Source organism: Ruditapes philippinarum, unplaced genomic scaffold (assembly GCF_026571515.1).
Source record: "Ruditapes philippinarum isolate M1 unplaced genomic scaffold, ASM2657151v2 ctg2187_1_1_1_1, whole genome shotgun sequence".
NCBI classification, from domain to species: Eukaryota; Metazoa; Mollusca; class Bivalvia; order Venerida; family Veneridae; genus Ruditapes; species Ruditapes philippinarum.
In genome coordinates this window covers 30-112,840 of record NW_026866177.1, presented here as the reverse complement: position 1 = coordinate 112,840, position 112,811 = coordinate 30, and the positions used below count along the sequence as shown (strand labels likewise).

Below are 112,811 nucleotides of genomic sequence, written 5' to 3'. Positions count from 1 at the left end.
ATTGTAAAAAAACTTACAGTAAAAACTTTTAAAAACATTTCTTCTAGCAATTGACAAATGCTAGAGGTTAGATATTTGCGTGAAACATTATGTAGTGAACCTCTAGCAAGATTGTTCAAATTATAGCCCTGGGGTCAAAATTACCCCTGCCAGGAGGGTCAATGATTTCCAATATATACATATAGTAAAAAAGAATAAAAATCTTCTTGTCTGAAGGTACAAGGCTTAGAGCTTTATATTTATTAAATGATATCATATATAGGTACTCTACCAAAGTTGTTCAAATTTTGCCTCTAGTGTCAAAATTAGCCCCGCCCCGGGGGCCATAGGATTTCCTTATATGTGTATAGTAAAAACTTAAAAATCATCTTCTCTAAATTTACAAAGGCGAGAGTTCAGATATTTTGCATGAAACATTGTATAGTGAACCTCTAGCAAGATTGTACAAATTTAGTCCTGGTGTCAAAATTGGCCCCACCCCCAGGGGTCATTGATTTTCACTATGTACATATAGTGAAAAATCAAAAAAATCTTCTTGTCTGAAGGTACAAGGCTTAGAGCTTTGATATTTGGTATATAATATCATCTATGGTCCTCTACTAATGTTGTTTTAATTATGCCCCTAGTGAAAAAATTGCCCTGCCCTAGAGGCGATAGTTTTCCTTATATGTATAAAGTAAAAACTTGAAAAAAATCTTCTTCTCTGAATTGACAAAGGCTAGAGGTTAAATTTATGGCATGAGACTTTGGGAAGTGAACCTCTACTAAACATTCTTCAAATTATATCCTGGGTCAAAAAATTGGGGTCCACCCCGGGTTCATTTGATTTTCATTATGTACATATAGTAAAAAAAAATAAATAAATAAAAACTATTTTTGTCTAAAGGTACAAGGCATAAGAGCTTTGATGTTTGCTATATAATATCAACTGTAGGTCCTCTACCAAAGTTTTTCAAAATATTTCCCCTGGTGTCAAAATTGGCCCTGCCCTGGGCGCAGTGATTTTCATTAAGTACACATTATTAAAACAGAAAATAAAAAAAATGTTTTTTTCTGAATGGGAAGAAAGCTACAGCTTAGATATTTGACTTTAAATGTTGTTTGGTTGGAACTGTATCAAGATTGTTTTGAATTAAACCCTTAGCTCAAAATTTTGCCTTGCCCAAGGGGACAGTGACCTACTTTCTTGTCCTTTGATGAACAGCAATGAAATTTTGACCATGTGCAAAGTTTTAGTTTGTAAAATTGAACTTTTATATCAAGTGACCTAGATTTTGATTATGTGACCTACTTTCTTGTCCTTTGATGTACAGCTATGAAAATTTGAACCATGTGCACAGATTAAGATGTAAAGAGAACTTTGATATCAGCTGACCTAGATTTTGACAAAAGTGTCTTCTGTGTTGTCCTTTGATGTAGTCATGAAATTAGGCTGTCGTCTGCTTATCTTTCTGCAAAAGGAAAGCTGGTTTATAGTATTAAAAATCCAGCAAAATTACGAGGTTAAAAAACCCTTCTTCACAGTTTTGTTCCTACATTTTTATTTAGTTTGTTTAATGCGGTGGGTGCATTTTCTAAAAGCAAACTTGTTTTCCCCTGTTTTGCTTTTAATTTTTAAATCTAAGGGTTTGCCAAAAAATCTTGCATTTATGTAATTGTGTTGGTGCACCCCTAAAACCAAACCAAAAAACGCGTCTCTGATGAATGCCGGCTTATATTCCTGCTGATTTGGGGTTTAAAATCCCTTGAAAAAAATAAGGAAATTTAGTTCAAAAATTTAAAGTCAAAAGGGTTGAGTGGATTTAGGCGCTATAGCCCTTTGTACAGAAAAAAAAAAACCGAATTTTTAGAAAATTTTTTTATGTAAATCATTTCTTCACAATGTACTTTTGATTAAATATTAAAAATATTTTTTACAACAATTGCTCCAAAGTGTCATCAATACAGGTTTATTTCACATGTTAATTAGTGTGTATAACTTTTACACAATATATTTCCCTGTACCCTGGGACAGACCTATTTAAAATTGTTTGCTTGCAGATGACATGAAGAAAAATGATCAATGTAAATTTGTTTGTTCTGACAGTTGCTTATCTCGTATACATGTATATAACGTCAACTTAGTGCAGTAATGGAATAAGTCCTTCTAAATTTTATAGTAGTTAATCAGTTATTGCACTAAGGTGACAATATACATGTATAAAAATTTGGTAAAGTGAATACCCCTGGAGAAACATGAAAGCAAAGCATATAGTTGACAGTAGCAGGCTCGGTTTTATGAGAGGGTAATGTAATTTACAACATATCTCGGGGCCCCCTTAAGAACCGACTTAAGCATTATTCAAGTTTCAACACTAAAGATATTGGAATCATATTGACCCTGAATTCAAGGACCATAAAAATGTAACAGCACCTAAATCTTACAGTCATAGCCGGTGGTAGGGGGCTTGGATGATAACTTGCAATTACCACTGCCATCTATTTACAGTTTCAATCACAAATCAAGTCTGCAACATTTTCTATTTTGCCACTTTGGGGTTTCTTTAGAGATTCTGTTATACAGTGGAGTGTGTTTACAAGATTCTAAAATACAAGATTTTATTTAAAAAGGCATTGATCATTTTACAAAGTTAAATGATGGTTACAAATAGTAAATGAGAAAAGTATGTACAGTGATACTTCTAAAAACCGAACACCTGTGGGACTTGCCAAAAAGTTCAGAATTTGGAAATTTCCGGAATTCAGAACTTCGGAAGTATCTGAACAAGTAAAAACATAAGGTTAACATTGAACATCAATTGTTGCCTTGTCAGTTTTGATTGTAATAGATGTCAAGATAAATGGTTTGCTGCTAATTGGAAGATACTGACATTTTGTAGGTTTTACAACCTCAATCATAATTTTCCTTAACACCTTTTTCAATGTCCGGATTTTGGAAGTAAATTTGAATGGATATAATCTAAATTTTACCGGAAAATTGTTCGGAATTCAGAATTTAGAAGTTCCAGAATTCAGAGGTATTTATTACATTGAAAACAGGGACCCTGAAAAATGTTTGGATTTCAGAAGTTTCCGGATTTTAGAAGTTCCGGAATTCAGAAGTTACACTGTAGTTAACTGAATACAAAAGTCCTTGCTGAGTTCATTGAAAGAAACAAAGTTAGAATCATAAACAATAACACTTGTTAAAAACCCATGATCTTTATATAATATATACATTCTGTATGAGAAATAGCCTTGGATATAGAGGATGACATAAAAAAATAGGTGACATGACATAATTACTCATAGAGGTTTATTACATGTAACAAAAAGAAACCATAAAAACACCCCCAAAAAACAAAGACACACAAAATCAACAAAAAATACAGACTATTAACAAAGCGGTTAATAATGAAGCTAAGTTTTTATAATTCTTGTGGTTATTGAACGTATAATAATATAATAATAGTACTAGGTGAATTATTGTTGATGAACTAGGCCTCACTTATCTCAGTGATACTAATGTCAGTAGAAGTAATTGAATTAAAAGAGACGGTTGAACTGCCAATACTTGTTGTAAATGTGTTTGACGACACTTCTGTACTTCTTGTGTCAGAGACTGACGACATGTCCAAGCTCCTTGTAGAATATCCGTGGTAGTCACCCATGGTTACAAAACTCCTCTCACTAGTTGTCATGGAAATGTTCAGCTGAGATATGACATCTTTATCGTTCGAGTTACTAATTACATCATTTTTAGTGTCTTTGTAAGATGCTTCTGTGAAATCTGTCACATTTTCTCCCCGATGATCGCATGGTCCTGATTCATGCTTGGCTTCATTTGATGATGGCCCAGTAGATTTCGGACTTGTTTCTTCATATTTGGTACTTGTTTCTTCATATTTGGTATTTTTTTGTTTACATTCAGAACTTTTCACAATAGATGATTGTCTTTCATAGACATCTGAAAGTTTTTTCATCTTGACTGGATTAAATGCTTTGGATGGACTCCAGCTGTTTTTAGATTTATCTTTGTTAAACAGAGGAATATGTGGTGTTTTCTTTAAACTCAAGTCTTCATGGTAACACTGAAAGCGCCCTTTTGTTTGTGGTGAGAACCGTTGAACCTTTTGACTTCCTTTCTTATGGTTATCTATGTCAGTGTCTAGTATATTTTGAAAATATTTAATCCCTTGAGGATCATCAAGAATGTTATCAGGAGTTGCTTTGATTGGATCCAAATGATGAGTTGGTTTGCCATCAGATATTGAAGGAAAAATTGTATTCCTCGGAAGTTTAAGATTCATGTTTTCAAGACCTCTTGTATCTTTCATTGGAGTATAAAATGGCTTTCCAAGTTTCTCACAGATATCTTTCATGATTTTTCTGTCCTGATTTCTGAAATCAATTGTGCAGCCAACTCGTAAGAATGCCTTTATTTGTGGCTGATTGACATCGAATGACGAAATGTGATCAAAGTTTATAATGATAAGATTCTTGTATTTGTCCCTCATAAAGTTGTGCCATCCATATTTCCATTCGTTTTCTGTCCAAGGTCTCATTCCTTCATTGTCCTGATTTAAATAACTGTCAGATAGGATAAGAAGAAAGTTGCATGTTTTACTGATTGACTCGAGCACTTCAGAATTTCGTTCGGCACCAAATGTTACATCTTGACCCGCCTGAAAAACTCTATATCCTGCAGCAAGTAAATTGTCTTCTAGCATACTATTGACCCATTTTCTGACATTGTCATCTGCATCATTGAAGGACAAGAATACATCATAATGATACTGTGGTAAGACTTTACGCCTATCTGCCTGTTTCAGGCGTATAGAAATAATTAGCAACTCGTAACGAAAGGTAAAGATTAAGGTGCTGATTATTATGATAAAAGCGATGAAAATGGTCATGCCAGCTAACATGTCAGTAGGAACTTTATTAGATGTGGAGCATTGAATGTCTTCAGATTTGAACATCAAGGCCGATTTTATTTCATCATTTGGAAGTCGACAGTTGAACATTTGTTCCTTTTTGATGCACTTTTGTGGTTTAAGCCATGTTTCGATCCATTGTGAACTACAGTCACAGTTTATAGTGAGATTGCTCATGTACATTTTGCAAATGTTACAATATTGGAATGTCTGAGGCAGATGTGTTAAATGGATATTGTTTGAAATATCAACAGTAGCATTTTCTAGTGCTTTTGCAACATCTTTACTTATTTCCAGAATATCATTGCCTGATGCATTCAGCATAGATATATTCGCCCATTGAGTGATGTTGGTAATATTTGTAATTTTATGGCCAGAAATATCCACAGAAATGAAGTCAGACAGGTTTGATGTTGGAATTGTTGGAAGAGTTTTTAATGCATTTTTTGGGTCATGATTTGAACAGTTTACATGTAATGTATTGTTCTTTGGTGCGTCTACACAGTTACATTCTGGAGTTTGGCAGTCAGAACTTTTAAGTTTGCAAATTAATCTTTGCGGGTCGACCTGACTTACATTCATTCCTTTTAAATCAGGCGGTCCATCACATGTCACAGTCATGTAATCTCTCCACAGTGTGTCAAGTATTGGTTTAGCAAGAGACATAAACGGTTCTAAATGACAATCACAGATTAAAGGAATGTTCTGGTAATCAAAGCCGGAACTTATAAGTTTTCCCAATTGGGCAATATCATCCAGATGAAGTAAAGTTTTGAAATCGGGAAAGGTGTCCATTTTATTGCCCATGAAACTTACAAAACCCGGTCCATAGCTTTTAGTCATTTCTAATGTAAAGTTAGCTTCATTCACTAGTTTAGTTATTTCGTTTGTTTTGAAATTAACTTGACAAGAGGGATAAACGCTTAGCATATTTGATACATCTAATTGACTCATTCTGTTGTGTGAGAAATCAGCTTCAAATATGTTCAGAGGCTTGGCTGATAGAATACCAGGATCGATATTTTTTATCAGATTTCTAGAGAAATATATTTTCCTCAGATGTGTAAGGCTTGTGAAGGAAGTATTAGAGATGTATGTAAGTCTATTGTTGTTCAGATTTAATTCATCAAGTTTCTCAAGGCAAGAAAGGTCTGTAAGATTTCTGATTTTGTTGTTTTCAAAGTTTATTTTTACAATATTTCCCCATATCTTCTTTACACTTTCAAATTCCTGAGAATATAATGCTGTTAAACTTATGTCTGTGTCCCAGTTGCAAAGATTGCTCGGAATTACTGTCATATCACCATTAACATGTTTTATTTCATATACTTCAGATTTATTAGAAGCTTGATCAGTCAATACCAAGCTTCTTCCTAACACTGATGCATATTCTATAAATAGCTCAATTTCACTGCCTTCCCAGATTGCACATGAACTGCAGGCACAGCAATTATCAAATTGCTCTGATTTTACTGGTGTTGACTCATTCCTACAATGACTATTAAGATTGCATCGTAGATCATCCCTGGGGTTTGCAATCCAAGATGGCTTCCATGGTTTCCCAAATGTGTCATCACAAGGGGTTGAAATGAAGAATGTTTGAGATAAACTGATTGTTTGAAGAGCTAATGCAAATAAGAGGGGACATATATACCTGAAAAGGAAAGAGAAAATGAAAAAGAAATAAATGATACAAAATATACCTTTTTCACATTTAGCATAAAAGCCTTGCCTTTTCTGTCCGTCTGCTTAGCTCAAATGGGAGAGCATTAGATTTGTAATTCAAGGGTCACTGGTTCATACATGTGAACTTTTTTAGATGATCAAGTGGGAGATTTTTCTTCAAAAAGGGGGAGATTTTAGAATTTGTAATAAACAAAGAAGAAAGTTCTGACATCAAAAAGAGGGAGATTTCTTTAATTTGTGAAAATACCCTTTATTTTAAGAAAAATCTTTGAAATTATGGCTGCAGAAAGTGGGAGTCTCTCACTAAAAGTGGGAGAGTTTACATGTATGCTGGTTTGATTCTTGGGTGAGGAGAATTTTCTCCATGACAATTGATGTGAGACATAGTGATTAATCATTGAAATGGTTATTTTAACTCAGTTGTCACACATCAGCATTTAGAGACAAATGACTATTAGACACTTTAACAGCTGTAAATTTTTAAGAACTTGCAGGGGTTACAAGGAGTAGGTCTGTTGTTAAGAAATTGGTATTTACTGGTTAGTTATACAGGAAAGCTGGTCAAGTCAAACAACAGCAAAGATATTACTAAACTTTTGTTAAAATTGGTGTAAAAAAAAACTAACAATTGTTGAAATTGGTGATTTTTTTTTTAAAACAATGGAATAATGTATAATGATACAGCCTTAGTTTGAAAAAAAAGTTTTTGCAGAAAAATCTGAATCTGAGGTAGCAGTTTTCGTTTTCACATTTTGATTTTTATGTTTCAGACATTTTCAAAAAGTGACCTACCAATTACATAATACTTTTATACAGAATTATAATACTTTTATAATAGAATTCAACCATGTGAAAAATAATGCAATTTTCTATGTTTCAATCCACATCATAGAATTTTTATGCAGTATTAAAATACAACAAATTTAGTGACAATTGAAAGTAGAAATGATTATGTTGCGTAAATCAATAAATGATTATATTGCTTTTACCTTAAATGATAAAAATAAATTATAACTTTATATCTTTTTTTAATGAAATTTTTAGATTTGTATTTAATATAATATGATAAAAATAAATTATAACTTTTATATCTTTTTTTATGAAATTTTTAGATTTGCATTTAACCCTATATGATAAAAATAAATTATAAATTTATATCTTTTTTTTATGAAATTTTAAGGTTTGTATTTAACACAATATGATAAAAATAAATTATAACTTAATATCTTTTTTATGAAATTTTAAGGTTTGTATTTAACACAATATGATAAAAATAAATTATAACTTAATATCATATTTAACACAATATGATAAAAATAAATTTTAACTTAATATCATATTTAACACAATATGATAAAAATAAATTATAACTTAATATCTTTTTTTATGAAATTTTAAGGTTTGTATTTAACACAATATGATAAAAATAAATTATAACTTAATATCTTTTTTTTATGAAATTTTAAGGTTTGTATTTAAACAATATGATAAAAATAAATTATAAATTTATATCTTTTTTTATGAAATTTTAAGGTTTGTATTTAACATTATATGATAAAAATAAATTATAACTTAATATCTTTTTTATGAAATTTTAAGGTTTGTATTTAACACAATATGATAAAAATAAATTATAACTTAATATCATATTTAACACAATATGATAAAAATAAATTTTTAACTTAATATCATATTTAACATAATATGATAAAATAAATTATAACTTAATATCTTTTTTATGAAATTTTAAGGTTTGTATTTTACACAATATGATAAAAATAAATTATAACTTAATATCATATTTAACACAATATGATAAAAATAAATTTTAACTTAATATCATATTTAACATAATATGATAAAATAAATTATAACTTAATATCTTTTTTATGAAATTTTAAGGTTTGTATTTTACACAATATGATAAAAATAAATTATAACTTAATATCATATTTAACACAATATGATAAAAATAAATTTTAACTTAATATCATATTTAACACAATATGATAAAAATAAATTATAACTTAATATCTTTTTTTATGAAATTTTAAGGTTTGTATTTAACACAATATGATAAAAATAAATTTTTAATTTATATCTTTTTTTCTGAAATTTTAAGGTTTGTATTTAACACAATATGATAAAAATAAATTATAACTTAATATCTTTTTGTGTGAAATTTTAAGGTTTGTATTTAACACAATATGATAAAAATAAATTATAAATTTATATCTTTTTTTTATGAAATTTTAAGGTTTGTATTTAAACAATATGATTAAAATAAATTATAACTTAAAAATTTTAGTTGAAACTTTTAAGGTTTGCATTTTGGAGATGAATTTTATCTGTTATTAAATATTTTTGCAAACACTGAACTGATGTCTTTATTACAAATCACTAGTTTTACAATGGTTACTAAGAATTAAGACAACTTACCCCATATTATGTTCTTGTTGTTTGCTTTTTTGTAAAAAAAAAAAAGTATTTTGTATGCCTTCACTAAATAATTAGAACTCTAAAGCAAAAAAAAAAAAAAAAAACAGCAACAAAAAAAGCCAACTTTTTGCTTAATGTTTTGCCAAACTGTGTTTTGCATGTGTGTGTGATCAAAGTTTGAATATCGACCTATCATAGAATTTTGATAAATGTTTGAAACAGATAACGGGGATTTTTTTTATCGGTCATTACTTTATAGCATGGTTTAAATTTTTCATGGAGGAACAAAGTTTATCAGTATGGCTGCCCTACTATTGATAAACTTTGTTTTTTTTTAGTGAGATAACTAGGGCACATTTTCAATATACAAAATACATATTGCCATGCTATTTGATTGATTAGTTTTTACCACCGATTTTAACCAATTCTTTTAGAGCTCACCTAACTTGATTTCCTGTATAGCTTACTAGTAATTATCAAATTCTCCACAAAGAACTGACTACCAAGAACCCTGGCACACACGGTTTCTATATCAGCAGAGAGACAAATAACCATTAAAACTGAAAGTCAGAGATCAGTTGTCCTGAGGATTGAACCAGCGACCGACCACTTGATTACAAATCTGATGCAAAACAGACCAAGGGTACTTGTTACTTATTGCAGTTACAGTTAAACATTATTATAGTTTAATATTTGGTTGTAACACATTAACTGTGGCGCAGGAGTGTAATAAAGTGAAGCGTTATGAATAAACATAGCGTACATTTTTAGTGCGCTCAAATGTTAGCGTTACATTATAGGTGTGTCAATGAAAAATTATTCTTTTAACAGTTAATAGTTCTTGTTTTATGTATGTTATAAAAATAAAATTATATTCGTGTAAATTCAATACAAGATTTATTGAACTCATTGAATAAAACAATATTATGTTCGCCCAAGGCTTGATTCAACTTGTTTAATAAATTTAGTATTATTATACCTACACTCATACAATATCCTCTATTTAATAGTTAAACATTTAGTTTTATCTGAAAAATAACCTTATAAAATCTAGTTGTTGTTCTCCTGTTCCTGAACATTGACTTTTTACATTACAATACAGTAAAAACCCTCAGTAAGACCACAATCAGGATGGGACCAAAGTGGTCTTAATTGCGGGGTGGTCTTAATTGTGGGTATTCTTATCATTGCTTACATACATTATGACCAAGGCCTATTTTAGTAATTTTGTATGAACAAACAATAAGTATCTTTAGCTGCAAATACAATATGAAAGTATGTTATAATGTTACATCTGATGGAAAGAAAACATATTTCATCAAATTTTCTTTGTTCTTATTTCAATAATAATTATTGTATGATGTACAGACATTATTTCTTCACAAAATAAATGTGCATAAAGCAACATTAAACCACTCTGAAATTAACTTTCTCACCTTTTTTCATTAAATATCCCATAAATAACAGTTTTTGTGCCCCCACGTTAGTGGCGGGCATTTAGATTTACCCTTGTCCGTCCGTCCGTCCTTCTGTCCGTCCTTCCGTCCGTCCGTTCACTTTTGTGTCGCACGTAACTCAAAAAGTATTTGACCTAGAGTCATGAAACTTTACAGGAATGTTGATCAGCATGTGTAGTTGTGCACCTGGGTATATTCGTCTGGATATTTTTAGTATTTTCAGAGTTATTGCCCTTGACTTAGTAAAATTTTGCAATTTTCAACTTGTGTCGCATGTAACTCAAAAAGTATTTGACCTAGAGTCATGAAACTTTACAGGAATGTTGATCAGCATGTGTTGTTGTGCACCTGGGTATTTTCGTCTGGATATTTTTAGTATTTTCAGAGTTATTGCCTTGACTTAGTAAAATTTTGCAATTTTCAACTTGTGTGTCGCATGTAACTCAAAAAGTATTTGACCTGGAGTCATGAACTTTACAGAATTGTTGATCAGCATGTGTAGTTGTGCACCTGGGTATTTTTGTCTGGAATGATTTTTCAGTATTTGTAGAGTTATAAGCCCTTGACTTTAGTAAAATTTTGCTATTTTCAAACTTGTGTCGCATGTAACTCAAAAAGTATTTGACCTAGAGTGATGAAACTTTACAGGAATGTTGATCAGCATGTGTTGTTGTGCACCTGGGTATTTTTGTCTGGATATTTTTAGTATTTTCAAGAGTTATTGCCCTTGACTTAGTAAAATTTTTTGCAATTTTCACTTGTGTCGCATGTAACTCAAAAAGTATTTGACCTAGAGTCATGAAACTTTACAGGAATGTTGATCAGCATGTGCAGTTGTGCATCAGATATTTTCGTCTGGATTTATTTAGTATTTTTAGAGTTATTGCCCTTCCTTTTGAAAATTTTTGCAATTTTTAACTTGTGTCGCAAGTTACTCAAAAAGTATTTGACATAGTCATTAAACCTTATGGGCAGGTTGCTCAGCATATTTAGATTTGCACCTTGGGTTTCGCTTGTGGATTTATCCAGTATTTGTAGAGTTATTTCCCTTGACTTAGTAAAAAGATTGACAGAACAGTGGCGCGGTGGGGGCACCCGTGTCCTATGGACACATTTCTAGTTTACACCTTGTGTAATCAAGCAGAATATAACAACATAACAACACATTTAAGATCTAGGAAGGTGTTGATTTTAATATCAGTGGTCTCAATAGTGAGGTCAAAAAAAGAACAAAATAATGAACACTGAATTTGGTGGTCTTAAAAGTGGATAAGTTAGGTGGTCTTAATTCTGGATCATGTAACCATTGACATAAAGAACAGAAAATTCTGTTCTTTTAAAAACTGCAGGTCTTAAAAGCAGGGTGGTCTTAATTCCAAGGTGGGTCGTCATTAAGTAGGCAGTTCTGACAATAGTTAACAACTTTTTTGATCACAAGTACAAAATCAAAAACATCTTTCATATCCAGGGTCAGTTTCTTGCAAGCATTTTCCAAGTCTCAGAATTAACTGACTACATGTACTACTCTCTCTCTCTCCTGTGCACATGGTTTTACTACTAAAAACTTTTTGCATCTTAGGTCTGCACTGCGACTGCAGTAGTCGTTTTTCCCAGTACGTACTTTTAACACTTAAATAAAGGGCAACAGGGTACCTCGAATGTTGTTTTTTCAACAGGACTCACGCTTGTGCAGAGATAGATTGGTTAATTCCTTTATTAAATTTTATAGAGTTTAACCAGTTATTGCGACTAAGGTGCAACGACCTGGTGAGATTAATCATCATGTCTACTCATGTGATTCAGCAATTAATTTGACATATTTATTTACATTTAAAAAGAATACCAGCTCTTGCCAACACTTACAGATGAGAGATTGCAGTATCTTTAGTTTCACATTACTTATGAGTTTGGTCAGAATTATTCTCCTCTTTAAGTATTTGGATACGCCTATAAAGAGTTACCGTTAATTGTGTATAAACATAGCAAACTTAAACATGCAATGACCGTTAATACCCATTTTACCCGGTGATTTGATCTTGGACACCTGATTAAATAAGGCAATAAAGATAATTTTTTACCCCAAATTTTCCGTTATTCAATTTAAAGAAAATCATTCTATTCATATAATGCAGAATTTACTTACTATTATTTATAGACAATCATAACAAGTCTAAGCTTACAAAAAATAGCATTATCTGAAAATTTCAGTAATAATTGGCCTACAATAACGGAATGTGAAAAGTTGAAGCAATAGTTAAATAATTTTACATTGTAAAAGTAGACCATGTTTTCGTCACCTTGTGAAATGCTGCAATGTCAAATTTCTGCAATATTAGGCCAGTAGAACATTTCTGTGGCAAGCTGTAATCAATTGCATTGATATGTGACTGTAACGACCGGTTTTCTCAATATGCTAAGTATAGTCTTACATTTGTGCTTTAAAAAATAAAAGAGCATTGAATTTTTGCATTCGTCAATTTAGGTCCTGATATTCTCAGATGAAGAAAATCATTAAACTTCTCTCTTAACTCTCTATGCTGAAGAGGAATACTGCCAATTCAATTTCAAAAGGTCAAGCGTCCATTGGCACAAGGTTAATTCGGTTGTTGATCCACTTCAAACCAACTTCGCCCGTCTCACCGCTGTTGAGAGTTTCCCTAATCCCGTTCTCAGGGACTTTGGACTTCTTGCATCCTAGATGGGAGAAGTCTTATACTAGGTAGCTATATAGAAAGGTCATTGAATTGCCTGTTTGTGGCACATGTATGAATTGATTAATCACTTATATCAAGGTGGCTATTTACATGAAGTGGTTCTTCATTCTATCTAGCTAATTTTGACTTGTAGAAAGTGACCATATGACCATCATTCTTTATGCGCTGTTGCCGGCATGTGGAGATCTGTATAAGAGCCCACACAACCTCTAATATAACAAAAATGTTATAGCATGTGGGCTATCCAATATTAAGGAATTGGCCAGTAGCAAACACTTTAAAATGTATTTATGTATGCATATACATCACTCATGTTACAATCTCTGTGTGCTTAAAAGTAGTCACTATTGATTTTCCTTAATTATATAGATTATGGATGCATCAATAAATCTATCTTCTCTAGGGAAGACATATTATATGTCTGTCATTTATTTATCAGTAGATCTACTTTTATTTTCAACTCCCATGCTACAGAAAAATAGTGAAAACAAAAGAGCCTTCTCTAACCTTATAATATTTAAAAAAAAATGAATACAATGTCTGTACACGTGTCTTATTTAATTTCAGCACGTGAAACTTGTTTCATTTACTGAACATGCGACTATTATCAAATGACAACATTTATAATCTGATATTGACATCTTGCAGATGTTTTTTTTCCAAAACTTCCTTGAATTTATCATGGGTGTGCTCAGTATATCGCGTGGCTCGTGGCTCATATGGAAGGCACACTATCATTTGTATAAACTTAAATATAACTTGTGTTAAGCTACGTTCTCAAATTCGCTTGGTGTAGGGTCTACCTATATTGAGTATGTGTCTTATTTGATTATTTTTTATTTTTGTATTTAATTTTCTTGCTAGGGTCATCACTCGTATAAAGATTTTAGTTGGTATCAATTGTTATCATTGGGTGATATACTTTTCAATATTTGTCATCTGAGATAATAGAAGACATAGAGATAGATTAAAATAAGTGTTTTATTTGTCCCAGGTATATTTAAGGTTATGAGACGAATCTCCAATCGCCCTAATATTTTCATCCCTTTCATTGCTGTCATTTTTAATATAATTTGCATTCACATAATAATTTATTTGTTCAGTGTGTGAGACATCTCAAACCCTAGTCAGATTTTTTATTATTATTTTCAAGCGATACAGCAAAAAAAAAAAAAAAAAAAAAGTCATGCTCTTCTTTTGCTATTCAATTTTTAGCTCGACTATTCGAAGAATATGAGAGCTATTGTAGTCGCCCTGGCGTCGGCGTCAGCGTCCGCCTGTGGGTTCGTCTGCGTTGGTTAAAGTTTTTGTAAATTCAAATATCTCAATTATTGCTTGAGATATTCAATTGAAACTTACAATACTTATTTATAGTAACAATGTACATCAGATTGATAAGTTGGATAACTCTACCTACAATATTGACAGAATTATGCCCCTTTTTTAACTTAGAAATTTTGGTTAAAGTTTTTGTAAATTCAAATATCTCAATTATTGCTTGAGATATTCAATTGAAACTTACAATACTTATTTATAGTAACAATGTACATCAGATTGACAAAGTTGGACAACTCTGTCTACAATATTTACAGAATTATGCCCTTTTTAACTTAGAAATTTTGGTTAAAGTTTTTTGTAAATTCAAATATCTCAATTATTGCTTGAGATATTCAATTGAAACTTACAATACTTATTTATAGTAACAATGTACATCAGATTGACAAGTTGGACAACTCTGTCTACAATATTTACAGAATTATGCCCTTTTTTAACTTAGAAATTTTGGTTAAAGATTTTTTGTAAATTCAAATATCTCAATTATTGCTTGAGATATTCAATTGAAACTTACAATACTTATTTATAGTAACAATGTACATCAGATTGACAAGTTGGACAACTCTGTCTACAATATTTATAGAATTATGCCCCTTTTTAACTTAGAAATTTTGGTTAAAGTTTTTTTGTAAATTCAAATATCTCAATTATTGCTTTGAGATATTCAGTTGAAACTTACAATACTTATTTATAGTAACAATGTACATCAGATTGACAAGTTGGACAACTCTGTCTATAATATTAACAGAATAATGCCCCTTTATAACTTAGAAATTTGGGTTAAAGTTTTTTTGTAAAGTCAAATATCTCAATTATTGCTTGAGATATTCAATTGAAATTTACAATACTTTTTTATAGTAACAATGTACATCAGTTTACAAAATTGCATAACTCTGTCTGCAATATTTGCAGAGTTATTTGCCCCTTTGAAACTTAGAAATTTTGGTTAAAGGTTAAAGGTCTTCAAAGATATTTACTTGAAACTTTACACATGTACTTAGAGTCATAATTGGAGAGTCATAATTTGTATGTCACTGACCAAAGTTCCATAACTCTACTCGCATTTAGGCTGATTCATCTCCCCTTTTCTACTTAGTCTCTAGGTTAATGTTTACATGCAAGATTTACTATCTCAATAAGTATTAAAGATATTTATTTAAAACTTCACATATGCATTAAGAATTTAATTGTAGGTCACTGACCAAGATCCATAATTCTATCTTGCATTTAGGCTGATTTTTCTCCCCTTTTTCAACTTAGAAATTCATGGAAAAGTTTTGCTTGTAAGCTGTTATCTCCATAACTACTGAAGAGTTTGTGTGTTTTTGGGACATTTTTATGCATTATTAATAATAAAGCAGTGATTTACTTGATAACAAGCCTTTGTACCTTTTCGGTCAATTTTATGTATTCATAAAATACAGCAATTTATCTACTCAATAAACACTCTTGTGACAAATTTTTGAATAGTCGAGCCAATACTGTCCTCCGACAGTTCTTGTTGTTTATCAAATTAAAAACTGGCAAAAAACCCTTTACTTTAAGATTTTCACAAACTGTATAAATAAAATTTATGATAAATTAAAAGGCAAATCATGAATTTTGATCAAAATGTAATAAATTAATGTGAAACAATAAAGCTGATTAAAATCTGATTATATCAACATTTTTAATCTCTTTTTATATCAACATGGACAGTGTTTAAATATATCAACATGAAATATTTTTTATATCAACATTGACATTCTTTATATCAACAGGATAATTATTTATATCAACATGAAACATTCTTGATATCATCATGAAATATTATTTATGACAACACAAAACTTTGTTTATATCAACATGGAACATTGTTATATCAACATGAACATTCTTTATATCAACATGATCATTCTTATATCAACATGGAAGATTGTTTATATCAACATGGAACATTCTTATATCAATATGAATATTCTTATATCAACATGGAGCATTGTTTATATCAACATGAACATTCTTATATCAACATGGAACATTGTTTTTATCAGCATGAGACATTCTTGATATCAAAATGGAACATTGTTTATATCAACATTAGATATTTTTCATCATACAACATGAAACATTGTTTATATCAACATGATACATTGTTTATGGAACATTGTTTATATCAACATGGAACATTATTTATCTCAACATTGACATTCTTTATATCAACATAATGTATAAGTTGATATAGATCATGTTTCTTGTTGATATAAAAAGTAGGAAATTAGAATTTGAAACAACACCTTACCTAAAATTGAACATTTTTAGTGGCTATTGAAATATATCATTAATAGAATTAATTCTTATTGCTTTTACAAAATGAAAATTAAGCAAATTAACAATTTTTGTATTCAATATCTTACTGTAAAATCAATCTTTTTATTCTTTTAATTAGTAGAGAAAGAAATAGCTATCTCTTTTAATTTAACAAAATTACTTAATTTCTCTTCCACATTTGATAAAACCCAACAAATTAAAAAAAATAATCATACTAGACAGCAAAGAAACAACAATGGTCAAAAAGCTATAATTCAAACACATAAACTGAATTTTTTTTCACACCTGCATAGATAAATAAGTTATTGAACATGTTGGTATTATGTTCTAGCCCACATTTGATAAAATTAGAAGATTGATTCTTATTACCATCCTATTTTCAGGGGATTTTTTCATGCATGTTTAGCAGTAGTGCTGGTTTCCAGCATTCAGAGGTCCCGGTATTAAACATTTGTTGTTTTGTTTTTTTTCAATGAACTTTCAAAGAAATAAAAATACAGGACTTTTTTTTTTACACCGTCAATTTCAATTTTCAGATATTTTTCAGAATTTTTGTTCTAGAATTTATTTGTTTTTGAATGTCTACTTGTACTTGATGAATATGTTTGACTTGAGAATGGTCTCAGTGTGAACATTTCCAATGGCCTGTCAACACTGCCATTTCCGGGCATGTTTACCCTCTCGTCTTTAATCTTACAAGCATAGCATTTTCTAAACTTGCATGATTGGATAACAGTATGTCTTTGATGGGTGTGTTCATTGGTTTGACTGTCTCTGGACTCTGCATTAAGTTCTTGATCAGTTAGACTGTCTGTCATCCCATCTACTTTGTTTGGTTTCTTTTCCATCTCTGTTTCTGTGATCAACATATCATTAACATTCATGATTTCTTTGTATTGCTCTGCAGGGAAAAATTTACTGATATTATCTATTTCAACAGATCCATCTGTAAGTTCAACTGCTTCTCCTGGTACTTTGTAGCGTCCATAGGCTGAGAATTTACTCTTTGGTATTTTCCATGGTTCTCCAAGTTTTGTGTAAATTTCTTCCATAATCTTCCTATCGGTATTCTTAAAGTTTACTGTGCAGCCAACTCTAAGAAAAGCTTTTATTTGCGAATGAATGACATCGAAAGATGACAGATGGTCAAAGTTAACAAGAACAATGTTCTTCAATCTGTCAGTTTTGAAATTGTTCCATCCATATTTCCATTCATTTTCAGTCCAAGATCTCATATCATTGGCCTCTTGGAGGTAATTGTCTGTCATTATGACAAGAAAGTTTTTTGCTGTAGCCAATACTGAAATAATTAGTGAATCTCTTTCACTTCCAAAATCGATATCCTTGTTTGGCCTGAATACTTTATAGCCTGTCTTTATCAGATTTTTTTCAAGTATTTTTTCGACCCATTTAGAAACATCCTCATCTCCATCGTTGTAGGATAGAAAAACATCGTACTTGAAAGAAGGCACTATAACATTGCGTCTTTTATGCCGAGCACGAAGGTAGAGGATCAGAATTTCGTATCGGAAAATAAAGACCACTGTTCCTGCAATGATTAACAACGCAAGCAATATGCCTAATATTATGGTTTCTAGAATATAATTGGTCCAAGTACCATAGCATACTAAGTCATTTTCAGCAAAGTTCAATGCAGGTTTTATAGTGTTATCAGGCATTACGCATTTGAATAATTGTTTAGAGTTGATGCATTTTTTGGAGAGATTCAACCATTGTTCAATCCACAAAGCTTCACAATTGCAAGTGATCTGTAAGTGTTCCATATTTCTAAGGCAAACATTATGATATTGGAAGGCCTGAGGAAGATTCTGTAATCTTGGATTGTCTGATATATCAACATACGAAGCATTTTCAAGCATTCTAGCTTCATAAATGTTAATTTTACCTAGGTCATTTCCAGAGATATCCAGTACAGACAATTTTTGCAAGACTGAGTTATTTTTGAGGTCCTTAATGTTATTACCAGAAACATTAAGTGATATATATTGTGAATTCTTTGAAAACGGTATGTCAGGGATCTCCGTGAGATCAGAATTTGAGCAATCGACCACTAAAGTGTTCTCATCTGGCTTGTCCACACATGTGCATTCCGGTGTTTGACAGCCTGAATCGGCTGAAACAGGGCAAGTGAGTGAATCAAGTGTCACATTGATGGCATTCATTCCTGCAAGTTCCGGAGGTGCCGTGCATTTTACATCAAAATATTCTAGCCACAAGATTTTAATGACGTCTTCTGCAAGTGTCATAAAGGAATGCAAATTACAGTCACAAACTAAGGGTATGCCACGTAAATCAAACCCAAAGCTAAGTAATGTACCTAGTTGGGCAATTGAGTCCAAGGAAAGAATCGATTTAAAGTCTGGAAATGTTGAAATTTTATTGTATTTCAAGTTTACAAAACCAGGTCCATAAGTTTGATCAAGACTGAGTTTGAAGTCAGCTTCATTAGTTATCTCAGTTATTTCATTTGATTCATAATCAATTTTACAAAAGGGGTGTAAGCTCATAGCATTTGAGAAATCAAGGCTGGTCATGTCATTGTGACTGAAATTTGCAAAGAATAAACTAAGGTAAGGAGATGTTAATGTATTTGGATCCATGTTTTGTATGAAGTTACCTGAGAAGTCTATAACTCTGAGATTTGACAGATTGGATATTGAAGTATTGGATAGGAATTGAATTTCATTATTTCTCAGGATAAGAGTATCTAGTCTAGGTAAGCAGTTAATATCTGGGACATTTCTGATTTTATTGCCTTCAAAGTTTATTGTTACTATGTTACTGAAATATTTCTTGATGCTTTCAAACTCTTCTTCATAGTATTCCATCAGATTTGATTTATTGTCCCAGCCACAGATATTGCTTGGAATTTCTGTCATTTCCGAATAAGTGTGCTGAATTCTGTACACTCCAGTTTCAGTAAGAGCTTGATCAGACAGTACCAAGCTTTTACCAAACACTGATACATATTCTATATAAAGATCAATTTCTGAACCCTCCCAATTCATACAATTATTGCATGTGCAACATTTTTCATCATCACACCTTTTGTTACAGCGCATATCATTTCTTACTGACGTTGAAGCATCTGGCATGGTTTCATTAGTCCATGAGGGAATCCACAAATCCCCAAAATTCTCATTGCACTCGGACACACTGCCAGATGGTTGATTGAAAAATAGCAACAGATTTATAACTGCAAGGTATCTGAAAAAAAAAGAAAAAAACAATATATATTTTTATCACAAAAATTGCGGCGCAGGAGTGTAATAAAGCCATTCAATAAAAATGCTATTACACTAGTGTAATGACACTTTGATGTTACGTCATTTGTGCTATATATAAACATAGCGTTAAAGTGCGCTTATGTTAGCGCTACACTAAATACGCCTCAATGAAAAATAACACTTTTTAACAGTGTACAGTTCTATTTCTAAATATGTAATAAATAGATTATTATATTTGTGTAGATTCAATTCTAAATTTATTGAACTAGTTGAATTAAACAAGATTATGTTCGCCAGACCCTAGAATTATATGATTTTATTCATCTTGTTCAATAAATTTTGTATTAAACTTACACTAATTTAATATCCTCTATTTATACATGTAGTTTCTGTATAATAACAAACAATATCGTTATGGTAATATTACAATCTAACCTAGCTCACAGCGATGGTACATTTAATGAAAGACACACTAGATAGAGGTTTAAAGGGACTCCACTGAGGTTTTTTTTTTTTGACATGACGTGGCTGGAAATAATTGTTAAAGATGAATGTTTCATTTGATGTTAGGTTAGACCGATAACTTGTGTGCAAAATTCCAGATCAATCGCTCACTCCGTTTTCACTTAGTAATTATTTCAATTCTGAAAAATGACCAGAAATTAAAACGCTTTTTACCCCAAATCAAGCTAGAAATAGCACAAAATACAATTTTCAACTTATTTCTAATATAATTTTTAATTATCTTTTGCATATTTTTCTGTTTGTAAGTGCCCAGCTAATTTATGTAGCACATTCAAATTTTTTGTTTTTAGGGGAGTCCCTTTAAAGAAGTTTTGATTTTTAACCTGCTGAATTGTATGATTGATTGACTCAGTTTTGAATTAAGAACAATCCATTTAAAATAAGGGGTTTTCAGTATCAAAATATAAAGATTGAGCGGATATGCAGGCTAGTATTTTTAGAACACAATAGCATGTGCCCCTCACCGCTGTGGGTTCGAATTCTGACAGGGGATTCTTTCATGTTAGGAAACTATCCAGCTAGCTTACCGAACGTCGGTGGTTCTACTCAGGTGCCTGTTTGTGCCTGAATAATGCACAGAAGGGCACCTGAGGTCTTCCTCCACCAGTTAAGCTGGAATGTCGCCAAATGACCTATACTGTGTCGGCGTGACGTAAAACCCCCAAAAAATATAAAAAACCAAAAAAACCAATAACATGTGGATTTGGGAATTTGAATTAATGAATGTTTGCTATTAACAGTCTTAAAATATTGTTTTGGCTATTGGTTAGTGCCCTTTGTGACGTCACATTAGACAGGCAATTGTTGTAGTTGGATCCTGGGTGTATTAAAAAGTATCTCAAATAAAAGATAATGTTACTAAGGTTGTGTTAGACAGTATGTCATTTTAACCAGAGAGTCTAAAAGAAAGGTTTGACTGTACTTGAAAATACAAGCATATTGGCTTTAAAAATGACAATAAACGTACTACAAATTTTTAAAATTTAAGATACGAAGTAACAGTGAAAGTCTATCTATCTAGCTAATGGAAGGTCATTGGTTCTACTCAGGTGTAAGCTTAATGTGCCTGAAATAATGTATGAAGGGGCAACTGAGGTCTTCGTTCACCAGAAAACTGGAAAGTTGCCATATGATCTCTATCACCTCCTACCCCAACAGCACCACCCCCAACCCTCTCCCCCCCCCAAAAAAAAAAAAAAACGCCCCCCCCCCCCCCCCAAAAAAAAAAAAAAACAAAAAAAAAACTGTTGCTGTCAAAGCAGGCTATATTAAAATTGTGCAGCCAACATTTTAGTTCTGAGTCAGACTGCGGGAATGTGCACCTGGCTTTAACTTCAAATCTATTGCAAAGTTTAACAATGACTTTATTTAAATTCTTAATGAATATGCCATTGAAAGTATTTATATAACATTCTTTTCAAATATTCAAGTAAAGAAAAAAAGACGTATTTGATATTAAAATTTCAGTTTTACTTTTAAATTTTAAAATACATTTGTATATAAAATTTCTTCGTATTATCTTTGGGCAATATATTTCTATTAATGTTTAGTTTTCCATGTAGAATTTATATATAAACAATTATTTGTTCTTCATTAAAATACATTTACATTTAAAGCAGCATGCCTCCAGATCCATGATAATTTTCATGAAAATTTTGAAAATGTATTAAAAAGTAAACTATTGCGATATGAACAAAGTGAATAATTTTTAAATTGCAAACAGCACTTACAGACCATAAAAATTTCCAAAAACAGGTCAAAATATGCAAAATTTGCTCTTACTGTGTTAGTAACAGCAGTAGAAAAATGGTGAAAAATACTGCAAAATTGGTCATAAATGGCACATAGCATGAAAATCATAACATTTACCAGTATCTTGAATTTCACTTTTCTTAAAATCTCAATAATGATTTTCGTTCAATATTTTGGCTCATCTCGAGTCATGAAGCTTTAATATACTTTGATATTTAAAATTACAAGCAATTTTTTTATGTAAATCATAATTTTTACATACTAACAATGATTTGTTTATTATTAAGCATAATTACTTTTAATATTGTTTGATATTCAAAATAATGTGTAATTTTATGTAAATTATAATTTTTACCTTCTGAGAAACATCCTTGTAATTGCAAAAAATCAAAACTTACAGTGAAACTTTAATCGTTCTCTCTTTTATAAGAGTGTTTCATTTGAATATGCAGATTAAGTATTAATTCAATGAATAGTTAAATTGTTATGACTCGCTGACTGTAATGCATTATTTACTCGCATAAAAAATTTCTTATAAAGTAAACAAAATCTTTTTAAAAAGTTGGATTAAAAATTACCCTGTTATAACCCTTTTCTTATTAATGTTATGTAAATAATTATGACTTACATACCCTATTGACTACCTATTGATTATTTCAGTGGATGTACTGATTTCAGCATGAATTTTAGTTTCTAGCTCACCTGAGCACAAATAATAATAATATAATTTCTTCATATCTGAATATGTTTTGCACTTATTTCATACTCATTTTAAATAACAAGGTTTAAGAGTAAATATTTAATTACATTTTATTTCATTCAGATTAAAATCAATATATGTCATTTCAATGCCGAAAAACACTAATATAAATCGAGACAAAACAGTGTTTTTAAGTTGCTTTATATTTGAACTAAATTATGTAAGCATTTGGTCATTTCCAGTTAAATATACAAAAGAGCATAATATTTAAAAATGGCAACAGTAGGGATCGAACCACGGACCTCTCAAGCCTAAAATAAAATATTTTGTGTTTCCGGTGGCCCGACCGACCCTATTTTTTAGCGCCGACCCAAAGTTTTTTATCGCTGTACAAAAAAAAAATGGCGCCCTTACCAAAGACGGGTTTTAGTATTGCGAGTCGACAACGCTGTGAGGCACAGACGATTCGGGTTCCAATTACGTATTAAGACGCACCGGCTAATATGGCGGCACAACAAGCAGCCGAAGTGTCACTGCTGGCGATTTTCTTTAAAAATACAATCATAGTTTGGCAAAACAGGAAATCAAATTAATAGACCACAGCAAAACAGCTCAAAACATTTTTCGGACGTGCATGGTCATGTTAAGAGTGATAATATTAAAATTGAAGCCAGTTGTTCGGTAAGAATAAAAAAAAATGAAAACGAAAGTCGAGTCATGCCATTGGTAAAATTTATTTCAAAATAAAATATTGAAGACTAGGTTTGGTAGTCTAACATTTTAAGTACTTTTATATGCTATAGCTTTAAGTACTTTTATATGCTATAGAATATAATTTAAATTATCACATAAACCGCGGCACAGGAGTGTAATAAAGCCGTTTAATAAAAACGATATTACACTAGACAATATTACACTATAGTATAGTGTAATAACACTTTGACGTCACGTCATTTGCGCTATAAACATAGCGTTAAAGCGCGCTAATTATAGCGTTACACTATAGGCGCGTCAAAGAAAAATGACTCTTTTTAACAATTTACCGTTCCTATTTTATATATGTGATAAATAGAATATTATATTCGTGTAGATTCAATACTAAATTTATTGAACTCGTTGAATAAAACAATATTATGCTCGCCAGAGGCTCGCATATTATGATTTTATTCAACTCGTTCAATAAATTTAGTATTAAACCTACACTCATTCAATATCCTCTATGTACATATAATCCGGATCTGACATATCTACAATTGTTGATTGACTAAAAAAAGAAAGAAAAAAAAAGTCTGACCTACCGACCCTTCTTTTTTTCGCCTTGCCACCAGAAACACATCAATTTTTTTTTAGGCCTCATATATGAAGCCAGCATTTCACCAACTGCTACTGCTGATATAACCACAACCTTTTCATTAAACTGGTGTGGCCTTGAAAACAGTTATAATTACTCCATCTTGATTCTCGTAAACTACACGGACAGAACCGAATTGGAATGGAATATCTAAACGAGTTCTATAATATATTCATAATAAACCGGTCAATAGAATCAGACTATAACTGTGACATGCAAACATTGTTTTTTGCGAGCACATATGCCTGTTATTTACCGGAAGTAGGTACATTTATCCAGTGGGTATATTATTATTTATACAAGTTTACTGCCAGATATATGGGATAATATTATATGAGATAAATAATTGACCCAATCACCAGTCAAGGCTAAATTCTTCTATGTATCCAGTCAGCAACATGTATAACAAATTTATAATTATGCAAATTGTTTTTGATGACAAGTTTATAAGAAAATCCAGAAATTCAAGAATATAAAGTCATCATAATAAGGTGTATCTTTTGTTTGAAGTAATGACATTTGAAACGAGAAATATATGATAAAGAATAATATGCAATAACAAATTTTTAGCACAAGAAGTTAATTGTCTACAATTTTGAAATACGTTGTTTTTTGTGTGCACTTCGGTTCTTCATGGTATATATGGCATCATATTACAAAGTGTTTTGGTCATTCATAATTCAAGAAATTTATTTGCATTATTACAATCTCCCATACATTCATACAAGTCATCAACTTGTTTTACTTAGCTTTAGAAAGATGATGATCTAAGAGACAAACTTTAAGGAAACTATCATGTAGACTTTGGTTCAGTACAAAAGAACCAGTACTTCCATGAAATACAGTAGAACTTCGGTAAGTCGAAGTTGAAAGGACAGCGTAAAAACTTAAACACATCGCGACTTTGACTCATAAATCAATCTAAATTTAATAAAAAAATTTCAAGCCGTTGACGTTTACAAGCAAGTTACAAAAGGCTTAACAAAAAGAAAGCCCGATTATAGTAAATATTACTTGTGTGATTATCACCAACATGACGGGTCACAGAATTTCTCAAATGAAAGTAGTTATTACTGTTTACGTTCAAATACCACTACAACAATTTGAATGGTAACAATTAAATGCATACTAAGGTTGTTCGAGCAAACGGTTGTGTAATTTACACATGTCACACAATTTTGATTGGAAATCATCTTCGCGGCTAAAAATGGTGTGAAAAATGTCTCAAGATCCAAGGTGTCAAAATAAACAAAGGACTTCAACTTATTTGTGGTAAATAGTACTCGATTGATTCTTTACAGACAATGAAAAATCTTCGACACATTGAAAAATTCGACTCATAAACTCCTAAATAGAAGTTCGACTCCTAGAAGTTCTACAGTAGCTCTTTAATAACTGATTGCTTCTAGCAGATATGCATACAAACGATAACAAAAATAAATATATCGTTGATGTCTAAATAAAGTCGCCTTAATGTTTTCCCTTAAAAGGGTTATACATTTTTATGTGGTACAATTTCCATAACATGGTTTGTTAAATAATATAAACATGTTTCTGTTGAAAAAAATAGATGAACTAAGAGAATTTCAAGTTTGTATTAAAAATTTAACTTTTGTTAGTGATGCAGTATCAGAGGTACATAGGCAAAATGACTACAGTCAGTATTTCTTGTTTCAGAAAAAAATTGGATTTTTGTTAATTATGTCCTACATAGCTTCAATACATAAAATAAGAAAGTACCATGAATGTCTATAATCATACTTGTGACTGCTGCACAGAATAATGTTCTATTGACATCACAATTAATATTAATAATGAAGAACCATCTCCCTGAACCCTCGCCCCTTTGTTACAATGATGTTAAAGATTAAAGGTAACTTTAAACACTATCATTTATCTTATTAGCTCGACTATTCGATAAGAATAAGTAGAGCTATTGCAGTCACCCGAGCGTCGGCGTAACCACTTATGTTAAAGTTTTTGTAATAGTTCAAATATTTTCAAAGTCCATTGACATATGACTTTGAAACTTTGCACACTTGTTCACCATCATGACCCCAACCTGTAGACAGGAGGAGGTAACTCTATCAAGCATTTTGACAGAATTATGCCCCTTTTTCGACTTAAAATTTACGTTAAAGTTTTTGTAATAGTTCAAATATTTTCAAAGTCCATTGACATATGGCTTTGAAACTTTGCACACTTGTTCACCATCATGACCCCAACCTGTAGACAGGAGGAGGTAACTCTATCAAGCATTTTGACAGAATTATGCCCCTTTTTCGAATTAGAATTTACGTTAAAGTTTTTGTAATAGTTCAAATATTTTCAAAGTCCATTGACATATGGCTTTGAAACTTTGCACACTTGTTCACCATCATGACCCCAACCTGTAGACAGGAGGAGGTAACTCTATCAAGCATTTTGACAGAATTATGCCCCTTTTTCGACTTAGAATTTACATTAAAGTTTTTGTAATAGTTCAAATATTTTCAAAGTCCATTGACATATGGCTTTGAAACTTTGCACACTTGTTCAACATCATGACCCCAATCTGTAAACAGTAGGAGGTAACTCTATCAAGCATTTTGACAGAATTAAGCCCCTTTTTTGACTTAGAATTTACGTTAAAGTTTTGTAATAGTTCAAATATTTTCAAAGTCCATTGACATATGGCTTTGAAACTTTGCACACTTGTTCACCATCATGACCCCAACCTGTAAACAGGAGGAGGTAACTGTATCAAGCATTTTTTTTACTATCAAGCACTAAGAATAGTTGAGCGTTGCTGTCCTACCGACAGTTCTTGTTTCAATTATTATTAATTGAGTTACTACAGTGTTGCAATTAATATTGTAAATAGATGCCATCATTTTGTGCATGTTATACTGTAGTAAGTCTAGTTACTACTGTCTTGCACTCAAAATAATTTTCAAAATATTACCATTTGAGCGCCAGAGTGTAGTAACTCAGCACAGTCCAAATATCTAAGAAAGGAAAAAAGATTAACATTGTTTTGTTAATTCATTTGCTTTCTTCTACACTTTCTTTTCATATTCTAAGAAATCTTAAGAAATGATAGAATATCATTTAAAACAGAATGTTTTTTGCCTCTCTTGTAAAATTTACAAATATACAGTTACTACAGTCTTGCGCTAAACCCTCGATATATTTAAAAAAAAAAAAAAACAACAACAAAAAACAACAGTGTATTTGTATGGAACAGTGGCTTGCAAATTGTGATTAGCATCTAATAAAAATAAAAAAAAAAAAATTGAAGAGTTATAATTTTTACCTTCTGAAAAGCATCCTTTTGATGGTTAGAATCATATTTTACTATATTGTTTCTTCCTTTTATAATTTATTAATTGTTAATCTGCATAATACAGATCTAGTAAATTCCATGAATAGTTACATCATTATGACAGAGACTGTTCATTTTAGAATCCAGATCATATGTGCTTAAACTGATGAAAAGTTTGGAATTATTAAATCTTATTTGAACAAGGTTTTTATAAAGTTTATTTGTTTGAACCCTGTAATTACCCTGATTTAACACTTTTCTAATTTTAAAATTATGATCAATAACTATTATTAGCAAATCATTAATTTTCCATTGTATTGATTGTTTAATATTGATTTCGGTTTATTCCAATTGTTCGCATGACTCATTTACCAATTAGTTTTTGGTGTCAAGAGTTTTGACCCTGTTTTTGATTCTAAACACTATTCTTTTGTGTGTGTAGCAATTTCTTCAGAGATATCTGTTACACAAGAACAGAACAATGCAGTTGGCATCAAATTCTACTCATGCCATCAGTGCACCATGCCGTCTGATCATGGTCTGCACTGTTTGCTATTCAGTCAAAACATATTTTAAAATTTTCCCTGATGATGATGAATGTGTTTTTTTATATTGAAAAAAAATTCATTTGAATCAACATTATGTTTTCTTTCATTTCATTCAGCCAAACATAAATAATTTATCATTTAACTCCATAATTAATATCCTACAAGGATAAAATATAAATAAGAAAGACAATGTAGGAGTGGCTACTACAGGTTCACTTTAATTTTATCGAATAAATAAACATACATTCATACACATCGACGACACTTGAAAAAAAAAATCACTTTAAACTAGTGAGGAGTGTCTCTGCACTTAACAATATATAACATATGCTCATATAAAAGTCCCATGTCGTCGATCCGAACATTCCAAAAATTGTGGTTCCGTGTAATTCCAGTCCACTGTAAGGAATAATATGTCTTAATACACATAAATGTGTTACCTCAAAGTCAGAACCACAAAACTCACTCAAACTTAGCATCCATCCTTGCAACGTTATCAAAAGACAACAAAAAATTGTCTACTCTGAAAAAGACAAAACAAAGATAATTTCCATATTAAATAAACATTAATCAATACCGTTGATTAACCTTAAAGTATACATTATTTTTTTTTTTTAACATTATTGTGACATTACAAAGTCCAGCATGACATAATACAATTTTAAGTGTAATCTCAAAATGAGGGCGGGGTGGGTGGGCGTCTGTGTGTAGAGAACCTATAGTACCTCGAATGGTCAAATACCCGTTTGCATACACCTTATATATTGACCAGTCTTACGCATCGATACGCTTGGTGGACAGCTGAAATACAGCTGTGCTGTCCACAGTGACCGAAAATCATATTATATTAAAGACCAATGATAAATAAATTTATGCCAATCCAAGGGTATATAGTGAGTTAACAGGAAAAAATCAAAATAAAGAAAAAACTATGAATAAATTGTGATCCCCCAGAAGCATAGTTGTATTAAAGGGATACTCGGGCAAATTAATGACAAAAATATTAAAATGATCTTATGTATTCAAATAATGCTGAAATGACATTTTTTAAAGTCCCAGCTGGAATTTCTGTATAGATTCTATATATTTTGGGTTTTAAGTGTAAATATATCTATCTAATAATGTTGAACGAAATTTAGACGCCGACTGTAAAACAAGTCATGTGACTTGAACATATCCTGGAAGTTACAATAATAGATATTTTGTATATTGTATGATTGAAACAAGTCTAAGTCGTTCATTTGACATATTCTTTAATGTTCCAAAGTTCACTTTCAACAAGTCTAAGTCGTTCATTTGACATGTTCTTTAACGTTCCAAAGTTCACTTTCACAACTGTTGTGAACTCTTAACGCTCTAACCTGACCCATGTGGGTCAAGTAAGAAAACCTACATTTTATTTTTTATAAAGAGAAAAGTGTTCCCGTGACTGCCTTGTGTTATTGTTTTGAGGACATTTACAGAATAATGAATGAAAAATACAAAAACAAAGAATTGAAAATTTTGCCTATGTATCCCTTTAAATTAATCATCTGAATGGTTTGAATAAAATACAAATTTTCTTTTTGTTATTATGAACTTATGTGATATAACTCTTTAAGGTAGTCTGTTAATCAACTTTGAAAACCAGACCCTGTCTGGGCTTGAGCATTTTAGAGTCTGGTTTTCAGAGGATTGCATTTTCCAGAGGCTTTATACAGTCAAAAATAAATCATTCTGTGTTTGTACAAATCCTTTTGTTTTTACTGTTCTGTCTCTAGTCAAATATTATAATTTCTTGTTTCAATTAAATTTTGATTTGCAAAGTAGAAAATTAAAAAATTAAAACAACGCCTTACCTGAAATTGAACATTTTTAGAGGCTTATTACTCTAACAAAAATGAATTAAGCAAATTAACAATTTTTGTAATAAATATTGTGCTGTAAAATCAATTTATTAATTAGCAGAGAAAGAAATAGCTCTTTTAATTAAACAAAGTTTCTTAATTTTCTTCCACATTTTATAAAACCAAACAAATTAAAACTTTTTGAAAAAAAAATCATACTTAACACCAAAATAAACAACAATGGTCAAAGAGCTATAGTTCAAACTCACAAACTGACATTTTTTCACACCTGCAAAGATAAATACATGTAAGTAATTGAACATGTCACTTGTTGGTATTATGTTTTAACCCACATCTGATAACATATTAGAAAGTTGACTCTCATTACCATTCATTTCTCAGCATGAGTGTTGGTTTTCAGAATTCAGATGTCCCAGTGTTAAACATTTGTTGTTGTTTTTTATTTTCAATGAACTTCAAAAGAAAAAAAAAAATACAGGACTTTTTTTTTAAACCGTCAATTTCAATTTTCAGAGGGTCTGGTTTTCAGATATTTACAGAATTTTTGTTTTAGAATTTATTTGTTTTTGAATGTCTACTTGTGCTTGATGAATATGTTTGGCTTGAGAATGGTGTCAATGTGAACATTTCCAATGGCTTGTCTACACTGCCATTTCTGGGCATGTTTACCCTCTCGTCTTCACTAATTTTACAAGCATAGCATTTTCTAAACTTGCATGATTGGATAACATTATGTCTTTGATGGGTGTGTTCATTGGTTTGACTGTCTCTGGACTCTGTGTTAAATTCTTGATCAGTTAGACTGTCTGTCATCCCATCTGCTTTATTTGATTTCTTTTCCATCTCTGTTTCTGTGATCAACATATCATTAACATTCATGATTTCTTTGTATTGCTCCGCAGGGAAGAATTTACTGATATTATCTATTTCAACTGATACTTCTGTAAGTTCAACTGCTTCTCCTGGTACTTTGTAGCGTCCATAGGCTGAGAATTTACTCTTTGGTATTTTGCATGGTTCTCCAAGTTTTGTGTAAATCTCTTCCATAATCTTCCCATCGGTATTCTTAAAATTGACTGTGCAGCCAACTCTAAGAAAAGCTTTTATTTGCGAATGAATGACATCGAAAGATGACAGATGGTCAAAGTTAACAAGAACAATGTTCTTCAATCTGTCAGTTTTGAAATTGTTCCATCCATATTTCCATTCATTTTCAGTCCAAGATCTCATATCATTGGCCTCTAGGAGGTAATTGTCCGTCATTATGACTAGAAAGTTTTTTGCTGTAGCCAATACTGAAAGGATTTGTGAATCTCTTTCACTTCCATAATTGATATCTTTGTTCGGCCTGAATACTTTATAGCCAGTCTTTATCAGATTTTTTTCAAGTATTTTTTCGACCCATTTAGAAACATCCTCCTCTCTATCATTGTAGGATAGGAAAACATCATACTTGAAAGGAGGTGCTATGACCTTGCATCTCTTTTGTTGACTACGAAGGTAGAGGATCAGAATTTCGTATCGGAAAATAAAGATCACTGTTCCTGCAATGATTAACAAGGCAAGCATTATGCCTGATATTATTGCTTCTTGACGATAATTGTTCCAAGTGCTATAGCATACTAAGTCTTTTTCAGCAAAGTTCAATGCAGGTTTTATGGTGTTATCAGGCATTACACATTGGAATAATTGTTTAGAGTTGATGCATTTTTTGGAGAGATTCAACCATTGTTCAATCCACAAAGCTTCACAATCGCAAGTGATCTGTAAGTGTTCCATATTTCTAAGGCAAACATTATGATATTGGAAGGCCTGAGGAAGATTCTGTAATCTTGGATTGTCTGATATATCAACATACGAAGCATTTTCAAGCATTCTAGCTTCATTATAGTTTATTTTACGTAGGTCATTTCCAGATATATCCAGTACAGATAATTTTTGCAAGACTGAGTTATTTTTTAGGTCCTTAATGTTATTACCAGAAACATTAAGTGATATATATTGTGAATTCTTTGAAAACGGTATGTCAGGGATCTCTGTGAGATCAGAATTTGAGCAATCGATGACTAAAGTGTTCTCATCTGGCTTATCCACACATGTACACTCCGGTGTTTGACAGCCAGAATCGGCTGAAAGTGGGCAAATGAGTGAATCAAGTTTCACATCGATGGCATTCTGTCCTGCAAGTTTTTGAGGTGCCATGCATTTTACTTCAAAATATTCTCGCCACAAGACTTTAATGATGTATTTGAAATGTGCCATAAAGGAATGTAAATTACAGTCACAAACTAAGGGTATGCCACGGAAGTCAAACCCAAATCTTAGTAACGTGCCTAGTTGGACAATTGAGTCCAAGGAAAGAATCGATTTAAAGTCTGGAAATGTTGAAATTTTATTGTATTTCAAGTTTACAAAACCAGGTCCATAAGTTTGATCAAGACTGAGTTTGAAGTCAGCTTCATTAGTTATCTCAGTAATTTCATTTGATTCATAATCAATTTTACAGAAGGGATATAAGCTTATACTATTTGAGAAATCAAGGTTGGTTATTTCATTGTGACTGAAGTTGGCAAAGAATAAACTAAGGTAAGGAGATGTTAATGTATTTGGATCCATGTTTTGTATGAAGTTACCAGAGAAGTCTATAACTCTGAGATTTGACAGATTGGATATTGAAGTATTGGATATGAATTGAATTTCATTATTTCTCAGGATAAGAGTATCTAGTCTGGATAAGCAGTTAATATCTGGGACATTTTTGATTTTATTGCCTTCAAAGTTTATTGTTACTATGTTACTGAAGTATTTCTTGATGCTTTCAAAGTCTTCTTCATAGTATTCCATCAGATTTGATTTATTGTCCCAGCCACAGATATTGCTTGGTATTTCTGTCATTTCGGAATAAGTGTGCTGAATTCTGTACACTCCAGTTTCAGTAGGAGCTTGATCAGACAATACCAAGCTTTTGCCAAACACTGATACATATTCTATATAAAGATCTATTTCTGAACCCTCCCAATTCATACAATTATAGCATGTGCAACAATTTTCATTATCACATCTTTTGTGACAGCGCATATCATTTCTTTCTGACGTTGAAGCATCTGTTGTGGTTTCATTAGTCCATGAAGGAATCCAGAAATCCCCAAAATTCTCAGTACACACAGACTCATTGCCAGATGGTTGATTGAAAAATAGCAACAGAGGTATAACTGCAAGGTATCTGAAAAAAGAAACCAATGAGTATTTCTATACAATGTAGTTTATGTATAATAACATATTAATGTCAATATTGTTATGGTAATATTACAATCTAACCTACAGCGAAGGTACATTTAATGAAAGACACACTAGATAGAAGATATGTCTGTGGAAACCAGGCTGGCCTAACTATGCTAAGAGCTATTGCTATTGGCACTGGTATAAAAAGGTTTAAAAGAAGTTTTAACCTTTAACCTGAGGAATTGTATGACTGGTTGATCCAGTTTTGAATTAAGAACAGTCCATTGAAAATTTAAGGGATTTCAGTATAAGAATACAAAAATTGAGTGGATATGTAGTACTTTAAGAACACAATTTCATGTAGATTTGGGAATTTGAATTAATGAAAGTTTGCTATATTCAGTCTTAAAATATTGTTTTGGCTATTAGTTAGTGCCCTTTGTTACATTAAACAGGAAATTGTTATAGTTGGATCCTGGGTGTATTAAACAGTATCTCAAATGAGAGGTAATGTTACTAAGATTGTGTTACACAGGATGTCACTAAAACCAGAAAGTCTAAAAGAAAGGTTTGACTGTACTTGAAAATACAAGGATATTGGCTTAAAAAATGACTAATGATAAAAATTTGTAAAATGTAAGAAACTAAGTAACAGTGAAAGCCTGTCTAGCTAGCTTATGGAAGGTCATTAGTTCTAGTCAGATGCAAGCTTGTGTCTGTAATAATGTATGAAGGGGCAGCTGAGGTCTTCGTTCACCAGAAAAATGGAAAGTTGCTATTAACCCTTTACCTCATATATATGCATAACAACTCACTTTCGACACCCCCATGCCTCAAATAGTGAAAAAAATGTCCTGTTTGGACCCCAAACACATATTTTTATTCGAGAAATGTTGATAAAAAAAGTGATCACTTTTTCCGCGCCGGCACCCAGCAAAAAGGTATATCAGGGGGTTGCCAGAAGGGGGGATCTGTTAGTGGGTTTGAAGGGGGGCGGAGTCCCCCTCATCGCCAAGAAAATTTTGGACTTGTGAGAGGCTAAAAATGACCCCAGGTCGATCATAAATGTAACGTGTAACCAACGCTAAAAAGCCTTTGACTCTATCTCAATCCCTTGAGAAGTTGCAGCACTTTGAAATAAATTTTGATGGAAAAAATCGAGGCAAAATAGTGATTTTTGGCAATTTTGAGATGTCCCCTCGTTGCCATGGTAACAGGAAATTTAGGACTGAGCATGTCGTTACAAAGGTAATGGTCCAGTCAACATTTGTGCCAAGTTTGATTAGTATTGAAGCATTTTTCATAGTTTCATAGCAGTTTGAACTTGTAACAGGAGGCTTTTCAGTGAAAACGGCCATTTTTCACAATATGCTCATGGGGGAAAGGGTTAAACCACCTCACATTTGGGCGGCTTATGTAATTTACAGGGCCGCTTATTGATTGTAAGTGTGCTAGTTGTCGGATACTTTAACTTTACGTGGAGGCCAGTAAAATTCGCCAATTAAAGATTTTATGTGCCAGAATTAATATTTTGTCGCATTTGCCACCACTGGGGAAAGACAATCCTTGCAGAAATACAACTTTTGAACGTAAAGGCCCATAGCAGTATAATGTCTGACTATTGTTGCACCTTGTGCAATTTTTATGCGGCAATTTTCGTAAATGTGTGATATTCTTGCAAATCGCATGCCTTTCCCTGTCATTGTTGATATTAAAATTTCAATTTTACTTTTAAATTTTAAAATACATTTGTATATAAAATTTTCTTTTTTTAGCTCACCAGAACAGAAGGTTCAGGGTGAGCTATTAGTATTAAAGGGGGATGCTCCGACGTCCATTGTCTGTCCTTCCGTCAGTCCTTCCATACGTACGTATATACGTACGTCCCGAATTCATGTCGGGCCCATAACTTTGTTATTTGAAGTTGGATTTTACAACTATTTCACAGAAATAATCACCATATTGGGACGACGTGTCTCACCCAACATTTGGGTCGCTACCTTGAAGGTCTTGGTCACAGCATGACCTTGCAGCAAATCGTGTCCGGACCATAACTTTGTTATTTGAAGTCGGATTTTACAACTATTTCACAGAAATGATCACCATATTGAGACGATGTGGCACACCCAACATTTGGGTCGTTACCTTGAAGGTCAAGGTCACAGCATGACCTTGCAGCAAAATCGTGTCCGGCCCATAACTTTGTTATTTGAAGTTGAATTTTAAAACTATTTCACAGAAATGATCACCTTATTAAGACGACTTGTCGGGCGCAACATTTAGGTTGCTACCTTCAAGGTCAAGGACACAGCATGACCTTGCAGCAAAATTGTGTCCGGCCCATAACTTTGTTATTTGAAGTCAAATTTACAACTATTTCACAGAAATGATCACCATATTGAGACTATGTGTTGCATACAACATTTGGGTCACTACCTTGAATGTCAAGGTCACAGCATGACCTTGCAGCAAAATTGTGTTCCACCCATAACTTTGTTATTTGAAGTTGGATTTTATAACTATTTCACAGAAATGATAACCATATTTTGACGACGTGTCGCACACAACATTTGGGTTGCTACCTTGAAGGTCAAGGTCACAGCATGTCCTAGCAGCAAAATCATGTCCAGCCTATAACTTTGTTATTTGAAGTTGGATTTTACAACTATTTCACAGAAATGATCACCATATTGAGACGACATGTCACGTGCCATTTTTATGTCCTTAGCTTGAAGGTCAAGGTCACAGCATGACCTTGCAGCAAAATCGTGTCCGGCACATAACTTGCAACTACTTCACAGAAATGATCACCATATTGAAACGAGGTGTTGCATGCAACATTTCGGTTGTTAATTTAGAGGTATACCTTCCTGTGTCCAAAACCTATTCGGGGTGCATTACCCGGTTCAACCGGCTCTTGTTTCAATTGGCCCCTTTTAGCGGGGTCAACAGAGCTAAAAGTAGAAAAACCTTTAAACATCTACTACAGAACTAATTGATGGATTAGCCACCAAACTTTGTCTGTAGCATTCTTGGGTAGTCTTTTATCAAGTTTGCTCATATTAATTTGATTGGCCCCTTTTAGGGGTCTCTAGAGTTAAAAAAAGAAAAACCTTTAAATATCCACTTCTACAGAACTAATTGATGGATGATCATTAAACTTTGTTTGTAGCATTTTTGGGTAGTCTTTTATGAAGTTTGCTCTGACCCCTTTTAGGGACTGCTAAAGCTAAAAAAAAGAAATACCTTTAAATGTCTATTTCTGCAGAACTAATTGATGGATGATCACCAAACTTTGTAGCATTCTTAGGTAGTCTTTTAACAAGTTTGCTCATATTAATTTTATTGGCCCCTGTTAGGGGCCGCTAAAGCTATAAAAAGAAATACCTTTAAACATCTATTTCTAAAGAACTCTAACCGGTAATTGATGGATGATTACCAAACTTTTTCTGAAGCATTCTTGGTTAGTCTTTTATAAGGTTTGCTCATATTAATTTGATTGGCCCCTTTTAGGGGCTGCTAAAGCTTAAAATAGAAAATACATTTAAACATCTATTTCTAAAGAACTACCGGTAATTGATGGATGATTACCAAACTTTGTCTGAAGCATTCTTGGGTAGTCTTTTATCAGGTTTGCTCATATTAATTTGATTGGCCTCTTTTAGGGGCCGCTAAAGCTAAAAATAGAAAATACATTTAGACGTCTATTTCTACAGAACTAATTGATGGATGATCACCAAACTTTGTCGGGTAGTCTTTTATCAAGTTTGCTCATATTAATTTGATTAGCCCATTTTAGGGGCCGCTAAAGCTAAAAATAGAAAATACATTTAAACGTCTATTTCTACAGAATTAATTGATGGATGATCACCAAAATTTTGTCGGGTAGTCTTTTATCAAGTTTGCTCATATTAATTTGATTGGCCCAGTTTTAGGGGCCGCTAAAGCTAAAAATAGAAAATACATTTAAACGTCTATTTCTATAGAACTACCGGTAATTGATGGATGATTACCAAACTTTGTCTGAAGCATTCTTGGGTAGTCTTTTATCAGGTTTGCTCATATTAATTTGATTGGCCTCTTTTAGGGGCCGCTAAAGCTAAAAATAGAAAATACATTTAAACGTCTATTTCTACAGAACTAATTGATGGATGATCACCAAACTTTGTCGGGTAGTCTTTTATCAAGTTTGCTCATATTAATTTGATTAGCCCATTTTAGGGGCCACTAAAGCTAAAAATAGAAAAACCTATGAAGACCATTTCCTACTGAATTAATTGATGGATGATCACCAAACTTTGTAGTATTCTTGGGTAGTCTTTTATCAAGTTTGCTCATATTAATTTGATTAGCCCATTTTAGGGGCCACTAAAGCTAAAAATAGAAAAACCTATGAAGACCATTTCCTACTAAATTAATTGATGGATGATCACCAAACTTCGTAGCGTTCTTGGGTAGTCTTTTATCAAGTTTGCTCATATTAATTTGATTGGCCCAATTTAAGCTAAAACTTAAATGCCCCAGGTCATGGCTTGTATTCAAATAATTGTTTAAACATATTCTATGCTCAAATTTAATATTAGAAAATATTGACAATGGATAATTTCCAACACTGAAAAGCAGTGTTTCTGGTGAGACACTCAGGGCCATAATGGCCCTCTTGTTTTATTATGTTTGGGCAAAATATTTCTATTCATTATCATTTTAAAAAATATAAAAAAAATAATTTATATTATCTTTGGGATGATATATTTCCACTTATGTTTAGTTTTGTATGTAGAATTTATATATAAACAATTATTTGTTCATCATAAAGTACATTTACTTTTAAAGTAGCATGCCTGGATACATGCTGATTTTCATGACAATTTTGTAAATGTATTAAAAAGTAAACAAAGTGAATAATTTTCAAATTGCAAACTGCACTAACAGAACATAACAATTACCAAAAAAAGAGGTCAAATTATGCAAAATTTGCCCTTACTGCATTCAAGTAACGGCAGATAAAAGATAGTGAAAAATACTGTTAAATTGGTCATAAATGGCACATAGCATGAAAATTATTACATTTATCTTTAATCTTTTTACTTTTCTTAAAATCTCAAAAATTTTTGTGAAGTATGATTTCTTTAAATATTTTGGCTCATCTGGAGGCATGTAGCTTTTATATACTTTGATATTTAAAATTACAAGCAATTTTTAGCTCACCTGTCACAAAGTGACAGGGTGAGCTTTTGTGATCGCTTTTCGTCCGGCGTCCGTCCGTCCGTCGTCCGTCCGTAAACTTTTGCTTTAGATGACATCTCCTCATAAACCACTGAGCCAATTTCATCCAAACTTCACAGGAATGTTCCTTTGGTGGTCACCTTTAAAAATTGTTCAAAGAATTTAATTCCATGCAGAACTCTGGTTGCCATGGCAACCGAAAGAAAAATCTTTAAATATCTTCTTTTAAACAACCCCAAGAGCTAGAGCTTAGATATTTGGCATGAAACATCTTCTAGTGAGTGTCTACCAAGTTTGTTCAAATAAAAGCCCTGGGGTCAAAATTGGCCCCGCCCCAGGGGGTCATTGATTTTCCCTATATGCATATAGTAAAAACTTAAAAAATCTTCTTTTAAAGAACCCAAAGAGCTAGAGCTAAGATATTTGGCATGAAACATCTTCTAATAAGTGTCTACCAAGTTTGTTCAAATAAAAGCCCTTGGGTCAAAATTGGCCCCACCCCAGGGGGTCATTGATTTTCCCTATATGCATATAGTAAAAACTTAAAAAATCTTCTTTTAAAGAACCGTAAGAGCTAGAGCTTAGATATTAAGCAAGAAACATCTTCTAGTGAATGTCTACCAAGTTTGTTCAAATAAAAGCCCTGGGGTCAAAATTGACCTGCCCCAGGGGGTCATAGATTTTCCCTATATGCATATAGTAAAAACTGAAAAAATCTTCTTTTAAAGAACCCAAAGAGCTAGAGCTAAGATATTTAGCATGAAACATCTTCTAATAAGTGTCTACCAAGTTTGTTCAAATAAAAGCCCTTGGGTCAAAATTGGCCCCACCCCAGGGGGTCATTGATTTTCCCTATATGCATATAGTAAAAACTTAAAAATTCTTCTTTTAAAGAACTCAAAGAGCTAGAGCTAAGATATTTAGCATGAAACATGTTCTAATGGGTGTCTACCAAAGTATGTTCAAATAAAAGCCCTGGGGTCAAAACTGGCCCCGCCCGGGTGGGGGGGGGGGGTCATTGATTTTCCTTAAATATGTGTATAGCAAAAACTTAAAAAATCTTCTTTGAAAAAACCCAAATAGCTAGAGTTTTAGATATTAAGCATGAAACATCTTTAAGTAAATATCTACAAAGTTTGTTCAAATAAAAGCCCGGGGGTCAAAACTGGCCCTGCCCCAGGGGTGTCATTGTTTTTAACTATATGTGTATAGTAAAAACTTAAAAAATCTTCTTTTAAAAAACCCAATGAGCTAGAAATTAGATGTTTAGCATGAAACATCTTCTTATGGGTGTCTACCAAGTCTGTTCAAATAAACAAATAAAAGCCCTTGGGTAAAAATTGGCCCGGGGGTGGGGGGCCTATATACAGGTGAGCGACCTCAGGGCCATCATGGCCCTCTTTTTTATGTAAATCATAATTTTTACATACTAACACTGATTTGTTTATTATTAAGCATAATTACTTTTAATATTGTTTGATATTCAATATTATGTGCAATTTTATGTAAATTATAATTTTTACCTTCTGAGAAACATCCTTGTAATTGCAAAAGTCAAAATGTACAGTGAAACTTTAATCGTTCTCTCTTTTATAACAGTGTGTCATTTGATATGATATGCGGATTAAGTATCAATTCAATGAATAGTTTAATTGTTACAACTTGTAATGCATTATTATCTCGTATAAAAATTTCTAATAAAGTTACACAATCTTTTTAAAAAGTTGATTTTAAAATTCCCCTGTTATATCCTGTCAGATAATCATACAGTTTCACTGTAAATAGTTTTTTTTTACAAGGAGTCAGAGATACACTGAAGTGTATCATATTTCAATGTACAGTTTCATTTAAAAACCTGTTGCTGGGAGTATAAGATATATCTACATGTTTATAGGTGCTAGCAAATATGCCCGTTTAGAGAGAGATTTTACATCAGTTAGGAGAGACACGCTGATTGTGTGTAGCGGTTATTTTTTTATTGGGAAGAGAATTTTGTTGTTTTGAAGAGAATTTTGTTGTTTTGAAGTCAGTTCTGTTGGTTTGTTGAAGTGGTTGAATATAATTGTGGTGATCTTAATTGATCAGGGTTTATTGGTTGTAATTAGTTGTTTAGGTTGTTGAGTTAGATATAATTGGTTGATATTGGTTGAATGTTTGGTATTGTCAAGATTATGTTAGTTGCTGCTTTGTTTTGAGGATATATGTAAATATTGGGTGCTTTAGTTTAAGTTGTTTACTGATGCTGATTAGATTGTGTGAAGTTAATATTGTTGGATGAATGTTTGCGGTTTATACTGTATCTTAGAGTTGTAAAAATATTCATTTTTGTGTTCTTCATTTTGTGGTGATTTTATTGTTTTGTTTAGTCATAAGTTGTTTAGAGCCAGGTGTCTTGTTTTGTTTCGCATAAAAGACGTATAGGTGGAAAGATATTTCGTATAAGTGGCTGATAAATGATGTGTGTTTGTTTTGGGTGTAAATAATGATCAGAGTTCTGTGTTTTGGGTGTTAATAATAGTCAGAGGTGGTTGTGTAAATGTATATATTGATTTGAGATAGAAAAAGATAAAAATACCTAAAAAAAAGTGTTAACTAAACAATTACATGCTAGTTTTCCAACTGAGAATATTTCAATTTTATGTCAGGCGTTGCTGCCCTGAGCCCCTATATCTTGGAAATTGGTTCTAGTATTTATTGCTAAATCTTTCCTAAGATTAAATAACATCAAGGCAGACATTTCTCCTGACATATCCCTGTTCTTATTAACGTTATGTCACTAAATATTACTTGCATACCCTATTCAGTGGATATAGATTTCAGTGCATGAATTTCAGTTTCTAGCTCACCTGAGCACATTTAGCTCAGGTGAGCTTTAGCTGAGCTATTTTGTTCATCCGGTTCCAGCATCCATGGTTAACATTTTACTAACATAAACTCCATGTCCTGTAGTAAATTGACATTGTTGTCTGTTGTCAGTATACTCATAACATCAAGAAGTACATAGTTCACATTCAAGGCACCATTGAAATTAAAAGATATAAACACATTCTTGCTTAAATGTAACTGTTCTCATATATTTATAATATAAGACACAATTAAAAGTTGCTAGTAATAAATACCATTTTGCTATTAGTGAAAAAAAGCTCTGGCCAAAAAAATTAAATCTAACCCCTGCATTGTCTAATGGACTCTACTTGGTTGTTTTGAAATGATAGGTTTAAGGTAAAAATTGGTCCCACCCGAATGGGGTTACAGGTTTTCCTTATTATTATATATATATATATTTTTTAAAGTTACAAAATCTTCTCCTGAATCTGCAAATGTTAGTGCTTAGGTCACTATTTGGCTATGAAACATTAAGCTATTGGACCTCTACCATGTTTGTTCAAATATTAGGCATGGGAGTTGTAATTTGCCCTGGCTGGAGTATGTATGAAATAAAAACTAAAAAAATCTTTTCCACTTAACAGCGTAGACAAGAACTAAAATGTTTGTCATGAAACATTGTCTGGTGGACTTATACCAAGTTTGTTTAAATTATAGCCCTTAATTTGGTCAAAATTCAGGGCAAGTAAAATATACTGCAAAAATAAAGAGTAGGTCTAAAATAATGGCAACAGTAGGGATCGAACCATGGACTTCATATATAAGGCCATCACTTCACCAACTGCTATTGCTGATGTAATCATGACCTTTTCATTAAGCTTGTGTGGCCTTCAAAACAATTATATACTCCATATTTATTCTCTTAAACTACTAGGACAGAACCTAAATGGAATCGAATATGTAAATGAGTTCTGTAATATATAAATAGTTTACAGGTTAATAAAATCAGACTATAACTGTGACATGCAAACATTGCTGAATAAAGTAAAACACACAATCATTTTAAAAAGCCTGCACTTTTCATCAAATAGCAAGTTCCAGACACAAAATAAATGGTGTTCAATTAACTTAAAAGGACACAACTAAAGCTGGGAGCTTTTGCTACAAAATGTAATGGCTAACTGTATTTTCATTTGTGATTTATGTTTTTTTTTCTTTTAAAAATTTTCTGTTTCTTTGAAATATATAGTTTGTATTATTTGACATTACATAATAAGAAATATGTAGTAGCTTTCTGAAGCTTTGTACTATTATTTCATTGATGTGCTTGAACTTTTAGAAGTAAGAAAAAGTTGGATGTGACCCCCAATAGGCAGTAACTCTTGTTCAAAAATAAAATGATGCATAAGGCATCAATTTGCTAGTTATCATACTTCACTGTTTAATGTGTTTATTGTGCAAAAAAAAAAAAATGAAATTTTATACATGCAAGGTGGATTTTTGTGTTTCATGCAAATGATTGACTTTGCAGATTTTCATAAAAATGCTAAAACTGTAAATTTTCTTTAAAAAACAATGACATTGTATTTGTATGGAACAGTGGCTTGCAAATTATGATTAACATCTTTAAAAAAAAATGTTATAATTTTTACCTTTTGAAAAACATCCTTTTGATGGATAGAATCATATTTTACTATATTGTTTCTTCCTTTTTTAATTAATAAATTGTTAATCTGCATAATACAGATCTAGAAAATTCCATGAATTGTTACATCATTATGACAGCTGGCTGTTTACATTTTGGAATCCAAATCATATGTGCCTACACTCATGAAAATTTTGGAATTATTAATTCTTAATTCAACAAGGTCTTTTTAAAGTTTATTTGTTTGAACCCTATATTTACTCTGATTTAACACTTTTAATTTAAGATCAAAACTATATTTAGCACATCATTAATTTTCCATTGTCTTGATTGTTAATATTGATTTCGGTTTATTCCAATTGTTTGCATGACTCATTAACCAATTAGTTTTTGGTGTCAAGAGTTTTGACCCTGTTTTTGATTCTAAATACTATTCTTTTGTGTATGTAGCATTTTCTTCAGAGATATCTGTTACACAAGAACAGAACAATGCAGTTGGCATCAAATTCTACTCATGCCACCAGGTCACCATGCCATCTGATCATGGTCTGCACTGTTAGCTATTCAGTCAAAACATATTTTGAAATTTTCCCTGATGATGATGAATGTGTTTGTTCATATTGAAAAAAAATTGACATGTCCATTGAATGTGACATTATGCCCATTCAAGGGTATATAGTGAATAAACAGGAAAAAGTCAAAATAAAGAAAAAAATCTGAATAAATTGTTATCCCCCAGAAGCATTAATCACAACAAAATTACATGAAAATTGCAGACTTGTTTGTACATGAGGGATGATGAAAAAATGCAACATCCCTCACACACCCTAAGCACCTCATTTTACCATAATTTCTTTCAATTGTATACCTTTACGTAGCAAGAACAATAAATAACACGCAATACCCAAAGAAATTTCTTTAAATATCCGTTGGAATTTACTTTATAAGAGTCAATTTATAAAAAGAGTTAGGTAGTCTTGGGCAGTCCATGGGGGGGGGGATGCTTCCTGTGAACGTTGCCTTTACGGAGTTGATCTTTATTCTTGTCTTTTATATGTTTGGCAGATTTATATTCTATCGTAAATGTTTTATGATATCAACTCTCGGTCAACCACCAAAATAACAATCAATCTTTTGAACTATTTAGTCAATTCAGCTTAACTTCTCATGAAAAAAATGAGCATCATGTCAATTTAAGATATTTATGATCATCAAAGTAAATCTGATGCCTCAGCAAATTTTTTATCAGCAAAGGGGTTTCTTAAAGTAAAATTACAGTGAAGTAAATAAACACTGCAGAACTTCCTGGTATTGACCATGATCGAACATTTTAGGGTGATGTCTTTTAGAAATGTCACTAAATGTACGATAATGAATAAATGAAAAGCATAGAGTTTAGATATCTAGAAAAATATCTCAAGATTGTTAAAAAAATTCTAATTTTATTTGCATTGCTTTATGAAACTAACATTGATCATATCAGGCTAAAATGATAAGTTATGGTTTGTCAACAAAATGTGAAAAAACAGCAGCAACAACTACAAAAGACAGCCACAGTTTTCTGTTAAGGGCAGATAATTATAATGCTAATCAGCTTTACAGAACAATGCCTCTTGTCTTTTTTGCTTTATGATATGATACTTTCCATCACTGAGAAAAAGTAGAGTGCGCTGCTCCTTTGACAGATCTTGTTCTATAATTTAAAGTTAGAAAAAGTAGAGTGCACTGTTCCTTTCACAGATCTTGTTCTTTAATTTAAAGTGAGAAATATAGAGTGCACTGTTCCTTTGACAGATCTTGTTCTATAATTTAAAGTGAGAAATATAGATTGCACTGTTCCTTTGACAGATCTTGTTCTATAATTTAAAGTGAGAAAAAGTAGAGTGCACTGTTTATTTGACAGATCTTGTTCTATAAATTAAAGTGAGAAAAAGGAGAGTGCACTGATCCTTTCACAGATCTTGTTCTACGATTTAAAGTGAGAAAAAGGAGAGTGCAATGTTCCTTTGACAGATCTTGTTCGATAATTTAAAGTGAGAAAAAAGTAGAGTGCACTGATCCTTTCACAGATCTTGTTCTATATTTTAAAGTGAGAAATATAGAGTGTACATACTGCTCTTTTGGCAGATTTTTTTTCTACAATTTAAAGTTACAAGTGTCAATTTGTGTAGACTTTGTCGAGTTAATTTCATCTTTAGCACAAGGAATTTCATTACTTTAAGTTTCTTTCATAGACCTGCTGCTAGCACTTTTCATTGTCACCTCTCTCCTGATTTTTGGTAAATTTGGAATGTTTTGTGTGTCATTGTTGCCATAGCGACAAGCATAACATTTTCTATATTCACATTTTTTTACTTGAGTTTTGGTATACTTATTATTATGGTGATACTTTACATGCTTAGACACATCAATAGAATTAGAATTGTCTTCATTGTTGTTTTTCTCAAAATTTGTAAAAATGGGGTTGATTAACTCTACATCGCCGTATGTTTTTTGATTCCAGTCATTTGTGTTGTAGGGCGTCTTGTTTGGTATCATGAAAATGTCAAAATGGGAGAATCGAGGCAAGTTGTTCTCCATTGCTTTACTAGGGAATGACTTTCTTAGTGATGGTCCAAGTTTTTCAAAGATTTCCTGCATGATTTTTCTGTCATGGTTTTTAAAGTCAACAGTGCAGCCAACTCGTAGAAAGGCTTTTATCTGTGGTTTGTTGACATCAAATGATGACAAATAGTCAAAGTTAACAAGTACTATGTTCTTGGATCTGTCACTTTTGAAATTGTTCCAACCATATTTCCATTCGTTCTCGGTCCATGATCTCATTCCGTCTTCACTCTCTTGGATATAACTTTCAGACATTATTGTGAGGAAGTTGCGTGTTTTAGAGAGAATGTCAATTATTTCTGAGTCTCTTTCAGCCCCAAATGCAACATCTCTGTTTGGCCTAAAGACTGAGTAACCAGCATTTGTAAGTTCTGGTTCAAGTATACTATTTACCCATCTGTCAACATCGTCATTTGCATCATTAAAGGAAAGGAAAACGTCATATTCATTGAGAGGAACAACAGTGTTTCTACTTTTCTGTCTCAAACGAAGGCAAAGAATAAGTAATTCATAACGGAAGGTATACACAAGAATTCCTATTAAGACAAGGGTCAGAATAACCCCGGCAATTATTGTCTCAAGAAAAAACAAGAAACCTTCAGGCGAACATTCTAAATCTTCAGGATTGAAGTCAAGAGCTCTACTTATACCTATATTAGGAATTTCACATTGAAACAAGTTATTTTGGAATTCATTACATGACCTCGAATGAACCCATTTTTCAATCCATTTTGACTGGCAGTCACAGCTTATTTGAAGGTTTTTCATGTGACGAGAGCACACATTATGGTACTGGAACATTTGTGGAAGTTGCCTTAGTTTTGGATTATTTGATATATCAATATATGTGGCGTTTTCAAGACGATTTGCAATAGTGTTGTTTATTTCTTTAAGATCGTTTCCAGAAATATCCAGCATAGATATTTTGTGAAGGTATGGCACATTTTCAATTACTGAGATATCATTGTTAGAGACATTTAATGAGAGGAAGTATGAATATCTAGACAGTGGTATATCTGGAAGTCTTTTTAGTCCAGAGTTTGAACAGTTAATAAAAGTTGTGTTTTTGAATGGTTGATCTATGCAAGTACAACGTGGATCACAGCCAATATCTGTATCACAGATTAGTTTTTCAGGTGCTATAGTAACAACAGGCTGGCCTGCTAATTTCTTGGGTTCTTTGCAAGTTATATTCATATAGTCCCTCCATACCGTATTGACGATCTCATATGCACGTTCCATGAATTCTTCAATGTAGCAGTCACATTTTAAAGGAATATCCATTAAATCAAACCCAAAACTAAACAAGTGTCCAAGTTGTGTGATGTCATCAAGTTTTAAAAGTTGAACAAAGTCTGGAAATTTAGATATTTGGTTTTCTTTTAAAGACACAAAACCTGGTCCATATGTAAATGATAAATTGAACGAAAAATTTGCTGTATTCACTAGTTCAGTAATTTGGTTTTTAGAATAGTCTATGTGGCAAAATGGGTACAAGCTGATCATGTTTGAAATGTCTAAGTTATGGAGCTGATTGTTATGCAAGTCCACCTGGAATAAACTTCTCAAATTCTTTGATGTGAAAATATTTGGATCCATATTTTGTATGAGGTTTCCTGATAAATCAACAGTCCTTAGGTGGTCCATATTTGTAAAAGATGAATTTGAAATGAATGTCAATTTGTTGTTTTTAAGATTGAGTTCGTCAAGTTTAACTACGCATCTTATGTCAGGAAGTTTGGAAATTTTATTATCTCTAAAATTCATTTTCACTATCCTTTCCATATAAGCTTGCATGATACTAAAATCATTAGGGTATCTTGCTTTTAAACCTGATTCTTTGTCCCAGTTGCAAAGATTACTTGGAATTTCTGTCATTATAGAATTCTCTTGCTCAATTTTATAAACATCATTTTCACTAGGAGCTTGAATTGCAACCACTAAGCTTCTGCCAAACACTGATACAAATTCTATAAATAGCTCAATTTCATGACCTTCCCAGACTGCACATGAATTGCAAGTGCAGCATTTGTCATAATTTGTCCGTCTTTCCTCATCAGGCAATGTTTGAAGATCTTGGCTATTACAGGATGAATAACAACGGATATCTTTTCTTGGATCTGTCGACCATGATGCTTTCCATATTTTACCATAGTCATCATTACAGTGACTGTTAGCAAAAGCTCCCCCTGGTGTTGGTTTATGTGTAAACATCAGCAGAAAAATTGCTACCCTAGAAAAGAGCATATCTGATTATCTTTCTGTAAAGTAAATTGATTCTTTGAAAGCAGTGCATACATTTAGTTCAGCAATTAAACAAACTATCATAGTTTGTCAAAAAACAAACAAACAAAAAATAATGTTTGAACAACTTTTTTTCTAACTTTGAAAAGAATTTCTCACAAAAACAATTCATTTTTCATGTATATCTATAAACATCATAATAATAGATAAACAGAAAAATGAAATATTTTGTTATTAAAACAATTTTGTTACTTACCATAAAGTTGTCATTGCTCCTGTAATTTGATTCCTGATGATAAACAATAATTGATTTATAGGCACACAAAAATATATTTAACTGCAGCTATATCTCTATAAAACCCCTGGTGAACTAATTTCAGATTGTAAATTGGAGCTCTTTGAAATGATATCTTGAAAAAGAAAATGATAAATGCAGTTATAAAATGCTTGTGTAGACCTAAGATAAAGAGTTGTTTTTTTATCTTATTTGAATAATGATGAGCTTCAATAATTCCATATATCAATTGATATGATGTTCAATAGGAACACTATTTAGGCCAACATTTTTTTATTAAATGTTTTACGGGACATATTTTTTTAGAAATTGGGTCGGGGAGGGGATAAATCGGGAGGGGATAAATCGGGAGGGGATAAATAAAAATAAAAATAAAATTCAATGTTTTTATCAGTCGACCACAAAATAAAAATAAAATGATAAAAGAGGTTAAAAAATTTTATTTTCAAACATTTTTTTTAACACTCCAAAAACTAGGGCTGGGGCGTGTATCCGAGTACTCGGATAATCACGAATCAAAGTGAAAAATCGAGTTTGAATATTCGTAAGCCCAGAGATCGTGGATCGCGATCTAATTTTTTTTTTATACATTCACTGTTTCTCACACACTTAAAATCAAGAAAAATACGATTTGAGTGTAAATTATATGAAGTTTACCTAAATACAATTTGCTGGTTAATGTACCATGATGCTGAGCTAGGAAGTAATTGGTTTCAAAAAACAAAACAAAAATACTTTTCCAAAGAATAAAAACATAAACCTTGTTTATATTTTATGTTTAATGTTTAGTATTGTTTTTTGTTTTAAATAAACATGTTTTTATATCTAATGTACATATTTTTATGGGTTTTTTATATCTAATGTACATATTTTTATGGGTGTCTTGATAACAAAATATTTGTGGTTTGATTTGTGAATCGTAAGTGCTGAATCGTGGTTCGGATCGGATCGTCACTTTTCGGACAATCCACACCCCTGAGAAAAATTGTGTCCGGCCCATGACTTGGTTATTTGAAGTCGGATTTTACAACTATTTCACAGAAATGATCAACATATTTAGACGACATGTCGCACGCAAGTCGGTAGATAGATCTAATTGAGTAGAAGTGCAGTACAAAGAACAGTAACTCTGCATTGCCTAAGTTTGGAATTATCACACTTTGACATAACTTTGAAACTACAAAATATAATACTTTTCTGTTTCCAAATCCTAGTCGACGAGCATCACCTGGTTCAACCGGCTCTTGTTTTGGAAATACAGTCCGACCCCGGTTAATCGACAACCCTTTATTCGAATACCCGGCATTATCCGAAGTAGATCGGCGGTCCCGTTTTTATCTCTATATAAATCAATATAAATACGAGCGTATTATTCGAAATGCATTATCCGAATACCTCCTATTTTTCGAAGTAAAATTTCGGTCCCGACTATACAATTATGAAAGAATTTCACACCTATTATTCGAAGCCAGCCTTATTATTATTCGAAGTCAGACTAATTGGCGCAGATCCGCTCGCTGACTGGTCGACTTGTGAAAAACATCAATAGTCATGCATGTATTTAGACAATCGTGATAATAGCTCTTTTTGTGTTCTTTAATCAACTTTATTTACCGAAAATGAAAAGCACTGCACAGTGTCCGATTTTGTTACTGTTATTGCTTGAAGATGACAGCAATATTTTTCATACATACCGTATATGTAAATTTGTCAAAACATCCAAAACGCTACATAAGATCCTTTTTCCTAATCGAAAATACCAGAGTTTAGCTGTAAATACCGTAATGACAACACGGCCATTATCAAGGTTTTGCGCAAAACGAAGCGATACATAATGTAGAATAAAATGCAAGTATTTATGTCTTCAATGTCAATACAATAATGTTTACGCATGTTTTCTTTAACATTTATTTTTCTCAATTGATTACAGGAAGTAAATGTGTTTTAAACGGTAGTTTTACTACGATTCGTCAAAGTGGAGTTGTTTTCGTATATATATAATATTCGGATTTCGATTATTCGAACCCATCGATTATTCGAAGTAAATATTCAGTCCCAGGCACTTCGAATAAACGGGGTTGGACTGTATACAGAAATTATTCCATTACAGAAAAATACTTTGGTCCATTGTCAGATTCTAAATCTATTTTTTAAGCTCAGGTACATGTATTTGATTAATCAAAAACTGCCGCAGATCCTGATCTTTTCTTTGTCAACACGGGGCCTGGCGTGATAATCAGTTTAAATCAAACCATTTTTATTGGTCAGATCAATAATTTCTTAATTCATAGAATGCATTTTAGTTGGTTAATAATTTCTTGTTTTAGGCCGGGTTTCCTTTTGATTTAACATGAACTTTATGGTCAAGCAAGAATAACTATGCAGATTATTATTAAGGAAAAGGGAAACTAAAATTGTTGCATTATTTGCTTGGCTGGCATATGTATTGACCACTGACTGATTTTTAAAAGAATGTCATAAAATGTCAAGCCTTTACTGCCCATGCTGCGACCATCTGATCCATTTATAAATCGCACAGATGCCATCCAGACATCAGGCGGCCTCTGCCCGGTCTTTGAATGCTTTCTGTAAATCAATTCGACAAAAAATCGCCTGGTGGTAATTTCATTCATGACCACGCAAGGTATCAGATTTAAAATTGCCCAGCGTTCGCAAAATCTTCTAGGTAGCCAATTTTTTTAAACATTGTTCAAACGAGCGGCGGCTTTTTTATTGTACACCTGGGCATAAAAGTGTTAAATTCACTATCAGGAGTATTTTCAACGAATATAAGTTCATGCAAGCTAAAAGAGTATTTCAAGTTTACTCTGTTTCATGTGATTATTAAGGCAACTTTTAGTTTCACATTTTAGACAAATTTGAAATAATTAATATCTGAAAAATAGTTTTTATGCCCCCACAAAGTGGGGTGCATATAGCGTTGCACTTGTACATCCGTCCGTCCCGAAATCTTGTGAACGCAACTCCTCTTAAACTGGATGGCAGATTTTGCCTAAACTTACAGGGAAGAACAACCTTAATGTGTAGATGTTAGTAAAGGAAGGAATTTTCGCTGCAACCAAATTTAACAGAATTATGGTCCTTTGTTGATTTTTTCACTATATACTATGTAAAAATTTTGTGAACGCAACTCCTCTTAAACCGAATGGCAGATTTTGCTTAAACTTACAGGGATGAACAACCTTAATGTGTAGATGGTAGTAAAGGAAGGATTTTTTGCTGCGACCAAATTTAACAGAATTATGGCCCTTTGTTGATTTTTTCACTATATACCATATAGAAATTTTGTGAACGCAACTCCTCTTAAACCGGATGGCAGATTTTGCTTAAACTTCCAGGGATGAACAACCTTAATGTGTAGATGGAAGTAAAGGAAGGAATTTTTGCTGCGACCAAATTTAATAGAATTATGGCCCTTTGTTGAATTTTTCACTATATGTAACCATATATATGTTGCTAGTGGGGGCACCCTTGTCATTTTACGGAACGTCGGTGGTTCTACTCAGGTGCCCGTTCGTGCCTGAAATAATGCACGGAAGGGCACCTGAGGTCTTCCTCCACCAGTAAAGCTGGAACGTCGCGATATGACCTATACTGTGTCGATGTGACGTAAAACCCAAAACAAAACAAAAAACCATATATATGTTGCTAGTGGGGGCACCCATGTCATTTGGACACAGTTCTAGTTTTTTGTTCTGTCAGAACTAAATTGAGCAGATATTACTAGTATAATTGTTAATTATTTTTTCTTACTAATCAAGGGGGAAAAAAATCGGTTAAAATCATGGATACAACTATAAATTCGCCTACTAACACATTATGTCTTCTATGATACTCTCTGAGTACCCTATGATAACCCTCTAGCAAATATATTTCCCAGTCTCAGTCTTTAAGATTTGTGTTGCCATGGTGACATGCACAGCACTTCCTGTATTTACAAGTTTCCTTTTGTCTACCTTGTTTATAATTTATATAACTTAATTTCTGGTAATTTTAAATTCAGCAGTATTATGAAAAGGTTTGTCATTAGTGCTTGCAGCTGTAAAGATTTCATATAAGTTAGATGTTAATTCCCTGTTTCCAATTTTGTCAACTGTTGTGGGACTTTTGTAAGGTAGTCCAAGCTTTTCAAAGATTTCCTGCATGATTTTTCTGTCATGGTTTTTAAAGTCAACAGTGCAGCCAACTCGTAGAAAGGCTTTTATCTGTGGTTTGTTGACATCAAATGATGACAAATGGTCAAAGTTAACGAGTACTATGTTCTTTGATCTGTCATTTTTGAAATTGTTCCATCCATATTTCCATTCGTTCTCGGTCCATGATCTCATTCCCTCTTCACTCTCTTGGAGATAACTTTCAGACATTATTGTTAGGAAGTTGCGTGTTTTAGATAGAATGTCAATTATTTCTGAGTCTCTTTCAGCTCCGAATGTGGCATCGCGATTGGGTTTAAAGACAGAGTAACCAGCGTTTGTAAGTTCTGGCTCCAGTATACAATTTACCCATTTGTCAACATCATCATCTGCATCATTAAAGGAAAGGAAAACATCATATTCATTGAGAGGAACAACAGTGTTTCTACTTTTCTGTCTCATTCTTAGGCAAATAATAAGTAATTCATAGCGGAAGGTATACACAAGAATTCCTATGAAGACAAGGCTCAGAATTACTCCAGCAATAATAATCTCGAAATAAAACAGGAAACCTTCAGGCGAACATTCTAGATCTTCAGGATTGAAGACAAGAGCTCTCCTTATACCAATTTTAGGAATTTCACATTGAAACAAATTATTTTGGAATTCATTACATGACCTCGAATGAACCCATTTTTCAATCCATTTTGACTGGCAGTCACAGCTTATTTGAAGGTTTTTCATGTGACGAGAGCACACATTATGGTACTGGAACATTTGTGGAAGTTGCCTTAATCTTGGATTGTTGGATATGTCAATATACGTGGCGTTCTCAAGATGATTTGCAATAGTGTTTATTTCTTTTAGATTGTTTCTAGAAATATCCAGTATAGATATTCTATGAAGGTATGACACATTTTCTATGGTTGATATTTGATTGTTTGATACATTTAATGCCACAAAGTAAGAAAATCGAGAGTAAGGTATTTCAGGTAACCGCTTTAGATCAGAGTTTGAACAGTCAATTAAAGATGTGTTCTTTTTTGGTTCATCGACACAAGTACATCTTGGGTCACAACCATCTTCAACTGGACAAACAAACTTTTCAGGTTCTTTTTTATAGATGTCCCAGACCAGATGGCCAGCAAGACTTGCTGGTTCACTGCATGTTAAATTCATGTAGCTTCGCCATAAAGCATTTATAATGTTATATGCTTTCTCAAGAAATTGTTGAATATTGCAGTCACAGACTAGGCTCATTCCTCGGAAATCAAATCCAAAATTAATTAAACGCCCAAGTTGTGTTATATCATCTAAATGAAAAAGGGTTTGAAAATCTGGCCAGGTACTTAATTTATTATTAGATACACCTACATATCCTGGTCCATATGATTTTTCTATATCCAATTTAAAATCTGCTTCATTTACTAAATCTGTAATTTCATTTGAACTATAGTCTATTTTACAGAATGGGTACAAGGTGAACATGTTGGAAACATCTAGTTTTGACATTACATTTTTACTGAAGTCAACATGAAATAAGTATGACAGCGACTGGGACATAAGAATATTTGGATCAATTTCTGTGATCTGGTTTCCAGACATTGATATTGATCTCAGATTCCGGAGATTTGTAAATGAAGTATTTGAAATATGCTGCAATTGATTGTTTTTAAGATTCATCTCATCAAGACGAAGTAAACAATTAATGTTTGGAAGTTTCTTGATTTTGTTATTGTCAAAGTTTATCTTTACAATTTTTCCCCAAAAGGGTTTTATGTTTTCAAACTCATCTGAATACATCTCTGGAAGACTTGATTCAGTATCCCAGTTGCAAAGATTACTAGGAATTTCTGTCATATCAGCATCCTGATGATCAATTTTATAGACCTCAGTATCACTAGGAGCTTGATCAGACATGACCAAGCTTTTGCTTAACACAGATGCATATTCTATAAATAGCCCAACCTCATTTCCTTCCCATACTGCACATGAATGACATGAACAACATGTGTCATATTTTTCAGTCTTTGTTGGAGTTGTTGTATTTCTACATTTTACACCTAGAATGCAATGCAGATCAGTTCTTGGCTTGTCTACCCAGGATGCATTCCATAAGTGTCCACCACAAGTTCCTGACACAAGGGCTGGTAGATAGAAGATCAGCAAGCTAAATATAGGCAGACTGAAATGCAAAAGAATTTTAGATATACTATTTTTATACTGGGCTCAAAAGAAGTTATATAAGGGCATAGGAGTAAGCTTGTCGGTCAGTCTGTCCATTGGTTAGTTAATTGGGTCGGTCTCACTCATGGTTTCTGGATAATAACTATAGTTTGGAATGAGGTATTGTAATCAATAAGTGTATAGCAACCTTTTGGTGTTATAATTGCTCTTTATAAATAAGCTACATATTGTTGATGTCAGGTGGATACATTATTCTTTGTTGAAATTATTTTCCTCTTGTAAAATTGTATATCATTCTCAGATCTGAAGATTAAAAAAAAGAAGAAATAATTGAAAATTAAGAATTACCTCATTGTGTAAATTATTGTTTTTATTTGTTAATCCATTTGTCTTTCCTACTAGTCCTTGTAATATTTGGAATTGATTGATTAAAATTGTAACAATATATCATTCCTAAATTTTTAGTTAGATTTTGGTTTGTGGTTAAAAGGTCATCTGTTATCATACATATTTCGTCTGGGAGATTTTTAAATAAGATCTTTTGATATTTTTTATGGATTTTTAAGATAAGGTTAAGTGAATTTCAAATTGAAAATAATATATAACATGAACTAGATTATTGACATCAGAGTTGTACATATTTTTATCTCGCATATTTTAAATAACGCTAAATGTGGCATTGCATAATTGAGACCCATTAGTGTGCTTTGTCTTAACCTTATAGCTTATAAGTAAAAATCTCAATCTAAAGCTAAATTTTGTATTATTTGGCATGGCCATTTTGTTATATCTCTTGGCTTAATTGCTTTATTCTTTTGTTTTTATTTGATTTTGCTGGTTAAGCCAAATTACTCCTATAATATTTCAAGGTATGTTTTTTTTCCTACATGTATCTATAGGAAATATAGACTTAAGTTGTGAGTGTATTGTTGTACGAATAATGAATGGTGCAAGGTTAGATTAGCAGTGTAAGCTTTGTTTGCTATTACTTGTTACATAATATTACATTTTAATGTCCTTATTTTGCTCAAGTGTATTCTTTAATGGGGAAAATCTATCTGTCAGGATGACACTATCCTTTGCCTTGTAAAGGGGAAATAAAACTCAAATGAACTGACAGAACCAAATTTTTGTTAAACTAAGTTTTTATTCACACTTAACTAAGTTAAAGCTAATCCAGTTTACAATGTGTATTTTAATAGAAAATGTTGTTTTTTTTTTACCCAAAAATATGATTATCAAAATTAACTAGTTGCATAAAAGATTTAAACTTAAAACCAATTGAAGGTTGTTAAAAATGTAACATCTGAAAATATGAAGAAAAAAAACCCCTAATGATTCAGTGCTATTTATCTGATATATCTTAATACAATTGTAGTAGCAAGCCCTGTTTTAATCTATATTAACAAAAATAAAGATCTAATATTTCAAGATGACTGCCAATGAGAACAAAGAAAAGATATTAATTAATCTTAATTACCGCTGTAAAAAAATGTTAAAATTACATGCAAATTTATCAAAAATGTTTCAGTGAATTAAGATAATCTCTGAGGTTCATTTATATGCCAAACTGCCTAAAATAAATAAATAAATAAATAAATTTATTAATTAACCTTAGGGAGCTTTTGGAGATGTTACTTCTTCAAAAATTAGCAGCAGAATGACAAAACTTTCTGAGATGCTTGTATAAATGGACTTCTGAATCCCAGAGGGAGCTATTGAGCATCTACCTACAGGTGGCACTATATGTAACAACTTATCTGATTGGTCAAATTGCAGTCAAAAGTCCTTGAGATGTTTGATTAAATTTACTTCTGATACCCATGTATGTATGTATGTATGTAGTTTATTTTTAATGAGGGTCCATCCACCGGTAAGGCACAAAAAGCAGTTTTTGCTGTTGGAGTAATAATTACACCCCGGACATGTCATCAGTCATGCCCTCAAAGGGTTAATTTTGAAGCACAAAGTGGTAATGATTTATATCCATGCAATTTCCACAGAGTATTAAGCCAAAGATATGAATTTTGAGCCAAAAGTAATTTACTGTACGGCGGTCAATGAGAACCTTAATGTACAGCAACCTGTGACATTATGAAAAGGGGGTAGCCCTGAAAATGGCTGTTGGTGCCAAGCAAACAGCTAGCAGTACAAGTGGTCTATGATTATCTGTGCTACCTGGGGCTCACGTACCCAATGTCAAGTTAATTTTAAAAATATTATGCAATGGTACATAATAATTATGTCAAATATTTTAAGTGAAATTGCAACCGCTGGTTAATATACTATAAAAAGAAACTCCTGTACTAAACTTAAACTTCATGACTTATTTTACATATTTTAAGTATTTGTGCTTCCATGTCTACATGCATAGCACTTCCTGTGTTTACAAACTTTTCTTTGCTCAACTGGTTTTAAAGTTTTGTTATGTTTCTGTTGTCCATTTTCTGGTGGTTTACATTCAATGTGACCTGGATTTAACAAAACATTTCTTTTGATTTGAATATCTGCTTGCTCTTCATCTATGTTAGGCATTTGAGAATGAAGTTTGACATCTGTAGTTGCTACCATAAAGATGTCCTATTTATTAAAATTAACTTTTTTGTTGTCAAATGTTTTAACAGCAAGGGAAGGAATTCTGCAAGGTTTCCCAAGTTTTTCAAAGATTTGCTGCATGATTTTCCTGTCATAGTTCTTAAAGTCGACAGTGCAGCCAACTCGTAGAAAGGCTTTTATCTGTGGTTGGTTGACATCAAATGATGACAAATAGTCAAAGTTAACAAGTACTATGTTCTTGGATCTGTCACTTTTGAAATTGTTCCAACCATATTTCCATTCGTTCTCGGTCCATGATCTCATTCCGTCTTCACTCTCTTGGATATAACTTTCAGACATTATTGTGAGGAAGTTGTGTGTTTTAGATAGAATGTCAATTATTTCTGAGTCTCTTTCAGACCCAAATGCAACATCTCGGTTTGGCTGAAAGACTGAGTAACCAGCATTTGTAAGTTCTGGCACAAGTATACTATTTACCCATCCGTCAACATCGTCATCTGCATCATTGAAGGAAAGGAAAACATCATATTCATTGAGAGGAACAACAATGTTTCTACTTTTCTGTCTCATACGAAGGCAAAGGATAAGTAATTCATAGCGGAAGGTGTACACAAGAATTCCTATTAAGACAAGGCTCAGAATTACTCCAGCAATAATAATCTCAAAATAAAACAGGAAACCTTCTGGCGAACATTCTAGATCTTCAGGATTGAAGTCAACAGCTCTCCTTATACCAATTTTAGGAATTTCACATTGAAAGAAATAATCTTGGAATTCATTACATGACCTCGAATGAACCCATTTTTCAATCCATTTTGACTGGCAGTCACAGCTTATTTGAAGGTTTTTCATATGACGAGAGCACACATTATGGTACTGGAACATTTGTGGAAGTTGCCTTAATCTTGGGTTGTTCGATATGTCAATATATGTGGCATTATCAAGATGATTTGCAATAGTGTTTATTTCTTTTAGATTGTTTCTAGAAATATCCAGTATAGATATTCTATGAAGGTATGACACATTTCCTATGGTTGATATTTGATTGTTTGATACATTTAATGCCACAAAGTAAGAAAATCGAGAGTAAGGTATTCCAGGTAACCACTTAAGGTCAGAGTTTGAACAGTCAATAAAAGATGTGTTCTTTTTAGGTTCATCAACACAAGTACATCTTGGGTCACAACCATCTTCAACTGGACAAACAAACTTTTCAGGTTCTTTTTTATAGATGTCCCAGACAAGATGGCCAGCAAGACTTGCTGGTTCACTGCATGTTAAATTCATGTAGCTTCGCCATAAAGCATTTATAATGTTATATGCCTTCTCCAGAAATTGTTGAACATTGCAGTCACAGACTAGGCTCATTCCTCGAAAATCGAATCCAAAATAAATCAAACGCCCAAGTTGTGTTATATCATCTAAACGAAAAAGGGTTTGAAAATCTGGCCAGGTACTTAATTTATTATTAGATACACCTACATATCCTGGTCCATATGATTTTTCTATGTCCATTGTAAAATCTCCCTCATTTACTAAATCTGTTATTTCATTTGAACTATAGTCTATATTACAGAATGGGTACAATGTGAACATGTTTGAAACATCTAGTTTTGACATTACATTTTTACTGAAGTCAACATGAAATAAGTATGACAATGACTGGGATATTAGAATATTTGGATCAATTTCTGTGATCTGGTTCCCAGACATTAATATTGATCTCAGATTCCGGAGATTTGTAAACGAAGTATTTGACACATGCTGCAATTGATTGTTTCTAAGATTCATCTCATCAAGGCGAACTAAACAATTGATGTTTGGAAGTCTCTTGATTTTGTTATTTTCAAATTTAATCTTCACAATTTTCCCCCAGAAGGGTTTTATATTTTGAAACTCATCTGGATACTTATCTTGTAGACTTGACTCAGTATCCCAGTTGCAAAGATTGCTTGGAATTTCTGTCATATCAGCATCCTGATGCTCAATTTTATAGACTTCAGTATCACTAGGAGCTTGATCAGACATGAGGCATATTCTATAAATAGCCCCACCTCATTTCCTTCCCATATTGCACATGAATGACATTTACAACATGTGTCATATTCTTCACTTTTTGTTGGAGTTGTTGTATTTCTACATTTTACACCCAGAATGCAATGCAGATCAGTTCTTGGCTTGTCTACCCAGGATGCATTCCATAAGTGTCCACCACAAGTTCCTGACACCATGGCTGGTAGACTGAACATCAGCAATGTGAATAAAGGCAGACTGAAATGCAGAAGAATTTTTAGATATACCATTTCTATACTGGGCACAAAAGAAATTATATAAGGGGCATAAGTAAGCTTGTCGGTCAGTCTGTCCATTGGTTAGTTGATCGGTCTCCCTCATGGTTTCTGGATAATAACTATAGTTTGGAATGAGGTATTGTAATCAAGATAATCGTATAGCAACCTTTTGTGAAGACCCCAGTTGGTATTGCTTTTGGACCCCCTAGGTGTATATAAGAGTAAGCTTGTTGGTCAGTTAGTAGGCCGGTCTCCTTCATGGTATCCAGACAATAACTTTAGTTTGGAATGAGATATTGTAATCACACTTGGTATGTAGCAACCTTATGTGAAGACTCTGTTTGGTATTGCTTTTGGACCCCCCTGGGGTCAATGTCAATATCATAAAGAATAGAAAAATGGTTTCCAGACAATAACTAAAGTTTGGATTGAGATATTGTAATCAAATTTAGTGTATAGCAAGCTGATATAAAGTCCATGGTTGGGATTGCTATTTATTGAACAATTCTTTGTATATGTTTGAAATTTATAAATCATAGGTCGAGTTCAAATGTTTCTTTTGATCACGTATTTTGCAAAAAGTCAAGGTTGCTTGTGGGGGTATTCACTGAAGTGAAGTACGGGGAAACTTTTTACAGCTGCCACACGGCACTTGACACCTGCTATTGTGAAGTTTACTATAGTGAATATCTTCAGCATTTTTTAATTCAAGATTTTTTTTCAGAGCTATGGTGCTTATGGCCTTTGTATGATTTTTATTTTTAAAGTTTGTCCAGACTTCTTCCCTGATAATACCAAGTAAGTAAGTTATACAACCCTCGTTTCCATTCTATCTATCTATACAAAGTAAACCTTAACTTGCAAGTTGGAAATAGTATAAGTTCTAGTTGTACCTCAAGTTCTACCACTACCAATTGCTTTATAATTTACACATATAAAGTGTATGTTTTTAACAAGTTACAAAATATGGCATATACCCTCCCAACCCTGCCCCACTCCCTGAGTTTGTCCCCTTTGATCACTTAGATAGAAATAGAAACTGGTATGGTTAACCTATTTTGGCAAGTTGTATATATTGTAAATTCAGCCAGTACCAATGGCTCAAGAATGGTTTCAAATTATAAGTCCAAAAAATTCATATCAAATTACAATGTACAATTGTTCTTCATAAAGCCTTGTTTTCATTTCTGAATTTAAAACAAGTCTTAAGTCAAATCACTATTGAACTCTGATTAGCATTTTTATTTCCGAGTCCAAGAAATTCCATATCAAATCATTATTGTACTAGAAGTAACATAGTTATGTCGAAATCTAAAAATTTGGAGGAATAAATAGTTATAAGGTCATTTTACATCATTGAATACAATACTGATTTTATCGGACTTGAACACAGCTGCAAAACCTATATTCAGGTAGCACCTTGTCCAGTAAGTTCAATTGAAAGAGGGTTGGACTGTAAATGGGGTGACCCGGTTTTGTTTCCTGGCTTGTGCAGTTGTATGGTTCTTAACAAACAATAAATTTGCTTCAATATAATGATGGTGTTATTGCTCTTTATAAATAAGCTACATATTATTCTTTATTGAAATTATTTTCCTTTAATAAAGTTGTATATCTTTCTTAGATGTGAAGATTAATAAAAAATAATTGAAAATTAAGAATTACCTCATTATGTAAATTATTATTTTTATTCAATAATCCATTTGTGTTTTCTAAGTCCTTGTAATATTTCGAATTGATTGATTAAAATTGTAACAATATATCATTTGTTAATTTTTAGTTAGATTTTGGTTTGTGGTTAAAAGGTCATTTGCTATCATACATATCTATCTGAGAGATTTTTAAATAAGATCTTGTGATATTTTAGATGGACTTTTAAGATATGAGGTTAAGGAAATTAGTTGAAAATAGTATATAACATGAACTAGTTGAATGACATCAGAGTAGTGTATGATTTGATCTGGCATATTTTACTTTAGTCTTGATCAATAGCCCTATATGTGGTGTTGCATTAGTGACACCCAGGTGTGCTTTGTCTTAACCTTATAGCTTTCAAGTAAAGATCTCAGTCAAAAGCTAAATTTTGTATTATTTGGGATGGCCATTTTGTTGTATCTCTTGGCTTAATTGCTTTATTCTTTTGTTTTTATTTGATAGATCATTGGGCTAATCTGTTGACCCTTTAAGGGGCTTTTCAATTGTTTAAATGTTGATTTTGCTGGTTTAGCCAAATTACTCCTATCATATTTCAAGGTATGTTTTTTTTCCTACATGTATCTATAGGAAATATAGACTTAAGTTGTGAGTGTATTGTTGTACGAATAATGAATGGTGCAAGGTTAGATTAGCAGTACTTTTATTGTGTTGTAAGCTTTGTAGTCTATTACTTATTTTGGGGCGTCTGTGGCCGAGTGGTGAAGGTCGTAGACTTCAAATCACTTGCCCCTCACCTCTGTGGGTTCAAATCCCGACAGGGACTTTGGATGCTTTCATGTGAGGAAGCTATCCAGCTAGCTTACGGAACGTCGGTGGTTCTACTCAGGTGCCCGTTCGTGCCTAAAATAATGCACGGAAGGGCACCTGAGGTCTTCCTCCACCAGTAAAGCTGGAACGTCGCGATATGACCTATACTGTGTCGATGTGACGTAAAACCCAAAAACAAACAAAACTTATTACATTTTAATGTTGTTATTTTGCTCAAGAGTACTCTTTAATGGGGAAAATCTATCTGTCCGGATGACACCAGCTTTTGCCTTGTAAAGGGAAATAAAACTCAAATGAACTGAATCAAAATTTTATTAAACTAAGTTTTTATTCACACTTAACTAAGTTAAAGCTAATCCAGTTTACAATGTGTATTTAAATAGAAATTTTTTTTTACCCAAAAATATGATTATCAAAATTAACTAGTTGAATAAAAGATCTAAACTTAAAACCAGTTGAAGGTTGTTAAAAATGTTACATCTGAAAATATGAAGAAAAAAAATAACTCTAATGAATCAGTGCTATTAATCTGATACATCTTAATACAATTGTAGTAGCAAGCCCTGTTTTAATCTATATTAACAAAAATAAAGATCTAATATTTCAAGATGACTGCCAATGAGATAAAAAAAAAAGATATTAATCTTAATTACCACTGTAAAAAATGCTTAAATTACTCACAAATTTATCAAAAATGTTTCAGTGAATTAAGATAATCTCTGAGGTATATTTACATGGCAAACTGCCTAAAATAAATAAATTTATTAATTAACCTTAGAGAGCTTTTGGATATGTTTAGACTTCTTCAAAAATTAGCAGCAGAATGTCAAAACTCCTTGAGATACCTAATTAAATGAACTTCTGATACCCATGTATGTATGTATGTTAGTCTATTTTAAATGAGGGTCCATCCACCCATAAGGCACAAAAAGCAGTTTTTGCTGTTGGAGTACACACCCCAGACATGTCATCAGTCAATTGCCCTCAAAGGGTTAATTTTGAAGCACAAAGTGGTAATGATTTATATCCATGCAATTTCCACAGAGTATTAAGCCAAAGATATGAATTTTGAGCCAAAAGTAATTACTTTACGGCGGTCAATGAGAACCTTAATGTACAGCAACCTGAGACAATTATGAAAAGGGGGTAGCCCTGAAAATGGCTGTTGGTGCCAAGCAAAGGGCCTGCAGTACAAGTGGTCTATGATTATCTGTGCTACCTGGGGCTCACGCACCCAATGTCAAGTTAATTTTAAAAATATTATGCAATGGTACATAATAATTATGTCAAATATTTTAAGTGAAATTGCAACCACAGGTTAATATACTATAAAAAGAAACTCCTGTACTAAACTTAAACTTTATGACTTATTTTACTTATTTTAAGTATTTGTGCTTCCATGTCTACATGCATAGCACTTCCTGTGTTTACAAACTTTTCTTTGCTCAACTGGTTTTAAAGTTTTTTTATGTTTCTGTTGTCCATTTTCTGGTGGTTTACATTCAATGTTGTGACCTGTATTTATCAAAACATTTCTTTTGAATTGAATATCTGCTTGCTCTTCATCTATGTTAGGCATATGAGAATGAAGTTTTACATCTGTAGTTGCAACCATAAAGATGTCATATTTGTTAAAATTAACTTTTTTGTTGTCAAATGTTTTAACAGCAAGGGAAGGAATTCTGCAAGGTTTCCCAAGCTTTTCAAAGATTTGCTGCATGATTTTCCTGTCATAGTTCTTAAAGTCAACAGTGCAGCCAACTCGTAGAAAGGCTTTTATCTGTGGTTTGTTGACATCAAATGATGACAAATAGTCAAAGTTAACGAGTACTATGTTCTTGGATCTGTCTGTTTTGAAATTGTTCCATCCATATTTCCATTCGTTCTCGGTCCATGATCTCATTCCTTCTTCACTCTCTTGGAGATAACTTTCAGACATTATTGCAAGGAAATTGCGTGTTTTAGAGAGAATGTCAATTATTTCTGAGTCTCTTTCAGCCCCAAATGCAACATCCCGGTTTGGCTGAAAGACTGAGTAACTAGCATTTGTAAGTTCTGGTTCAAGTTTACTATTTACCCATCTGTCAACATCGTCATCTGCATCATTGAAGGAAAGGAAAACATCATATTCATAGAGAGGGACAACAATGTTTCTACTTTTCTGTCTCAAACGAAGGCAAAGAATAAGTAATTCATAGCGGAAGGTATACACAAGAATTCCTATTAAGACAAGGCTCAGAATAACCCCAGCTATTATTGTCTCAAGAAAAAATAGGAAACCTTCAGGCGAACATTCTAGATCTTCAGGATTGAAGTCAAGAGCTCTCCTTATACCTATATTAGGAATTTCACATTGAAACAAATTATTTTGGAATTCATTACATGACCTCGAATGAACCCATTTTTCAATCCATTTTGACTGGCAGTCACAGCTTATTTGAAGGTTTTTCATGTGACGGGAGCACACATTATGGTACTGGAACATTTGTGCAAGTTGCTTTAGTCTTGGATTGTTGGAGATGTCAATATATGTGGCATTTTCAAGACGATTTGCTATAGTTTTGTTTATTTCTTTTAGATTGTTACCAGAGATATCCAGTATAGATATTCTATGAAGGTATGACACATTTTCTATGGTTGATATTTGATTGTTTGATACATTTAATGCCACAAAGTAAGAAAATCGAGAGTAAGGTATTTCAGGTAACCGCTGTAGATCGGAGTTTGAACAGTCAATAAAAGATGTGTTCTTTTTCGGTTCATCAACACAAGTACATCTTGGGTCACAACCATCTTCAACTGGACAAACAAAGCTTTCAGGTTCTTTTTCATAGATATCCCAGACGAGATGGCCGGCAACACTTTCAGGTTCACTGCATGTTAAATTCATGTAGCCTCTCCATAAAACATTTATAATGTTATATGCTTTCTCCAGAAATTGTTGAATATTGCAGTCACAGACAAGGCTCATTCCTCGAAAATCAAATCCAAAATTAATCAAACGCCCAAGTTCTGTTATATCATTCAGGCCAAAAATGATTTCAAAGTCTGGCCAGGTGCTAAGTTTATTATCCGCTACACCTACATATCCTGGTCCATATGTTTTGTTCATGTCCATTGTAAAATCTGCTTCATTTACTAAATCTGTAATTTCATTTGAACTATAGTCTATCTTACAGAATGGGTACAAGGTGAACATGTTGGAAGCATCTAGTTTTGACATTTCATTTTTACTGAAGTCAACATAAAAAAGATAGTGCAGGGACTTGGATGTTAGAATATTTGGATCAATTTCTTTGATCTGGTTTCCAGACATTGATATTGATCTCAGATTCCGTAGATTTGTAAAGGAAGTATTTGACACATGCTGCAATTGATTGTTTCTAAGATTCATCTCATCAAGGCGAACTAAACAATTAATGTTTGGAAGTTTCTTGATTTTGTTATTTTCAAAGTTAATCTTCACAATTTTCCCCCAGAAGGGTTTTATATTTTCAAACTCATCTGGATACTTATCTTGTAGACTTGATTCAGAATCCCAGTTGCAAAGATTGCTTGGAATTTCTGTCATATCAGCATTCCGATGCTCAATTTTATAGACTTCAGTATCACTAGGAGCTTGATCAGACAGGACCAAGCTTCCACCTAACACAGAGGCATATTCTATAAATAGCTCTAACTCACTTCCTTCCCATACTGCACATGAATGACATTTACAACATGTGTCATATTCTTCACTTTTTGTTGGAGTTGTTGTATTTCTGCAATAAACACCCAGAATGCAATGCAGATCACTTCTTGGCTTATCCACCCAGGATGCTTTCCACAAATGTCCACCACAAGTTCCTGACACCATGGCTGGTAAACAGAACATCAGCAAGCTGAATAAAGGCAGACTGAAATGAAAAAAAGAAGAAAAAAAGTCATCATTGTAGTTATATGACCCTAACCCTTTGATAATCAGATATATGCAGGCCTTATGACATAGAAGAATCTGTGATCTGCTTTAACCTATAAAATTTAACTTAATGTTTCATGTATAGATCCAACCTATCTGCATGACTTTGCGATCAGACCATTTTTGAATTATCCCCCTTTGTTTATTTTACACTTTGAACTTTTTCTGGGACATAACTCTAAAAACTATAAGAGGTATCAACATGAAACTTTGTAGGTAGATAGATCTCATTGAGTAGGTGTGCAGTGCACAAGAACCATAACTCTGCCTTGCCTAATTTTTTAATTATCCCCCTTTGTTTATTTTCACACTTTGAACTTTGTCCAGGACATAACTCTAAAACTATAAGAGGTATCAACATGAAACTTTGTAGGTAGATAGATCTCATTAAGTAGGTTTGCAGTGCACAAGAACTGTAACACTGTATTGCCTAATTTTTTAATTATCCCCCTTTGTTCATTTTGACACTTTGAACTTTATAGATAGATAGATCTCATTGAATAGAAGTGCAGTGCAAAAAAAGCATAACTCCGCCTTGCCTAATTTTGGAGTTTTTGCCCTTTGTTCATTTTTTTTATACTTTCCTGTGTCCAGAACCTTCTCGGGGAGCATCACCCGGTTCAACCGGTTCTTGTTTAAAAATAGTACATTGATTGTTGAGTCAAGTTAACAGTTCTGTCATTTTTGGATGTTTTTTTGAAAATAGTACAATGATTGTTGAGTCAAGTTAACAGTTCTGTCATTTCTGGATGTTTTTTGAAAATAGTACATTGATTGTTGAGTCAAGTTAACAGTTCTGTCATTTCTGGATGTTTTTTGAAAATAGTACATTGATTGTAAATGAGTCAAGTTAACAGTATTATTTTCAAAAAACATCCAGAAATGACAGAACTGTTAACTTGCTCAAACTAGGTTGGTAGCTCAATAGTGTAAAGGTGGCATGTGAAGAAAATAAATTGTTCATTAAAGTGCATTGATGTTCATGTAACAATACTATAATATTATATCATTCAGTGATTTTAAATCAAATTTGCAGAAAAATGTGATGCATTTAAGTAATGTGTTGCTCACTGTAATTAAGACTCCAGTTCAAAGGTCAAGGTGCAAAATATTTCAAAGGACTTGTCAATCTTTCAGTCTGGACAAAACCGTTTATCATTTTTAGGGAAATTTAAGGAAATATTTTTAGGAAATATGCATACATGCCATATCCCCCACCGGGGGACAAAAACCTTGGATTTTCTACCATGTCTCCCTATCTCCCGTACTGACTGAATTGTAAACAATGGAGACCATGATCAGATGGCTAAAAAATGCCAGCTGATATTGGTCTGCACTGGTTGCACAGGCAGCAAGAAATCTAAAATATGCATTAGTATTACGATTGAATCAGTGCCAACAGAAAAAAAAACTGGCACTTGTTAATATGACGTTTATACATTAATCAGATATCTAGGTATGTATCTTGAACAATTTATATCTTAACTTTGCTCTTAACTTTAAATGTTGATAACTTTGCTTTAAAGGTTATAGCTTTGTTTAAAAATTTTGAATATAATTATTTTGTGCAGACACAGCAATTTGTTAAAAAAAAAAGAAGACAATAGTATTTTTGTATTGTTAACCATACTCATTTTACCTATTATGATACATATTTTACGCCCATTCTCAATAAAATAAAGCATTTGAGGTTGAAAAATATTAAAAATTTGATGTTGTCATTGTGTCATTTTTTATCGATGAAGTAAAAGTTTAGGGTATTTTGCAAGTTTGCCAGAAATATTTTGAACAAGAAACTATGATATAACAGGATGACATTTATTTCGGTAAGGACACTGTATTTCTTCGGTAACGTAGATTTCAGATCTAATAATGTAACATATTGGCTGCATATTAACAACAAATGTCTTTAAAATATATCAAAATCTGTAAATTCTCTATCTAGAGGGACTTTCTAACCCAGGAAAATTCAATGAAGTTGGGTACCTTGCTAATTTTCAGTTAATTTCTTCAAAGTTAAATATTCGTAGAAAGCAAAAATAGTCAATTTTGGAAATGATTATTTTATGTCTTCATTCAAAGGATATATATCATATATAATTTATGAGAGGTCGAATGCATACACAAATGTTGTATTAGCATTTTTTTTCTTCAAAACATTCAACTTTTCACTTTCTTAATATTTGGAAAATTTATTGCTAAGCAGTTATATATTTATCCCCATATAGGATGTCACGTATGTTTCATTTTATTCAAATGCAAGTAAAGGTTGAGAAAACAATTTTATTTTTTGTAAAATAATGTATATTTATGGATATTATTTTAACATTATTATATATAGAATGAAATACGGTCAGTAAGCTCTTTGCAGAAACGAATTAGTTGTTGCTGAGAACATCAATATCTGGTAAAATATTTTTAACATTTCTGCTGGTACATCAACATACATATGTATTATTAACATATCTTTCCCTTGTAAAATAATTTTGTATCTTCTTACATCTAATACAAGGTAACCGTTACTAACAGGCATGATAATCCCAACTTTATCTTAATTTTTCAAAAATTGTTGAATTGTAAGTTGGAGTAACGTATGTTTCACACTCGCTTATTTATGAACTTAATCACGGAATTGAAACTTACATGTAAAATCGACTTTTTTATTTAGGAATCAAATGTACATCATTCTATTGTCATAAAAATGCGATTTTATGTTTTTATATATGCATGTGTAAACAATATAAAGTCTGTTTGATAAAAGTAACGTTTGTTTCACTGTGGTTACTTAAACAAGTTAAAACTCGACCAAAGTTATCAAAATTAACTTACTAATGTCAAATAGAAGTTAATGTTGCTGTTATACGTGCTTTCTGACTTCAATTTCCCTTTTGATAAACTAACTTTAAAAAGTTGATAACGTATGTTTCTGTAACGTATGTTTCATTTTACATTGAAAGTGGGTTAAAATGACGCAAGACCGTTTAACCCGCCATAATTTGTGGTTAATATATCAGAGTTACACACATGTTAATTTTTCTTTCTTGTTTGGATTCTTCTTTGAATGGATTGGCTCTTAAATAATGGTAACGTATGTTTCTTTTTAAAATGCTGTTGAAAAGATTTGAATAAAAAATGAAAAATTCCGAAAATATAATGATTTTTGAGAGGCTGCAAGCTTATTTTTACTTATAATTATATATATGCTGTATTATTAAGCATGCATCGATTCAATTATGTAATTTCGGTTCCACTTATTATTGTTTTAGGTTTGTCAATATTTATTTATATGCATTTGGCGACATTTGATCACTCATTATATCAATGAGATTTTAAGAGTCAAATGTAATTTTTACCAATAATCAAAGTTCATATACACACAGCAATGACTAATTGCACATGTTTCGTTTATTCTGGAACTTATTTTTCTGAGACACAATTTCAAAGTTGAAAATTCTAGGTGGCGACAGTAACGTATGTTACATTTTAGGGCATTAATGGTACTTGTAAAAGAAAAATAACAGATAGAAAGGTAAAACTGAGAGTGACCCTATTAGACAAAGTGGCAGCCACCTTTCTAACGACATTTTGACCTCAAGAAAAACCTTCGTATAAGAGCTACCCAGTGGAACATCAAATGCTGTGTCTTATTGAGAATGAGCGTTTAAGGTTATAAGAAATAAAATTATCTCATTTTGTTGTAAGTTAATAAATCCAACTTTAAAATGGTGATATCTTTGCTTTAAACTTTAAAAAATTTATAGCTTTGTTTTAAAATTTGAATATAATTATTTTGTGCAGACACAGCAATGTGTTGAAAAAAAAGAAGAAGATAATAGTATAGTAATATCATATGGTATTGTAATGTATTGTTCAACTTACTCATTAATTTTTACAGTTATGATACATAAGGTTATAAGAAAACAAATTACCTCATTTTGTTGTTAGTAAATAAATCCGGCTTTGTTTATTATATTTGTGCAATCTTTTTGAAATGTCACCGCCAAGTCTGTAACTGATACTTGTGGTTTATGCACTCTCCTGTATTTTTAGATTTTTCTTTTAATGTAGTGACATCTTGGGGCAGATAAATCACAGTTTGAAAGTTACATAAAATATATTTTATTGCTCTCTTATTGGCCAATAAAATTCAAAAATATTAGTACTAAATACAGAGCAATAAATTCTATATTTACATAAATTCAGAAGTAGAAAAATTGGGAGAAGGGGAATTCCCGTGAGTGCATTGAAAACCCTCCGCCCCACACCACAAAAAAAAAAAAAAAAAAAAAAAAAAAATGAGTAAAAATAGAAAAAAATAAAATAAATAAAAAAAAACAGCAGCAGAAACAAAAAACTCAAAACACACAATGAAAACAACAACATAAAACAACAAAACTGTGATGCCTAATAAGGTCTTAACTAAGCATTGAAATTCATATAATTCATATATAATTAATGTGTTCATAATCGATAAACATTGTTTTAACTACCTACCCTATAACTCAGGCATGGGTCATGGGTGGAGATATTTTTCAGACTGGTCTTGTTTACAATTGCTGACTCAGTTTAAATGGAGTCTATTCACGAGAAACAATGTAATGTGCAACGTCTTTCGGTTGCTTTTGATTTGCCTGTATTGGCTAGTCTTTGTTATCATTTGTAACAGACAAGAATGTACACAATAATTATGAGAAAAAAGATATACACTTAGTAAAGGTTGACCATTAAAGGGACTCCACTGAGGTTTTTTGACATGATGGGACTGAAAATATTTTTCCCAGATAAATGTACAATTTGATGTAGGTTTAGACCACTAATCTATGTGCAAAATTTCAGATCATTCGCGCACTTCGTTTTTCCGGAATAATTATTCAAACTGTAAAAAAAACACCCAAAATGAAAAGCGTTTAAACGCTTTTCACTCAAATCGGGCTAAGGAGAGCATATTCGTTAGACTTTCAATTTATTTCAAAACATATTTCTTTACTATCTTTGCATATATTTCTTTTAATAGTGCCCCGGCTCATTTATGTAAGAAATGCAAATGTTATGTTTTTAGGCTTTCAAACCTCAGTGGAGTCCCTTTAAAATGAATGCTGCAGAATTTACCTTATACCTGCCTAATATATGTCTATTCAAATCTACTATCATTTTCCCGCCTAAAATTTTAATGCTTATTGATCTACCTGTTTTACTAATGCATGTGTCACATGCATAAATCTGACACAAGACAGAAAAAAAAGCTGTATTACCCTAGAGTGTGTTCTGGAATGACGTTGCTGGCATAAAGCCAATTATGGTATGGTTCGTTGCTGGCATTATGCCAATTATGGTAAAGTTGAATATATAGGTTTAATTCGGCAAGTTACATAATTAAAGGGTTATGACAGTAAGTAAGTGTATTTGTCTCTTGAACAGATCACACTTGGCACTTCTGTGGGTCAGGAGATTTTTTCCTTAGTAAAATCCACTCTAGTCAAGTACATGATCTAGGTCGAAAAAAACGTATATGTTCTAGTAGAAAATCCATTTAACTTAACTCTAACAATTATACCCAGTATTTTAAAGTCTTTTGAAAGTTGTTCAAAGTATATGGTGTTAATATTGATACCTTTGCTTTGTCTTAAAATTGGACTTGGTTTTGTCTTAAAACTGGACCATCAATTGAACCTGTAAGTTTCAAAGCATTGATTGACATGGTTATGAAAGCGTGACATTAATCTAGCATTAATCTGTACAGAACCTGCCTTTTTCTTGCTTAATATAATTATATTTTTTGTTTGGGTTTGAGTAGTACTTAGGTCATATCTTTTGGTAGTTTATTTCTAGATCAAAATCTAATTAAAATCTAATTAATGATAATTTAATTGTAAATATTTTGATAGCATCATGCTGACTGGTCTTATTAACCTTGAAGATTACTAGGTCGTAGATAACAGATCTATTTTAAATAGGGGGAATATATATCAGATGATCTCAGTGAGATTGATTGGTTTTATTGAATATATTCTTTCTTACTTCCTGATTTGTCATGCAATGAAAAGACAGGGATTTTTTCAGGGGGTTTATTTTTTGGAGAGTGCTGTACTTGAAAATTGTTCAATAAAATACTTGCAAAATTGAAATATTATTTATCTATATGCTAAAGTAAATATTAATTTGAATAAGGGAGTAGCAGCGTTATAAAAGCCAAGCGTTTTTTTGTTAGTTTTTTTTTTTTGAGAACAAAGTTTGTACATCTGATTGATAAGTGAAAATTGTTAATTTTATTTAATTTTTCTTATATTAAAGTTATATACAAATCACTTTTATTTCCAGCAGGTCAAAATTTTGTTGTGCATACACTAGATTAAAGTAGTTTTGTAACTTATAAACATTATATTGCCCTGTTTTATAGATATATGTGGTCCATGATAAATCCACATTGTAATGACTTGTTATATAAAAAAGAAAGCAAACAAACAAACAAAAAAACACAAAGAAGTTTGTCCCAAGCCTGGTTAAATATTTAACAAACAAAAAAAAAAGAATAAAAGATGAGCAAAATAATTACGCGTTTGTTTCTGTTTCCTTTAATTTCAGGTGTACCAAAGGCAACAAATCTGAACCAGCATATAGATCTGCTGTTTGAACTCAGCAAGTATGTACAGCAGCTACTTCAGGCAGGAGGCTGTGTCCAGTTGGTCAAACCGGACCATCAGTCACAGGTAAGAATAATTTACTTACCCTATTCCTGCTAAAATTTGTACAAATTTTCATATTCTTGGAAAAAATTCTTAAAAAATGATATGAATATATTTATATATATGTGTATTAAAAAAATGTGCAAAAAATTGACTTCATGTACAATAAAGTATTGAATTTTTTATTAGAATTACAAATTCATGTAATTATATTTATAGAATATTGATACACTGATGAGCTAAATGTTAGTTATTTTAATTAATAATTGCTTTTTGAAGTAACTTTAATTTCATATCTTTTACAATATTTATATCCAGTTTCTGTAACTTTTCTGCGTGATTTTTACACCTATATTTGCTTAAACATGTATATATATGTATGTTACTTGCAAATCTTAAACTGTTAGCAATACAAAGTCAATGATTAGAAAGTATACCATAGTATTCCTTCATTTATTGTTTGGTTGGGTTTTACGTCGCAACAACACAGTATAGGTCATATGGCAAGTTTAATCCAGCCTAAATGTGGGGAGGCAGAAGGGGCACCTTAGTAGGGCCACTGATATTCTGTAAGCTAGCTGGATAGATTTCTCACATGAAAGAACTTGAAAAAAGTACCGTAGGGGCTTGAACCTACAGCATTGAGAAGCAAGTAGTGTAAAATCAACAATCTTGACCACTTGCCGTAATACATAGTTTTTAGCCGGGCTGTTGAAATTAAAGGTTTAAAAAAAATCAGTTTAGTTTGCTTAGGCTAATTTACATGAAGAAAAAAAAAGTCCCTATTAGCATAACATCTAGAAAACTTAATTAACGTTATGTTAACAAAATTTAGATGAAAAAAAAACCAGACTTTTTATCAGTATGCACAATCATGTACTTCATGTGTATATAAATTCAATTCTGTTCAAAGTTGATGTGGATTTGTAATGAGGGAAATAATATTGACACAAGAATTTTTTTCAAGAGATGCAGTTTTCAAATTTGTATAAATGTTAATGATAACAATAAAAATACAGGAATGCCAAAGGAGACAGTGTTAATCATAATTCCATGAGATCTTTAATTTATATGTCATAATCAGCATTTCCAAATAAATCAGAGTTAATAGTTGAGTTAAAGTCGTTCCTGGTTTAACTGTTGTCAATGAATTTGTTCATTAATTTACATGCTGTTAGTACTCTTGAATCCTCAAATTCCATTTGAGCTGCGTCACGACAAAACCAACAGAGCGCGTTTGCGACCAGCATGGATCCAGACCAGCCTGCACATCTGCGCAGTCTGATCAGGATCCATGCCGTTCGCTATCAGTTCCTCTACTTGTAAAAGGGTTGGAAAGCGAACAGCATGAATTCTTTATGTGTTGGGTCATCATTTATCCCTGCGTGATTGTAAGCAGCGGCAAAATGGGTGGGAATAAATTGAGTCTATACATCTCTCAGCTCCAGCAGATGAGGTGGTTTTGACCTCTGTTGTTGCTTTAAATTGGTAACACCCGATGTTAGCCAAAATCATCTTTCCTTTTTTTGTCGCCATAATGACTTAAATTGTGTTTATACGATTTGGAAAACCAAACAAAACAAAAAATATGAGATAATTTCATTTTCACTTGTTTTCTTAGGTACAAAATAGAAGTTAAAAAGAAACTTCAATTCAGTGATTATTTTATAATACAGCAGGGGATATAAATCTAATAATTTGCTTGCTACTATATGTATGTACTTTAGGTAGTTTAGATTTATTGATGGTTGAATTACACAGGAATAATATCAAGGTAGACAGTCTTAGATTTTTCAAATTGACACTTATAAGGAAGTCATTGAAAATTTATCCACCATAAATAAATCGTTTTAAAAGTAAGCATAATCTTTGTCAGATATAAATTGACTAAAGCTAGCTTAAGTCCTTGCAGGCCTTTATCTGTAAATCTGTTTAACTTAAATTTATGCTTTGTTTCCCAGGTCAATAATGATCAAACTTTAAAAAAACACATCCGACGGCCCCTCCCCATAAACAAATAATAATAAATAAATTTTTAAAAAAATGAGAGAAAAAAATGCACACACAAACACAAATATTCTTAAAAACACATTTCATCCTTACAATTTTGTCTTTTCCCAGTTCAATTATTTCTCTAAAAGTAAATTTGAAATTTACACAAAAAAAATGAATATTAAAGGTAGGACTTCTCCCCATTTCATACCCATTGATTTAGATTTAAAAAGATATTCGAAATAAATTTTGTGTATAAAAAAATGTGTGTTTTTATGACGTAAGACACGATTTCTGTGCCAATAAAAAAAGGTGCAAATAAAAAAGAAAGTTCATTTTAAACATTTTGATTGTTTTGCTTTGTCAGCAAGCTTTCTTTGTTATCTGTAAACTTAACGTTCCACTCAAGTGGCCTGTCATTTAAGACTGTTTACTTATTGAATTGTCAGGTCTGTGATACGATTGGTTTTATGAAAAAAGTAGGCTACTTTTTTAAAGTAGTCCAACTTTAGTCAAGTGTCTGATTTTTATCTGGCAATTTATCAATCAAAGTGCAGCAAGTTTAATAAAGATCTTTAGTGTTCAATGCCCTATCCTGTTGAATATATGTTACATTTAAATTGGCATGTTTACAGACTTTACTGTTATAGTTTCACAGTGCACTATCATTCACAATAGGTTAATTAGACTGTTGCTTGTACTTTTGAAGTAATTAGACCTACTCGGGAATGAAGAATGTTTTGGGTTTTTCCCAGCTAATCCAGGGGGTATACAAACAAACTTTGGCAGTTGACTTGTGTCGAACTTAAATTCTCTCTCTGTTTCATCAGAAGGACTGTCAGTAAATTAGTTGACTCAATAAAGACAGTTTTTACTTACTTGTTCAATTATGACCTATTCCTCAATAGACTTACTCCAGAATTCAGGAATTGAGAATACTTTTAGTTCTTCCCGCTGCCTGGAGGTACAAACAAACTGTACAGGCGACTTTTTACTGCCTCCACATGGCACAAATAACACTTATGTGACAATAAAATAGAGAAAAAAAGAATCCCTAAAGAAAGCCCAAAATGACAAAAATAAAAATGTTGCAGGCTCAGTTTGATTGAACCTGTTTATGGACAGTACTGGAAATTGGAAGTAACTGTCCACACACCCTACCAATGGCAAGTCTTGATTAAAATTTCAATTCTGTTCTATATTCTTTGTGAACACTAGTTGAATTTTTTTCTCAAAACCAATGCATTTCAGGTACAAGTTTTGGTATTTTATGCAAGTTTTTCATGCTAATATTTATATCTGTTTTTTCAGATTGAGGAAGAGTGGAACAAGCTAAGTAGTGTTATCTCAACAATCAATAAAAAGGTAAGTGTCTGGACAAATTTATTTTAGAATTAATTCAAAATTGTATGTAGATGTTATGCTCAGCTGACATTGTGACAGACGTTGATTTTTATACCCCCCTTTTGAGGAGGGGGCCAATTTTAGATTTGAATGTCTGTCCCACTTTCATGTTGTCCGCCCATAGACTGTCAAAACAGTGGAATATGCCCAGGGCACAGGACAAATTTCTAGTTATCCCCCACCGATGGAATCAGGAGGGGGATATTGTTTTGGCTTTGTCTGTCCTTCCGTCCGTCCGAGACTAAAATGGACTAAAGGGCCATCTAACTGTAAACAGAACAAAAGAGAACAATAGAGTTCATTCCGTAACAATAGAATAAGGGGCCATGGCCCTCTATTAAATGCATTAAACATTGTGTAGTGAACCTCTAGCAAGATTGTACAAATTATAGCCTGGGGGACAAAATTGGCCCCACCCCCAGGGGTCATTGATTTTCACTATGTACATATAGTAAAAAAATAAAAAAATATTTTTGTCTGAAGGTACAAGGCATAGAGCTTTGATGTTTGCTATATAATATCATCTATAGGTCCTCTACCAAAGTTGTTCAAATTTTTCCCCTGGTGTCAAAATTGGCCCTGCCCAGGGCAGTGATTCTCATTATGTACACATAGTAAAAAACAGAAAATAAAACAAATGTTTTCTGAAATGGAGAAAGCTACAGCTTAGATATTTGATTTGAAATGTTGTTTGGTGGACCTGCATCAAGATTATTTTGAATTAAACCCTTGGGTCAAAATTTTGCCTTGCCAAAGGGGACAGTGACCTACTTTCTTGTCCATTGATGTTAGGCAATGAAATTTTGACAATGTGCACAGTTGAACTTTGATATCAGGTGACCTAGATTTTGATGATGTGACCTACATTTTTGTCCTTTAATAATTGCAGCTATGAACTTTGAACCATGTGCACTTTTTTAAGATGTGAAGTGAACTTTGATATCAGCTGGCCTAAAATTTGACAAAGTGTCTTACTGTGTTGTCCTTTGATGTACAGTCATGGAATTTTGGCCATGTGAAATATGACTTTCACCACCAAATTCACTTAAGACTCAACTGCATTGATAGATTCCCACTTTGATCTTTTATTTGAATAACATTAGATTTAACCACTAATCTAAAAAAAAATCTGTTCCTACATTACTATTTAGTGCTGTATTAATGCGGTGGCATAGCATTTTCACGAAAGCAATCTTGTTTCATTTTTTGCTCGACTATTCGAAGAATATGAGAGCTATTGTAGTCGCCCCGGCATCGGCGTCGGCGTCAGCGTCAGCGTCCGCGTCGGCGTCTGCGTTGGTTAAAGTTTTTTGTAAAGTCAAATATCTCAATTATTACTTGAGATATTCAATTGAAACTTACAATACTTATTTATAGTAACAAGGTACATCAGATTGACAAGTTGGATAACTCTGCCTACAATATTGACAGAATTATGCCCCTTTTTAACTTAGAAATTTTGGTTAAAGTTTTTTGTAAAGTCAAATATCTCAATTATTACTTGAGATATTCAATTGAAACTTACAATACTTATTTATAGTAACAAGGTACATCAGATTGACAAGTTGGATAACTCTGCCTACAATATTGACAGAATTATGCCCCTTTTTAACTTAGAAATTTTGGTTAAAGTTTTTTGTAAAGTCAAATATCTCAATTATTGCTTGATATATTCAATTGAAACTTACAATACCTATTTATAGTAACAAGGTACATCAGATTGACAAGTTGGATAACTCTGCCTACAATATTGACAGAATTATGCCCTTTTTAACTTAGAAATTTTGGTTTAAGTTTTTTGTAAATTCAAATATCTCAATTATTGCTCGAGATATTCAATTGAAACTTACAATACTTATTTATAGTAACAAGGTACATCAGATTGACAAGTTGGATAACTCTGCCTACAATATTGACAGAATTATGCCCCTTGGAACTTAGAAATTTTGGTTAAAGTGTTTTTGTTAAGTCAAATATCTGAATTATTGCTTGAGATATTCAATTGAAATTTAAAATACTTTTTTATAGTAACAATGTACATCAGTTTGCAAAATTGCATAACTCTGCCTGCAATATTTGCAGAATTATTTGCCCCTTTGAAACTTAGAAATTTTGGTTAAAGGTCTTCAAAGATATTTACTTGAAACTTTACACATGCACTTAGGGTCATAATTGGAGGCTGATTCATATCCCCTTTTCTACTTAGTCTCTTGGTTAATGTTTACATGCAAGTTTTACATATCTCAATAACTATTAAAGATATTTATTTAAAACTTCACATATGCATTTAGGGTCATAATTGTAGGTCACTGACAAAGATCCATAATTCTATCTTGCATTTAGGCTGATTTTTCTCCCCTTATTCAACTTAGAAATTCATGGTAAAGTTTTGCTTGTAAGCAGCGTTATCTCAATAACTACTGAAGGGTTTTGTGCCTTTTTTGGGACAATTTTATGCATTCAAAAAATAAAGCAGTGTTTTTACTTGAAAAATTTAAAAAAACCCCTTGCCCAAATTTATGTATTCATGGAAATTTAGTTTTAAAACTCAAAAAAACACCCTTGTGAAACCCCCGAATAGTCTTTTCAATAGGGTAAAAAAAAGGCCTAAAAAATAAATTTTATAAAAAAAATTACCCCTTTTTTGTGTATGGGGGGGGATCGTTCCCAAAAATTAGACTAAAATTTTTCTTTTAAAAATAAAAATCGAACATTTTTTTAATTTTTATTGTTCAAAAAAAAAACCTCTTTATCCAAATTTTTTAATTAAAAGGCCCCGTTTTTAAAATAAAAGTTTACATTAAATTTAAAAACTGCCTAACAGGGAACAACAAACATTTACAAGTTTTTACTCCCTTTTGCATAAAATACAAAGCTTTTTTACAAAATTTGAGAAATATATCTGTACCTGAAAAACACAAATGAAATTAAAAATTCGAATGCAGAAAATATAATTTAATAAAACGTGTCTCCAGTCGTAGAACTACAACAGTACGTTTACACAATTACATGTTTAAAATGACAAAAGTAGATTCACAAAGTTAAACGATTTTAAGTCATGCATGACGCCCCGCCCCTCTCTGAGTATTTACGATCTTCTATCACGGAAATGTACGGACAGGTATAATACCCGTCGCCCCTCTCCTATTTCTCAATTAAGTGAAGGAAAACACGGCGTCCATTCTAATTTTTTTTATTTCTATAAAAAGTTCAATATTATTGGTATCAAATGAAAGATTATTCCATAAGCTTTCTATGAGTGCCTCGGAAATAAAAATGAATTAAATAGATGTATTGATTTTTTGTTGTTTTTTTTTTTTACTCTGAAAATAACACTCTCGAATTGGTAAGAAAAACACGGCGTTCCCTCCAAACTTTTTTTTTTTTATTTCATAATATATTTTGATAATTTCGGATTGAAATAAAAGTGTGTTTCATACGATTTATGATATATAATTATATAATGCCTAAAAATAAAAATGAGTTAAATCAAAATGAATTAACTTTTCGTTAAAAAATTTATCATGTTACTTTCTGTAAAATAGAGAAAATAAGAATCCCTAAAGAACGCTCAAAACGACAAAATTGAGAATGTTGCAGGCCCGGTTTGATTGAGCCTGCTCATGGACGGTAATGGAAAGAGCAAGTTATCGTCCACGCCCCCTAGCACCGGCTTAAGCAAAATTCAACATGATCGAACCGGTACAATTTTGAATTTTGAAACATCCGCAGATGTGTTAATATGGCGATTATCATGGAACCTTCAATGTGACACTTAAGTGCCATACCATGAAAAACGGCATACGATCCCCAAGTAAAAAAAACAACAAAACACACTCTGAAATTCAGTAAGAGAAACATGGCTCCCCCTACTTACTTTTTTTATTTCTTGGTCAATTTTGATAATTTTAGACTCAAGTAAAAGAATCCTTTATGAACTTTCTAGTGATGCCTTAAAAGTGAAAAGTAATTACGTAGAAGTATTCTAACTTATCGTTGTTTATTTTTTTTTTCTCTTAAATCCACACTCATATATTCGGAAAAAAATAACGTCGCTTCCTTTAGATACTTTATTCAAAAAGGATATTGAATATTGAATGAAATTTAAGACATTTGAGATATTTGAACAAGTATATTAAAAATCTGGAAACAAAGTGATCCCTCGGAAGCATTAATCACAACAAAATAACATAAGAATTGCAGATTCGGTTTGATTGAGTCTGCACATGAGGGATAATGAACAAGTGCAACATCCCTCACGCCCCCTAGCACCGGCTTGAACGGTACTCAATTCTCAACACTTACTAGCGCTGGCATCAATGATCCCGAAGGACCAGAAAAATATAACAACACTGAAGTGAAGTACGGGGCAACTTTTACAGCTGCCACACGGCACTTGACACCTGCTGTTGTGAAGTATAAAAATCTCGAAACAAAGTGATCCCTCGGAAGCATTAATCACTACAAAATTACATAAGAATTGCAGACTCGGTTTGATTGAGTCTGTACATGAGGCATAATGAACAAGTGCAAAAAGTTTTTAGTCAGACTGAAAATACCTTATCAAAGATTGTACATATGTGCTACGGATAAGTATTTTCTTGATTTCGGAAAGGAATCTCGGTGGCCGCTTTAAAATCCTATTTTTGCAAATACTTGCATAGTTTTTGTTGAAAATGAAATTTGTGCCAATACATTTTTCAGTGATACCAATGAGAATATTGGATGGTTTTTACATTATCAATAAAATTACTCCCTTGAAGTTGGTCATTGTTTCCCCTAAAAATTTCCAAATCGCCGATGTTTCTCAGGAATATATGATAAACAAGATCAACAAGGAAAGGCGGCGCTTAATGAACGCAACCCCACATGACCCAGCAACAAGAACAAGTGGCAAGAAGCCCAGGCGGACCCCAAACAAAACACAGGACAGGGCACTAGGCAGAGCACGGACAGGCTAATCACTAAAATGATAAATAATTTGTAACTGATAAGAACACGATGTTAAATAATAAGGTAATGCATAAGTTATCTTCATCATAAATGGTAAAATCAGCAATTTTCAAGTGATGTTGCTAGTGACAAAACTTTTGTAACAAATGTAACTTATATATGTTATGAAAAATGCCGTATGTTGCCCTTCAGTTTTATTTAAAAATATGGGAGAGGCGCCGTTTTATACCTGTCCGCAATAGAAGTTCGTAAATACTCCGAGAGGGGCGGGGCGTTATGCTTGACTTAAAATCGTTTAACTTTGTGAATCTACTTTTGTCATTTTAAACACGTTACTGTGTTAACGTACTCTTGTAGTTCTACAACTGGTAACACGTTTTCCTAAACTCTATTTTCCGTATTCGAGTTTTACATTTCATTTGTATATTTCAGATCTATAAGTGTGCAAACATGCATATGTATTGCATGCAATGGAAGATACGAACTTGTAAATTTGTTGTCGTTTTAGCTGTTAGGTCAGTTGTTACGATATATATGTAAACTTGTTATATAAAGGCGGTAACCTTCAATTAAAAGATTGAATTAAGAGGCATACAATAAAAATGGTAGGCATACAAGTTCGCATTTTCAAAAGTCATTTTAAAAAGGAACACATTACATGTCTGGAATTTTGGCAACGAACGCCCTCCATATTTGTGAACTTAAAAAATTTAACATTATCAAGGCTCTTTTACTATCAAGCACTTAGAATAGTCGAGCGTGCTGTCCTACAGACAGCTCTTGTTAACTTAAATATTCACCTTAAAATATGGCGGATAATTGGACTGACATTAAATCATGTGTCATGCGCGATAGCTCAGTTGGTTAGACCACTGACGGTCACTCCTGTGGTTCCGGGTTCTATCCTGTGTTACACCCTTGGGATTTTTCTGAAACACACCTACTTTTAAGAAGTATACTGGTAAGAAACCCAGGTAATCCTTGCATGTATCAGTGCTATACACTGGGCATGGAAAAAAACCTAAGTGTCTATTCAATAAGAGCTAGGGTCTGGTTCCCGGATTCCCAGATTCATAGCTGTCTCTGGAGTCTGCTGAGGTAAGAACCCTACTGGAAATATGTGCTTGCACTTTCATAGGTTATCTTGACTGTCTGGTCTTCCAGTCAAAGAAAATCAATCAATCAATCAATCATGCAGAGAGGTGGTGGAATTGAAACATCACTCATGTGACAACTCTTTGTTACATTTATAGTTTACTGTGAAAGTTTTATTGCTACCCTTCAGTATGGACATAGGCACCCTTCAATGCACAGGAAAATGAAAGTAAAACATAAAACTTGTTTGCTTAAATGTTTAATAAAATATTTCTATATACAACAAAAACATGAAGTCTTAAACTTACCATAGAAATAGTTCTATTTTTACCTTTATCTTGCTGAATATCTCAAACTTATTAACCCATTTGTCAGTCTGGACAAAACAAATCATCATTTTAGGGGAAATTTTAAAATAAAAACTGACTGAATAGCAAACAGTGCAGACCATGATCAGATTGTGCAGTTAGCTTAACTGACTAGCTGATGTTGGTCTGCACTGGTTGCATGGATATCATCAGTTGCCTCAAGCAGGCTATTATATAAGGTTTTAATCAAACTTACAGATTCATGCTATATACATGTATGTCATGATAAAATTTTAAATATGAAAATTGTTGTCTTATGAAGAGATAAAATTATTACATCTATCATAAGGTCATAAAATCCACACAGATGATTACCTGATATTATGAATCAAAATCTTGCCGGAACTCTATAAGTAATTGGATACGATTTGGTGATGAAAATTGTAAATTAGATCAAATTTTCCTTTGAAAATTGTACTGTTATACAGTTTGGGTTTTTATACAGATTCAAGTTATATACATGTACGAGGGTTGATCAATATATTCATGGACACTATTAATAACTTAATAATTAATCAAGATATTATAAAGATTTTTTGCTATTTAGGAGAAGAATTTAATACTATTCAAATATATTGTGATTTTTTTAAAAACAAATCTCATTTTGTTCATTATATGTATCGCCATAGCAACCCTATACCGTACGAACGCCGCAGCTCAAAAAAAGTTATATTTACCATTTTGAAATACTTAAAAATTGTCCTTATTTTGACGTGCTTCTTTAAAATATGAAAATGACGGCAACGTTCTTTCATATCGTTTATAGAACATTTAAAAAAGCAAGCGTCGCAACTATTTCTTTTGTTTGTTGGAGATGTTAATGGAGACAGGGGTGTGTCACCAGAGAGGAGCACGACGTTGTTGGAGCAGAGGGCAGTAATTAAGTTCTGTGTTAATCTTGGTATGACGCCAAAGCAAACTATAGAAAACATGGAAATTGTATCTGGAACAAAAAAGTGTCTTAATTGTTAGTTTATAAGTGACACATACACTTCTGTGAGGGTGGAGAAAAACTTCAGGATGATATGAGATGCGGCAGACCAATTAAACTTGTTGCGATGCGAACGTTATGCGAGTGAAATTGAAGGCAGAGTTAAAGGGACACAAGTTAACCGGGTTCCATGATTTGCACACCATGGCATTGTCTGTGTTGCGTTCATTTGATACTTCATTGTATAAGAACATTTTCATTCGGTGGGTACACAGGCATGAACGATGCGTAGAAGTTGGTGCTGCATTGTTTTTGAGAAGATGTAACGCCGACGTCACGACGTAACATAAGTTGCAAATGAGCTGCGGCGATCAGCTTTACATGTATTTCTGAAAACTGTCATTTCGGATAAAATATATGGATTATTTATTTGAAACTTACACATTAAATTGATAAATAATTGAATAAATGTCAAATATAATTATATTAACTTTCCCTCCCCCAAAAAACAATTTATGGAGTGTGTCCACGAATTTATTGATCAACCCTCGTATGTTATGAAACAAATAAAGAGATTGAAGTCACAATACTTAAATTTCATTTAGAAATATGCTTTAAAAATAGTTAAATTTAACATTATATGGCATAAAATGTACAAAGTGTCACATGTATTAGTATAATATATATAGATTATGAGATTTACAAGACAAAGAGAGGAAAAAAACAACATAGCTCTTATATCATACTGTCCCATTTTTTCTTATCACCAATTTTCTTCTATGTATCAAAACTATTCAAGGGATTGATTTTTATAATATGATACATGGTGATTGTTAAAAAATAGAACTCTTACTGCAATCCCATTTTGATTTTTTCTCTCTTTTTTTCTTTCCTTTTTTTCTTTTTTTTTTATTGCAAATCTGCTACATTTTTCTTTGTATACACATTTACAATATTAATATTACAGCAATCTTTATTTTACTACTGTGAATCAATATGCCAATAAAAAATAAAATTATCTTTTATATCACATAAAATTCTAAAAATTGATCAATGAAGCAATTATCTTCACCTTTACATTTTCTGTTAAATGATGTAAAATAAAAATTGTTTTGTCTGCAAAGTTGCAGAATTGATATATTATATCTACATTTTAAGTGTTATGTATTTTGAGCAATTTATTGTCAAGCATTATGTATTACGAATTATGCATTACTGTATTCTGCTTTTATTTTTCCACAATTTCACAACAGATATATCAATAAAACATCTTATTTATTTTGTAAAAAATAAAACATCTGTACATCCATAGAACTACAAAACTTAAGTTATATGTGATATCATAATGTTACAATAATTTCTTTAATAAGATGAATAAGTTGAATGAATGATGATGATCTGATGCACTTATACAATTTTTAGTGTCATGACATGTCATATCATATCTTTTACATCATTTTATACAATCTGATATATTTATCATCACTATCCTCCTTCAATCTACTAACACAAAGTGTACTAGTTTCAGCGCACCAACATGCAGCAAAAGGACTATCTACATCCTCCAGTATAGTTTTAGTGTCTTTCAAATCACCTCTTACTCTATATATACAATGACTTTTGTTACTATTCACTAAGAGTGACCCATCATCTAACAGGTTTATACCCATTAGTCCTTTAATTCCTACTAATCCTATCATCTCTCCTTGCCAGTTAAATCGTAGAACTGCAGGTTTGTAATAGTCAGATACATAGATTGAATGACTGTTTGTTGTAACATACCCAGGATGACTGAATATATTGCAACCATTGGAATCTTTATCAACAGTAATTTCAGTATTACCTTTCAAGTCCATGATTTGTAGTTTAATAGGTTTTAGAAATGTGACTGCAAGTTTTCCCTGATGATGACTGATACCATAACACTCTCCATCTACCTTCAGTTTGTTCTTCAGTGAGAGTGAGTATGGGGAGAATGAAATGAACTGTATTGTTTCACTGTATGGTAATGCAACAGCAAGTGATTCTGTGGTGACCATGGTGACATCAGAGGGTCCTGAGATAAGCTTAACTTGTTTGATTGTTCCACTATTGATGTCTATCATTTTAATAGATTGATTATTGAAATCCACTGCAAATATTTGATTTTGAGGAGAAACAGCTATACCAGAAATCTTACAATTACTTTTATCTGAGGATGATTTAGCATTGATTTTTATAGGAGTAGACAACTTCATTGCTTCTGCACATTGATTCTTTTGTTCAGCTGGCTGTTTCTTTTTCTTACTGCTCAATGTTCCTAATGATTTCTGATCTTGAAAGAATTTCTTGATAGCTTGATTTGGTTCAAAGATATAATCATCAATATCATTGATTGTTGGTAGTTGTGATACTAGATTGTTATCATCTTGAATCAGTTGCTGTGCCTTCTTAAGTTCAGTAAACAGTTGGTCAGTTTTCTTGTTTGAATTGAGATGTTTCAGAGTATCAGCTGATGCTTGAAGTGATTTGTTGATGTCATCACATGTTGTTTCTGTTGTTTTCAACTTTTTGTTGTTGTCATGTTGGATTGTTGTAGCAGTATCTTTAACCTCCTTTTCTAGTTCATCTAATCTCTTGTTTATCTCTTTTCTGAAATTGTCAATTTCTGCTATAGCATCTTTAAGAGAAGTTGTTGATTTAGCAACTCTTTGTTTCAGGTCACTTGTAATCTGGGAGCATTTGTTTGTCAATTTATCAATATCTTTCAGAGTTTCCTTGAACTCGGTGCTGTCTAAAATCTGTCCTGATATATCAGGTATGTAGTCCACATGGCAGGATGTTGGTGTGTGTTCAAGGGTCACACAAACACTACATATAAGAGCATTATGGTCATGACAGTAGAATTTAATCACTTCCTTGGTGTGTTTACTACAAGGCTTTGTAAAATCACCAATCTGTGGACTGGAAGTAGATTTTGATGATCCATGGAGTTTTTGTTGTTTTGGCATGTGATCTTTATCTAAAAGTTGGTGATGACGTAGTGGTTTTGGTCGTCTGTGAGTGTTGAAACAAGATGAACATAAGTGTTCCTCACAATCTACACAGTAACCAAAGGCAGGAAGCCTGATATCATCTCTATCACATATTTCACAATAAATGTCAAAATCTTCAGCACCACCTTGAAATAGTGTAGATGTGAATTTCTGAGATGTCTTTTTACCGGGGACAGCCATTATTAATCTGGAATAGACAAATAGCATAAATATACATTATATTTAACGGTGCAGCAGTAAATTAGTGTTAACTGTGCATGTTTATTAAATGTTAGCTGCAAGTTTTATTTATTCAGATTCTACAATTAAGTACAACCTTGAGTGCTTCATTTAATATGAGTAGCAATAAGTTGCAATATTTCAGTATTTTTAGCTCTTAGGGAGCTGCCATTTTGTTAATGACTGAAGTAGTTTTCATCTCCACCCTGACCTTACAAAAATTAAACATGAACCATTAAAAGTCGGGAGGAATTTGAGTGGGATATAGAAAAAATACATGTTATATTTTCAAGGTTATTACAGTACAACAAAATTTTAATGTTCATGAATATATATTTACATTGTAACTATATAGTTCTCTGTATGATGAATTTATTAAAATTGTTAATATTGATTACTTAACTTTTAAATAAATATCTTACCAGTGGTTATCATGCTTGTTAGAATATATATGTTTTAAGTACATAATTTTAGTTTCTCTGTCAAGTCAATTTTCTTCTATCCGCTAGTACATATTTCATAAGTGTATATACCATATAAATAGGTATTATAAGATAATCCAAAAACATTCCTAAGATGTATAGTGTTACATGAAATTATTGTGTACACAAAGATAGGGTTTTTAACTTCCTTTTTATGCCACCGCAGCATCTGCGATGCGGTGGCATATAGCGATTCACCTGTGTGTGTGTGTGTGTGTGTGTTTGTGTGTGTGTTTGTGTGTGTGTTATATAGACTATATAGTGAACTTAAAAAATCTTCTTGTGAAAAACCACTAGTCCAATTTCAACCAAACTTGGCAGGATTGCTCCTTGGGTGAAGGGCTTCCAAAGTTGTTCAAAGAATTTCATTCCATGCAGAAATCTGGTTGCCATGGCAACCAAAAGGAATTATAAGAATAAATTTAAAAAATCTTCTTGTAAAGACCCAAAAGGCCTAGAGCTTAGATATTATGCATAAGGCATCGTCTGGTAGACCTCTAACAAGATTGTTCAAATTATAGCCCTGGGGTCAAAATTGGCCCCGCCCCGGGGGTCATTGATTTTCACTATGTACATATAGTAAAAACTTAAAATACCTTCTTGTAAAAACACAAAAGGCCTAGAGCTTAGATATTTTGCATAAGGCATCGTCTGGTAGACCCTTACCAAGATTGTTCAAATTATAGCCCTTGGGTCAAAATCGGCCCCGCCCCGGGGTCATTGATTTTCACTATAATTATGTACATATAGTAAAAACTTAAAACACCTTCTTGTAAAGACCCAAAAGGCCTAGAGCTTAGATATTTTGCATAAGGCATTGTCTGGTAGACCTCTACCCAGATTGTTCAAATTATAGCCCTGGGGTCAAAATCGGGCCTGTCCCGGGGGTCATTCGTTTTCCTTATATGTATATAGTAAAAACTTATAGTAAAAACTTCAAAAAAAATTCTTCTAGCAATTGACAAATGCTAGAGATTAGATATTTTGCATGAAACATTGTGAAGTGAACTTCTAGCAAGATTGTTCAAATTATAGCCCTGGGGTCAAAATTGCCCCCGCCCTGGGGGTCATTGATTTCAATATATACACATAGTAAAAAATCAAAAAATATTATTGTCTGAAGGTACAAGGCTTAGAACTTTAATATTTGTTAAATAATATCATCTAAAGGTACTCTACAAAAGTGATTCAAATTTTGCCTCTTGTGTCAAAATTAGCCCCGCCCCCGGGGGCCAAAGGTTTTCCTTATATGTATATAGTAAAAACATAAAAAATCATCTTCTCTAAATTTACAAAGGCTAGAGTTAAGATATTTTGCATGAAACATTGTGTAGTGAACCTCTTGCAAGATTGTCCAAATTATAGCCCTGGGGTCAAAATTGGTTCCGCCCCGGGGGTCATTGATTTTCATTATGTACATATAGTGAAAAATATAAAATAAAAAAAAATTCTGAAGGTACAAGGCATAGAGCTTTGATGTTTGATATATAATATCATTTATAGGTCCTCTACTAAAGTCGTTCAAATTTTTACCCTGGTGTCAAAATTGGCCCTGCCCGGGGGCAGTGATTCTCATTATGTACACATAGTAAAAACAGAAAATAAAACAAATGTTTTCTGAATGGGAGAAAGCTATAGCTTAGATATTTGACTTGAAATGTTGTTTGGTGGACCTGTATCAAAATTGTTTTGAATTAAACCCTTGGGTCAAAATTATGCCTTGCCCAAGGGGACAGTGACCTACTTTCTTGTCCTTTGATGTACAGCAATGACATTTTGACCATGTGCACAGTTTGAGTTGTAAAATTGAACTTTGATATCAGGTGACCTAGATTTTGATGATGTGACCTACTTTCTTGTCCTTTAATGTACAGCTATGAAATTTGAACCATGCGGTGGCATAGCATTTTTCTCAAATGCAATCTTGTTGTATTTAAGTTTATATTGAATATTCATATGTAAACAAAGGAAAAGAAATAACTTGATGTTAAACTGAAACACTTCCGTACACAATAAATGTCCATAATTATACACAAACTCAAAGGGTAGCTTTTTAGAAATATTATGATCGTATAATATGTGACATGTTTTGTACAGCTCAAAATCGCTATTTCTTTCATTATCTGTTTACATCAGTATTTACAAATAGGGGTTTCGATAATTCTTATATAAAAACAAACTATTTATCGCCTAAATCTTTTACCACCTAATCAATCACACATTTTTATGCTCCCCGCAAAATTTCGGATATAGTCGCCGGGTTGTCCGTCCGTACGTCAGTCCCTCCTTCAGTCCATCTGTGTCAGTCTGAATTTCGTTTCCGGACTAGTTCTCTGCAACTACTGACTGGAATTCAACAAAACTTTATGGGAATCATAAATATTAAGAGGAGATGCGCATATTGTCAGCTTGTTCCAGTCAGACTCTTTATCTCAGAGTTATGGCCCTTGATTAGTTATGCAGTATGCATATAGAGTAAAAATTCGTTTCCGCCCTACTTCTCTGCTACTACTGGCTGGAATTCAACGAAACTTTATGGGAACCTTCAATACCAAGAAATGTGCATATCATCGGCTTGTTCCGGTCAGACACTATAACTCAGAGTAATATGGCCCTTGATTAGTTATGCAGTATGCGATTAGAGTAAAAATCGTTTCCACCCTACTTCTCTGCAACTGCTGGCTAGAATTCAACAAAACTTTATGGGAACCTTCAATACCAAGAGGAGATGTGCATATCGTCGCCTTGTTTTGGTCAGACACTTTAACTCAGAGTTATGGCCCTTGATTAGATATGCAGTATGCATATAGAGCAAAAATAGTTTCTGCGCTACTTCTCTGCAACTGCTGGCTGGAATTCAACAAAACTTTATGGCACCTTCAATATCAAGAGGAGATGCACATATCGTCGCCTTGCTCCGGTCAGACACCTTTGCTCAGAGTTATGGCCCTTGATTAGTTATGCAGTCTGCATATAGAACAATATACGTTTCCAAGCTACTTCTCTGCAACTACTGGCTGGAATTCATTGAAACTTTATGGGAACATTCAATACCAAGAGGAGATGTGCGAATCGTCGGCTTGTTCTGGTCTGACACTTAAACTTTGAGTTATGGCCCTTGATTAGATATGCAGTATGCAACCAGAGCAATAATCGTTTCCGTGCTACTTCTCTGTAACTACTGGCTGGAATTCTACGAAACTTTATGGGAACCTTCTATACCAAGAGATGTGCATATCGTCGCCTTAATCCTGTCAGACACTTTAACTCAGAGTTTTGGCCCTTGATTAGTTATGCAGTATGCATATAGAACAATATTCGTTTCCACGCTACTTCTCTGCAACTACTGGCTTGAATTCAATGAAACTTTATGGGAACATTCAATACCAAGAGGAGATGTGCATATCATAGCCTTGTTCAGGTCAGACACTTTAACTCAGAGTTATGGCCCTTGATTTGTTATGCAGTATGCATATAGAACAATATTCGTTTCTGTGCTACTTCTATGCAAATACTGGCTGGAATTCAATGAAACTTTATGGGAATCATCATTACCTATAGGAGATGCGCATATCGTTGGCTTGTTCTGGTCAGACACTTTAACTCAGAGTTATGGCCCTTGATTAGTAATGCAGTATGCATATAGAGTAAAAATCGTTTCCGCCCTACTTCTCTGCTACTACTGGCTGGAATTCACAAAACTTTATGGGAACCTTCAATACCAAGAAATGTGCATATTATCGGCTTGTTCCGGTCAGACACTTTAACTCATAGTAATGGCCCTTGATTAGTTATGCAGTATGCATATAGAGCAATAATTGTTTCTGCGCGACTTCTCTGCAACTGCTGGCTGGAATTCAATTAAACTTTATGGGAACCATTAATACCAAGAGGAGATGTGCATATTGTTTCCTTGTTGAAGTTATTCAGACCAGGCCCTTTATTACAGAGTTATGGCCATTAATTAGTTATGTAGTATGCATATAGAGCAATATAGCTATTTCTTTGCAACTGCTGTATTGATTTGATCAAAACTTTATGGTAACCATGGATACACAAAGGCAATTTACATCTCATTGGCATGTCCAGATATTACTATTCAACACAGAGTTATGGCTCTGTTATTGCCTTGAGTATTTATCAAGTACAAAGAATGTTACTGTTTATGCCATGATAAATATATAAATAAAGCCTAATGTCTTCAATGTTGTGTTAGTAATAACCAGTACTCGGTGGGGGATATAAATTCAACGAATTTGCTTGTTGTCCCCTGCCTTTTAGAAGAAAAAAGGGGGGATATAGAAATAGGCTCCGTCCGTCCGTCAGTCTGTCCGTCCGTCACACTTTCGTGTCCGGTCCATAACTTTGTCATTTATGAAAAGAATTTGAAATAACTTGGCACAAATGTTTATTATAATAAGACGATGTGTCATGCGCAACAACCAGACCCCTACCTCCAGGGTCAAGGTCGCACTTGCTCATTCAAGGTCAACATTGTCTATTTGAGGGTATATGTCATGTCCGGTCCATAACTTTCTTATCTATGAAGGGATATTGTAAATACTTGCCATAATTGTTCACAATAATCAGACGATGTGTCATGCGAAAAAAGCGGTCACCTACCTTCAAGGTCAAGGTCACACTTTGAGGTCAAATATTAACATAGTCTGTTACAGGGTGTATTTCGTGTCCGGTCCATAACTTTGTCATTTATTAAAGGAATTTGAAATAACTTGGCACAAATGTTTGTTATAATAAGACGATGTGTCATGCGCAACAACCAGACCCCTACCTCCAGGGTCAAGGTCGCACTTGCTCATTCAAGGTCAACATTGTCTATTTGAGGGTATATGTCGTGTCCAGTCCATGACTTTCTTATCTATGAAGGGATTTTGTAAATACTTGCCATAATTGTTCACAATAACCAGACAATGTGTCATGCGCAAAAACCGGTCACCTACCTCCAAGGTCAAGGTCACACTTGGAGGTCAAATACTTACATAGTCTGTTCCAGGGTATATTTTGTGTCCGGTCAATAACTTTTTCATAGATCAAAGGATTTTGAAAATACTTTGCACAAATAGTCACTATAATAAGAGGATGTGTCATGCGCAACACCTGTATCCCTACCTCCAAGGTCAAGGTCACACTTAGAGGTAAAAAATTAACATAGTCTGTATAGGGTATATTTTGTGTTGGATCTAGAACTTACTCATAGTTCAAGGGATTTTGAAATAACTTGGCACAAATAGTCTCAATAATAAGACGATATGTCAAGTATAACACCTGCACCCCTATCTCCAAGGTCAAGGTCACACTTAGAGGTCAAAGGTTAACAGAGTCTGTTATTTGGTATATTTTGTGTCCCGTCAATTACTTCTTCATAGATTAAGGGATTTTGAAAATACTTGGCACAAATAGTCACAATGATTAGATAATATGTAATGCGTAACATCTGTGTCCCTACCTCCAAGGTCAAGGTCACACTTAGAGGTCAAAGATTTACATAGTCAGTTACAGGGTATATTTTGTGTCCAATTTAAAACTTCTTCATAGTTCAAGGGATTTTGAAAATACTTGGCACAAATAGTCTCAATAATAAGACGTTATGTCATGCACAACACCTGCTCCCCTACCTCCAAGGTCAAGGTCACATTTAGAGGTCAAAGCTTAACATGATAGATTTTTAAATTCCCTGTTTCATTTTATTTTTTTAACAAATTTATTGTTGCATTTGCAGATCTAGCATTGATCATAATTTTGGACTGAATGTCCTGAGATCCATACCTCAATCTTTTGAAATAGCACAATTTTATGCTTCATATAAAACTTCCCGAGGCGGGGGACGTTGGTAACTCTGTTACAAATTCTTGTTTCATATTAGGAAATATTCCAAAAAGATTATGTAACATTGATGCTTCTGTTATGTTTAGTGTCATTAGAGCTTTATGCCAGAAATAATCCTTGCATGTACACTTTATTCTTTATATATTCTTTATATACTATAGACATTATGCCATATGCACAATGTAAACATAAATTAATCAATGCCTGAGTTAATATTTTGCATGTACACTTACTGCCTGATTTAATCTTTACATGTACCTTAATGTGTGAATTAATCTTTGCATGTACACTTCATGTGTGAATTAATCTTTGCATGTACACTTAATGTGTGAATTAATCTTTGCATGTACACTTAATGTGTGAATTAATCTTTGCATGTACACTTAATGTGTGAATTAATCTTTGCATGTACACTTCATGTGTGAATTAATCTTTGCATGTACACTTCATGTGTGAATTAATCTTTGCATGTACACTTCATGTGTGAATTGATCTTTGCATGTACACTTCATGTGTGAATTAATCTTTGCATGTACACTTCATGCCTGATTCAATCTTGGAATGAACACTTTATACCTGTTTAATTCTTTGCATGCACACTAAATGTTTTAACTAATCTTTGCCTGAGTTTATCTTTGCACACACAGCCGTAATTATTCTTTGCATGTATACCTGATGCCTTAAATAATCTTAACATACAACATAGCTTGGGATTAGTCATTCCTCACAATAGATTATATAAAAGGAAGGGGAAAATGATTTTATTTGGGGATGTGGTAATGTAACATTTTAAGAAGTAAATATTCTACAATATATTGATCATGGGTTGTTATATGTTACAGAGAAACCCAGGAGAGATTCTAGATGGTCATACCTTTGAGTTGTTGTTTATATACTTTGGTCTACAGATGTTTGAAGACCCTCAGAACTTACAGGAATCCCTACTGGTAAGGAAAGGCTTTCTTTTAGTTTCAGTTACCTGCATGTCGAAGGACCTTTCAGACAGTTTTTGTTTTAAAGAAAAGACCAACTTTACTTGACCTGTAATATGGAATGAAGCTTCCCATACATAACTTAATCAATCTTTTATTCAAATTAGACAAATTGGACAAATTCTGTAAGAATTTCATAGATTTCTTTTACTTAAATATTTTACGCAAGAATGAGCCTAGTATACCTTTAAGTTTATGAATCATTTGTGTAACATTGATTAAGACAGTAAGAGTAAAAGAATCATTTGTTAAACTTACTTGGTCTCTGAATTTTTTCCCATTTCATTACACTTATCACAGTACTTATCTCCTGAACTGTAAGTGCTACTGATAAAAAACAACAAAACAAGTATGTAGGCCAGGGAGAGGAAATTTATTATAACCATATATAATGAAAAAATGTAATCCATATACCTGCACTTGATTTATTTTTGCAATTAACTCCCTATACAGAAACAATTATTTACATTAGTTTTGCATATATATGTAAGTCCTTGCGAGGGGTTGATATTATTGGGACATATAAGAGATCTTAAATAAATAGATTGATTGACTTACAGCAGTGCTTTTTGTATTAAAAATATTGAAATATTCTTCATCATAGACGTAATGAATGTCTAGCACAACGTTTTATTTGCATGCACGCTATTGCCATTATTTAAGTAAATAGACAAGTAATCAATAAAAATATTTTCTTAACCTTTGTCATAGGCACATGGTAATGTAACAATTCACAATAATAACGATTCACCACATAACAATTCACCACAATAACGATTAACCACATAACAATTCACCACAATAACGATTAACCACATAACAATTCACCACAATAACGATTAACCACATAACAATTCACAATAATAACGATTAACCACATAACAATTCACCACAATAACGATTAACCACATAACAATTCACCACAATAACGATTAAACCACATAACAATTCACCACAATAACGATTAACCACATAACAATTCACCACAATAATGATTAACCACATAACAATTCACAATAATAACGATTCACCACATAAGAATTTGCCACAATAATGATTAACCACATAACAGTTTGCCACAGAGTAATAATGATGTTTTTATTTATATATTTTAGGATTTATATGTGTGTCATAAAAAGTCTACAAATAGAAGAAAGTCTCTTGCCAAAGATGGTAATGATTACATTTGTTTTTATTTCAATCATTTAACTTTTTCTACTGATTGCAATAATTTCATTCAATGTATGAACAACTGATTCAGGTGCATGATGATTACAGTACTCCATATGTGTATATTATTGACAATACTCCATATGTGTACAATGATTACAATACTCCATATGTATCTACTATACTATACTATTGTATACACTGTAATGTTTGTGTAATGTATGGTACGTTGTGGTACTTATTTCATAACATGGTCTTCCATGATTTATCACAAATATATATGATAATAATAATTGATCATTATTACAAGAAACTTTACATGTACTAACTAGCTACATGGCAAATAAAGCTAGGTTTTGAAAAGAAAAGATGTCATGGTTTTTTGTCTTGTGGGTCTGCTTGGTTTGTCTCTGCAAACTACAACATTGGCCATAATTGAGCTATAAGTCAGAGTAAAGTTGAAGCATGTCTTTCCTAATCTAGAGCAGTCTTTTAATATTAATATAAAACTTTATAAAAATATGCTAGCAAGTCAGACTGGGATTTGTTAATACCCCCCAGAGAAAAATCTACTAATTTGATTGCTATTTGGTAAGTGCTAATTTCCACCACTGTCTAAACAGTTGGATTGAATCCTATCAGATGTTGGATTCTCATTTGACTCTCTCAATCCACACTGGTGTGATTACTGATTCAGAAATTAAGAAGCAGTCATTTTAATACCACAAAAAAATTGATAAGTTTAGGTTTAAAATCAGTAGGGAGAGAAAAATCAAAGTACTAACGTCACATCAAAATATATGCATGGCTGCGCAATACCATTTTTACGGAGTCGAAAAATCGGAACATGTGTATGATAAACTGTGTGACATGTACCAAGTGTTTTTTGTTTCCAGATGGACCAGCATGGATAGATGTGATCACTGAGTTGTTACTTAGTATGATGTTTAAGGAGAACGCTTCATCAAGGTTTATTGCAAAGCAGGCGATGACCTTCCTGGCCGATCATGTGACCACGTCTACTGTACAGCTTATTGTTGATGTAAGTTGTTTCATCTTCACAATTCCGCTTCAATTTAACCTGTTATACTTCGCTGAAATATCTTAAATGGACTTGTCCATCTTTCAGTATGGATTAAACAATTAATCATTTATAGGGAAAATTTCAAAATATGCACTGACTGAGTATATAGATGGCACGACCATAACACTATACTTTGATCATGGTCTGCACTGGTGGCATTGGTAGAGTCAGTTACTGTAGACAAAGCCTTAATTAACAAACAGAAAAACTACATATGCAACAAACACTATTAATGTTTTGAAAGCTGCACATGGATCTGTCATCAATTTTTTCAAAGCCATTTTGAAGTAGCAAACTATGCAAAGTCTGTTTAAACTTCAGGTAAACAAGCTGACCAGATTATTTTAGTGGCATATAAAATCATTATAGCTGTTTACAGAATTATGAAAATGAAGATATGTAAATATTTACTTAATAAACTTAATTTGCTTATTTTAATTTACATGCATGTATAGAATTGTTATTGTACTATACAGTGAAGTATATATATATTTGATTGTGTCAGGCATTGGAACAGACTAGTTTAGACAGTGAAGAGGGCATGGTAGGTGTCGAAGATGATGGTGATGATGAGGATGATAATGATAAAACCCAGATAGATGATGATGATGTTGATGATGATGGTAGTTCAAGTGATGATGATGACAATGATGATGATGACGATGATGAAGATAGTGATGATTCTGGTATTGAGGAGGAGACAGATGTTATGGTATCGGATAAACTAAAGGAGAAATTGAAGGTTGCCCTTGGCGATGCAGCTGGTGATTCAGATGATGAGGTTAATATTATTAAAATAGATTATATTTAACATTAACTCAATAGTCCAGTGTAAATTTATGCTAGATAAATGAACCATTTACACATTTTAAGTTTTTTTTTTCAATTTCCTTTACTTGAGACTTAAATTACACATTTTTTTATCTAAATCGATTACATACATAGGGTGTCCGATCAGTATTGATTTATTGCATCTTGGCCACCTGTTTGCTTTCTTTGATTGCAGTTTTAGCATGTATCAATAAGACTGCCAACACTATTTATGTGAGTTAAAACATTAAAGGTACATGATGCCTCAGAAAGGAGTAAATTGAAACATTAAAGGCACTTTATGCCTCAGAAACGAAGAAATATTTCTTTCTTTAGGAAGATCAAACATGAGTTATATAATGTTGAAGTGACAGTTTTAGAGCATGCTAGATGCTTATCACCTAAAGAAAGAAGTGCTAAATGTGAAATTATTTGTCATTATAGTAGCTGATTATATAAGCAAAATGTAAACAAAGTAGTATTTTGACTTCCATACAAAATATTAAATAACTATAACAGTCTTATTACCAAAAGGCAACAGAAGCATAAGAAGGTTCATGATATTGAAAAACTAAAAGCACTACATAGAAAAGGAAAAAAAAACTTTTGAGAAATGAATACAAAAGCATTGCAAAGTAGATACAATAGCAAAAAAAATAATTTCTCTTTTCTAAGCATTGTTATTTGCTACATTCCACTTACATTTATCTTTTATTATCAAAGGATGATGATGATGAAGATGATGATGACAAAGATATTGAGTTTTCAGACAGTGAGATGTTCAAACTTGACAGTGTTTTAGCCTCAGCCTTCAGAAGTATGTCTAAGAGCAAGAAAATGGATAAACAGAAAACCAGACAATTGTTGGATTTCAAAATCAGGTATTTATTTTTTTGGCATAATATTTTTTTTTTTAAAAATGATTTCATTTATAATAATATTTCAGTTTCATGGCAAATAGATATGAAAGCATGGAACAGTTTGAAGTATGAGCTATCCTATTTAAATAAACATAAGCCATGATTTTTTTATGGATTTTTATAAACTATCACTTGGAATATTCATGGCTCAGTAAATGTTCTGCAAAAGAATGGATTTACATTTGTTTTTGTTGAATAAAGTATGGCACAGTCAATCTTGTCAAACAATCTACAAATGTTTCGTTTTATTGCTACAGGGACTGGTTATAGTTGAAAAACTAATCAACTAAATCTTTTTGATTTGATAAGTTTTGCCTTTTACAATGTAGCATATCTGTAGTAGAAATATATTCTGTTTTTCTTATGATTTCAGAGTTTTAGATCTTGTTGATGTTATCTTAAAGAATCAACTGTCGCCTGTGATTACAAAGGTAACAAATAAATTTTCTTAAACAAATAGATTTATATTTCAAAACTTAAGGAAAACATAGTTCAATACTCGTTTTATCAGTCAGTAAAGCTAAATACTTGACTTACAATACTGTAAATCAGAAATACTTTTGATGATTTAAACAAATGTTGTATAAATTTGATAGTTCGAGTTTTTGTGTATTTTTCTTTCAGCATAATTCATGGTGTCAAAATCTTGAAACAATATATATATTCTGATAAGAGGTGTTTTTAATGAGCACACAATTTTTCACCAAACTTGCAAATTTTTATTTGTACTTATTGTACCTTACACACATGGATGTTTTGGTTATAAAAAGTCTTATCAAGTTGCTTTTATCTAAGTATGACATATATATATAGTCAAAATATCTGATATTTTAGGGATTTATCCTGCCTCTTCTAAACCTGGTAGAGAGGGGATTAAGGAGAAATGATGAGGAAAATTTGGGTAACAGAGCACAAAACACACTACAGTTTCTTCTTAAACAGAAGAAGGTACAGTATACTTACAGTTTTGTGTATGTGTATTCAGTTCTTTGAGTGAAGAAATAAAAAAACTTTCGGGTTAAGTTTAAGCCTTAACACAAAGAATATGTACAGTGTACTTGTCCAGGGTTTTAACTTAAATTTGAATGTTTTGTTGGTAGTGAATAGGTTTATCAAAATTGAGAAATAAGCTATAAATAATGTAGTGGGACTGCAAGGATATGCAGACCTACTTTTCATTATAGTGTATTCATAGACAAGTCATTACCTGTGTCAGAATTACAGTTTTTACTCTCTCCATGTAAATTTATCTTGGACAATGAGTATATGTCATATGTCGCTGAACCACTGATTCAGGAATAAGATGTGATTAGAAGTCGGTCACTTGTGGAGATATTGTGTGGGTAGCTACTTGTTAATTATCCAGGAAAGCTGTTTAGGTGGATCAATAGCAAAGATATAGCCATTACTTTCAGTTAAAATTGAAATAAATAAAATAAAACTTTGTTACCATTAGAGGGACTCCACTGAAGTTTTTTGACATGACTGGATATGAAATAATTTTTTCCAACTGTATGTTTGATGTATTTAAGTTTTGACAAATAATTTATGAGCAAAAATTCAGACCAATGATTCGCTCACTCGGTTTTTCCAGAGTTATTATTCTCTTCATAAAAATGACCCAAAATTGAAAATGCTTTCACACAAATTTGAATACAAAAAGTACAAAAAACACAAATATCAATTTTTTTCTGAGTTAACTTCTTTATCAACTTTGTACATATCTTTCTGTTTTAAAGTGACCCACTTGATCTATGTAAAACTTCCAATGTTACATGTTGATGCTTTTGGACCTCAGTGCAGGCTCTTTAAAGCTTTTACTGAATGTTTAATAAGGAGAGTACATGTATAATAAATGTTTCAGCAGACCAAAGATCTAACCAAGATATAGTACACATACACCAAAAGAGATATAACTCCTACAAACCAATTTTATCCATATTGGCCATGAGTTATATATTACATATTGAGGCTCATTAATTTGTATTTTCATAAAATCTTAAAACAATGATTATTTATGTTACTATGTCTTTATTCCTCACCAAGCTTGGTATCTTAAATGGGACTTGTCGATCTTTTGATCTAGACTAATCCATTTATCATTTTTAGGTAAAAATTCAAAATATGTTTTGACTGAATAGCAAACAGTGTATATGGTGATCAGACTGGATGGTCTTCACAGGCCACATGTTTACATTCTGTTACTGCTACCAGGTCAAGTGTTAAAGGCACATTATGCCTCAGAAATCAATATTTATTACATTCTTTAGAAATATTAAACAGGTGTTTAGTAATGTTCTATTAATGGATTTAGATCATGTTACATGTGTAACAGCTGAGGAAAGTAGTCTAGAATGTCCAATAATGTGTCGTAATGGTCACAAAATGTAAACAAAGTAGTATTTAGTAGTTAAATATAATTATACCAATTGTGAACAAAGCAAAAGGAGCAAAGATAGTTCAACTATATGTTGAATGAGTGTTTAAGGAAACTGTAAAAAGATACTCGAAATACAAAAAATGAGGAATAAAAATAATAAAGCATTTCTGAGGCATAATGAGCCTTTAAACCTTAACATGTTGAAATCTTAACTAGATCACTGTCCTGTTGGGTGTTCTCCTGGGTTCCATGACAATGGTCCTGTGTTGTGGGTGATGCGTTCATTGAAGCCACCCTTCCTTGTTGATCTTTTTTTTCATATTCCATTTTTATACAGATCATAAATTTTGAGGATATCATTATAATGGTGATATTGAGATTTTTGTCAGCTGTTTGAGCATTGTAAGCTCTAATGTTGTAGCTTTATATTGTATTATGTTTTCATTCAGGTAAAACCAGAAGATGAAGTCGACAAAGATGAGCTGCTAGAAATGTTGGAATATTTGATGAAGTGCTCCAATAAAGGTACATTTGTGTTTCGTAACTTTCTGTAATCTTATGTTTCCTTTATAAAATCCTATATTTGTCTGTTGTTCATTTAGTAAAATATTCCCTGAAACAAAAAATAATTTTTTATTTAAAGCAGGACAACGATTATGCAGAATATATGTTTCATTGTAATTTTGAATAATTTAATCAGGAAAGAAAAGACTATTTTAAATGCATTCCTTCACAAAAGTCAATATTCAAAATTATGGTCCTGAAACAGAAAGTGTTATATGTCATAGTTTTTGAAATACAGCATTTTAAACTTGCATTTTAGCAAAATTTGCTTTTCCTTTTTAGTTCCAGTACCCAGCTTTATACAAACCACAGGAAATGTAAGTGTGTATGTGTTAAAATTGTTGCTCCAAGATTCTGGGCTATCACCTCTGAAAACACGGTCAAAAACTGGAAATAAGCAAAAGGTAAGAGTTGTAAACAGTAGATATTTTTAGCGGCATCAAACTCTCCATGTGTTGGTCTGATTGTTAATTAGTTCATCACCTACAGGTTTCTGATATTGGTGCCATGAAACATTTTTAATTAAATGAGGTCAAAATATGCAAAAATAAGCCCTAATGCATTCACACAGTAGAAATATGGTGAATAATACAGTCATTAATTGCACATAACATGTAAATTATTACTTCAGTCTTGAAAATTTCAACTTTTCTTAAAACTTACGGTAGTATATTTTTGTCAAGTTGGATTATATTGAAATATTTTTGCTCATCTGGAGGCTTGAGCTTTAACCTATTTTTAAAGACTTTTCACACTTGTCAGATTATTGGTTGTATACAAACTTATAGTCATGTGGCCACTTACTGGAGTGTGATTGAATCCTGCTTCTATATTCACATAGTTAACCTCACAGCTGTGGGTTTCAATTCTGTTAGGGAACATGTATTCCAGTGTAAGAAATTCGGGTTTGAAATCACTAGGCTGGTCAGACTACCAGATTGGAATATTCACTAGCCCAAAAGACATATCACTAGCACGATATATTTGTTCAAAACAGTTGTTTATATTTCCTCTGAAAATACTTTTCCTGAGTTTTATTATAAGTTGTCAGATTATTGATTGTATACTACCTGATAGTCATGTGGCCACTTACTGGAGTGTGATTGAATCCTGCTTCTATATTCACATAGTCACCTTCACAGCTGTGGGTTTCAATTCTGTAAGGGACCATGGATTGACCGATTCTTTCATGTGAGGAAGCTAGGAAAACTAAGAGTTATTGGTTCTACTCAGGTACCCATGAAGAAGCTGCATATATACAGCTGGTGTATAGAAGGTGAACAGTTCTATGTCAGGTACCTGCTTATGCTTCAAATGATTAAAAGAGAGTTGGTCATATTAGGTTGTCAATATAAAATGACACTGGAATGTTGATAAATTACCATTCATATTTCAGTAGGATTGAATGAAATCAAATAAAAACAGACTTATGATTGATCCATTTTTCATTCAGAAGCCAGCTTTCTACAAAGAGAAGGTTGAAGCCATGATGAGGTCAGCCATCTTGGATTTATTAGGTCATAAACCAGGACATTGCCAGCCAGCTTTCTTCCATATGTTGATTGTGAAATTTCCAGTAAGTTGCATTCATCATTTACATTAAAATGTCAGCATTTTACAAGCTCCTGTAACCAGAGCTTGTTAAGCTGAATCATATTTTTGAACTGAACAGTCAATGTTTATATACTGTAGAACAATCAATAAAACTCAAATGAGCCAACAATATGTTTAGCTGTGTATTAATATAATCAATTTTTAACAATTTATGTCCTATATTTCAGTTGATATTTTGGTCTTCATACAAAGACTTGACAAATGCAGTTCAGTCACAAGATGCCAAGGCTTTTGATAGGGTGAGTAACAAAATTTAAGTTTTTAATACTTTGTATAGTTTGGGCATTGTGTTTTGAGAACCCATTTCAATCTCTTTAGTCATTATATAAATGTTAAATATTATGATAATATTATACATTGTTGAGTACAATATTGAATTCTGTTGAACAAGTACACAGCTGTAAAACTACATTGAACGAGTCACCAGCCAAGTTTATATAGCTTGATATAGGTTTTGCAGCTGTGTATGACTCCAATAATATCAGTATTGTTCTCAAGTATGTTTAATGACCACTTTACTTCACACCAAAGTCTTTTGAAATTTTGACTTTATTACCTGAATTACAAGAAAGATATGATATGCATCATATGGGACTGTTCTTCTATGTATTGCATAAAAAAATTAGATATATATATCCATTTACATTTCAGACCCAGGCAGCTGCTTTCTTGGCCAATATGATCAGCAAGGAGATGGTATGAATTTTTTTTCTTTTTTAAAATGTCTTGTTTCGAAACATTTTTGTTGCAATGCAACATATATATGTATGTATATAATTTATAGCTTCTGTAGCTAAGAAAAATATGGGTTTCATTATTGTATTGTTTTTCTCTCATTAATTCTTACTAAATCAAAATGGACATTAATTTCTATATATTTCTATACTGAATTTCAAGTTACATATTTAATAACAAGTTGTGTAGTAACAAGTGTTTTTAAAGAGTTATGTTAGAATATTCCAATGGCTTTAACATTGAACCTGATCGCAACAGTTGAAACTACCCATAGTACCAGACCAAGTTCAGCAGGCACATATGTGTTGTTTGATCATGGTCTGCACTATAAGCTATTCAGTCACTTTGTACAATATTTTGAAAATTCTCCCAAAAAATGATGACTGTTTTTGTCCATATTGAAAGATAGACTCTGAGTGAAAGATGGACAAGTCCATTTAAGATAATTTCAAGCATAGTAGGGGTTTATAGTGAATATTTTAAGTATATAAAAAATGTTATGTAATGATTGGCTTTCAAAATTAATAATGTTTTTGTATTTGTTATATAGTTTGATGAAATTAAGCCAGAAGATTGGACACAATTTGTAAAGAGCTGGAAATCAGTGGCAACTGAGGTATGTTAGTTACACTGAACTGATTTAGAATTTGTAGGAAAATGTCTGGAAAAAAAATGTTTCACTTGATTAATCAGTACAAAAGTGATCAGTGATTGATTAATTATTCATGATAATGAAATACCAGAGATGCTGTTGAATCATGTCAAAGAATAGAATTTTATTAAGAAAAAAGAATTTCATACAAGAAAAAGAATTTCATTAAAAAATGTATTGAAATAGTATTATTTACATAGCACTTCTTACAGTAATGTCTTGTCATGATAAGACAAATTATTATAATTTTAGACTCTGTATTGTTACTGAGCTTCTTTGTGCTCTATTTGAAACATGTTTTATTAATAAAACAAGAAAAAGAACTTGTTAATCAGGCAGAAGTTTATGTTTTACTGACAAGAAAGGCAACTCTGTAAAGTGTAGAATAATTAAGATTTTTGTTGAGTTTTGTGATGGCAATATGTATATCTTCAGCAGGTCATCAGTTGTTACCCACCATTTCTTTTATTAACATCTCCTAAACCACTTGCTGCTTTTTGATCAAACTTCATATGAATGATTCTTAGGTGGTTCTCTACAAAAGTTATTTAATAGTTCTAGTCTGATATATAATTAAGTAAGTCACAAGAGCTAAAGAAATGAAATCTTTGCAAAAATATAATTATCTTCTCCCTGAAACTAAAGTCCAGAAGGAAGATATAAAAGATAACTCTTCTTTCCTGTTTATATTATGATGTTTTTTCATAGGGGAATCAGGCAGCATTCAACAAAGTTCGCAACAGTTTTGTGGATTTGGAATAATTTTTTGTTTGTTTATAATACACATTTAATGGACAAACAAGTTGCCTATTAGTCATTATAAACACAAGTTGACAAGTTGATTGTTTTTTTCATTTTGAATATTTGAATATATTTTGATAGGTTATCAAAGAGATGGCATGTGAGGGCAAATTTAAGAAGAATTTATTGGAGGAAGTGGTTGCAACTTGTAACCAGATAAATCTTGTGTCACCAGGACAGCTGGTGAGTCATTGTTCTATTTATAGACTATATTTCACATGAATAATTAATAAAATCTTAGTTATCTTAAAATTCTTAACCGCCTCCGTGATCGAGGGGTTAGAGTCGATGACTTCTAATCCAGTTACATTGTACCTCTGGCATGGGTTCGATCCCCGGGAGATGCTTTGGTAGTTTAGCATGGAGGAAGGTATTCTAGTACTGGTGTAACACTCCAGGACCGATGGTTAGGAAACTACCCGCCTGAATATGACTGAAAAACTGTTGGGAAAATGCGTAAAATGAAACAAACAAACAAACTTAAAATTCTTGAAAATCTTAAAATTCTTGAAAATCTTAAATTTGAAACAAAACTTATACTTATTTTAGACTATTTAACCAGCTAATTTTGATTAACACAATTTTCATCCCTGGAATTTGGAATCTGTGATGAATGATTAAAGAAAATTTATGATGAAAATTAATTATGTGTTATACATTAATAACATACTGATTCAATTGCATACATTGTTCCAGAGTTTAGATGAAGACGTTTTACAGAAATTGTTGGAGATGAAAAAAAAGTGTGATAAATCAATCAGAAAAACCATCAATAAGTTAACAACAGGAATTGAAAGGTGGGATATTGGTATTTAATGTTACATTCTCAATTATTCTTACTTTTTGTATTTCAAAAACAAATCAAAGTGCTGAAATGATGCTGTTTGATACCACAAACTGGTCCAATTTAAATACTACGAAAAGTGTACATATTTGATAAATAAATTTTACACTAAGTGTGAATTAATGCATCACTAACTATATTGAATATAAAAGTTGAAATTTTTTTTTATATGTCAGAGGCTAACAAATACAGTCAGCAGTTTTTCAGTTTGAACTAAAGTAGTTCTAAACCTATTATTCCAAACATGTCTCAGTTTTGTTCTAATAAACAACAAAACTTTACATTTCACTGTTATTTCGGGCAACCAAAGAGGGGCAACCACGGTTTCATATAATTTTTCTAAGTTACTAATTCTGTTTGGAAAATTTCTGCCTGGCCTGGCCTTTGCTGACTGTGAATCACTTGGAATATCTAAGCATGCTGACATATAAGTATGAACTGTTGTTTTACATATATATGATTTTTTTGTAGTTAATTTATGCTTTGTGCCTTTGTCTGTCAATAGCTTTATATACTGATTTGACATTTAAAACTTTTTATACACATGTGCATATTTATTAATTTTTCAGAACTGGTATTAAGAGGAGAAAGAAGAATGAGAAATTAGATGAAGTAGATGGTCCATCTGCTCCAAAGAAAATAAATATGCAAGACCAGTCTGTTTCCATAGATGATGAAATTCCTGATAACCAGTCAGCAAAGGAGGTGAAACACAAAAGAAAAGGCAAGAAGTCTAGAAAATCTGAGAACCTGTCAGATGAAAAGAATGCTGAAATGTTAAACCAGTCTGTAACCAATGGTGATGACATTAGCAAAGAGCCAATAAAATCCTTTGTTGAAGATCTTGAAAGAGATAGCACAAAACAGCAGGGACATGATGTCAACACACCAAAGTCTCAAAAGAAGAAAATGAAAAGAAAATCTAAAGGGTCTTGTACTAATGAGGCAATGGAGGATGAACATGTTGCGGACATGGAACCAGTCATAGTGAAATTGAATAAAGAAGAGAACCAGTCAACAACAAATGATTGTAGCGTTTTGGAAGAATCATTTGATGTATCAGCATCAGGAAAGAAAAAGAAAGTGAAAAAGTCAATGAATTCTACAGCAAGTGATAGCAATGTTTTGGAGGCACCACCAAATGTATCAGCATCGGGAAAGAAAAAGAGGAAGAAATCTATGAACTCAACATGATATGTTTAAATGTCAAAAAAGGTTTTATTGTAAAGTTAAGGATGATCATTTAGAAATGGGTAGGGGGATACTGATTTGAAAAAGATGTGTATTAACTAAAAAGATATAGATGAATTCTATAAAGTTTATGAATCATTGTAAAAAAACGATTCCACTATCTATGTATATAGTATTCAAATTGTTTAATTACAACTTGAATTTAAGTTTGCAGACAAAATAAGTGAAAGTTTGTTAAAAATGTATGTATGACATAATTATTTAAGACAGTTAGTTTAAGTCATCATTTTTATCAGGATATCAAGAATTGGAAAATGTTATTGATAAAATATGTAAATAGAAATTATTGTTTGAATCACTATATTCATTTGCAGGATCACCATCCATCAGGCCTGTTATTGTTATTTTTTTGGTACAGCACATTTGAAACATCATTTTTCATTAGATAGTCGTGATGTTGACATTAATCTAGACATGAGTTATTGTCCTTATATTTTTTTCAGTCTTAAAAAAACATCATGATTATATTCACAACAAAGAAATCAAATGAATGTCTTGAAACTAGGAATTGTTAAGTTTGAGCCCTGATAAGGTCACGGCCATATTTCATTGCAATGCAAAAGAACTTGATAGTGGATCAAAATTATTTACAAGCTTTCTTCACAAACTTGAAAAGTAGAAATATTTAACTTATAAAATTATGTACAAATTAAAGCATCTGAAAAATCAAGGAATTATTATAAAAAATCAAGAAATATTTTTGTCATATACATGTACTTGTTTGTATGTATATTTGATATTTAAATGGTATAGCTTACAGTGTGACCATACCATTTACTTCCATTTCATGCTTTGGTAACATGGCAAGCCGAAATATTAAATAAACTGCTCAATTCAAATGATAAAACTCATGTTTACATGTATTTCTTTATCAAATATGACCAAATAAAATGGAGGCTAAGGGAAAATTAGTACATCATAATTGTATGGTAATGATTATTTTGACACATGGACAGTTTGGGCCTAAAATGGGAAAATGGTATGGTCAGAAAAAACATGGGATATGATAGCTTTCCTGTTTCTGGGCCAAAACTGTCCATCTGTCAAAAATCATAACCAAGCACTTTTGAAATACAACGTTTTCTCTTAATCCGCTTTATTTGGTCATATTTGATAAAGAATTCGCATGTGTTCTAAGATTCGAAACTGGCAGTTTTATTTATGTTTGCTGTTTTACCGAAAAACAATGTCAAAATCACAGTGTATGGGCAACGTTTTAAGATTCTGTCAAGCTGCAGGCAATAAATTTTAAAGAATTATTATCTTGTTTGTTATTGTCTTTGTCCTTGGATCATTGTTTGTCTTTCGTTTGTCCCTATATTAGAGCAAACTCAGTAATCATAATGTATTGCAAAATTGGTTTAACTTGGGTACGTCTGTTCCTTCTATTTAGTGTTGCATTAATGCAGTGACATAGCATTTTTTCACTTGTTCTGAATAATATTTTTACTCATCTGGAGGTATGCTGCTTTAAAGTAATAAATAACTAGTATAAACAAATAATATATAACTTGTAAAGGGAACTGGCTTTATTTTTAACATAAATTTATAATACTGTGCGTTTGTGACGTTGCTTTCCATTGGACAATTGCGACTTTTACATGACAGGGATTTTACATTTTATTTTTGTTGTGGGAGAACCTTTTATTACTTGTATATTATTATATATAATGAAGCTCCTTTTGCTTCTGTTTCATTTTTCTTTAGGAATGTTTTTCAGTGTCGGTTCTTTTTTCTTCTTCAAATAATCATACTGTAACAAAAATTGGTTCAGTTGTTATTTATTTATCCAAGCAAATTATATAGTATGTATATCTCAATTTACAATGATCACAACAATACAAGAAAGATTTGATATTAAAGAATTAATTTTTACTCATTCATGTCGTACGAATTAGAGGACATAGGAACTGAATAGCTATATAAAATAACTAGCAAATTAAAATTATTCAAAGATTTTCTGTTTAATACATTAAGATGAGGAAATACTTTATTTAATTCCTATGTCTTACAAATGCTTCATCCTCTTACTAAAAACACTTTTGGGCATATAATGCTCTGCCTAACGGTGCTCTTGTTGTTCTTAAAACATTATAAGAAATATCGTTAGTTTGAAAATATTATACTTGTAAATAATCTGTTACAAAATGGTATATATAAATGATTAAAAGAAAGCATGTATATACTACAAACAACATGAAAAGAAAACGTGTATAAAATCGTTGTAACAGTTACAATAGGGAACGATCTGAGATAAGCATCGTATACGTCACTGATAAGAGACCTGTTCTAAAAATAGCCACATATCGATAAGTTTCGGACAAGGAAACTGGTTAACCTACATGTAGATTATACAACATAATGGTTACGAATACTTTTATTCACATTTCTCTCAATGGAAATGATATCCCTGAGGTTAAACTTGCGTAAAGCATGATTAAGATGGTTTAAAACCATCAGGAAAATAAAGATGATACGTGAAAAAGAAATAACTTTCGGCCCTGCATGTCAATTTGAGAAAAATGCCGGCGATTGGCAATATGTTTTCGTTTTACTGTTTATCAAAATTAGAAATGGTGATATGATATCGTATGATTTTATGAAATTGGGACTAAAAATGAAAGAGTATCTTCTGTCCCAGATATACCGTACAAAATTTTGTTTCTATGTAAAATACGTAGATTGGAGAAGTCATCAATCTACCCACCTAAGTGCTACGAGTATTAGATAATGATTAATATCTTAATTCTTTAACAATTTTAGAAATAAGCAAAACTGCATTTTCCTATTTTACCTAATAAAAATGCCGATTCTAGTAGTATTTATTTTATCAAAAATAATGTATACGTACATGCATGCTTGCATGTATATTTAAACTGAATTGACAATTGAGGTCCGTGATTTAACATACATTGTTTACGTAATAAGACAATAAAAATACTTTTTGTTTTTTATTTTATGTCTCACACAAAATATTTGTTGTTAAAAATCATCGGCAATTTAATACTGGTGCATTTTTTAAAACTTTTGTTTTATTAAGGTGTTAAGATGTATATAGAGACCAACCCAGACTGGACATTTTGTTTAAATTTTAAACTTTAAAAAAACTTTGTTTAGTTGCCCCTTTTTTTTTCAAACATTAAATTCCTTTTCCAGCTTGTTTTTTTCAAACAATTGTATAAAATTTCTTAAAAAAATTGCAAAAAAACAAAGAAAAATATAGCCTGATTAACATCATGTAAAATTTGTGAAACTCCAAATAACCCTTTGTCAAAATTTCAGTACGGGTGATGAAAGTGGTGATAAGGTAAAATCTTAATTTTTTAGAACAGGGGGTTTCCTTCAGATCGAAAAGGGTATTGCAAAAAAGGATAGGGAACAACCCTTATAGGGCAAACGCTTTAAAATTTGCTTTTCTCTTTCATATAAGGGAAATTTTGGATTTAGATTGAAATTTTAAATTTCCATACCATGTATTTAAGAATCATTCTTTTGATTAGGGAAAAATTTGGGCTATTTTAATTACTAGAAAATGAATGTTTGAAGCAATGAATGTTGGGCTGTCCTAACTGGCTTCCCTATAACACCACTATTTTCTTTTTTACTGTCTGTCATTTAACATTTCGTACCTTTTAATTGACCTTGAATTAATCAGCAACAGAAAAAGGAGTGTGGCAATAACGAATCTTCCGCAGCATTGTTTTGGCCTCTTACAATTTAAGCGACATCAATAAACGTAAACTTTTCCCAGCTCACCCTTCTTGTTCCACTGCACCTTCCAAAATGTTTTAAGCGTTTCCCCGAGTCCTAGGTGTGGGTTCTTCTTTATGGGTTCTGTTCAACAAGTTTGAAAAGAGAACTTGTTTTTTCTCATGCTCCCTAAGAAGCGTTAACTTTGTAAATTGTAAAAAGTAGAGGTAAGGGGGGGAGTCCACCACCGAAAAAATCCTCCCAAAATCTTTTCTTTTTTTAAAGACATATTTTATTTCCCCCTTTTGGGGACTAGCCTTTCATACTATTTTAGTTTGGGACACAGTAATTTTTAGGGAAAATTAAAACAAAACGTTGTAAAATGTAAAAAACCTTCATTTTGATTACAATAATTCACAGAAACCCTGTAAAAATGTTTTCCCTCTAAAATAACAACCAGACAGGTTTAAACCCTTTAAAAATCAATCTTTTTTTAAATCTCACTGAGTCTAACCCAGTTTTTTTATTTCTTGAGAAAACAGTATAAAGTTTAAAGTTATTTTCAGTTTCTTTGCAAATTGTTTTCAAACCAAGGATATGAATTGAGGCCTCTGCTGATGAAAGTTTGTACTGTTTTTTTGGAGGAGGCCAGTACAGACCCAGGGGGTAAAATACTTTTGTGTTTTTAAATTCGCAGTTTTAAAAATAAAAATTTTCAATTGAAAATTTAAAATGTTTTTGAAAGTTGTTTTTTTAATTTTTCTACACTTCATAAGGACTACTGGTTTTTAAGAAGTTTAATATATAATTTTATTTTCTAAAGATAATTTTAAAGCCAATTAAATAAAGAATTCCCCTAAATAATTAAAACTTACTTAGGGAAAATCGTTATAAACTTGAGTTTAACCTAGAAAAAAAATTAATCACTTTTAATTTCCCAAGTAGTCCCACCCTTAAACTGCTGTTTAAATTTTTTTGAGTTTTTCCCCAGAAATAGGGTTTGGTTTCAGATGAAAATCAAACCTCTTTTTAAATTTTTCCCAGGTAGAAAAAAATTGGAAAATTTTTCATGAATAAAATTTTTTTGTACGGGAAAAAAAAACAAGTAAGAAAAAAAGTAATTTATTTTTCCTCCAATTTAGCTTTTTGGGAAACCCAGGGGAAAGTACATTTTTTACACAAAAAAACAAAATAACATTTTTAAATTTAAGTAGATTGAAAATTTTTTATAAGCATTTTCTCAAGACAAAACAGGGGAATCTTTTTAATTTCAAGAAAACATTAACACCCCCTTCCCTGATAAAATTTTAAAATTTTCTCCATTCAATTTCCAAAATTTTCCCCGGCCCGGGGACACCAACACCAACAAAAAAGGGAAATCCATTTTTCGAAAAAGGTTTTTTTTTAAAATAGAGGGCCATTAAACCTTAAAATTTTTGACCAACCTTTTCTCCCTTTGTTTGGCCATTTTTTCCCAAGTAAGCAAACAAAAATAATTTTACAAAAAAACCCCGGGTGACCTTGTTGTACACCTCTCCCCAAATTTTTTTTCTATCCCAATATTTTGCATAAAGGGTACAAAAGGATTTTTAAAAAAATTTTAACCTTTCGGGTTTTTAAAGAATTTTTAAACTAACCACCGTAAAAAAGGAAGAGGAAAAACAAATCTCAGCGCCTAATAAACAATATCCTGGAAAAAATTTAAATTTTGAATCAAATAGTTTGGTGAAACCCAGGTACCCCCTGACTCAAGTCTTGTATAACAGTGAATTTTTTAAGGGGAAAAAAGGGGCCCAACTATGTCTGATAAATTCCTCTTTTTGGTCCCTTTCCCGATGACCCCAAAAAATGGAAAAATAAGCCCCAAAGGGTAATTTATAAATTTTGTTTCCCCAAAAAGCCAAAATTTTCCCTTCAGCAATCCTCCCCAAAAAACACCTATACACCAGAACCCGGGATAACTCATATACATTTCCTGGTGAAAATTTGGGACCTGAACATTCTGAAATAATAATTTTGAAAAATTTTAAAATATGAATAATCGACAAACAACTTAATTTTCAAAACTATACAGTTTTTAACTTTAGAGAACTTTTTTTTAATTTTTAGTCATTCATTTTTATCAAGCAAATTTTTGTTTTTTTGTAACAGTGACACAGTATGATTAAATATTTTTAGATGATTTTGTTTCAATGAAATCAGTTGATACTGCAATTTTTATAAAAACCTTGAAAAAAAAATTTAATCAGATACAATAACATAAAATAAATTTATCAACACTAGTATAGAATTTTAATCGATTAATTTAATTTTAATTTTTGTGTTACCTTGCAGCAGATTTAAGAATCATGAGGTCAACCTAATTTTTAAATATTTTAAAAAATTTTGAGAAATTTCCCCAACGCTAAACCCGGATTTGGTTTTTCTGAAAAATATTTACTTCCCCTTTTTCTTTTTTAATTAAGAAGATA

The 112,811-nt window shown here is 32.2% G+C and overlaps 9 protein-coding genes across 9 annotated transcripts; 1 reads left to right on the top strand and 8 right to left on the bottom strand.

The window, feature by feature from the left end:
- Positions 1-1,890: 1,890 nt before the first annotated feature.
- On the bottom strand, positions 1,891-9,278 carry LOC132731561 (uncharacterized). The gene is made up of 2 exons (XM_060717751.1): positions 9,042-9,278; positions 1,891-6,570 (listed from the first exon to the last, which is right to left on the bottom strand). Exons 1-2 carry the CDS (start codon positions 9,044-9,046, stop codon positions 3,477-3,479), a joined length of 3,099 nt encoding a protein of 1,032 aa, XP_060573734.1. The 5' UTR covers positions 9,047-9,278; the 3' UTR covers positions 1,891-3,476.
- A 6,919-nt stretch (positions 9,279-16,197) lies between these two features.
- Positions 16,198-20,081, bottom strand: LOC132731562 (uncharacterized). The gene has a single exon (XM_060717752.1). The coding sequence runs from the start codon at positions 19,971-19,973 to the stop codon at positions 17,415-17,417; it is 2,559 nt and encodes an 852-aa protein (XP_060573735.1). The 5' UTR covers positions 19,974-20,081; the 3' UTR covers positions 16,198-17,414.
- An 8,242-nt stretch (positions 20,082-28,323) lies between these two features.
- LOC132731555 (uncharacterized) lies at positions 28,324-40,251 on the bottom strand. The gene is made up of 2 exons (XM_060717747.1): positions 40,104-40,251; positions 28,324-33,355 (listed from the first exon to the last, which is right to left on the bottom strand). Exons 1-2 carry the CDS (start codon positions 40,115-40,117, stop codon positions 30,682-30,684), a joined length of 2,688 nt encoding a protein of 895 aa, XP_060573730.1. The 5' UTR covers positions 40,118-40,251; the 3' UTR covers positions 28,324-30,681.
- Positions 40,252-44,489: 4,238 nt separating this feature from the next.
- Positions 44,490-48,508, bottom strand: LOC132731553 (protein toll-like). The gene is made up of 2 exons (XM_060717745.1): positions 48,156-48,508; positions 44,490-47,888 (listed from the first exon to the last, which is right to left on the bottom strand). Exons 1-2 carry the CDS (start codon positions 48,167-48,169, stop codon positions 45,269-45,271), a joined length of 2,634 nt encoding a protein of 877 aa, XP_060573728.1. The 5' UTR covers positions 48,170-48,508; the 3' UTR covers positions 44,490-45,268.
- A 3,483-nt stretch (positions 48,509-51,991) lies between these two features.
- LOC132731563 (uncharacterized) lies at positions 51,992-54,983 on the bottom strand. Its single transcript, XM_060717753.1, has 2 exons — positions 54,884-54,983; positions 51,992-54,533 (listed from the first exon to the last, which is right to left on the bottom strand). Exons 1-2 carry the CDS (start codon positions 54,886-54,888, stop codon positions 52,193-52,195), a joined length of 2,346 nt encoding a protein of 781 aa, XP_060573736.1. The 5' UTR covers positions 54,889-54,983; the 3' UTR covers positions 51,992-52,192.
- A 746-nt stretch (positions 54,984-55,729) lies between these two features.
- On the bottom strand, positions 55,730-59,119 carry LOC132731546 (slit homolog 1 protein-like). Its single transcript, XM_060717738.1, has one exon. The coding sequence runs from the start codon at positions 59,117-59,119 to the stop codon at positions 57,116-57,118; it is 2,004 nt and encodes a 667-aa protein (XP_060573721.1). The 3' UTR covers positions 55,730-57,115.
- Positions 59,120-61,792: 2,673 nt separating this feature from the next.
- On the bottom strand, positions 61,793-70,095 carry LOC132731556 (protein toll-like). Its single transcript, XM_060717748.1, has 2 exons — positions 69,754-70,095; positions 61,793-65,762 (listed from the first exon to the last, which is right to left on the bottom strand). The coding sequence occupies exons 1-2, from the start codon at positions 69,756-69,758 to the stop codon at positions 63,248-63,250; spliced, it is 2,520 nt and encodes an 839-aa protein (XP_060573731.1). The 5' UTR covers positions 69,759-70,095; the 3' UTR covers positions 61,793-63,247.
- A 2,265-nt stretch (positions 70,096-72,360) lies between these two features.
- Positions 72,361-107,909, top strand: LOC132731566 (myb-binding protein 1A-like protein). The gene is made up of 18 exons (XM_060717757.1): positions 72,361-72,531; positions 75,811-75,864; positions 93,676-93,780; positions 94,941-94,998; positions 95,892-96,037; positions 96,585-96,860; positions 97,613-97,770; positions 98,183-98,240; positions 98,644-98,757; positions 100,639-100,714; positions 101,036-101,157; positions 102,207-102,329; positions 102,535-102,606; positions 103,019-103,063; positions 103,653-103,718; positions 104,637-104,738; positions 105,252-105,352; positions 105,969-107,909. The coding sequence occupies exons 1-18, from the start codon at positions 72,361-72,363 to the stop codon at positions 106,591-106,593; spliced, it is 2,472 nt and encodes an 823-aa protein (XP_060573740.1). The 3' UTR covers positions 106,594-107,909.
- Positions 84,172-87,125, bottom strand: LOC132731552 (E3 ubiquitin-protein ligase TRIM71-like). Its single transcript, XM_060717743.1, has 2 exons — positions 86,927-87,125; positions 84,172-86,472 (listed from the first exon to the last, which is right to left on the bottom strand). The coding sequence occupies exon 2, from the start codon at positions 86,463-86,465 to the stop codon at positions 84,699-84,701; it is 1,767 nt and encodes a 588-aa protein (XP_060573726.1). The 5' UTR covers positions 86,466-86,472; positions 86,927-87,125; the 3' UTR covers positions 84,172-84,698.
- Positions 107,910-112,811: the final 4,902 nt, after the last annotated feature.

Excerpts from the sequence above, each read along its gene's own strand:
- LOC132731562 (XM_060717752.1), bottom strand. The coding sequence starts at position 19,973 with ATGCCAGATGCTTCAACGTCAGTAAGAAATGATATGCGCTGTAACAAA.
- LOC132731552 (XM_060717743.1), bottom strand. The coding sequence starts at position 86,465 with ATGGCTGTCCCCGGTAAAAAGACATCTCAGAAATTCACATCTACACTA.
- LOC132731566 (XM_060717757.1), top strand. The coding sequence starts at position 72,361 with ATGAGCAAAATAATTACGCGTTTGTTTCTGTTTCCTTTAATTTCAGGT. Across the intron at positions 94,999-95,891 it reads AAAGTCTCTTGCCAAAGATG|ATGGACCAGCATGGATAGAT; the intron begins GTAATGATTACA and ends TTTTGTTTCCAG. Across the intron at positions 96,038-96,584 it reads CTGTACAGCTTATTGTTGAT|GCATTGGAACAGACTAGTTT; the intron begins GTAAGTTGTTTC and ends TGATTGTGTCAG.
- LOC132731546 (XM_060717738.1), bottom strand. The coding sequence starts at position 59,119 with ATGTCTGATCAAGCTCCTAGTGATACTGAAGTCTATAAAATTGAGCAT.